Below are 144,179 nucleotides of genomic sequence, written 5' to 3' on the forward strand. Positions count from 1 at the left end.
AGACCCGCAGGAACACTTTCTACCAGCACATAGAAAAAGTAAGAATTTAAACTGCATGTTTGACCCAGGTTTGATGTGTATACTCATATACTCATGCCACTATACTGCATGTGCCCAGAGTACGGAATTAGGGTGCTCTGCCTTTGACCTTTGGCCTCATTGTTTTTAGGCTGTGGTGCTCCCGCCATCCCCCCGGTGGTGAGTGGCTATGCCCGCATTGTGAATGGGGAGGAAGCCTTGCCCCATTCCTGGCCCTGGCAGGTGTCTCTGCAGGTAAACCTCCATCCTAAAAATATCATTATATATTAATGAGCTGATCCCCACTTTCTTAAAATGGGGATTTATAACACAAAAACATGCCTCAATAAGAATTTATGTCTCAAAATGGGAAGCAACATGACAAAACGATGCTAGAAAGGAGTACATGACATTGGTTACTCGTTGTAACAGTTACTCTTGAAGTCTGTTCTGGTTATAAGGCAGCTGGCCTGCTTTGACGCCCAATTATTTTTTTCTGGGCATGGTAGCTCTCCTGGCAGGCTGTTTCAGTGTGTTGCAATGACTGAAGAAGCCAGGAGAGAATAGGTTACAGTGTGACAGCGCAGTGTGAGCCAGCTTGCTAGTAAATCAGCGGATTTCTTCCAGGACTACACCGGATTCCACTTCTGCGGCGGCTCCCTGATCAGCGAGTACTGGGTTGTGACGGCCGCTCACTGTGGCGTGAAGTGAGTCTACTGACGCAAACCTCCAGGCTATTATAAATCAGTCACGCAGTGTTATTACAATTACTTTGACTGCTAAAATGAAACTAACCGACTGTATATGTCACAGAAAAAATAAGAATGATATTAGACCCTGAGTAGCCAAAATGACAAGAAATAATTTGTAATATAAGACTGAATGCTTCAAAATAATACAAAATCATACAGCAGAATAAAACTAGAATGTAGTTTATAAATAAACGTCAGTGTGGTTGCTTCAGCAGTTTTTATGTTACCTGATGAAGACTTTAGACAGCTTTAGCACCTTAAAGCCTTACCAGTCTTACCTTACAACCATTATTGTAAGCATTAATTTAGTTGGCATGATAACTATAGCATGGTAAGTAGGATACATCAGCCAATGGTTTATTATCATTATTATCACCATTTTGTGGTACATAGGCAAGCTATAAAGGGCAGCCTAGTATGGCATGTCTAGGTTAATGGAGGAGTAGGAGGAGTAGCATGCAATAATTTGGGTGGAAAGAAAATAAGAATAAGAATAAGTATGCAAGAGAAGAGGCATTGGGTTGCTGAAGCAACCACACTAACGAATGCCAAATATTTTTTTCTGCAGCAACATACAATATAGAACATTAAATTGTACACAAACTTAACACTGCTTTATGTTATTTATATAGTGCAAATTAATGATCTATAAGAGCAACATTGATTTGCATTATATTATCATACATAGTAACCAGCAGTGCTCTGAAAGAGCTACACTTTACGACATGATCAGATTAATGATGAGACATGCAACAGGATCAAATTGTACATTCCAATGTTCAGCATTGCGTTGGTTGCCCGGTAGAAAATATTCTTCATCTGTTTTGTTTCAGGACTTCTCACAGTGTCATCCTCGGTGAACACGATCGGTCCTCCAATGCCGAGGGCATCCAGACCATGAAGGTTGGCCAGGTGGGCAACACTGGCTCCTTCACTTCATCTTCAGCAGGAGTTCTGCAGTTCTGAGCGTTGCTTTCCTATTGGTTTAAGATAACACGTAGCCCACTGGCTTTGGAGTTTGGATGTTGTGTAAAAAACTTTAAATGGCAAGACTGCCACCAAACTGTCCCTGTGTTAACGTAAAAGGACCTTCCGTTAAGTGATTGAAGTTTGCCAGTCACTGAACACATCCCTAAAGCATAGCCCCCTATGTTCCAGGTCTTCAAGCACCCCCGCTACAACAGTTACACCATCAACAACGATATCACCCTGATCAAGCTGCAGAGCCCTGCTCAGCTGGGCCCCCGTGTGTCTCCTGTGTGTGTGGCTAGGACTGGTGACAACTTCCCTGGAGGGATGATGTGTGTCACCTCTGGCTGGGGCCTGACCAAGTACAATGGTACCTGCCATACCCGCCATCTGTATGGTACACTGTTGCTGTGCTGAGAGTTAAGGAGCTTACAATTATAGGATTCTTTTCACCAAAACAATGATTAGCATGAAAATGCTCTTTGTCGCTGCACAGTAGATTAACTTGGAATTACTTTTTAAAAACATGTTAAAACTAACATACAGTAGACAAAAAACACTATATTATTACTTTAAAATTCTAGCTTGATATATAAAAACTATACTTTTTGTAGATGAACCCCTATAATTCTGGGTTCATGTGGGGGAGTACTAAGTAATATTTACTTTAATACTAAGCACTTAGTATCCATATCCTACATTTAGATTGGAATTTTAGATTTTTGTCGATGTGAAACACAAGCTTGTATACAAGCTTGACCTCGGACAAGTGCTCAGCTCAGGAGAAAGTGGTGGTTTGTTGATCTGTGAAACCTGGCTTTTCTTTTCATTATAGCTCCTGACACCCCTGCCCTGCTGCAACAGGCTGCTCTGCCCCTGCTGACCAACACTGACTGCAAGCGTTACTGGGGAAACAAAATCACTGACCTGATGATCTGCGCCGGAGCCTCTGGTGCTTCCTCCTGCATGGTAAAAAATCTCAAAGCTACACCAAGCATATTCATCACTGGTTCATACATTCAAAAATCAAAGCTATCATTAACTCGTACACCGATTATAGCCATCGCTGATTCATTCATCAATACATTCACCAATTCCAAACGGCATGTGGTCAAGCCATGACACCCTGTGTGTTTTGATGCATTTCAGGGAGACTCTGGTGGCCCTCTGGTTTGTCAGCAGTCCGGTGCCTGGACTCTGGTTGGTATCGTGTCCTGGGGCAGTGGCATCTGCTCTACCAATTCCCCTGGGGTTTATGCCCGTGTCACCGAGCTCCGTGCTTGGATGGACCAGACCATTGCTGCCAATTAAAGCCGTCACTGGTTGCGTTCAGTTCACTTGTCATCAATAAAGATGTGTTAACATGGAAAAAATCCTTCATGTGTTTTGTATGCCTTGGAAACAAAAATACATGGTAACACAAACTCCAGATTCCACATCTCAACTGGTGACTTTGTGTTCAAAGTTTTGGACATCGTCATAAGTTTATAAATAACAGATCAAAATGAATATCTTTAGAAATTTACCACAAAAAAAAGAAAAGAAAAAACATGGAAAAGCTCTCTCAAAATAAAAAAAACCCTACTATAACACACTGCCACAGTGCTCAGGAAGGTCCTGGAAAAGGCCCAAAGAAATGCTTGTTATGTTTGTGGGGCCTGTCATGTGAGTTGGGCTCATGCTGAAGGAATGATATTGTAACATGTCTGTAACATGTACATAGCATTGCATTTTTTGTCATATCACATAAAGCCATTCATGCCTACATGTCTGCACACATTGGTTAAGTAGAGTCCTATGAAGCAGTTACCAAGGTACCACTGTTTACTTTAGTCCATGTTTTTTACATTTACATTTTAGGTATTTAGCTGACGCTCCTGTCAACAGTAACTTACAATTAGAGCAAAAAAAGTAAAAGCCATGAAAAGGTGATTCATAAATCACCAACTTCAACAATTTACTGGTTAATGACGAGTTTAATAATCCGTCCATAACACCCTAGCGATAGGTACTTCTTTATCACTAGAATTAACCCGTGGAAAGGGAAAGCAGAGAGAGGATTTTTTGGCAATGGGGAAAATATAGGGTAGATAGGAGAATATGTGGACGAGGGGAATGGGAATCAAGGTGGAGAAGAGGGGAATCAGAATCGTCAACTTGGTGATCTGAGATCCAAATCTTCTAATGTACAGCTGTGCAACTCCATTGCTGTTCCTGACAAGGATAGACCAGGTTCTGGAAAAAGCCAGGGCTCACCATAGTTAGTGAGGAACCTTGTGTCAGAATAAACTTAGTCTCAGGGAGTCCAGTAGGCTGGAACTCACCTTTGCAACAAAGCAAGCACTAACCATTCTAGTATCTGTGATGGAAGATTCCGAATAAACCTGAGGACAAGATATTAGTTTGAGTGAGAAATCTTAACCAGTTGGCCCTGGCGTTATGCAGGACCAGTGATCATTCAGCACAGATGACAGTGTATTAGGCTTGGTCAAAGTAGGTAACTTCAGTAAAGTTCACCTTTTTTCTTCTCTGGAGAGAAGATACCTGTTGCTTCATAGATTAGGATGGTTATCTTCTGCACGTTCCGTTCTGTCCTCCCTACTCACCTGTTTAGCCCAAAATCCGGTAAACTACATCTTGATGTATGGTAACCTTTCAATTATAATTTTTTATTTATTTTAAGTTAATAATAAATTGTTTTCTTGATGTTCATTTCACCCTTGTTTCCAGCATATGGTGCCTTATCTAATGGTACATCCATAGTTGCTCTGTTACTGCAACTTGGGTGGACTTCGGGTCATAACTGCCAAATATATTTTAAACCGTGCCTAAGCAAGAAGTGAAATTGTGGAAAAGAATTTAGAACTCTGCTCTATGGATGATATAAATAAAAGGACAAGGAATGGTCTTGTAATAAACAAATGAGACTTTAGGGTAATTATCTTGATGGGGAGTATGTCTGCAATTTCCTTTCTGATTTTAAACAATTGAAAAGCACAATGGCCGGCCACTGGCATCCAACCTTCAAAAGCAAATTAAGACACCAAGAAGACAGTGTATTTTGCCTTTGCTTTAATCTGAGCCACCAAAGAAGGGAATGCTATATCACACATCGCAAAAGCAAGATAAGTATTTACAAAAGTAGTTACACGTGAGTACCGATACAGTCCCCAGATTGCAAAGGCATGAAATTGAGGCCAAACAGGGCCCGGCTGACCTTGCTATTGTAGAAACGGTGTACAATCAGGGGGCGGGTCAAAGAAAGGGCGCTATGGAGTAGCATTGGGCAGGAGAGGGTATGCTAGTGACGCCCGTGCAGACAGGGCCCTCCTATCCGGCGGCAGTAGCAGATGGCGTTGAAAAAGCGGCAGTAGCAGGTGTCGCAGGGGTCGCAGCAGGGCAGCTGGTGGCCCAGGCAGGACTCCTGGTGGCGGAAGCAGCGGCGGGTGTTGCGTAAGCCTCGCCTCTGCAGGCGGGCCAACCCAGACACGTCCTGCAGATACGGCATCAAGGGTGAAGCTTTGTTATTATTATTATTATTATTATTATTATTACTATTATTATTATTATTATTATTATTATTATTACTATTATTATTATTATTATTACTATTATTATTATTATTATTATTATTATTACTACTATTATTATTATTATTATTATTACTATTATTATTATTATTATTACTATTATTACTACTATTATTATTATTATTTATAAAGGTGGTCCCCAAAGTTTAGTTTTAGAACTAATAATTTTGGTACTGCTGAATATAATTCATACACAGACGACTCCATTGTCCACGCTAGCACTCAGATTTTGTATTGGCTTAAAAAAAAAACAAACGAAAAAAACACAACAGGATTTTAATGAAATTCAAAGAAAATCATATTTCAATGCAGTGTTATTTTCCCAATCTGAAAAAAAGTTGGAACGCCCCAAATTTAAAACCCTTGAAGGCCAAATTATTGCTTCATTGGCATGGCATGTGTTTCGAAAGCAAATGCTACAAAGAACAACAACAATTATTATATTATAAATAAAAATAAAATAAATAAATAAAAATATATACCTCCTCCCCATTGTTTGATTCATGCTCAACATCAAGGTTTTCTCCATTTTCAGTGATAAAAGATGCTGGGTAAAGTGATGAGTACTCTCCTTCACCTGAGAGAAGAGCACATCCAGTCAGTATCATTGCCGTCAACAGAATTACCTCAGTTAAAGCTGTTCCACATTCACAAATTTAATACAACATGAGCCCAACCAATGTAGCATGCTATAAAGTTGTGGGTGATCAAGTCAATTCAAATGTAAGGCTCTATTTAGCGGATGCAGCCTATTGTAGCAGTGGTTCTCAAACTCAGCCCTTGGTGACCTCTGTGTATGCTGGCTTTCATTCAACCACAATTGCAATCCGAGAATTTTAACAAGCCATTTATTATTATCAACTGAGCCAGATATTGGCTGTAACAAAAGCATACACAGGAGCGTTTCTTTGGGCCAGGACAGAACTTGAGAACAAAGCTGAACAAAGGCCCTTCAAAGGCCATTCTCTCGGGTTTGTGGAGTGGGCTGAGTTGGTTTTCTGGTGGGTGTGGACAGGTGAAAATGCATGGTGTGCTGATATTCTAGAAGATTCAAAGGGTGAAAACTCTATCACTGGAAATGTATCATTTTAGTGCAATGGAAACCAAACATCAGAGAGAAAAATGTTTCAGTGTCTTGACCCATGTCTAGATGTTTAGATGTTATTACAAAAACCACATCATATTAAATCTATCACAACAAAGGAAATAATCACGGTATATTTATTCTACCATTATTTTCTGTATTATATTCAAAGAAAGAAAAGAGACATATGATTGAAAATAGAGCAAAGAATGAGTCAAACCAATTTTTCGTAATCAGCTGATAATTTCCTTGCTTCTTAGATCAATGTCATCAATGCAGTTCTGTAGTTTAATGAGCAAGATAACAAATACTGTGTGTGTGCAGAGAAATAGGTAAACAGTGTCACCTCGCACAAAGGTGCACCCCATTCACATGAAACTGAAATGATGTAGTAGGGTGTATTTGCACATTTATAACAGAGTAACTTGCTGTAAATAAACCATAGAAGTCGGAGATGATAAATCTATGAACTACATTTGCATTAAAAGGGAATGATGAAAGTGCCCTGATTGGCCACTGCAGTCACACCCGTACCCCAGTCCATTACCCACAGAAATGCTGTCTCGATGTACCATGAGTCACTTTGCATTGTGTGAAATTGTGTCTGTGCTTGTTCTGGTGCTTTCCAATTGCCTTTGCATCCTCAAAATATAATCCCTAGAATATAAGAACACAGAGACCTTACCTGCTTGTGCCTACCTCATTGTTTAATGAAAAAGCTTTAAATAAATTTACTGGTTTGTCAAGAAAGACAGCACTATGCTGGTAACGTCATGAGGTGTTGACATCTATTTACTGTACATTATAAAATAGTGAACACGGCCCTTTAGCAAGCAAACCCCAACTGGTTTATTATTCTATACACATTATCTACAAAAATGCTTTCCTAGCAAAATTGATATGGCTTTGGATTGTGTGCTACATATTGTATTTGACATACTGCTTGTTATGTAGAAAGATGAGTCTAACAAAAAATGTGGTGCAATAGAATCAATGTTGGGTAGTTCAAAATTCTGGCAAAAGATACACAAAACATTTAACAAAGTGTGACTTTTAGCTTCTGACACCTTTCTTAGTTGTAGGTTACATAACAGGTCTACTAACCAAGGTCAGGCAGAAAGGACTCTTCGGCTCTTTGAAGCTGACTGGGTTGAGTCTCTTCAAATTGGGTATTGGCATGGACAGCCCCAGCTGCCACATGGATCAAATGAAGGACCAGCCAGAACGCCGTAATTGAGTTCCACATGTTGATTTCCGCAGAATACAAGTTGACCAGAGAAAAGTGATTTCTTGCAAACTCGCAAATTCTAAGCTGTTGGCAAGAAAAGAAGGGAGGAACTTAATGGGCAATGCACAGAGCGTCACAATAAGGGCATACCGCACAACCCACACAATCCGGTTATTGTATGGGACGTACGTGAAGCCTGTGAAGTTTATTTTTGTTGGCCTTTGGCAGTGCCATAATTTCTTTTGGTACATATGGTTTTCATTTACTACAGAACTCTCAATATCGTCCACGTTTGATGATTTTGAGACACTTGATAAAGCTTTTATTATATTTACAAAGAATGAGTCCTCTAGGCTGCAATGGAAGTGCCTCAACTAAAGCAGTTTTGATTAAATGCCCAGGCCTTTAACCAACAAAAACATGATTGTACATGTGAGCGCAGACATACACACAGACACACACAATGGAAAAGTATTTCCACAAAATTACATAGTTGTTAAACTGTTATATCATGACATAAATAGCATAATGCACCTTTGGGAATAAATAATCACATTTTTTTTTCAGAAGCAATTTCATTGTTCAATTCAAATAACTTTATATTATTGCATAAATTTGTTTCCAAAAAGATTTTTTTTTAAAAAGAATATTTGTATATGTATGATTACTAAAGAAGAGTCCACTGCAAAAATAAAAATAATAAATCACTCCAAAATAAAAGAAAGAAAAAAACTTTTTTGTGACTATAATTTTGAACATGGCCTCTGAACATGAATATCTTACTTAAAATAATATTCCTTGATCATATAAAAAGTTACAGAGTAAAGCAGTGACATAGTCATTTTATGTGACTTATAAAATGCTGTAAACATTTATTTCTATTATCAGAAACTGAGCCATTTCTATCACAACAACAGCGAGAGCAAAGCCATGCTATCTGCAATCATTTCAGATTCAACAGAACTGAAAAGGGCAAACTGGCTATGAACAAATCAAATCTGTACTGAACAAGCAGACTTTGAGGTTAACAGGAACTTAAAAAGATGGAAAACTGGCCTACCTGCTGTCCCTCTGGTCTTCTCAAAGTGTCATACTCAAAGGGAGACTGAGGTCCTCATTTATAAGGCTAGTCTGGGAGAAGGTCAATGGACACATGATCTGAGTCAGTGGGTGGGAGGTGTGGTTTAAGTGTTTTGGTATTCTCTTCAATGAAGGGGTTCCAGCTTGCCAGCCCGTCAGTCGTGCCACGTAGATCACACGGATATGCATGTGTACTAATATGTACTAATATGTACAAATGCCTGTGTAAGGGGAATTTATTTAACAACTTCCTGTTTTCTGGAAAACATCTTTAGAGGCAATCTGTAATGTTTTCACTATCACTGTTACTCCAGGCATTTGCATTTGCAATCTGGTGTCGCTAGTCCTTTGGTCCAGGGTACATTTGTCATGTGGGAAATGTACTGGGTGGATAAAATTACAGTGAGTTTGGATTAGGTTTGGTGAGGAAATAACATTCATAATCTTGACAGCTACAGAATCAAATGATGCGTTGGAATGGTGATCCCTTACAATTACAATTAAGTCACTTGGTTGCCACTTACAAAAGAGCATTTCAATTGGTAAATAAACACCACAAGAGATAGAGATTAGCCATTACAATTTCCTGTACCACCATCAAGGTACATGTCTGAAGACTTGCAAGATAAAGGGAGAAAAGGGGTCTGTTTTTTAAAAATAGAAACATTGAGGTGTCGTCAGAAAGGTTTTTTTGGTGCTTGCAGAAAGCTCCCAGTGAATCAGCTTTTCTGACTGATCAGGGGGAAAGAATAGAAAAGCGCTGGAGAAGAGGAGAAAAACACAGCGTGTTTGACGAGATAGGACAGCCAGCTGGCAAGACGATATTTACGAGTACATCGTGTATTCACTATGTAATAGGAAGGGGCAGTACAATTCCCACCTTGGTGTGCCAGTGCGAGTGACTTGAATGGAGCGTGGACAGCCACTGGGAACCAGTGATGGGTGTTTACAAGTGGCGCAGTGTGTGGAGAAGACAACTTTCTCTCCCGCTTCTTTTATTTAGTGATAACCAGCCAAGTATTCACCCTTTACCTCAAAATCGAAATATTAATGGGAAACAGCCAGACTGAGTGATTGCAGCTTGACCGGTTTTTCGTACAGTAGCGCATGAGGTATCAAAGGAAGACATCTTAATTTTCAATGTTTTGGTGATGATGTACAGTGCCACGGAAAATCAGCTTGACGTGCAGCAACCCATTTTGTGCACACATCTTAATAATTCAGCCCTCTGCTTGTATTTCTCGCTCAGTACATTTTATAGCGACCTTCAAATGGGGACATGCTGTTCCGTTCTATTAAAACATGAACATATTACTGCGTAGAATCATTTTTTCCTATTTTCCCTGGAAAAACTAATTGTTGAAAGCCTTGTTATTGCGATTCAGTGATGTGACGGGACATAATTGGTGAAGTTGCGTATTCTCCGATTTAAAAAATAAATCAATAAAAACATGCCTTCTAATGGCTCCCCCTCTATCTATTTTGTGAAAATGCAAAAAAAAAAAAATGCAATTACAGTTTACTGAAAATATTGACATGAACAAACATTCATCACAGGATGTTTCCTTCATAGATGACAGAGAACAGGATGTTAAATGAAAAACATTCATTGATTGAAGCAAGGATGTCTTAAAAAGGCTCTCATAAGCTCTGTCCATTTGTTGTTCATTGCAGGTAATTGAGCATTTTAAAGTGGAATGTATTAGTGAGCCATAAGTCCAGTATAAAGGCAATACTGATGTGTTCAGCTGTTGGCTGTGTAACTGCTGACCATTTGCGTTACTATTTGTATTAATTATTTATATTATTCTGATGTAAAATACTTGATTTATGTTTATGTTTAGCTTCGGTTTATAGTTTTCAAAAAGCTAAATCATTATATTTTTAACAATTGATGCAGTATTATCTACAAACCTTTTTTTGGGTCACTGGACATGTCTCAGTATTACCAGTGTTTGGTTCTTTGGTGTAAGGTATGATAAAGCCACAAATAATGCAAAAAGCTCATTAGGGACAGTTTACTTTTCAGAGTTTTGGATATTATTAGCTTTACTGTGTGTTTTCAGTTGGCCCAGACAGTATTTGAAGTCCCAATTCCAAACAGCAAGACTCTACTTTCTATAAATGACCATAAGTAATGCAACAATCCATTAACCTCAAGCATTATATTGATGAAAAATGTACTATTTACTTTAAGAATGGGTAAAAATGAAAAATGATGTTGGCCAAATGTCTTTGGCATTGTGTGGAGCAGCTGTGTGGAGCAGCCCAAATAACCGTGAACTCAAGCTTAAAACAAATACCCCTGTTTGGCTGAAAGTCTCTATCTGTAACCCTTTTTACTTTTCTAAACTAAAAAAAAAAAAGTTTTTCTGGAGCAATGGAAGTCTGAGTTGAGTAATTCTCAGCATGCTGGCATGCCAGCCACTGGGGCACATACATGAAGGGATTAAAGGTCCTGCAGGAAGTTCTATCTCTGTATAGAAGCATGGGGTGTCTTGGGGGTTTCTCTCCTTTGAAAGTTTTATTACACGTCACAATAGATTCATTGGGGGTCAGAGACCTAGCATGGCCATGGAGACCACAGGAATAATGGTTTTCTCTTGGTCTTCCTGAACAAATATCACCTCTGTTGTTTGAAGCAGAAGTGCACGTTCATTTTTATAGAGATATTCAATAGCTGAGCTGGATTACCTCCCAACCTATTCATGTTACGTCTTGCTAGATAGAGGCTAAAACCATACATGTTTTGATAATATCATAATGTGTAGCTCTGCTTCCAACAATACAAGGCACATTTAAAAACGTGAATTTGTAAGCTTTCAGATAAGCCCGTCCTGATCTCTGTAACATTCTTTATTTGTTAAGGTAGTTTGTACCTTCATCTTTTAATTAGACCTTGAATATTTGTTGTGGCTTAATAACTATTCTAGTTGTGAGTTGTATATTTTGATAAAGATTGATCCAACAGGCTTCTTTGCCTATCAACTATTTTGGCAATTTAATTTATAATTGATATCTTTGATAATAATTACCAAATTAAATCAAATAAATATATTTTATTTGTTGCATAAGTGAGAAGTTTTAACTGTTGATGCACTTGTATTTGGTATTCAGAATGCCAAACATTAAACAAGGCTGAACATAAAGTAAACAAACAAACCGTCTCTTCTCTGACACACTGAAATATTGTACCAAATACCATCGCAACTTCACACACGGTAAAATATTCAGTATTAAATCAACTGGACTCATACGTACTCAGTTAGAGTTGAATTAACACTGGCAATTTTACTGTGTATGTAAAACATAGAAAGGCAAGTAGGCTACTGCAGACGACTCTCATGTATTAATCCAACACAAGCAATACTGATATTTGTTCTATATTGCAGCCCAAATACTGTCGGTTGCATTCAAAAATAAGTGAGAGATGCTGGAGCGAACTCTCAGGCACAACAAAGGCTGACCACCAGATGTTCTATGCCAGTATTTGTACTATAGCAACAATCAGCCGGTTCTGACAGGAATTGGCAGGAATGTGAAAGAGAATGTAACTTTGTCTGACTGACCAATGAGCTTATATTGGAAGCCAATGGAGAATGATGTTTGCAAGCTGATGTTAGATTAATATACAATCAAAATATATGAATATTTACATGAATATTCAATAATAATGTTGAGAGCTAGTTTGAAAGATAGATAGCTGCCCTTTCTATCTGTCAGAAGTGTATGAAAATGTGAAAATTTGATCGAATTCATTATTATTGAGTCTGGCAGAGTGGGGAAGCTGCCAGACTTCATGTCAAAGTATCAGTTTAGAAATCAAATTGGTGTCACAACATCTGTTTATGTGATGTTGTGATGTTAAAGCACTTGGTTTTAGGCTGCTTTATCTTGTGGGTGGGGAGTTACTGACAATTTTTCATAATGAAAACTCAACCATGAAAGTATATTTTGAAAAATAAATTGATGTACCAAAATGTTTAGTGTCTGTGAGGTAAACACACTTTGTTTTAGGCTGCTACAGCTTGTGGTTGGGAAGATATTGATGATTTTATTGAAAAGATTTATTAAAAATTTCACATAAAAATAAATATAAAAATAAAGGCTTTAAAAAATAAAATGGGTGTGTCTCAATGCCTCTTCTGTAAACACTGGGGATTTTTGATTGCTACAATGTGTAGAAAGAAATGTATTGGCATATTTAAGGTTCGTAATTTTCTATCAAATACATGAAACACAGTTTTCAATTATGACTGTGGACTGAGGATAGTACCACAAACTATAAAACGAATTTCACAAAATTCACTCATTGTCACGTTTGCATTTTCATCAGAAGATTGCTGAGCAAATCCCATGATTTCTGATTCAAACCCGTGCATAGGCAATGTTTTAGTTTAGGTGAAATAAATTTTTAAAAATCCAACTTGTGTATCTTGCTAGCTCCTCTACCATCTTGGTCAGTGATTGGTCACATGAAGCTGTCATGTGATCGCATTTCCTTGTACAGCCGGGTATCTTTTCGTCTGTTAACGATTTGCGGAGCTGTGTGGTAATATTGGAACGATTTTATTTAATCGGTTTGAGAAATAATCATGCCGTTCCCGGAGTTATATTTTAATGTGGATAATGGCTATTTGGAAGGGTTGGTGAGAGGATTTAAGGCTGGAATCCTTTCACAGGGAGACTATCTCAACCTTGTGCAATGCGAAACCTTGGAGGGTGAGTATCATAATTTAGGACTGATGCGAGGATACTGACAGCGATGCGTTTAAATACTGCTTGTCTAATATATATAAGTACATTTTGAAATATTGCTACTATTCTGCTCGATTTTTTGCTTGCAGAAGTTGACTAACGTTAGCTACTTGTCCCCCTGTCTCTCGTCAAAGGGGTCGGTGTGGATCCAGCGTTCAAAGGTTTTGGAACGCTGGATCCACATATCTGGGCCGTGGTGACACGACAGCGTTAGAAGTGTCCGTGTTATCGGGAAGAGAAATTACGCATATTTACCTGATAACTAGAAATATAAGAGACAGCCACAAGTACGTATCTGTCAAATTTTAGCAAGATATAATTTGTGACTTCAGTTGTTAAGCTAACGTTAAGCCAACGTTAACTAGCTAGCGAAAATGGTTGCTAGCTTCCTGGGTAGCTAACACTAGTCGACATTATGCACTAACGACTGTCCTCCAAATTATGCAGGAAGCTAGCAACCATTCTCATTAGTTAGTAGCTTAGACACGTTAAGTCGCAAATCACACCTATCGCTAGCTAAAGTCTGACGTATCAATTTATGGGTCTGTGTGTATGCTACCTATCCATGAAATATGTAATTTAGTCTATTTCATTATAGGTAATTAACACATTATTAATTAATACTGAACAATTTGCTCACTCCTGTTCTGTAGACTAGTAATTTAGCCAGCAATGCTGAGACTTTATTCCATTATATAATTTCGAAATCACAGGTTAATAGTTGATCAACGTTTGACGGCTTGCATTCCAGGGAATATTGTGTTCGAATAATGTTTAGTTCTTTCAAGAAGAATAAGAGCGTGCATGGCCTAAGTGTATTTTAATAGCGACTGTTATGGTCACTGACATTTTAATCGCTTCTCCGGAAATGAATGGAATGTTTTCAATTAGCAACCGTATGCTAACGTGAACTCCATTATACGGGGACGTTGTTTCTGTAAGGTGTGCGTGTCTAATTTGGATTTTCAACACCAAAAAAAAAAAAAAAAAACATGCCTCGAGATGCATTGGTGTGCGCTGTTGTCACTGACATTCTGTAATTGAGGTTAATACACCAACTGCCTCTAATCTAAGGGGAAAATAAAGGTAAATTTTAAGGAAATGAACTCCCGGTCAACGGAGTAGAGTCTCCTCTGACATGGTTAATCAAGAATTAGAAAATGCCATTTAATTTATCTCATGTTTTCTTTGTTTTCATTAGACTTGAAGCTGCATCTGCAGAGCACGGACTATGGGAGCTTCTTGGCGAATGAGGCTTCGCCCCTCACCGTCTCTGTAATCGACGACAAGCTGAAAGAGAAGATGGTTGTGGAGTTCCGTCACATGAGAAACCAGTCCTATGAGCCACTAGCTAGTTTTATGGACTTCATCACGTAAGACCGAAAAGTCCCACTGTAACACAACACTGTCTGATATTGTGAAATGTATGAAGGACTGCTTCCTCTCTGAAAGTGTATGGCTGCAAAGCAAAACCACAAACACCCGTGATAAAATTAAACATGGCACAATTTTAAATGAAGCTGAATTTGCCATTTATAGAATGGATACTTTCTCACTTGTACACTGGCATACATATTATATCAGTTTTGGTAATCACTTAGGCAATGCGCCTTCTAATACATAATATTTAGCTTGCCTTCTGAATGAACTGTTAAGTCAAACCGTAACTCATTTCTGGGCTTGTCATGGGGTTGCGAATACAGTAGTCTTTTAACGAAGTTAAATACCACAGCTGCCTGTGACATTGTCATCAGCCATACCACCCTGTAGCCTTTCTTTCCTATGACTAAAGCTAATAGGGGCTTGGCTAGCATTGGTATTGACTGGGAGACCTCCCAGGGAAATCAGCTGGTGTTGCCTGGTCAATGAAGCCCGGTCTTCCCTGTGAATCGAGCACAAAACCAGCAAATTGGTATGAACATGGCCATGAGAACGCCATGCTTTGTATGAGATCATGAATTAATGCCCTGACTCGGTATGATTGTTACAGGTGGTGTGGATCTTATTAAAAGTGGGGGAGATTCCTGGAAAATGTCTCAATTTGACTATATGGGTATCTATTCATCCCCTAGTGGTGTGGCCAAATGGACCCCCCCCCCATGTATGATGAACCACCTGGTGAAAAATAGCTGCCGTGCATCACTCGCATACTATGCATTCATGGTTTTTCATATGGGTCCCCAGCCTCAGTGTAAAGCACTTTGAGGTTCAGAAAACTTTTAACTTCTTATTCTTTTTCTTCTTATTCTTTAAACACAGTTATTCTGTGTGTTTTTTTAGATTACAACAGGTGTGGACCAGAATTTAACCACAACAAATAATTACTCCTGTTTCTTTGAGCCTGTTGTCTTTCGGTTTCTGACATTTGTGTTGTTTATCGGTCATGATGAACACTTTCAGTTCCCACAGATATTGATGTGTGTAATCTATTAAAACTGTACCTAATATTTTCTTCATTTGGAAATAAGGAAAACGTTTCCCCGAGCTACTATTTCTTGCCAGTTAATGCTTTGGAACTTAATTTTGACTTTACAGATTTTAAAACTGTTACTTAAATGCTTGTCCTCTCTTTAGGTACAGTTATATGATTGACAATGTCATCCTCCTGATCACGGGCACCCTGCACCAGCGTGCCATCTCTGAGCTGGTCCCCAAGTGTCATCCCCTGGGCAGCTTTGAGCAGATGGAGGCCGTCAACATCGCACAGACCCCAGCCGAGCTGTACAACGCCATCTTGGTCGACACCCCCCTCGGTAAGGAAATGGGTGATTCCGTTACCATTCAAAAAAAAAAAAGAAAGAAAACTTTATGTAAATGAGGTGAATGCCTGTATTCATTTTTTGATGTTTTGACACATTTCAAAACGCAGAGATATCAAGTACAGTCAGAAAAACTACAGAGAACCTACAACCCTCTGGCTTTTCAGGTTAAACTTTATAGTCATCAGTATCCCAGAATATTACCAGTTTCATTAGAGCTGGAAATGCATCTTTTTACTGCCACTATAGTAAGCTATCATGTCTGGAACTTCAAATGTACGGTATTATTTCCTCTGCTGTTGTTTAAAATCTGGTCTTAGTCTTGATTCAGGGCTGCATTTTGTCACAAGGTTTTCTGGGAAATAGAGTTAGTTTGTGTGAAATGACAAGGGTAGTGTTGCTTGACTGCGAAAGCAGCCATGACTGAGATCATGCTTGATGTATGCTTGATTGTCCCTGTGTATGCTGGTTTAGTCAAAGTTAATGTGAAAATTTATCATTTGCTATCTGTAAACCCACACTCTCAGCTATTTCTGGAATAATGTGGCCTTCAGAGGGTAAATTGTTTTTAAATAGATGTAACTAGGCTAATTAAGAACAATTTGCATCCAATTAAGAACAATTAACAGCTTATTAAAATACAGAGCCTGTTAATATGGTTGGAACAAAAACCTGTGTACACAGTGGGTCCCCAAGGCTACTAGGGTTGATAAACACTTCTCTAGGCCATTTCCTTCTCAGTCTTGAAAATTTAAATAGCCTACATTCTTTCTGTGATGCTGGAGGAGGACAGTTTGCCTGGCAGTGAACTGTAGACCTTTGGCTAGAAGGCTATAAGCTATTAGAGTTCCCATTGCTTTTTGTAGTGTCGGTTAAAGGCTGCTCATTGTCTTGACCATGTAATCGGTGTTAAGACTGTTTTGGCTTGACCTAGAAGTGAAGGAAGCGCTGTGTCTAATTGTGTATAAATCGGTTTGAATGGTAACTCCTGTAATGTATGTACAGGCATTCCATATGGTGCAGCTCTTAATGGCAACATGCATAATGCAGTAGCTAGCACATTAAAACAGACAGATTGTCTTTTTCCTGTGACTGGTGCATGACTGAGATGAAAAAGTGAGAACCAAGTCAGAGGGAGAGTGAGTTCAGGGATTCCATATATGGCAAATGGATGTTTTTTTTTTTTTTTTTTCTCAAATCTATATGTAGGCACTCTACTCAAGCTGATTCACTTTGCACTGCGTGCAAAACTGTAAACTAGTAATATCTTGTCTAGATAGTGCAATAAATTTTAAAAAAAGTCCTCGTGATATTGTTGTAGAAAAATAAAACCGGAACAAGAAACATAAAAAAAAAACTTCCACAAAATAGCGTGCAAATATACATGTCCATTCATATAAAAAATATAGTGTCATTATGCATAACAGTGCACAGTGATGCATAATCCTGCCTTGTCATCCGGCACTGTATCCAGCCTGAACATGAACACCCCAAGGATCTTTACAAAATGGCAAACTGTTCCATGCACTGATACATATCTCTTTATCAGAACAGGTGATTTGATGTTACATGTATATAACTTTCATAGTTTTGAAAGCAAGCTGCAGTACAAGTCAAAACAATTTCAGAAAACATTGTTGTAGACACTAGAGGGCGCCAGACATTGTCACTCACACCTCTGGAAAACTGTAAGAGGACTTAGTTTTAGGTGCAAGAAACCTGTAGTTTGCATAATTTTCCCTGAAAACGTATGTTTGTTCATCAAAATCAGGTTATCAGTTTTAAGTTGTCTGTATGTGTTAGGCTACATTGAACAAATCAGAATGGCAACGCAATATTCTAAATTCAGTACAATTGCATATTTATATAAGTCTCCAACGACCATGTTAAGATGATCCCAAAGTTCCTTTAAATACATTTTTTATTTAAATATTTCATGTATTTAATAGGAAAAGCGATTTCTGACACAAATACTGATTGTTCTAGTTTGCTCTGGCTCCCAAGGGCAGTTTGAAGACAGGACAAGGGGTCATAACATTAAAGATCCACTACAGGATAATGATTTAGACGCAGTGCTGTAAATTTTACACGGAGTATGCTAAGTATCATCAGGTCTCTTAAGATTGCATCAAGAACAGAAAATGGCATTTATTTATCTACACAATGCTGATGAGCTTTGCCTTTTCTCATTGTGTTACAGCTGCATTCTTCCAGGATTGCATATCTGAGCAGGACCTGGATGAAATGAACATTGAAATAATTAGGAATACCCTTTACAAGGTGAGCAGTACCATTCGTTTAAAAAAAATGTATAGCTGTGAGGTAATTGTTGTGTCTTGCTCGACCGTACAGCCTGTTTTTGTTACTACACTGATAACACTGACCACAGTGAATATGCTAAATGCTAATTCTTTTTTCAGATAAATTTCAATCATTTTCTTATATTTTTAGGCATACTTGGAGGCTTTCTACAAGTTTTGCTCTTCCCTGGGTGGAACCACTGCCGATACTATGTGCCCCATTCTTGAAGTGAGTTCAGTAAGAGCACGCACGTCTCAACGTTAAAAAGCAGGTGCTCGACAACGATTGTAAGACAAATTAAGAAAATAATCCGCACACTGCAAAATGCTTCCTTGTGCCAATTTAATTTATTATGGAATGCGAGGTTTCAAGCTACCACTGTCTTCATCGGCCTTTTGAAAAAAGGCAAAAAAACAAAGCACCTCTATTTAACCTGTGTAAAAAGGTCACCTGACTGTTTATCAGACAAGTCATAAGAAAGAAGATTACCAAATTCAAATAAATTATAATAAATAAATAAATTCAAACAGTTATTGCAGCCTTGTAAGAGTATACTACACATGCTTTCTATCTGGGGGTTCAGGCCTGGTTTTTGGTCTTTTCTGCTGCATACATAAATAGAAGTAGCAAACACCACAGTCGTGAAATATGTATATACTATATAGTATATGCAATATTTACAGTATGTGAACAGCATCGCGAAAAAACAATGAACGATAAAAAAGGACATGAAAACAGCGACAACGGGGGACCAGTTTCTGCATTTTTAAAGGGAAAATCACAACGTGTCTAGTGTCCATGCCAGAGGGGCAATGTGAATTCCCAGCTTCTCAGAAGTGATGCCCTTTGGATTTGCACAATTGTTACCATAGCTCTTAAAGGCTTCAATGAGGATTTTGATTTACATGTTCCTTACGGACTCTGGTCCTATGCTGTGCCAATCGTATCAGGATGCATAGTTTTCAGGTGCTGTACTTTACACTGGTTATTTGGTAAATAAAATGTTTTATTTATTTTATTGAGTTAGCTGTGGTACATTTATTTATTACTTAGAGGTGCCTCTAACCTACTATACTGTCAGCAAATAGAATTGTTTCTTCTATAAGGTCATGAGTGTATACTGGTTTTTTCGTGCAAAGTGAACGTAAGGGGTTTGTTGTAACGCGCTACGCTCTCCCTGCGTTTGCGCGCAGTTTGAAGCGGACCGGAGGGCCTTCATCATCACCATCAACTCCTTCGGGACGGAGCTCTCCAAGGAGGACCGGGCCAAGCTCTTCCCCCACTGCGGGAAGCTGTACCCCGAGGGCCTGGCCCAGCTGGCCCGCGCCGACGACTACGAGCAGGTCAAAGCCGTGGCCGACTACTACCCCGTGAGTTACCCCGCGAAAGCTTTCAGCTGAATCTGCTGATCCGTGTATTCCCAGCCCAGAGAATGGTGCCTCTTAGTTGGTATGAGCAGCAAAATTCCATGGATAGTTAAAAGCATTTAAAGCTGTTTGTAACAGCTGGTTATCAGCTGGCGACTGCATGCTTCATTTGCATATGTTGATGATTTCGATAATCTTGGCGTTCTGTCGTTGTGTAAAGTAGCTCTACAGATGGTCAGCTCCATCGTTCCTACCGGTTTATAAATATTCACAAGGGTGCCCAAAGACTGAGCATCTATTCCCACTGTATTTTCCTCAGACGCGCCTCGGAGCGGCTGAAAGATGTTTTAGAATCTGTATTTGTGCATCTTGCAGGAATACAAGCTCCTCTTTGAGGGTGCTGGCAGCAACCCAGGAGATAAAACTCTGGAAGACAGATTCTTTGAGCATGAGGTAAGCAGCAGACCTTTTCTTAAGGGGTGAACCCTCAGCGGAATCTTCGCCAACATCCTGTGATCCAGTCTTTTTCACATGTCTGAAAAATTGAATCTGGGAGGATAGCAGGCAGTTGTGTACAATAAAAAGGGTTTTTCATTCGGAAAGATTTTTCATCTGTTGATGTCCAGCATCAGATAATTGAGAGATTTACAATGTAGGTGTTATGAGTTATGTATTTTCGAGTTTTGGCAGCAAGGTCATGGTAAGTTTCTGCCGAAAATCACGTGGTTATTCTCAAATGAATCGATTTGACAGAATATCTCTAGGGTCACGAATGCAAAGAGGCAAGAGTCACAAACGCAATTCGGCGAGGGTCAGCTAAGGGCCTTTACGTATTTATGCATTTGACATTGTACACTTGCAGATCACGGTACACAATGTGTATTCGTGAATTGCATTCTACATTTGCGAATCATGTTCCCTGTATTCACGATGCTTTGGCAGTTATCTCCATGTGTTTGTAATGTACAGTGGGCAGTTCCGTACGGGAGAAAAGGGGAAGGTAGAGGTGCCTTTCTAAAATGGAATTTAAAAAAAAATGACCCGTCCGACTCCTTGCCTGGCAGGTGAAGCTGAACAAGCTGGCCTTCCTGAACCAGTTCCACTTCAGCGTCTTCTACGCGTACGTCAAGCTGAAGGAGCAGGAGTGCCGGAACATCGTGTGGATCGCCGAGTGCATCGCCCAGAGGCACCGCGCCAAGATCGACAACTACATCCCCATCTTCTAGCCCGGGCCCCCGCAATGCGTCGCACCCGCTAGATTCCACACGCGGCGGACCGCCGCTTCTTCGGCGTCTGGTCGTTTTTCGGAACAAAAAAAAAAATTGTCGCATTTACCGATTTGCATAGTTTACATCTTGATTATAGGTATTGCTCTTGAAAGTGAAACTCCTAATTCCTCCCCTGGTCCCTTCCCTTTGAGTCCTTAATGTATTTAAATGCCGTTAGTCCAGTGGTTAGCATACCTTTTTCTTTTTCGTCTCTCAAATCCCCAACTTTTCTGCAGGTGCATTTATTTATTTGGCATTTTTCAAAAACAGCCAGTATTGAGTAAAAAAAAAAATTTTTTTTAGGTTTAATGTACCCGATAGACAAACTACACTGCATACTACTCCATACGCTACTTCTCGCCTGCATTAACCCTCAGGAGCTGTTAACCTCTTGAAGAATGACACAAGTAGATAAGAATATCACTGAGATATTGGGTGTGGTGTCATTGCAGTACATAACCTTTACAGCCTATACCTGAAATGTAAAACTCAACCTGCCAGCGTTGGCTAAATCTCAAGATATGCTTTATTATAGAGCACGGAGCAGGTCTTGAAAGATTAATCCAATGGTGGATAATATGTCGAAGAGATTGCTGTCTGCACATTTGGCATTTGGCATCACAGAAGAAAAGTGTAAATGTTGCTGATTTAAAAAACAAATGCATTCCACACCACCAAGCACTTTTTACCCCCACATTCACGGGCAGACAAAATATATCTTGTACATTTTTTCGCTGTCTAGCTTTTCATTCTCGTCTGCCAGTAGTCACAGTATTTTCTTTATGTGCAGGATTCTTTTGTGTCAGAATGTCTACACAATGTTTCAGCTGTGTCCAGAGCGATGTTTACATTTGAGAGGTACCGTTCATATAGTCGGCGTCGTGTAATGAATTCCATCCCAAATGTCTACTCTCTGATACGTAACTGCAAACTACTGTAGGTTCAGAGAAGTAGTCCGTCTGTAAATACTCAGAATAAGGTGATTTAATGCCAGACAGTGTGTTGCAGTAGTACACGGTGTAAATAACAGCATAATAAAAATTCAAGTTTATAAAACCAGATACATTCTGCAACTGTTTTACAAATGACATCCAGCATAAAAGAGGTTAAATGTATGCGCTAGAGCCGGGGGTCCCAACCCTGGTCTTGGAGAACCCCTGGGTATACTGGTTTTCACTCCAACCCGCTCTTAATTAAGGCTATTTGAAGAAATGGGATTAAGTTCCATACATTTGTGCTGAAGCAGACTTTAGCACAGTACATTTTTGGCTTGTTACCAATTGTTTTTTTCATTTTCCACAAGTGGATTAGTTATAAATGGCCAGTTGTCCACCCTTTCAGCATTTAGTATCCATCAGTAAAATAATACAAAACATGATATCTTTCAAAAGGAACCCCATGAATTACAGAAAATGTAAGCATTAGTTGCCTGAGAACTGATTTGACTGATTAAAAATCAATTGATTAATATGGAATATTCCTTTTTATATCTGATTCGGACATAATGTGCCATAATGAGAGAATAAACCGTCTTTCATTACACTTGCATTGAATTAAAAACAATTAAAGGGTCTTTGTACGTGCAGTTGTAACTTGGAATTAATGTTGACAATAAAACCAAAGTACACAGAGACCAGGGGTTCAGGACCAGGGTTAGCAAACCCACCTTTGCTACGGTAAACTTTGCTTTAGTAGGGACACCCTTTTCACGTAATTTCTGTGCTCGTTGAATGCCATCTTGTCTAGACTGTCCACTGAAACTAAGATGTGTGTGAATTGTGCTCTTCTGCTCTGTAAACCTGTAGACTAACCATTATAAATTTAAATAATCAGATGTTAATTTATTGAAAGGAACAGATTTTAATGTTCTTGTACGAAGTTGAAATATGAAGCATTTAAATTGATATGCATATATTTTAATTTGATGACTTCTTCAGGTCTTTTCTCTTGTAAATATTCATATACTGCGGTCAGTGACTCGTGATTGAACCTCGAGTGTATTTCTTATTTTGTGATGTTTCCCATACATATGAGAGTATAAAGTGTATGTACTGTTCCTGAAAGACTGTGTGTTGTAAAATGTGTTTGTTTCTTCTATCTGTAGATTTACAGTTTTCGAGTTTTCCGCAATCTGTGTTTTGGTTAGCAACTATTAGCCAGTGTTACTGTATGTTACAGGTTATTGATTGTGGTGGCTTGAATTGCCGCCTCCATCTGGAGCCCCACTACATGAAATGATCAGAAGTAGTAACTGACCACTGGTTTATCTGCAAGGCACATCCCCCTAATTTTGTCAGACATTGTTAACCTGGCCAGGCTTACAGTACAATACGAAGTCAGGCCTTATGATACATAATACATGCATACAAAAAGTATTTGAAAAGAACAATATGAAAGTTTCTGAGTTTTGATGACCTGTCCAGGGTGTATTCCTGCCTCTTGCCCAATGCACGCTGGGATGGGCTCCAGCACCCTCCGCGACCCTGACCAGGATAAGCGGGTATAGATGATGGATGAATAGATGGATGTGTTTTCATAATTTTCTGTTGCTGAGAACTGTTGTGATGTTCCCATTTTCCATTTGAGCTTTTGATTTAATAGAATTTGTATGACCTTGTTCATTGTATTCTTAACAATGGGGCAAAATTGAAATCCTGATAGCTGGCTTTACAAAAATATCATAGTTGCACCTTCTTCCCTTGTGCCACTAGAGAGCAGTGTTTGGCTGGTTATTGTCCTCGGATTCACGGGTGCTACAGATGCCATCGATGAATAACGAAACACTAGAGCTAAATGGAAGCTCCTGTGAAATGCCTGTAACCTCAGCCTTCACATAAACATTTGTCAAAGTATGATTCAAAGGGGAATGTAAGAATTCAAAAATGTTAGATTTAATTGTCGAGTAGATTAAATGTGGAAATTTCTGAAAGATTACTTCATAGTCTTCAATTTAAGGTGAAAGTTTTCTCAAATTAGATTTTTGATGTGCTTTTGTTAATGCTCTAGTATATATGCAACAGTAGAACCTTGGCGATGAAATCCTCAGCAGTTACTGACTGCTCAACTGAACGTGCTATGAAACTAGAAGTGGGATACACAATTACGCCTTGCCAATCTGTTATTACTGATGCACTAAGGTGAGAATTAGGTTAGAACTAAAACGAGCAGCTCTTCCCCAAGCATTTCAACGTCCTCTGCAATACCGATAGGAAATATAGTGTCACGTAGGTCCTATTGTAAAAAGGTACAGTGAGCGTGGTAAAAAAGGACATTTTCTAACGAGATTCGGATTGCCACTGTTTCGAATAATAGCTCATCTAATTTAAAGTTGCTGCTACAAAATGAGAGCAACCTTTTAAAAAAAGAAAAGAAGGTGTGAGTCATTTTGCTAATGGTTCTAATTAGAGCCCAGCATGCTCACCCCAAAGGAATACTGCTGGAACTGAGTGCGTCTTGCTACGTAGGACGAAACCTTGCGGGAGAAACTTCCTGCCCTGTAATGCAGCCACTAAATTAGTAAGATGAGTGTTTTGTCATCACTTCAAGTTTTTAAGTTACAGAAAAGTCTAATGGAGAAGTCTAGAAACGTCTGTCTTTAATTCATTCGGGCCAACCATGAGCATGTACCTTAAGACCCTGCACTCACTGGAGGCTCACTGGATTCAAAGTTGAAAATTCAGTTATCCATGAATGTTCTTGCCTGTTCCCTGACCCAAATCACTAAATATTTTAGGGGGGAAAACACTCAAGTCACAGAAAATGTTATAGGCTTCTTCACAACTGTCTCAAATGTAGTATTTGTACTAAATGTAGTAAATGTACATTTTGGAGTGAAGACAATTTAGTGGAGACCCAAAGGTAAGTCCCCAATGGAAGAGTACTTGCTGACTAACAGCAATGGGAGTAAATTCCATTGCAGGCAAAAAATAAAAAATAAAAAATTCCATAAACTGTCAAGCCTTTTCCCTGCTGTAGGATGCCAGTGGTAACCCTTGCATGCCAATTTATTAATTTAATTATATTCTCTTTTGTGACACTACCAATGCACTCAAATAATAAACTGGGAGATGTAGCCCCTCCATATTTTGAGTAGCACTCACAATGTTAAATTGTTTCTGGCACACAGGCAGGTGCAAACCATTGCTTAGACTGGGTCTGTCTTAAGGAATGACCTGTCTTTTATGGGAATCTCACAAACATTAACTTATTCCACTGCAGGCCCTCCCTTTCACTGTGAGAGATGGCTGGCACCATAACTGGGAAATCTCACCTCGTCAAAGTGCATATTGCGTGGTCTCTCTATTTCTTTTCTCCCCCACCCCCTCTCTCTCTCTCTCTCTCTTTCCCTGTCTCTCAGTATAGTCAGAAAAAGTGGTGCTGGAACAGCAATAATCTGTCTAAAATACTCTTTCTACAGAGTTTTGCTTTTTTGTTTCCATGCTCTCATAAGCCATCAAATGTCCCCAGCTTCTCATCTCAGTTGTAATAAAAAGTAAAAAAGAAAAATAGAATAAATAGGCTCATTAAACTCTCTTAATTACTAGGAACAATTGTGGTAATTTAGCTGGCTTGCCAATGTTCCAAAGAAAATGTGTGAGGGAGAAGGAAATTTGAAGGTAGCAACTGTATCTAAAACAAATGCTCTTGGAAACCCTCTGACCCTTACCCATGGCTCTCTGCTATTGTAAAGAGAAGAGTGGATGCGACAGTGGTTTGAAACTATGAACCATTTATTGTCAGCCGGCTGCTAATTATATTTGTAAAAATGCCCACTGTCTGCAAGTTTTTAGAGCTGCAGTACTCCTTTTCTACTCAATGCTTCCGCTTAAACAATGTTTTAGAAGACCGCACCTCAAGCACACCACAATGTGCATTGATGAAGGTCCTCACGAGTTTCACACATCAAAAGCATGTCATGGTGGTCATGAATTCAAATGGCGGTTTTCAAATGTGGAAAATAAAATCATGAAATCTTCATTGCTGACAATCAATATACATGTATTTTACATGAGCTAAACTAAGCATTCAAAATTTTTATTCCAGTTTTTGTCTTCATTTCCAAATGAGAAATACTCAGGTGAACTTGTAAGTCTGCCACAATATAATCCAATCTGAGAGGGCACTGACTAGTGCACTTTGACTCTGACGCCATGCAACTGCATGCTACTCTGTGGGTGAAATAATAAAACTAAGTCAGGTGATGTTTATAATACCTAGCAATAAAATTGTGCAGAAAGTGCAAAACATGCATTAAGACAGAGGTAAGCACATGAGCTTGTTAGCAAAAAACATGAGCTTGTTATTTCATTGTAAATCTTCCATGCTCTCCCAGGCCATCATTCTACCTTTTGCTCCTTAGTGTTAATGCGTAAAATGTGCTAGAGAATTATTTTCCAAATTCATTGATACTGTAGCTCATTTACTAGCTATCTGACTTAAACCAGGTGGTCCACTTACAATGCTTGGGTCACAGACATCATTGTCGGGAAAATGTAGAGCCCCTTGGATATATGCCACATCACAAAAGGCTTGGTTATATAAGTGGTATTTCATCATGTTTGGCATGGAATGCAGTACAGGGGGGAGATATCAAATGGCTTGGGCGCAGTGAAAAGTGATGCTAGATGAACCATTATTCACTCTTAGGTTCTTTAGGTTCACTAAGTGGAAATGCATTCGGATGATGTAAATTCACCCAATGGCTCATTTCCGTGATAGTAAAGTGATGTTTTCCACCTACGTGTGAAAGAACATGGCGGTACACCTGATACCTGATATGAACTTGACAGGACTTATCTTCATCCGGCATCACGGTTGAGAGGCAGTGCTCAAATGTCTGCTGAGGCCATAATGAAGACATTCAGGTTACAAATAAGATCTTATAAGTTGACTATATCACACATTCAAAAAATTTCATACAATGGCATAATGGGCATGGAAAATGTTTTAAATACATGCCTTAATCAATTATAGTAATCTACTGTGTCTACTTTGTGTCACATTGAGCTCTGCAGAGGAACAGAGCTGTTTTTATAAACTATTAACACATGTGGAGTATAGAGAATACAGTGCTGTGATAAAAGTATTTCCCCTTCCTGGTTTCCTTATTGCATATTTGTCACACTGAATGGTTTTAAGTTTTTAAACAAAATATATTATTAGACAAAGGGGACCTGAATAAACACATCTTCAAAATGATTTATTTGAAAATAATTATTTATTGCTAACTTTGTGGTGACTACTTCACTCTGATGGTAAGGTTCAATATGAGTGAAGTTTAGATTCAACCGGGCTGGCTGCAATCAAGCTGTCAAGTGTGGCTGTGTTCAGTCATCTGAATCTAATCATCAATTAGATTTGGTTATTTGGTTCATCTCGTAACTAAGGGGGAAATCACCTTTTTTACATGGGTAATATGGCTGTTTGAGAAAGTATTTCATTAAATAAATGAAATAATGGTATAAAAAATATAACATTTTGTCTAAAGATCTGAAACCATTCAGTGTCACAAATATGCAATAAAAATGGGAATCAGGAAGGGGGAAAAACTTTTTCATCATTGTAGTGATTGAACTTTTAATGGAACTTTTAATATCAGTTCCTGACACTCTCTCGACCCCTATTGATAAGCTCATTGTAATATCTCATTGTAATATCATACTCTCCTCATATCTAGAATCACTAGCTCCTCTTAAATGTCACACTCTCTTTCTCTTTTCGCACTGCACCCTGGTGCACTCACAGTCCAGAATTATAAAGTCCCATGGCCATTATTTAGGATGTCTGCCAAAGATAACTAGTTTAGTTGTTCATGCTGAGGCCTATTCTGAACACTTAAGAAATTATTAAAACACCCTCTCATTTGCCAGATCTGCTTACTACTCTAACACTATTCCCAGTATTGGAAATACTAAAATTTTTTCTCTATTTCTGTTAACGAATTTTCAAAATATTATTTTTTTCCATTGACCTTTGCAATAAGTTACTTAGCTTCATTCACATTAAAATGGAAGCAATCCACCAACAGCTCCTCTTTTCTAGTACTGAACCTGATCAGCTCGCTAGCACAGACGAGTTCTCTCTCTCCGTTCCCCCCGTCAATGATTCTACTTAATCTGAAGTCATCTCTAAATCTAGGACTTTGACATGTCAACATGATCCAATGCCTACCCCACTGGCCAGTTCTCACCCCCCTGCCCTATTTCCTCTGTTGCTGGGTATTATCAGCTGCTCTATCACCTCTGGCACTGTACCTGTCAACCTGAAGGAGGCAGCAGCCACACCTATTCTCAAAATAAAGGTACTGAACCTGAAAACCTACACAACTTCAGGCCCATTTCACATTTTCCCTCATGAGCCAAAACACTAAAACAAACAGTAACTATTTGTTTTAGTGTTTTGGCTCATGAGGGAAAATGTGAAATGGGCCTGAAGTTGTGTAGGTTTTCAGGTTCAGTACCTTTATTTTGAGAATACAACTTCAGGACTACCTTTCCACCAATCAGTTACTTGAACCGTTCCTATCCCGTTTCCATGCAAAACACAGCACTGACACAGCCATGGTAAAAGTTACAAATGATCTTCTCTGTGCAGCTGCCAACAGCCTCTTAAACATCTTAGGGCTACTGGATTTGAGTGCAGTTTTCGACACAGTCTGTCCTAACCCTAACCCTAACCCATCTTGCTATTGTGTTATTTGAATCATACCTATCTGGTAGGCAACAATACTATTAGGAACCACCGCTATGACTTTAGTCCTGTCACTATGGGTGTTCCACAGGGTATGGTGCTGGGGCCACTCCTCTTCATTATTTATGTTCAACCACCGGGTCAGATATGCATCGTCTTGGTGTTAGTTTCCACTGCCACGCAGATAACACACAGCTTTATATCAGTTCCAAACCCTCCTCTGAACGTTCTCCCACATTTCTCATCAACTGTCTGCAGGACTGTAGAATTCGAATGACCTGTAATTTCCTTAAACTTATTGGTAACAAATCTGAAGTCATGCTTGCTGGATCTAAGACCACATTATCCAAAACCCCAAAATTTTCCATCCTTATTGATGGTTTCCCTACCCCTCCTTCCGCTAAAGTGAAGATCCCTGGTGTCATTCTTGACACTCTCTCTTGTGAACCTCCAATAAAATATGTATCCAGATCTGACTTCTGTCTCTGCGACATACAGTATCAAACCTCTGGCCCTCCCTATCTTACTCCACCAGAAGAAACTAATCCATGCCTTTGTTACATCTCAGCTGGATTACTATAACTCCATTATCACTGGCATTCTAATCCAATCAATCAGAAAATTTCAATGAATCCAAAATAATTAACCTAACTTGCATTCTGATGTTTCCCAGCTCCTACTCTCCCACCGCCCTACCACCTGTGCTCTTGACCCTATCCCTTCCTCCCTCCTCCAGACTATCACACCTGACATCCTCCCGTTTGTCACCTCCCTTGTGAACTCCTCCTTGTCTTCTGGATGTTTCCCCTCTTCCTTCAAGCTGGCCCACGTCACCCCACTGCTGAAGAAGCCCACTCTGGATCCCTCCGTCATCCAGAACTACCGTCCTTTTTCTCTTCTCCCTTTTTTATCCAAAACAATTGAAAGAGCTGCTCCAAACCAACTCTCCTCTTTTCTCTTGCAGAACAACCTCCTAGACCCCCACCAGTCCGGCTTCAGACCTGGCCACTCGACAGAGACCACACTCCTCTCGGTCAGTGAGTCGTTTCACGCCACACAAGCAGCCTCCCGTTCGTCCGTCCTGATCCTCCTAGACCTTTCTGCTGCCTTTGACACAGTCGACCACCCCAACCTCCTGTCCTCCCTGGCAACTATGGGGATCTGTGGCATAGCACTAGACTGGATCGAGTCCTACCTCTCCGGTCGCTCCTTCCAAGTCGCCTGGGCTGGTGCAGTATCGGCACCTCGCCCCCTTGCCATAGGAGTTCCCAAGGGCTCAGTCCTTGGTCCCCTCCTGTTCTCCCTGTACACCCAATCTCTTGGTCCTGTAATCTCTGCCCATGGTTTGTCTTATCACTGTTATGCCGATGACACCCAACTCTTTCTCTCCTTACCCCCCTCTGACACACAGGTCTCCACTCGCATCTCTGCTTGCCTGAGGGACATCCAGAGCTGGATGGATAACCACCATCTTAAGCTGAACCCAGGTAAGACAGAGATGATCTTCATTCCTGCTCCATCCTCTAACCTCCTTGACTTTTCTATTTCCCTAGGGGACACCTTGGTGTCATCATTTCCCACTGCCAACATCGCGGCGGTGAGTCGAACGTGCAGGTTCTTCCTGTACAACATCCGGAGAATCCGTCCCTTCCTCACCACCTACGCAACCCAGCTCCTGGTTCAAGCGAGGGTCCTGTCCCACCTGGACTACTGCAACTCGCTGCTGGTTGGTCTGCCAGCATACGCCATCAGACCCCTGCAGCTCATCCAGAATGCTGCAGCTCGTCTGGTCTACAACCTCCCTAGACATTCCCATGTCACCCCCCTGCTCACTGACCTCCACTGGCTGCCTGTTATGGCTCGCATCAAATTTAAGACTTTGGTGCTTGCATACCAGGCGGCTAAGGGGTCAGCACCAGGATACATCCAGAGGATCATCAGACCCTACACACCCGCCAGACCTCTCCGTTCTGCCACCTCTGGACGCTTGGCACCTCCCCCTCTTCGTGTCTGTATTTCCCGTTCGCGTCTGCTGTCTGTCCTGGCCCCTCGCTGGTGGAATGACCTTCCCCTGGCGGTCAGAACAGCAGAGAATCTGACAACCTTCAAGCGCAGACTAAAGACTCATCTCTTCAGGCTGCACCTCTCCTCACCCCTCGCTAGCCTCTAGTTTAGCTCTACTCTATTTACCTCAATGTACCTAGTTAGGCTAATGCGATCTCGTTTTGTATTTCTCAGAATTGTTTTTTTTTAAATTCTGATTAGGCAAATGTGATTTCAGTGCTAGTTTTGAACTTGGCAGGATTGTTTTGTTTATTTGCTCAACAGGTCACCCTACAGGGTTGGAGTCCTGATCTATGTGGTCACTTCTGGCACTGCGATCTTTACTTCACTCTAGTGTGTTTTTCTGCACCTCTGCACTTTGAACTGATGTACTTGTTGTACGTCGCTCTAGATAAGAGTGTCTGCTAAATGCCTGTAATGTAATGTAATGTCTTTGGACTGTGATAGGAAACCCCTACAGACACGGGAAGAACATGCAAACTCCACATAGAAAGGCCCTGACCAGGATTCGAACCATGGACCTTCTTGCTGTGAGGCCACAGTGCCATCCACTGTGCTGCCCCATTAGTATTATTATGATGATTATTATTATTATTAATAATAATAATAATAATAATAATAATAATAATAATATTATTATTATCATTTTGCAACAGATTCGTTTTTTTACTAATGATTTGCTTCTTTTTTTCACACTGCAGTTCACAAGCGGAGCTTCAGCTTGTGTCAGGGGAAGATGTGCAGTTCGAGCGAGCAGACTGTGGCTGCCCAATCGACCGTCGGTGACCAGCAATGACACATGGTCACCTCGACCAATGAAATTCCTTGTTCCTGAGCAACACTACGGCCAATTATGTAATGTCCTATGGAGCTGCTGGCTGCCGTCAACTCGGGCACAGTTCAAATTTGACTCTAGACCAAGGGGCCCACTAACACACTGGAACAGTGCCACAGGATGAGTCATCCAGCAGCCCCACTAGCAAACAAAGCCCAAAATTATAGATCTTAATAACTGTCTGGAGGCATGTCTACCAAAACATGATAATGATAATGAAATTAATTAAATTGCCAAATTATAATTACTATGACTAATTATAATAATATTATATAACAATAATGATAAAATCCCTCTCACAGGGAATGCCAAACTTGAGGTAGAACCAGGGCTACATTTTAAACAGATGGAGTGCTATGAACAAACATCCATATCACTCCAAACGGTGAAGATGAAATTGCTTGCAAGAACTGCCAATTTTTTTTTTTTTTAACTGCAGTTTCTATTACATTTTGTGTTTGATAATCTTGTTTGTATTTCTTCTGAGGGAACAGTAAAGCTGTTAGCTTTACCTATCATTTATAAGGCATGCATCTGATTGTGTCGTCGCTTCTGCCGTCCCCCGCGATTCAGATAAGCGTATCATAACTTAATTTGTTTCTGCTGTTGCTAGTTAGCGAACATAGTTGTGTGTAATTTAGGTAGCCTAATCTTTTTTAAAACTTGTCTCAACTGTTGCTAGTCAGCAAGCTTAGTTGGGCGTTAGCTGAGAATATCTGTAGTTGACTTGCTGTTGTTAGTTAGTTAAAGGCGTTAGTGAAACTGTGTGTGGGGATTGGTGTTTAACTGCCCCGTATTGTTGAGCTAATTTCGAGGAGCTTCACCTGGTGCTATTTAAGTGGTGTTCATCTGTGGTTCAACAGTGTGCATCTGATTGTGTCGTCGCTTCTGCCGTCCCCCGCGATTCAGATAAGCGTATCATAACTTAATTTGTTTCTGCTGTTGCTAGTTAGCGAACATAGTTGTGTGTAATTTAGGTAGCCTAATCTTTTTTAAAACTTGTCTCAACTGTTGCTAGTCAGCAAGCTTAGTTGGGCGTTAGCTGAGAATATCTGTAGTTGACTTGCTGTTGTTAGTTAGTTAAAGGCGTTAGTGAAACTGTGTGTGGGGATTGGTGTTTAACTGCCCCGTATTGTTGAGCTAATTTCGAGGAGCTTCACCTGGTGCTATTTAAGTGGTGTTCATCTGTGGTTCAACAGTGTGCATCTGATTGTGTCGTCGCTTCTGCCGTCCCCCGCGATTCAGATAAGCGTATCATAACTTAATTTGTTTCTGCTGTTGCTAGTTAGCGAACATAGTTGTGTGTAATTTAGGTAGCCTAATCTTTTTTAAAACTTGTCTCAACTGTTGCTAGTCAGCAAGCTTAGTTGGGCGTTAGCTGAGAATATCTGTAGTTGACTTGCTGTTGTTAGTTAGTTAAAGGCGTTAGTGAAACTGTGTGTGGGGATTGGTGTTTAACTGCCCCGTATTGTTGAGCTAATTTCGAGGAGCTTCACCTGGTGCTATTTAAGTGGTGTTCATCTGTGGTTCAACAGTGTGCATCTGATTGTGTCGTCGCTTCTGCCGTCCCCCGCGATTCAGATAAGCGTATCATAACTTAATTTGTTTCTGCTGTTGCTAGTTAGCGAACATAGTTGTGTGTAATTTAGGTAGCCTAATCTTTTTTAAAACTTGTCTCAACTGTTGCTAGTCAGCAAGCTTAGTTGGGCGTTAGCTGAGAATATCTGTAGTTGACTTGCTGTTGTTAGTTAGTTAAAGGCGTTAGTGAAACTGTGTGTGGGGATTGGTGTTTAACTGCCCCGTATTGTTGAGCTAATTTCGAGGAGCTTCACCTGGTGCTATTTAAGTGGTGTTCATCTGTGGTTCAACAGTGTGCATCTGATTGTGTCGTCGCTTCTGCCGTCCCCCGCGATTCAGATAAGCGTATCATAACTTAATTTGTTTCTGCTGTTGCTAGTTAGCGAACATAGTTGTGTGTAATTTAGGTAGCCTAATCTTTTTTAAAACTTGTCTCAACTGTTGCTAGTCAGCAAGCTTAGTTGGGCGTTAGCTGAGAATATCTGTAGTTGACTTGCTGTTGTTAGTTAGTTAAAGGCGTTAGTGAAACTGTGTGTGGGGATTGGTGTTTAACTGCCCCGTATTGTTGAGCTAATTTCGAGGAGCTTCACCTGGTGCTATTTAAGTGGTGTTCATCTGTGGTTCAACAGTGTGCATCTGATTGTGTCGTCGCTTCTGCCGTCCCCCGCGATTCAGATAAGCGTATCATAACTTAATTTGTTTCTGCTGTTGCTAGTTAGCGAACATAGTTGTGTGTAATTTAGGTAGCCTAATCTTTTTTAAAACTTGTCTCAACTGTTGCTAGTCAGCAAGCTTAGTTGGGCGTTAGCTGAGAATATCTGTAGTTGACTTGCTGTTGTTAGTTAGTTAAAGGCGTTAGTGAAACTGTGTGTGGGGATTGGTGTTTAACTGCCCCGTATTGTTGAGCTAATTTCGAGGAGCTTCACCTGGTGCTATTTAAGTGGTGTTCATCTGTGGTTCAACAGTGTGCATCTGATTGTGTCGTCGCTTCTGCCGTCCCCCGCGATTCAGATAAGCGTATCATAACTTAATTTGTTTCTGCTGTTGCTAGTTAGCGAACATAGTTGTGTGTAATTTAGGTAGCCTAATCTTTTTTAAAACTTGTCTCAACTGTTGCTAGTCAGCAAGCTTAGTTGGGCGTTAGCTGAGAATATCTGTAGTTGACTTGCTGTTGTTAGTTAGTTAAAGGCGTTAGTGAAACTGTGTGTGGGGATTGGTGTTTAACTGCCCCGTATTGTTGAGCTAATTTCGAGGAGCTTCACCTGGTGCTATTTAAGTGGTGTTCATCTGTGGTTCAACAGTGTGCATCTGATTGTGTCGTCGCTTCTGCCGTCCCCCGCGATTCAGATAAGCGTATCATAACTTAATTTGTTTCTGCTGTTGCTAGTTAGCGAACATAGTTGTGTGTAATTTAGGTAGCCTAATCTTTTTTAAAACTTGTCTCAACTGTTGCTAGTCAGCAAGCTTAGTTGGGCGTTAGCTGAGAATATCTGTAGTTGACTTGCTGTTGTTAGTTAGTTAAAGGCGTTAGTGAAACTGTGTGTGGGGATTGGTGTTTAACTGCCCCGTATTGTTGAGCTAATTTCGAGGAGCTTCACCTGGTGCTATTTAAGTGGTGTTCATCTGTGGTTCAACAGTGTGCATCTGATTGTGTCGTCGCTTCTGCCGTCCCCCGCGATTCAGATAAGCGTATCATAACTTAATTTGTTTCTGCTGTTGCTAGTTAGCGAACATAGTTGTGTGTAATTTAGGTAGCCTAATCTTTTTTAAAACTTGTCTCAACTGTTGCTAGTCAGCAAGCTTAGTTGGGCGTTAGCTGAGAATATCTGTAGTTGACTTGCTGTTGTTAGTTAGTTAAAGGCGTTAGTGAAACTGTGTGTGGGGATTGGTGTTTAACTGCCCCGTATTGTTGAGCTAATTTCGAGGAGCTTCACCTGGTGCTATTTAAGTGGTGTTCATCTGTGGTTCAACAGTGTGCATCTGATTGTGTCGTCGCTTCTGCCGTCCCCCGCGATTCAGATAAGCGTATCATAACTTAATTTGTTTCTGCTGTTGCTAGTTAGCGAACATAGTTGTGTGTAATTTAGGTAGCCTAATCTTTTTTAAAACTTGTCTCAACTGTTGCTAGTCAGCAAGCTTAGTTGGGCGTTAGCTGAGAATATCTGTAGTTGACTTGCTGTTGTTAGTTAGTTAAAGGCGTTAGTGAAACTGTGTGTGGGGATTGGTGTTTAACTGCCCCGTATTGTTGAGCTAATTTCGAGGAGCTTCACCTGGTGCTATTTAAGTGGTGTTCATCTGTGGTTCAACAGTGTGCATCTGATTGTGTCGTCGCTTCTGCCGTCCCCCGCGATTCAGATAAGCGTATCATAACTTAATTTGTTTCTGCTGTTGCTAGTTAGCGAACATAGTTGTGTGTAATTTAGGTAGCCTAATCTTTTTTAAAACTTGTCTCAACTGTTGCTAGTCAGCAAGCTTAGTTGGGCGTTAGCTGAGAATATCTGTAGTTGACTTGCTGTTGTTAGTTAGTTAAAGGCGTTAGTGAAACTGTGTGTGGGGATTGGTGTTTAACTGCCCCGTATTGTTGAGCTAATTTCGAGGAGCTTCACCTGGTGCTTATCTGCCCTAATGAAGCTAATGCAAGCACGTAATTGTCACCCGGTATTTATAGTTTCAGCAGAGGCTGCCATAGGCAGCCTCGTCGTCAGTTTATCATGTTTTTAAATCCCATTCCCTTGTGCGCGCTGCCTCGCCCCAAATGGTCTGTTCACCGCAGGCGTAATTTAACCAACTTGATCTACCCACCCTTATCCACACCTCAGGAATTCACTGTCACAGGTGGATTATGGAATTGCCAGTCAGCCGTCCAGAAAGCTGACTTCATTACTGCCTTTGCCAAGACGAAGTCTCTTGACTTCCTGGCTCTCACGGAAACCTGGATCACTCCCGATAACACCGCCACCCCAGCTGCACTGTCTGCGGGATACTCCTTCTCGCACACCCCCAGGGCCTCTGGCCGAGGCGGGCGTACCGGTCTACTCATTTCCTTGTCCTGGAAGTTCTGTGTCCTCCCCAGTCCTAACCCTACTTTCTCCTCCTTTGAATTTCACGCGATTACTGTAACTCATCCCTCTACATTTCACGTTATTGTTCTGTACCGCCCTCCAGGTCCACTCGGCTCATTTCTGGACGAGCTGGACACTCTCCTGAGCTCCCTCCCCGAGGATGGCACTCCTGCTATTCTACTGGGAGACTTCAACCTCCCACCAGAAACCTCCCAACTGTCCAGGGTTGCCTCACTCCTCCAGTCTTTCGCCCTATCCCTGTCCTCCTCCCCCCCCACACACAAGGCTGGTAACCAACTAGACCTTGTATTCACCAGAGGCTGCTCCATTCCCCAACTTGCAGTGACCCCCCTCCATGTCTCAGACCACTTCTTTCTTTCTTTCTCCCTCTCCTATTTACTCCCCCTCAATTCATCCAATAGCTCACCCACAGTAACTTTCAGGAGAAATCTCCCTACTCTGTCACAATCCTCCCTCGTCTCCACTGCTCTGTCTACACTTCCCCCTCCTGCGTCTTTCTCTAACCTGCCAGTTGACCTTGCCACCTCCACCCTCAACTCCTGCCTCTCTCAGTCCCTCGACTCACTTTGTCCTCTTGTCTCCAAACCAGCACGCTCCTCACCCCCCTGCCCATGGCTGACCGAGTCACTACGCTCCAGCAGAACATCACTGCGGGCTGCAGAGAGAAAGTGGAGAAAATCCCGATCCTCTGATGACCTGACTGCATACCATACCCTGCTGGCGACTTTTACATCTGCCCTCACGTCTGCAAAAGCCTCTTTTTTCCAATCCAAGATCAGCGCATGTGTCTCTAATCCACGTAAACTATTCTCCACCTTCTCTTCCCTCCTCATTCCTCCTCCACCGCCACCTCCCTCTTCCCTCTCCGCAGATGACTTTCTGGCCGCCTTTGAAGGAAAGGTGGCTACAATCCGGAACTCCTTCACCCATCCAGTGAGCCCCCCAACCCCCCAGGACAACCCCACAGCCACACTGACCTCCTTTGAAATGCTGGAGGACTCCGATGTATTACAACTCATCACCTCTCATCGCGCAACCACCTGTCCACTTGACCCCATCCCATCTAAAGTTCTCCAATCTATCTCCAGCGAGCTCCTTCCCTATCTGTCTTCCATTGTTAATTCCTCTCTCTCCTCTGGTCATGTTCCCTCTGTTTTTAAGACGGCTCGTGTTACCCCACTACTCAAAAAACCCACCTTAGACCCCTCCGATGTAGCAAATTATCGACCCGTATCCCTTCTACCCTTTCTGTCCAAAACCCTCGAACGAGCAGTTCTTAAACAATTAACCTCTTTTCTCCATCAGAACAACCTGCTAGACCCTCACCAGTCTGGCTTCCGATCTGGGCACTCAACAGAGACTGCACTCCTAGCTGTGACGGAGGCACTTGCCACTGCAAGAGCCTCACGCCTTTCCTCTGTCCTGATCCTTCTTGACCTGTCTGCAGCTTTTGACACGGTCAACCATAAAATACTCCTCTCCACCTTGGCTGGGATGGGAATTGCCGGGACTGCCCTGTCTTGGTTCGCTTCCTATCTTGCAGATAGGACCTACCAGGTCACCTGGAAGGGGTCTGCCTCTGCTTCTCATCCACTTGTTACGGGAGTGCCGCAGGGATCTGTACTGGGTCCTCTGCTGTTCTCCTTATACACCAGATCTCTTGGTTCAGTCATTAATTCACATGGTTTTTCCTATCATTGTTATGCAGATGACACACAACTCTTCTTTTCTTTCCCCCCCTCGGCCACTCTGGTCAATGATAAGATCTCTTCCTGCCTGGCTGACATCTCCACCTGGATGGCCAGCCACCATCTGAAGCTCAACCTCAACAAAACTGAGCTGCTCTTCTTCCCGCACAAGACCTCCTTGCTTCGTGAACTCTCAATCACGGTTGATGGCACCACAGTGACTGCCTCTCACTCTGCCAAGAGCTTGGGGGTGGTCCTGGATGACCAACTGGACCTCAAGGAGCACATCAAGGCAACATCAAGGTCCTGCAGATTCCTCCTATACAACATCAGGAGGATTCGACCATACCTGACGACGCACTCCACCCAGCTGCTCGTCCAGGCTACGGTGACCTCTCGCCTTGATTACTGCAACTCTCTCCTTGCAAACCTGCCAGCTTGTGCCATACAGCCACTACAGATGATTCAGAATGCCGCTGCCCGGCTCATCTACAACCTCCCCAAATTCTCCCACGTCACTCCTCTGCTGCGATCACTTCACTGGCTACCGGTCGCTGCCAGGATCCGATTCAAAGCCCTGACCCTTGCCTACACTGCCGCCAACAGGACAGCCCCCATCTACTTGCAGGACATGACTCAATTCTATGTGCCTGCTCGACCACTCCGCTCTGCAGCAGCAGGGCGTCTTGTAACCCCTCCCACCCGCCCAAAGGGATCACAGAGCTTCTCCACCCTAGCTCCCCAGTGGTGGAACGAACTCCCCGTCCCTCTCCGAACCTCCCCCTCACTATCCATCTTCCGCCGTGGCCTGAAGACTCATCTCTTCAGACTATACCTAGAATAACCACCACCATGCTGTGTATATATATATATAAAAAAAAAAATAAAAAAACAACCCTTTTTCCTTGTCACTTGTTACATGTTGCCCCATCCCTGCACTTCTTGGTAAATTGTATTTGTCCTAATACTCTAGCTTAATCTTCTGCCTAGTTTGGCTTTGCAGATGTTAGACCAGGATAGTGTTCATTGTTCTCCGCTAGAAATAGCTGTACAAAATAAGTAATTGTACCTTACTGAACCTGTGATTCAGCAGTTGTCTACGATCATGAAAATGCACTTCTTGTACGTCGCTTTGGATAAAAGCGTCTGCCAAATGAATGTAATGTAATGTAATGTAATGCATGCTAGCTCCAGGTGTCTTATAACCAAATAACAAGAGTATAACTGCAATGCAGCCCAACTAGCTCACTAGCTATCATTACTGTCAGTACAAGACATAAGTTTTGTGTTTTATAACCTTACTTTTCTTTTGAGGGAATTACACACAGTGGCCACTTTATTAGGTACATCTATCTAGTACCTGTTGTCTTCGGAACAGCCTGAATTCTTTGCAGCATGGATTCAAACATTGGTGCTGGAAACATTCCTTGGGGATTTTGGTCCATGCTGATAATGCAGTTCCTGAAGACTTTCAGCCACACATTCATGCTGCAGACTTCCCGTTTCTCCTCATCCCAAAGGTGCTCTATTGGATTGAGGTCTAGGGACTGCAGGCCATTGGAGTAAATTGAAGTCTCTGTCATGTTCGTGGAGATGATGCGTGCTTTGTGGCATGACACATTATTCTGCCATTTGAAAAAGTGGCCTGTGGACAGTGGCCACAAAGGAATGAACATGGTCAGCGACAATGATCAGGAATGCTCTGGCATGCCAGTGGTGCTCAATGGACATTAAATGGTGTAATGTGTGCCAAGAAAACATTCCACACACCATTACGCCACCACCACCAGCCTGAACTGTTGGAAAGGATCACGGACAGAGGGATGGTTGAGACACAAATTCAATACAAACTACCAGTAAATTTCTTTCATCAGTTACCTGGACTTGAAAACACAGATTTTCTGCCTCTACTACATGTCCTGTCAGGCTATTCCACACATTGACTACTCAATACATTTAGTTATATTGAATTTCATTTCCAAATCTACTAAATTACTTTAGTAGATTTGGAACTATTAGCTGGGCCTCCCAGTTTTGTACTGTAACTAATGTACTTTCAATGTCCCTGTCAAGGTCATTGATACAAATGAAGAAGGGCAGTGGTCCCAGCACCGATCCCTGTGTGACTCGACTTTCCACTGTACCCTTTCTCAGATAAAATCACTCCTACTACTCTTTGTGTTCTAGCCAGTTCTGAACCCACTCTGAAATCCTGTAATTCCTACTGTTATCACTTTGCTAATAAGTTTCTCATGTGGTACCTCATCAAATGCTCACGCACACACACACATGCACAGTCACTGTCTTTTCTTTCAAATGTGGAAAGTATGTCTTTATAGTGAACTCTTCATAATTCCTAACAACCAGGCGAAGACAGCCCACTGGTGAAGTTTCCCATTTTATACTATCAGTCTCTTGAGATTATGTGGCATTTACTCAGGGAACTGTTGAAGTTTGTCCCACTGTTTCTATGGCTCTTTTTTCCGTGGCAACAGCTCCCACTTGGATACCAGAAACAGGCCTTCCAGCAAAATTAATCGCTGGTGTGGGGCTTGATGGTATGCCTCAATAAATATCCTTCTTAGGAGTTCTGGACAAAAACTGGTATGAAAAAATATACAATGCTGATTCAAATATCAGGTTTGAAAGGAATACAAGGTTACGAATGTTTGAAGCAGACTTAGAGTTTATACATTCAGGAAAATTAAGTGAGATTCATGGAGAAGTGTTGGCTGGGTATTGAAGACAGCTCTGTTCACAGTTTCCTTTTACAGGTTTTGGTTAGCAGAGTGCTGGCCCTTATGTTCCCAGGAGATCCCACACACAGCAAAAAGTCCAGTGTTATTTCAACTCTAACAGATAACATTTGCTCCCCATTGGGGAACCTACGACTACTACTACTACTACTGCTACTACTACTACTACTACTAATAATAATAATAATAAACTTAATTTGTAATTTCCAAAAATGTTTAATTTAAGAAATGTTGTCCATGCAATATCAGATAAAACAATAGAGGAAATACAGAATCGACAATAGACATACAATCAGCTTAATAATAGCTTAATAACCGTAATATTAGAAACATTTCTAAATATATAGAGTATTATATGTTTTATGGTGGCTTTTTCGATAAAGTTCTGTCAAGAGTTTACTGCGTGTTTTCTTTACTTGCCCTTCTGCCCTCTGACTGGCCTCCCTCTGCTTTGTTCATTTGGAAAAAGGGACCTCAAAGTAAAACAAGGGACCCAACTGTGAGAGGATAGCATGGCCCTTGGTTTTGTCAACATCTTTTTCAAACCTCTTCTTCAGATGATGCCTTTAGAGATCGGTGGGACAAAAGCACTCACCTCTTCATTTCTGCCATCTCAAAAATAAAGGTTTTTTGATACATAAAATGAAAGCCTGGTAAAAAAGAAGAAGAAGAAGAAAAAAAAACTGAGATTCCCTGTGAAGATGGTCTGTACTGTAGAACTCTGAAATAATGGCACTGCAGCTGTTGCACAGAGAGCAGACTGGGTTAAACAGGGTCTTTGAGAGAGCTGTAGCAACTCAAAGTCAACAGGACATACAGATAATAAAAGAAGGCTCCAAATGTTCTGGTTTTGAAAAGCAGTTTGACTTGGCTGTGATGGCTTTCATTATTCAGCAATTTGTTAAAAATGTGGGAATATGTGAGAACTCCTACTTCAGAACAGATGTTTGAATGTGTTTGTGCACAATGTTTGTGTGTGTGTGTGTGTGCTTGTGCATGTGTGCGAGTGTGTGAAGTCAGTCCTTAAAATGAACAGTAAAATCTTGTGTAGGAGCCTCAGGGATAAAATCGGATTAAACATTTTTCTCATAGAGAAAAAAGGGATGTTTCTTTGGCCTGGATTCAGTCAACTTTGACATTTCAGTGCAAACTCTTTTTTCATGAATTGAGCTGATTCAGTAGAATGATTCAGCAGAATACATTTCCATCCAAGAGACTCTAAAGAGTTCAATAAGAAATGCTCTACACTGCATTCCAAACATTTCAATACAAATGATCTTTGGCTTGGAGTTCAGAGACAGGACTGCAGCTGCCCATAAGGACAACATAGTTGTATTTGGACAGCAATGATGACAGAGAAGATAAAAATAAAAGACATAATGTATGTGGACCGGGAAGGATACCATAAAGAAGTGGAAGTACATGGCCATTTATACTTGTAGGAAAATAGGTACAGCAGTTTATTGTATTTGTAGGGGTTCACTGAAAATCCCAGCGAATCAAAAATATCTGAGATATCAAAATATATAAAAAAATCAATATCGTGTGGAAAGAGGAACAACTGTGAAGAAGAGCTTGTATTTGGCTATAGTGTATAGTCAGTATTATCAATTTGTTCAAATGAGGCCATGAAAGAACTTTAATTGGTTAGTAGGCTGCATCATGTTAGCACTACATAAATATCAGGAGTTTTAGAGCTTGTGGGCTTGTGGTATTTCTCTCACAAAATACTTTCCGGTATATGTTCAGGTGCAGTATGGTCAGTTTGTCGCTTTTTGCGATAGTGCCGAGACTTTAAATGTTAAAATGGTTGGCATGCAGTTATGCAGACCTATAAAGTGCTTTGCAGTAGATTTCCCCAAAACGTATGCTGCCGCCTGCATTATGCTATGCCCAAACATGCTCTGCCAATTAAAAAAGTACAGAAAACATGCTTCAAGGATATACTTAGAATTAGGACTCTCCAGGCTGTTCTTGGAAACCCCTCGTAAATTTGGACACATTCCACCAAAGTGAATAAAGCAGATGTTTAAGCAAGCATTTCCTATTTTTTTTGAGATGCCATTAAATTAGTCATGGGAAGATTCTAGAACTACAACTGTATTTCTCCTCTGCATCTGTTCTTTCTCGAAAGCCCTTCTGATTATTCATGGTGTTCTGAAGGTCTAAGCCTTCTTATTTTAATATGGAGTCCATGTGTTAACACCTGTTAACGCGGATTGATTAGTCCACACAAACAATGGGAGGCATGCTCCTAATGTGGCAAGATATGCACAATTGCCACATGCCTGCACACTGACACTTGATCACTTGATTTATTTCACCACCCTGACCCCCCCCCCCCCCCCACCAGTAAAATGACTTTGAGTTTTAATGTAAGCAGACCCTAAAGACAAGATTACAACCAATGCATTCAACTTTTGCCATATTTTTGTGATCTTTACAAAAGATAGAACTTAACTGAATGCAACCAAATTCTGTATTTTTATGTATTCTTTGGTTTGCAACCGAAATTAAATTCAACCAGCTAAATGAAATCATGACAGGGAGATTCTTTGTCTTGACAGTTGATAGATACACCTGGAAGAACCAGTGTTGCATAAAGTCTTCCACTGAGCCTGCACAGGTTTTACTGCCATGTTCTACATAACGTGGACAGAGACATTTTTACTGCAGTTTCAGAAATACGGTCCAATAATGCCTACAATATAGCACATTGTCAATTTTGAATAGATTGCCAATAGATAATCTCTCTCTCTCTCTCTCTGTTTGTAAAGTATGAAATGTTATTCATTATTCATAGATTAAGCAAGTGCATATATTTATAGCCATCCCATTTCAGAGAAATAAACCATGGAACTTTGATTGGGTGGTCTTGAATTATTTTGCTTGCTTTTTTTTTTTTTGTGTTACATAAAGTAATTGTCACCCCCCTGCCCTGCAAACAAGGGTTGTTGGTAGTGTGGGGGGTGGGGTGGCAGAGGACATAAACATTTATCTCAGAGGCCCAATAGTTATCATTTGAGGCTGGGCAGCACAAACTTTGTACTACAATTGGACGCTATTGCCCAGCAGAACATGGTTCAAAACATGCACTGCTCTCAGGCCTGAGGCACAGCTAAACAAACACGTTATCTCTCCATCCAGCACCAGCCTTAAAATAACTCAGTAATTATCCAGGGGGCCCTCATTATCTTAGGGAAGCACAAAAAAATGTTTCAAAGAAACTTCCAACTCTACAAAGTAAACAACAATAGAGGAAAAAACATCCCATTTCCTTATGGGCTCTTAGTTCTGTAGTTTTCAGCGGCATCCCCTGTTTTATTTGTGTGCATTACCCTGCGTGTCTGCTCCTTGACAAGGGCTGAATTCAATTTCAATCAACTCATTACAAGGGCCAAATAAATAAAGCACGTATCTGTTTCTGCTTCATTACTTTTTATGTTTTACTGTAAAGCATTTTGATTTATGACAATGTATTAGAAGTGTGATATATTACATTACATTACATTACATTACATAATGATATAAATTTTATAATTATAAAGACATATAAAGAGCTGTTCTGTGTTTCACTCATTGTTGTTATCCAGATAACTCAGTCATCCTGCTTCATGATAGAGCCCCTGTTGATGGTAAATATTTTGCAATGATGTGTTGTGTAAATCTGACTAAAGAGGGGAATAAAGACGTTTGGATGATTTGAATGGAAAGCAATTTTCTTTACAGCAGTTGAAAGACTTCATAAACTGAAGCTGTTTATCTGGACAATATTCGATTGAATCATAAAACAAATTGGAATCAACTGAATGCCCATTTGTGATGATAAGAAATATTTGAAACAAATGAAAAACACATGAATTAGCAAAATAACACATTGATGTTCCATAGAGTGTATCATGTTCCAACAACTACAAAAACGCTGCAAGCAGCAATACATGGGGTCCAAGCACACAAAGCCAATATTATGCCACTTAAGTGGCCAATCAGTGCCAAAATCACACAGTGGCCAAAAGAGAGGTAACACATGTATCATGTCTTACCAATGTGGTTAGGCCAAAACGGGACAGAGGATGGGACAAATGGTTAAAGGGGAATTGCACTTTATAACACTTCTGGGCTCATTTTCACACCTACCCAGAGTTTTGTGTGCATCCCAGAAGGTTTTTAGGTTGCTTGCTTCAATATTTAGATATTTGTAGATTTTTGATCCCCCCCCCCCCATCCAATAGAAGCCCATTAAAAATCAAACTCCACGTTAGACTCATTGTAAACACACGTCCCTGCTTCTCATGGCTGATATTGTCCTTCTAATGAAATCGCCGCCCTTCATTTTTCGATTATATATATTTTCCAGATGATGGCATAGATCCCTACAGCAAGTTTTAAATGTCTAAACAACAACAGTGAATTTTCATGAATTTCTGAATTTAAAAATATATTGTGACCTATAGTGCCACCATGTCATTCATTTGAGCCAATACTTTGGGGTGGTGCTCAGGTTATGAGTGCCAGTATAGAGCCAAATTTAATCAATTTACATCAAATCCAATATGGCCAACTTTAAAGGTCCTTGAGCCAAATTTGTTTGAAATGAGCCTGAGAATTAACGGAAAGAGGAATTTTGATGATTGCCAAAAAAGTCACTTTCTTGCAATAGTGCCACCATCTGGCCAATTTGGGTAATTTTTCTTATCCCTTTGGCAGGTGGGAATGAGAACCAACCTGCCAAATTTTGTTGCACTATGATGTACAAACACTTTTAATGCAGAAAAAATTTTGAACAATTACATATGAACCTGTGGTGCTTGGGCCCCTAAAAAACTCCATTTGTAAACTAGCCTAATGTGGTGCTTTGTTACCCTGCTTCTCCTTGGTTTATAATTATTTTTGTCTAAAACAAAATTACTGCTGTTGAAATTAAGTGATGTGACATTTCGAAAAGCAACAAATGATAATGAAAAGGAAAACATTTGGGGTCACAGAAATCTGGCAGCACCAACCAGCTACGATGGCCAAGGTTTCCATCTATCCAATTTGGGAAAACTCGGTTAGTGCAGCTGGCATTGCTTCCGTCAGATATTAATTTCTAGGAACCAAGAGTTAGCTCCAAGAACAGGATTGCCAGGTGCTGGGAATGGTCATTGTTTTCAGAGGCCAGGTGAAATTACATCTGAAAGGTTTGTATTGCTGGGCAAGTCAAAAGTCCCCACTGTGATTTTTTCCCTATGTTTTTGTTTTACAATTCTGAAAAGTGAAAAGAAGAATTTCGCTTGTATAGAGCTAAATACCAATTGACACATTTCAAGCACACAACACAAGAAAAAGCAAATGAAACAAAAAAAAATATCTTCTAGTCTGCAAACGGGTACCATCCATTACAACAAAAAACCTTTTCTAAAATTGTAAATACCAGAGACCAAATGCATAGTTTATAAAGGTGAATTTAATACATTTAATATCAAATAAATTGAACAATTGACAAAGTTTTTCTTTTTTTTAATAAAAATTCACAGCTCTAGAAGTTATTGAAGAAAACTGGCATGAATACATTGATTTGAAGAATTAATGGGAAATAAACAGAACCCTCCCCCCAAAAAACAAAAACAAACAAACAAACAAAAAAACAGTTGCACAACAAAACAACATAAACAACAAAACAAATAAAGAAAAAATAATAATTGATATCTTGGATCATTGAATACAAGGTGCAGTGAATCTGCAATATGTACAAAACAGCTATTTGAGGTAATTTCTTGCTGTGTTTGGAGCATAGTATTAGCCAGAGTATTGTTGGAGCCTCTGTATGTGCGTGTTTACCCATGTACATTTGACAGAGGGCTGTAACCAATTAATTAAGTCAATATCAATGGCTGAAGACCAATGAAGGAAGAGTGGGGATAAGGTCAGGGGAAAGTTCACTCAGTAAAAATCTACCTGAATCAAGAGAATCAGTGCCACGGAAATGGACCTGCAATGGCAATTGAGCTTGGCTTGTGAGCAGAACCAGATGAAGACAGGTCCTCACCCCAAAATACTGTGTGTCCAGTCCAGTGCAGTAGGATGAACACATTATGGTGTAGTTTGATTGGTGCAGTAGATCCATTCAAAAATATAATACACAAGCAAATAGCATAATACAATGCCAAAAAGGCCACTAAATGTGTCCAAAGTGGTCCTATAACTTGTCTTTGTACAGTGAGCCAATGTATAATGAATTAAGTCAGGCATCAAGGTAACTGTGCTCTGAAACCCTTATCAATGGATACAAAGGGGCAAAAACTCTGAATTCCATCATCAACCTTTATGGAGACACATACATGTTGAAGTGTTCCTGTGTTGGAAGTTGCAATGCAAATAAAAAATGAAAGAAATACAGCTTTTTGAGACCAAGTGAAGCTACAGAGCCAGAGGCAGTTGGAAAGAATTAAATGGGCAGAATACAGACTAACACAAACTAATTTAGTCAATGCATTCATGTTAGCTTGGCTATTTAACCTCCACTGGTTGGTGTCCTGTTAATCATACAGCAGCATTTGCTGACTTAGCTATGTATATTCTAGCCCGTATAGCATTAGATGCTAACTCTGATGGGATCCCCAGTTTTCAAGCAAGGTATTGTATTTGATGTTTGCTACGTAACTATGTAAGTTACCCCAAGTAGCTACTGTTGCTGTATAGGAGGTTGGCTAATTAGTCATTAGGTAATGTGCCAGCTTGCTGAGATGACAGCTATGCAACTTCAAACAACAATAATTAATTATATAACAGTTACACAATTATAATTCACCACAGATAAATTGTATTGGAAACCTTCATTGAATCCATGCAGGTCGTTTTTGATTGTAGAAATGTATTTATCCTTTGCTGCAAAATTGTGGCAGTACTGAACAAAACACAATCTATCTTTGCATTACTGTTGCTGCATCTGAACAGAAAGCACTGGTTTTGGGTTTAAATTTATGCATTTATACAGTGCAGTCTGTACGTATTTGGACAGTGAGGTTTTGGCTCTGTACTCTGGCACACTGTATTTTAAATGAAACACTGATATGATGTTAAAGAGCAGACATTCATATTGGGTGATCCAAGTAGGAATTACAGCCATTTTTAGTAATTTGACAATAAACTACCAGTTTCTTGGCCAGCTGTGTGTTGCATTATTGGTTCATGCACAAAAAAGCTAACAAAAGGTCTAGAGTTGATTCTAGGTGTGGAATTTTCACTTGGAGCCTGCTGCTTTTGTCTCTAAACAGGAGAATCAAATAAGTGACAATACCAGTAAGGCAAACCATAATGGGTATGAAAAAATCATATCATAGAATAAATTAATCAGAGACACAGCCAAAACAATGTGTGTGTCGAAATAAACAGTTTGCATGGTTAGGAAACAAGAACACACAGGCCAGCTCAGCCATGGCAAACAACCTGGGAGACCATGGACGCTCACTGTAGTGGATGACCAAAGGATACTTTCACTTTTGAAGAAAAAACCTTTTTCAACTGTCAAACAGATCAAGAAATCTTTCCAAGATGTAGGCATAGATAGATGTGTCAATGACTAAAATAAAGAGAAAGCTACTCCAGCCTAACCTCCGAGGATTCACTGCATGATGAAAACCACTGGTAAGCTTCAAGAACAGAACAGCCAGGTTAGAGTTTGCTAAAAAATACATTTTAAAAACTCCAGTTTAGGAACAAACTTTTATAGAAAGATGAGATGAGCATTAACCTGTACCAACATTTTTAGAAAAAGAAAGAAAGGAACCTCATCTTTGAAATTTGTTATGGCTTGGTCATGTATGGCTACCACTGGAACTGGATGAATTGTCTTTATTTTTTTTAACCAAGTGCTAAATATGCCCAATTACTTTTGATCCGCTACAATAGGGGGAACTATGCATAAAAGGGCTGTCATTCCTACATGGATTACTAGACATAAATGTAAATAAACTCAAATTAAAGATGACAGACTGCACATTAACCTCATAGTCATTGATTCAATTCAAATCCAATGTGCTTGAGTACAGAGCCTAAACAACAAAAATGTGTCACTGTAAAATCCAAGCTAAATTTTGTATAAATGTAGATGGCCCATTTGTTTATATAGCTGCCTTTCCCTGTAGGCTCTAGCTGATTGTTTGTAATTTTGTCAAGACCAGTAACTATAATAACTGCATAGTAGCTGCATTTAATGATACATTTTACATTACAACTGATGTAATTAACTTGACAGGACGATGGATATCCTTTGACTATATATTTTAATAATCACTGTACATGCTAAATATTCAGTCCCTAAATTACATGGGAACTCAAGAAGGTAATGATAAACAGGAATTTGTTGGGGGCATTTCTTAGCATTACAGATCCATGGCTACTTACAGTCCCTATGGATATTTCCAAAGCCTAAAAAATGTGGCAATTTACCTTGCTAGTGACCTGCCCAAAAGACTGTCAAAATACTTGTATAATATCCTGACAGAATGTAACAGTACTGATGAACTACAAATTAATTATTTAATTTAAATCTATTTTCCCCACTGAAGTCAATGAAGCAGTTGCCCCCTTCCTCAGTCGTGGCTGGGGAAATCCCATGATACCAGGTGTCACATGACTTGTTCCATTTGCGGTAATGCCTCTTCATGTCTTGTTAATGTTATTGTTATTGTGATGGCTGCCACTGTCTATCCTCAGGCCCCGTGGCAGGACCTTCTTCTTCAGGAAGTGCATCTGCAGGAACCTGTCGCTGATGTACATGGGGAAATAAGTGTAGATGAAGTACATGAGGCTTACGCCCGGCCCGGCATAGTAGCGCAGTTTGGGATTCGGGGATGTGAGCGCCTCAGCGATGGCGTTGATCACTGGGCTCAGGTCTTCGTTGGCCGTCTTGGAGAATTCCTGGTAAAGCTCCATGGTCTCCAGCGTGTAGTCTTCCCCATACTCTTCCAGCAGCTCTGGTGGCAGGTTTTGGATTAGGTGCCTGTACTGCTCCTCCCAGTACTTGCTGTTGCTTGTCTGGGCTAAACAATTGAGGTGAGAGAACGCCATTTTAGTTACAAATAGCAAAAAATCAGTACAGGGGGCCACTACAACACCCCCAAAGATGATCTAATGTATCTAAATGTTCTCTTACAACTACGTAAATTGAAACTGCACATACAAAGATTGAGACATGCATGCATTTTAGTATGTGTACCAGGTCTGACTATTAGCCTTGGTATTTTGGATTTATCAGCGATGTTGTTGTTGTTGGTTTGAAGACACAGGGAAATTGTTCTAAAATAATGTGTATATTAGAGCAGGAAAAGCAAACAGTGCTGTGAAAAAGTATTTCTCCCCTTTCTGATTTCCTCAATTGTTGAATTTGTCACACTGAACAGTTTCATATCTTTAGACAAAATGTAATATGACACAAAGTGAAACACATTTTTTAAATTATTTCATTTATTTAATGAACAAAGTTATCCCACCCATATCACCCATGTGAAACGTAATTGCCCCCTTAGTTACTCAATCAACCAAATTAACCAACTTTAATTGATAATTATATTCAGCTGATTGAAGACAGGCTTGATTGCAGCCAGCCCTTTTGACTCTAAACCTCACTCATATTGTACTTTATCATCAGAGTGAAGTCACCGCAAACTTTCTACAAGCATACTATGCCACAATTGAAGGAAATTCCAATAGAGTTGAGATAAAAAGTTGAAATATATCTGGAAAGAGTTACAAAGCCATTTCTAAGGCTCTGGGACTCCATTGAAGCACAGTGAACACCTGGAACAGTGATGAATCATTCCAAAAATGCCCAAATTGAAAATAAAATAAATTACTCAATAAATGAATTAATAAATAAATATGAATGCAAGAAAATGTAAAAATAAGTGAATGTACACAGAAATAAATTAATAGATAAAATCTGACGAATCGGTATTTCTCCATTAATTATTTCTGTATTTATTTAGGGGAAATGTGAACCACCACTGAAAAGTAGGAGGAGCTGGTCTGCTGGAAAGTGGTCTAGCTATAGAGTGGGGAACTGAAATAGTTGTTGCTCTGTTTTACTTTATTTTGTCTTTGTTATTTTAGCTTGTTGTTTTAGTTTATTGTTTTTGTCTGGAACCTGTGAGGAGGAAGGATGAAGAGGGTCGTTTATTTTATTTTGTGTTTGTATGGGTGCGCTCTCACTCTCTCTCTCTCCATGCAGCAACCAACGGTGTTTCCTGACACTGCCACATCTCCCTCCCATTATGCCAAGCTCTGCCATTCGACGGTTAAATGTTCTCTCACCAACAACAAAAGAATTGCAATGTCAAGCTAATAACTCCCCACAGCTTCCATGGGCAGGGCCGTTGCTAGGAATTCTGGGCCCCCTGAAAGAATATTGGTGTGGGCCCCCGCCCCCCGACTTTTCATCGCCAAAGATCTATTTTACACAACTTTTTTCTTAGACTATGTATTATCATTTTTTCTTTATTTTTCTGTTCACTTTATTATTGTATGAGGAGGGCTTAACGTTAACAAGACTCATGTCAACAGGCTAACGTAGCAGTTTAATTATAGTAAACACTCATGTAAGAATGGAAAAATGTGTCCTGCTGCTACTGGATTTTTTTTTTACAGCGTATCGTTTGGCAGATTATAACCTTACTGATCTTTTCTGTGGATGATATTTAGTGGATAATTTAGTAATGTCAGCCTTGTCAGGCGATTATTTTACACCGCTGACCGGATGTAACGTTAAACGTTAGTGTCATTTGGTTAACGTAGTAACGTTAGTTGCTGGCTAAGCCCCAGGCAGCCACAGGGTGCCTGTACAGATAGCTTAATACTCTCACCTTTCTTCAAAAAAATCTGTTATATTCTGGGCTCCTGATCTGCTCCTGGCCTCTCTTTCCTTCTTCTCCACTCTTTTTTGGCATCCCGATTTATGTTTCTGTTTCGGCATTGCGCTTCTCTATTAATAACCTGTTGGCTGCTGCTGCAGTTCGGGAGCAATAACTTTACATGCAAATTCTCAAAAAAGGAGTGACCAAACCATTTTTTTTAAAGAAGGGGGTTATTGCTTGGAAAATAGAAACTTCTTTCATCAATATTGCATGATTTTGTGGCTTTGTTTTAACTCTGATGCATTAGTATGAGAATTAGTTAGGCCTATGCATAATAATTTCATCATAGAAAGGGGGGCCTACATAATAGGCTACTAGGGTTTTTGTGGGGCCCCCCAAGGACTGTGGGCCCCTAGAATTGTCATCACCTTTCACCCCTAAACAACGGCCCTGTCCACAGGCAGTAGTTGTGCGAGAAGGGTGTCCAACTGATTTGGCATAATCTGACTTTTGGAGTGAAACCACTAGGGTCAACCCCTGTGATGCAGCTAACTGGGACAAGTTGTCAAAGCATCCATGAGTAAATAAAAAACAAGGAAATAATCAGGATTAGCATTTTCAGCTATATTAGCCAGTCTCAAATCTCTGGCTATCTCTTCCCAGTAGGTTATAGGCATTAGTGTGGGGGAGATCAGGGAAATAACTAACCTAGCCCATATTACACTAGGTCTTAGTAACCAAAACCAATCTTCATCTTACATTTAAAACCTTTAAGACTATATTTTTACTCTGTATTTGACATTAAGACAGACAGGTCATGAAAGCAAAGACATTGGATTCCTTGACATAAACACACAATACAGCACCCGAAAAATACTTCCAGCAAAAAAAAAAAAATCACTTAAACATAGTCAAAACAGACTTTTATTTGAAAATATCCCCCAGTATATTTATTGAAATCTCTCGCCATTTGACAGCCCCCTCCTTATCATATGGACAAAAAAATACAGAAATAAATAAATATAGAAATAAATATATACAGAAATGAATTATTCAATAAATAAATATGTAAACACATTCATGCTGGTTTAATTAATTAATTTCTGTGTATATCAATTTATTTTAATATTTTTATTGCATTTAGATTTATTTATTTATTCATTAATTTATAGCGTCATTTATTTATTTATTTATTTTGGCATTTTTGGTCCTCCATATAGAGTGGTTGGCCAGCTAGAATTTCTCCAAGGGCACAGCGTTAACTCATCCAGGAAGTCACAAAAGATCCCAGAAGAACATCCAAAGAACCTCAGGCCTGGACACCCCTTGGCCGGTTTTCATGGTTTGGGCTAGACCCCTTAGCTCCAGTAAAGGCAAATCTTAATGGTACAGCATACAATGACATTCTAGATGATTCTGTGCTTCCCTAACAGTTTGGGGAAGGCCCTTTCCTGTTTCAGCATGGCAGTGCCCCTGGGCACACAGAGAGGTCCATATAGAAATGGTTTTGTCGAGATAGGCATGGAAGAATTTGACTGGCCTGCAAAGAGCCCTGACCTCAACCCCATCCAACACTTTTGGGATCAATTGGAAAGCCAACTGTGAGCCAGGTCTAATTGCCAAATCAGTGGCTGACCTCATTAATGCTCTTCTGGCTGAATGAAAGCAAATGTTGGCAGAAATGCTCCATCGTCTAATAAAAAGCCTTCCCAGAAGAGTGGAGGTTGTTATATCAACAAAGGCGGGACCAACTCCATATTAATTCCCATAATTTTGATGCGATGATGGATGTCAGGTGTCCACATACATTTGGCCATATGGTGTATTTTGTCTAAAGATCTCAAACCATTCAGTGTGAAAAGTATGAAATAAAAGAGGAAATAAGAAAGGGGAAAATACTCTTTCATGGAACTGTAGCAAGCCTTTCACTCCATGTTAAGTGGCAGTTCCTTCTGATAATGTGGTAATGTATATTTTGTCTAAAGATCTCAAACCATTCAGTGTGACAAGTATGAAATAATGGAGGAAACCAGGAAGGGGCAAATACTCTTTAATGACACTGTAGCATGCCTTTCACTCCATGTTAAGTGGCAGTGCCTTCTGATAATGCGGTAATGTTTCAGCATCATGGATTGGGAGACCTCACTTTCCACATCCAGTGCGGAAGCTGTTCTTCATGGAACTTCATTACTCTGAACAAGATATTTTAAATCTCTGCTTCTCTTACCAGCAGTGTGAATAAATGTGACTTGTCATGGTTTTCCATTGGGTGCATTACAGTCTAGATATGAGAATTTAAAAAAATTGATACAGTTGCATCATGCGCCAATACAGAAAACATACAGAATTGGTCGAAAGATAATGAAGAATTGGCTGGAAAACCGTATTGTATGTAGATACACAGCAGTTTGTCAGCTATTTTGAATGTATCTGGAAAGTGCGAGGACAGCTTTCTCAATTCTAGATGCTATTGAAGAGCAGATTCAGATCAGAGGTCTACAGGTGGCTTACAGCTTAGATGTCTCGTCGATGGATGCATTCTTCCGTTCATTTTCCTCTGCTTGTTATTTTGTTTGTCATAGTGTAAGGATGCATTGAAAACTCAGCACAGGTTCTCTAATTTTTGATCACCCAGATGGCTCATCCCATTCATTTCCGTGAATAAGCACAGCACAGAGTGTACAGTCTCTGTGCAGCACAGCTCCCAAACACACTACTTATGCTTCTTGAGCAGCTGGAACACATCACATTCTCATACAGTGGGACAGTGTGATGTCAGCACCTTGCCACATCCTTGGAACAAACAAAGAGTCCTTAGCAACTATTTCCAAACAAAAACAACCAATTAGATGACTGTGAAGAATATAGAGCAACTTATGTTGTGTTATCTCAAATAAGCCTACAGCCTTTACTTATGGACCCCCTAACGTGGGTTCAGGAGAGCCACATGATCTGCTTAGTTGATCAGCAACCAATTAAGACACAAAAAACCACATGAAGTGAGCTATCTGTGACATCAGCTGTGTTAATCAGACAATTAAGTGCTCAATAATGACAAAAACCCAGAAGACCCTGTGGCTCCCCAGGGAGAGGGTTGTCCTAGAACTGCCACATCAAGTTCACAGAGCTGTGACAGAGAGAAAGGACCGGAGTGTGGACTATCCTTACCTGTTTTGAAAGCTGAAGGGAGGACAGTGGACACCTTGACCCCCCAAGGCTCCAGCTCATGGCGTAAGGTGTTTATGAAGAGACCAAGAGCCGCTTTGGAAGCTCCATATGATGCCAGACAGGGAAATGGCTGTTCCCCTGCAGAAAAGTACATGCAGGAAACAGCATGCATCACATTATGACATCACATTGCACGCCCTGAGTACCATTTTTGTAGTCCAAATATATGGACTGTAGCTCCACTTGCCCAAGTTCTGACCACTTGCCATTACCCTTATGAAAAAATCACATGTTAAAAAAAAAACAGATATCTTGTTTTGATTATTTGATGTTTGGATGATTTTAAATAATAATCTGTAATACAGTATTTAAAAATAAACAAAATAAATGAAAAAAAATATTATTTGTACATGAATTTCATATTTCCATAAATAATGGAAATACATTTTTCATTTGAATAGGTATAAAATATTTGATTATTTGACCCGATTGCAAAGTGAATTTTTCTGTTTTGTTTTCAGGGCTATTTAGTTTAGGGATGCCAATAATAATGTTAATTGTCTATTAGCACTGATCCAAATAAACAAATGCCTCTAATGAATTGACCACAACCACTAGAGATAATTGATTATATCTAAACAGAAGTGCAAACATTTCAATAGCAAAGAATAGGATGAAATACATTGTTCGGACTGGTCTTAAATTAAAGTAGGAAGCCATTGTGGAAGGCTTACATGTATCCTTCTGCAATTTGTCTGAGTGCTCTGATGAAGCTGTCATCAAGCACAAAGCATCTAGCCTTGACTTTGCTTGTAGGCCTGTAGGCGATTTCCTGGGGAAAGAGGGTTTCGGCTAGAAGGGTTCTCCCTGGCTCATTGCATAAGATTGACTCCCTTTGTTAGCAAAGGCTTACAGTCTATCTGCACCAGAGGCAGCATAGGCTTCAGATAGAAAGCATGGCTGCCAGGTGGCTAGTTTCATTAAGATACTGTTTCAGCGTGTAGATGGGCCCCACAGTCTGGACAATAAACAATTGGCTCTAGTGTTGCCCAGGGATTAGAGTTACAATTGGTTTTACAGCTAGCCAAAATACAGCACCTGATTGCCCGCTAGTGCCCACTGAGGCCTGCTAGAAATCTGTGTGTTGAGCTGCGTGTGAAGTGTTTTTCCCTGATTCATGGCTGCGCAAACCTAACTTGCAAACTCTAGTGTGAGTGGCCGCTGACATCGCGTGCTTCTGGGATTTGTGGTCCACAACAACTATAAATCCCAGTTGAGAAATAGCTGCAACAATCCTAAATGTGACCTCATTGCTTCTTTTGGCTGTCCACACTGACACATCTGTTATCTGTGTTTCATAATCAGCCCTTTTCATAAATGCTGAGTGCTTGGGTTCTGCATTTCAGCAACATGGGCACTATAGCAATAAAAACGGTTTAATTATAATACAGTGAAGCCCCGACAATGCCTGTCAGTTAAAAAAAAACAAAAAAAACAATGATTAATCCACATGGTGAAATAAAGCAGCAGAGTGTACAATGCCCCTCTTGTTATTGACTTGTTGTTCCCCAAGTAGTAAAGGCAGTAAAGACAGTTGCAGGATATGACAGGCTGATGACAGAAAACCTGGGGCAGATCATCTTCCTCTAGGATGCAAAACCAACAAGTAGGATCAAGTACAGAACGTGAAACATTATAAGGACAAGGGTCAGCCGAGGGCTTGGCATATTTAATCAGGTTTTGTGCACACAGTGCATTCTAAATCCCCACCCACGCCAACACACACACACACACACACACACACACACAGTTCAATAATGGTTTGGCTACCAATCAATAATAACATAAACGCTTCATAAAACTTTGAACACAGGGAGTGTCTGGGCTCATCAAAGCACCATTGTGATACAATGGCACAATTTCAGGGCCATTTGGTCCAACTCTGGATTTGGTCAATACAACAGAACAGTAAAGTGATGGGAATGGGAAAATATGCACATTCAATGCTTCTTTTGGTGTTGCCAACGTCTAGTGTCTGACTTTTGCAATTGATGTCAATCTGTTCCAACAATTACCTGACACATACCAAAAATAACAGTTGTGCTCAACACTGAATGGACCCTGCTCACATACTCTGCCATATCTCATCAGAACAAAAGCCAACAATCAGATCAGAATATATTGTTACTAGCTGTGATCTCCCTAAACATTATGCTTGCAGCTATGTGAAATATAAAGGTATGGTTTCTAGTAAGGGCAACACACAAAAAAAGCTTATATTTTAGGTGAGGGGTGTCAAACTCCAGTCTTGGATGGCCACAGTGTCTGCTAGTTTTTGGTGTGTTTCAGCACAAGTGATTATTGGAAGTCATGTGTCAAACTGAAGCCTTGCAGGTCAGATAAGGCCCCACATGAATTTTGATCTGGCCTGCATGTCAATCCAGATAATCAATTAAATCTGGCCCCTGAGATAGGCTGGACATTTAGTCTCTGGCAATATAGAGTGCTGAAGTCCCGCCCACTGCAAAAAAGTGACTTGACAGAGGAAATGGTTTGAAACAATGGGATTTCCCATAGAGGAAAACATTAATTGTATCTTCTCATAAGCAAACAATTATACAATGTGTTCCTCCAAACAATGTGTTTCACATATCAGTTGATTGTAAAAAAAAAATAATAATCCTCTGATTTATGGTATTGTTAAAAAACAACAGACGTTTACGTCACTGATCTCTCCACAGCATTCTTGGCTTCGTTGTTGCCTAGCAAGAGCTCGATGACATAAATGCTCATTGTGTAGTTTTTAAACAATATAGTAAATCAGAGGATAAAAAATGTTTATATCATTTTTTGCAATCAACGGATATGTGAAACACATCATTTGGAAAAAGCGATTGTGTAACAGTTTGCTCCTGAGAATTTTTTTGTCATGTTTCAAACCACTTCTGAGGTCCAGGCACTTTTTGTGGTGGGCTGGACTTTAACACTCTGTTACACTTTGCAAAAGGGACAAAATGACCATGTTCACGTCACATGTAACGTTGACCAATTGGAGAAAAACTATGGGCCATTGAAAAAGTGCCATTTTGAGAAAGCAGTTTCCTATACAGTTCTGAGGCTATGTGAGAAAGATACATATAGATTCACACATGATGCGCAACACCATTGTAATAGCTACCGCAATCCCAACCGCCCTCCCACCCCCCCCCCCCCCACCCACCCCCCAACCACCACCTCAGTCTGCAATCGCATTCCACAGTACTTAATGTCTAGTCCTTGATTTGATAGAAAAATCTCTATATGGCCCTCACTATGACTGAGCTTGACCCCCCTGATTTAATTCACTGATTGGATAAAGAGTTCACACACCTAGTTCTCAAGGCCTTAATTGGCTGCTGATTGAAAGGAAACCACAAATACCTGTGACCATCCTGTACTGAAATTTGACACCTGTTTTAGGTAATCAAAATCTCATTAGTTGATTCTTCCCTTGCGAAAAAATCATAACATCACGTGAAAATGTGGAATTTCATGTGAGTTCATGTCACTTTTGTTTTCACATGTGTAAATTTCCATTTGCATGTGAAAAAAGCCAGTTGTGAGAATGTCCAGTTCACATGTGAAATTAACATTTTCACATGTGAATTAAAATATTCACGTGTGAAAAGAATGTCACATGTGAACTGGACATTTTCTCATGCTTTTTCACATGCAAATGAAAATGTAAACATGAGAAAACAAAACCTGTGACTTGAAATAGCTTAGGCAACCTTTTCCTGCTCTCATCTTATAAGTTGGATTATTTTTATAGTACATATGTATACTCTTCACAAGTTGGGTCTCCACGTGTGATTTTTGGACACATAGTTTTTTCATAAGGGTTAACATCCTAGCTTCTGCCAGACTCACTTCACCAACAGTACAAATATAATAAACATATTCTAAATTAATACAAAAAAAAACATACAATTAATGACATTCCTCATCATTTGTTTTTTTTTTTACCTGCAGGGCTGGAAATGGTCACAATCCTGCCTTTGGCTTTCCGTAACAGCGGGAGGAAGGTCTTGGTGACATTCACTGTCCCAAAGAAATTGACCTCCATGCAGCCTCTGTAGTTGGACATGAGTGATAACTCTGCATCGCCAAAGTTCACACATATCCCTGCATTGTTCACGAGCCCCCATAGACCTGATGAAAAAAAAAAATAGAGAAAAGCTATCAAGATTATACATTATGTTCAGAATGACTTTCCAATCAGAATCAATGATTGTTTTACATTTGATTGGCTGTGCATTACCACAACAGAGCTAGTGCCAACTGGAGGGGAAGTGTACATGTGTACATCTGGTAGCCTGTACATGTCAGTGAAAAGAGCAAGTACAGCAGTATTTAGAGTATACCTATCCAATGTATAACCACCCTGCGACTCCAATGCCAGTAGTAATCAGCTAATGACAGCCCAGACTGAAACTGATCCACTTGAGAGCTTGGATAAGAAACATCCTGTGGGAAGAAGCTACTCAGTTCCAGTTTCTTTTGTATCTCCATATTATACTGAATACTGAAATAGAGCATGCACATGTATTATACCAAAGCTGCAGGTACTGGGCAGAGTCCAATTCAATAGGAAAAAACATGGAGTCCACACACTGTAGCTACTATCCAGAGGAAGACCAGTTTGGGTCGAAATGTAGATGATCTGATTATTGTAATTAAATTGGACTGACTTTGTGTTTTTGCCTGACATTGAATGCTTAAAATTATAAGCCAGTTTTACCAATTTCAAGCAGGGTCTTTTCATTTTTTCCTTGGTGGCACCCCCATGCCCTAGCCAGAGGGTTAACTCTTTCATTTTTATCTATACAGAAGTACCAGCCTCTGTCTTTTTTCCTCAGTAAGTCATTCAGCACAGCGCTCTTCACAGTAGAGTTGTTGGTGAACATAATGGGGTGTGGGGGTCAAGGAGATTATTATACTGGTAAAAAGGGGAAGGGGAAAAAAAACGACACATCCTGTTTCTATGGTCCACACAAGTGAATCTGGGGTTTAAAGGCTTTGTTAAATAATCAAAAGGAGAAATCTGTGCTGTGTTAACATCTTCAGTCTTTTCAGCACCTCTACTTCCAACTGTGCCTAAAGCAATATTCTCTTTTATGGCAGAATGTGAAATAAATGACAAAATTTATGTTGGTATCCCAAACCCCCCCCAACCCATAATCCCTGGAGAGAGGCAGCTGCATTGCACTGCGGAGGAAAGGAAGGAGGCGAAAAGTATTACAACAGGCTTGTGTGGTGGCCAAGAGCAGAAAACCAGATCAAGAATGAAGAAAAGCTGAAGCCCTGCCATAGTAAGCAATGAGCTGTGACCAACAAACTGTTCTGTAGCACTATTTCAAGACCCAGTGATACACTATATAGCCAAAAGTATGCGGACACCCCTTCTAATGAGTAGGTTTGGCTACTTTAGCCACACCCATTGCTGACAGGTGCATGAAATCAAGCACACAGCCATGCAATCTCCATAGATAATCATTGGCAGTAGAATGGGTCATCCTGAAGAGCTTTGTGACTTTCAGCATGGCACTGTCATAGGATGCCACCTTCTCAACTAATCGGTTCTCCAAATTTCATCCCTGCTAGAGCTGACCCAGTCAACTGTAAGTGCTGTTATTGTAAAGTGAATCATGCTTCACTTTCTGGCTGTCTAACGGACAAATATTGACTCGGCAAATGCCAGGAGAATGCTACCTGCCCGAATGTGTTGTGCCAACTGGAAAGTTAGGTGGAGGAGGAATAATGATCTGGGGTTGTTTTTCATGGTTTGGGCCAGGCCTCTTAGTTCCAGTGAAGGAAAATGTTAATACTAACAGGATGCAATGATATTCTGGAGAATTTTGTGATTCCAACTTTGTGGCAGTTCGGGAGAGAACCGGTTTCAGGATGACAATCCCCCGGTGCACAAAGCGAGATCCATAAATGGTTTTCCAAGTTTGATGTGGAAGACCTTGACTGACCTGCTCAGAGCCTTGAGTGCAACCTCATCGAACAACTTTGGGATGAATTGGAACGGCAACAACATCAGTACCCAACCTCACTGATGCTCTTGCGGTTGAACGGAAGCAGCATGTTCCACAATCAAGTGGAACGCCTTCCCAGAAGAGTGGAGGATGTTATAACAGCATAGGAGGGACCAACTCCATATTAATGCCCATGAGCTTGGATTGCGATGTTCAACAACCTATGGATGTGATGTTTGGGTGTCCATATACCTTTGGCTATGTAATGTACCTATAAACTTGGAGCCAGTAAGGACAGGTGCACAAAATGAAGACGTGTGTGGCCCTCTGATAACCTGACACATAGCCATTCTTACCTCATGCATATAAATTGTGGTTTTGGCTTCAGGGTGTGCTAATGTACATTAAAGGCTGTTCTGGATACAAACTGAACCATAACATGCAATCAGTGACTGGCAGGTTTATTTTCAATTTGGCCAATCTGTATTCCGATTTTATGATGTAAGAAATGTGAGTTCATTCGCAAGCTGCATTGGATTGCTGCTGCTATACTGCATCTTTCTAGAAAATGTTAGCCATCTGGAAACAATACAAACTGTGTGAAGCAGGCATTAAAGGTCTACTTTTTCAACCAGGGTCTTATTTTCATAATATTTTTCACCAATCATATCAGTCCTAATAGTATTTTATGTAACTGTTTCATTGTCAAGTTTTGGCTTTTTTTTATTTATTTAAACCTGTTATTGGGAGGTGAAAATGAATATGAAATTTGAAATTTATTTGTTGAAATGAAAAATAATTCCTAACCCTAACTTGCAAAATTGACCGTAAGCTACACTATTCTGTGCGCACACAAATTTAGCTCTTCGTCTGTGTATTTCGGTTCAAATAAATATAGTCGCCATCAACGTGAAGAGGTTTGACAACATCCTCGCAATAGACTGATGAATTAGCTAGTGTAGCATGTTCAGGATTTTGATTTTCAACTTTATCTCATAAAGGTCATCTACGTTAAAGGTAAAACACGTTGACTCTACTTGCACCTTTTGAGGAGCTTAGAGAAATCGACTCTTCTGCAGCGAATGTGGCAGATGTCATTTCGTCGATCTCTTAAGATGTGAAGCCTTCAAAAAGCATTCTGCTGGAAGCAGTTGAAAACAGATTCAGCCACATAGAATCAGAGCTCCTGCACTGTCTGGCTATGGTAAATGGTAATGGTAAATGGTAAATGGACTGCATTTATATAGCACTTTTATCCAAAGCGCTTTACAATTGATGCCTCTCATTCGCCAGAGCAGTTAGGGGCTAGGTGTCTTGCTCAAGGACACTTCGACACGCCCAGGGCGGGGTTTGACCCGGCAACCCTCCGACTGCCAGACAATCGGTCTTACCTCCTGAGCTATGTCGCCCCACGGCTATGACAACAATATAACAATAATGCTCTTAATAGTAAATATTATATATCACAAAAATATATCTGAATGTATTGGTAACCAATACAAAAAATTATGTTTTATTTGTTACCTGTTTATCTAAAAATAAATTTAAAAATGTAAAAAAAAAAAAAAAGATAAAAAAAAACTTTAAAATTTGGCTATTGGAATTGGCTGATTTGATATTTAAAAATCGGCAACCAGAATCAGCCAAAAAAATAATGATTCCTGCATCCGTAGTCAGTGGCTTTTAAGCTCCTGCTTTCTGTCCAATTACGCACGCAGTTCTGAAACAAGATCTTCCTGTGTTTTGCCAAATATGACAAAATTTTGCTGAACTTGTTTTAGTAAAACATGCCTTTTCTTTGTCTTTGAAAAGCCAATAAATCCAGGAAATTAACTAATTTAATCAGGACTACAAAATTCCTCATAAAGCCAAAAAGAAAAAAAAGCTTTAGAAATAAGACTGGCATACTCCCAGTCACATCCTGTCCCTGATACTCCTTTGTGTGTGGTAACCTCTCTGGGCAGGAAGTATTTATGTCCCTGCTGTGAACCCTAGATCCCTTTGTCCCTCCTGGGACACTCACACTGCAAGCATGACGTCTGTTTGCTCACATTTCCCAGGTTCAAATATATACAGTAGTGAGCTCCATTATGGTTGGAACAAAGGCATTTTTTTTCTTGATATGGCACTGTACTAAACAATTCTAGAATTACATGTGGTTAAAATGCAGATAATCAGCTTTTATTAAAGGATTTAAAAAAAAATACATTTTGGTTTCACCGTGTAGACTATACATAGTCCTCCCATTTCAGTGCACCATAACGTTTGTAATGTGTTCAATTGCTTCCTTAATGCAGGTATAGGACAGCTTTCAGTCCCTAGTCTTGATTTTATGCTTTTGATTGCCTTTGGAGTCTGTTATTGGCATTTGTCCACATGAGGACCAGAGTTGTGCCAATGAAAGTTAAGGAAGCCATTATGAGGCTGAGAAATAAGAAGAAAAAAAAAAAGTCAGAGACATAGGCCAAACCTTAGGCTTAACAAAATGAACGGTTTGGAACATCTTTAAGAAAAAAAGAGGGCCCTGGTGAGCTCAGTAATCGTAAAAATGGCTAAAGAAGACCTCAACAGTTGATGATGAAAGCATTTTTGTGGCCAAGGGCGCAGTATTTATTAAGTTTGGAAATATTAGCATAGCGTTATGTGGATTAGGGTAAATGACACAGCTGACCAGCTGCAATAGCCCATCATGATGCTGGAACCCAAATGCACTTTTCATGCAGTGAGTGGTATGCCAAATTGCAACTGAAAATCCTGTTTTATAACATTGATAATGTTTTTAGAAATCTTATGCAAAATATGAATAAAAAATGAATAGTGATATAGTGTCTGCCTTGCAGCTAGCTACAGTAGATAGTAGCAGAATTTCATAATATAACATTTGACCAATAGTTAATGTGGGCTTTGTTTTCTTTGTTAAATATCTCCTCTTTGATAATGTTTTTGATAGCTGATAGACAACTCTGTAGAATCGGAACTGTTGTGCAATCTACCATTACCAATGGAACTGTGGTGGGTTTTAGTTTTGTACTTGATTCAAAGTTTTTTTTTTTTTTTTTTTTTTTACTGTTTTTTAAAATACCGCCATGCCTGTGTATATATATACAAAAATATATGGCACTTCAGGGTGTTTAATCCTGCTAGGCCATTTATTCTTGTATATGCATGGCATGTTGTGGTTCATATCATATATATGTGTATATTATGTTTTATAGTGTTAAACTTTGCCATCAAATGAAAGCAGGCATTACATTCCTCGTCTGTAAAAACATTGTTTCGCTTTTGCTTCTGAAGACAAAAAAGAAAATTAACTGAATCCAGACCACTTTGATCTAACTCCCATTTCAGTCGCAGTAACATGAACAGTCCTTTTTAATGGCGTAGGATGTGGCTGCAGAAGAACAACATAGCTCTCGTCGTTCTGCAGCCGTTTTGCAGACATTCTGGCATTAATGAGAGACTGCTGGACACATTAAATGCTTGAGATAAAATGCAGGAGGTGTAATATTGCCTTATCTGTAATTTCAGATCGATCGGGATTAAAACACACGTGCCTGGTGCAGACAGGGGTGTTCATGATGAAAAAGCAAATAACCAGTTCGTTGATTAACAGTCAAGCAGCTCACAGCCAACAGTGAAAGAATGAGCGAGTGAGTGATGAATCCCAGGATGGGTTTGCATCCACTCTACCCATGCTCTTTCCTCAAGCTTTCATATAGCATCTGACCACATGATGATCTGACCTTACATGACTCCCATAAAGCAATACAACTCCAGTGAAATACTTTCTTAGGCAACATGCTAATGGGTAAATGATTCACTTATTGTCCTTATAAGTCTTCTATCTCTGCTTCCTTTTGAAGGCACTGTGCCTCAAGATAAAAAGTAGACAATCCATTAAAGGGGTCGAATAAACATTTGATCCATCCCAGAGTACACTACAGTTTTATTAACAATTGCTGCATCAATGGAACTGGCCTACTAAACAGTCTGACAGGATTGCTTCATTATAGAGTGAGATCCACAGTGAGTCACTGTGGATTTAAGAACTTGTTGTCCACATGTACGCTTATTAATGAGGAGAAAATTAGACAGGAGTCTCCAGAGCCTTTTCTCAGTCGATGTTTTGGCAACCTAAACAAATGGCTTCTGTACTTCAGCAGAGTTTTCTCTCACCTCGTAGGCCCAGTTTAGCCTTGGTGGTGAGCAGGGCCTGCTGGACCTCCTGAGGTTTTGTCATGTCCATCTGTAAGAGTGTGAGCCTGGAGGAGCAGACCCGCCGCAGTTCCCCGGCTCCTGGCCCGCTCAGGTCCAGCACGCTGGCGAACACCTCGAAGCCCAGCGCGTCAAGCTGCTGCGCCGAGGCTTTCCCAAACCCAGAGTCACAGCCTGCAAGAGAGGCCATCGCTGTCAACCCCAGAGCCCCACAGCCAGCAACAAGACCATTGCTGTGAAGCCCTGAGTTACGGTCCACAAGAGAGACTATCACTGTGAAGCCCCAAGTCACAGCCTGCAAGACAGACCATCACTGTGCAGCCCCGAGTCACAGCCTGCAAGACAGACCATCACTGTGAAGCCCCGAGTCACAGCCTGCAAGACAGACCATCACTGTGCAGCCCCGAGTCACAGCCTGCAAGACAGACCATCACTGTGCAGCCCCGAGTCACAGCCTGCAAGACAGACCATCACTGTGCAGCTCCGAGTCACAGCCTGCAAGACAGACCATCACTGTGCAGCCCCGAGTCACAGCCTGAAAGAAAGACCATCAATGTGCAGCCCCGAGTCACAGCCTGCAAGACAGACCATCACTGTGCAGCCCCGAGTCACAGCCTGAAAGAAAGACCATCAATGTGAAGCCCCAAGTCACAGCCTGCAAGAGATTACCTTGCATTTGAAGATAGTTCAAGGTTTTAGTTGTAAACAGTAGTTTTAAAAATTAAGTTCAGCATACAGTATGTGCAGTAAATACAAATTTTATAACTGAAAATGAATTGCAGTGATTTATAATCTGACATGTATAATACATTTATAAAACAAGCTGTAAAACAATCTGTAATCTGTAACATACAGTGTACAATGAACGATAACTATTTACAGTTTGCATTCCTGGAATTTAAGCCAGGGACGCCCCATTACATACCAAGCTGCTTTCAATGAATGCTCTCCATTACCTTTCCAGCCCACTCAGACAGGCTAATGAAGGTACTTGACTCTCCAAAACTTGCGTACTATATCTGAGGTCTTGTTTTCTGTACTTTCTGTTTCTGTAAACATTGATCAAAAGAAATACTCAGATTGTATCATGTAACTCAATAACCACAACAGCAGCACAACATTATCAACTGTCAACCCCTGCGGAAAAATAAAAGCATACTTCAGAATTTATATTGTAAAATATGATTGTAATAAAATTCCCATTTCCTGAATCGAAGTGTGTGTTGTAATTGTAAGTTGTATCTGTGTAAGGGTCAATGTCTTTTACACACACAAAGTTGCTCTGCAATGGACATTTAAAACCAGATAAAATGCACTCAAGATTAAACAAAAGCGTAAGACTACAATTACTGTAATCTCAAATGTTGTCCTCAGTTATCAGCAAAGTAACTTCTCTTATCACACATCCTGTGATAAAAAAAAAAAAAAAACACCGACGGTAGAATGAGTTAATTTGTCATACACAATCTTGATACTAAAAGTTAAACTGACATAAGCACAGCAACAATAAATAAAGGGTTAAATCTAAATACACAGTATGTTTTACAGTACAGTGCTGAGGGATGTCTAAGCATTATGCACAACACATATGCCCCCTACCACACCCTTTTCTTCGTTCAACCTTTTGCCTGGATCCTGTGAGCAATGTATATGTTTAGAATGCGACATTGTTATCATGACTACACTTTAACAAAAGCATTTCCGCCAAACTTAATTTAAGGGACAAGGTATTTTGAGGACACTCACACTCTAGCCTCTAGGCTCTCCTCTCTGTGGAATTCTGTAACAGTGCATTCTGTTCTCTGCAGGATTCTTAAACTTGCCAGGAACTCTGAGGCAGTTTTCCAAGGGGATATAACAAGTAAGAGGGGAGACACATGCAAACACAAATCAGACACCCATATAAACCGAAATAAAAGTCTGCTAAATGCCAAGCGTGTTTGCGCTGTGAATCAAGTGTCTTTATTTTCCCTACACACCATGCAGGTGTTCCCTACACACCAGTGTTTCTGTATGCAGATCGGTGGACATCTTCCAAGTTTAAAAAGCAAAATTTCACAGTGCAGAGGGATGCAAACTTACAGATGGGATATATATAGGTTTCAATCCCCAAGATACATGTTTATAATTCTGTGTAAGCGGCACTCAGAGGCCGGTGGGAGGTGTGAAAGATTAAGGGATTCAGGGAATGGGTGAGCAGACAGGGGTGTGAGCAGTAACTCAATCTCTTATGTTGTTTTTATTCCTGCAATACTCAAGCAGCGTTTTGGTGCTGTACTAACTGAAATATATAACAGTTCACCACACAAACTCAGCAAACGCCTCCTGCTTACTAGATTACTTTATTACAGCTTAAAATGCCACATGACTGTTCCTTGCCTATTTACCTTTTCAAGTAGAAAAACACATAATCTTTAAATCATGCATTCAGGCCCTACAGATTGTGTTTTCCTTGGCCAATGTCCCAGGTGGAAACTCACAATGAACTAGTTATGAGTTTCTAAGCCCAATGCCAAATGGTAACTATGTCCTTCGAGGCTTTGATCCAGTGCAGGCCTGATAAATTCATTTCTGTTCCATCTTGCTTGTCAATCATTGTCACATTGACAGAAGCATTAAAATGTCCTCGTTTACACCCTCCTCCCCACCCCCACCCATTCTCAGTCCCTGACCCCTACCCTGTCTCCTGCTCACTGTGTGTTGGGGAGATTGGGTTTCTGAACTTGGATGGTGATGGAGATTTGGGTCTGCGTTACCACACAGCTGGTCTGAAGCCGCTTTACTGAGCGTACGAGCAGGGAGGGCCCAATGCAGCTGTTTCTGTAGGGTGCCAGAGGAGAAAACCACATGCTCCCCCATCCCGAATCCACTGCATGCCTTTGAGGGAGCAAAGGGCTTTCATGGGTCACAAAAATGAGAGGAGGCTCATAGACTGATACCAGCGTTACGCTGGGGAGGGCAAGTGCTGTTAAGCACTCCAGCATGTACCTAGCTTCCTGGAACTATTAAACTGTTACTGCAATAGGTCATGAGAAACCGGTGTTCTTAGGGACCACCTTAGTTTGACTTTGACCGCTTTTATGTAACAACTATTCAAAGCATCTGCATGGGAAAACATTAGATGACCTGAGGTTACCTGAGTTGAGTTGCACCACAAGGCAGACGCAATTGTACAGCAACAAATGTACTGTAGTTGTGCATATCTTTGGTAGTGACAGTGTAACAGGTGAAGACAAAAATTTGAAAATCAGCAGCCAGTTGGATTGTCCAGATAGCCATGCAAACATAGCATTTAAAATAATCATAAGGCCATGACATTAGTATGCCTTAGTTTCTTTAAAAATCGTTTTCTAATTTTAAGAAACATAATTTAAATTGTTTGCTATTCTCTGCAGTCACCTAAACTAGCAAGCACATGCTAGTTTAAATGGTCAGTGAAAAGAACCTGAAAGCTAGGGTTGCCAGATTTAGAATTTGTCAAAACCAATGCTGGACTGGGTGGCTGTTCTATCAAACCAGAGTGCCGCTGACATGCTAAATTCATTAAAAACTGCCAGTGAGTTTCATTACATTGTCTGGTTGGGACAACAAATCGGACCTGTATAAATAATTTCAAAACCAGACATTCCAAAAAACCAACTGGAATGTTTCACTAATTAGCTATGCATTAAAATCTGGCATGGTGCATTGACGCAATTCCCAGTATTTCGACTTCTGAGAATTGTCTCTTTAAAGTAGATTAAATGCAAAAACATAAATCAGGAGCAAAATTAAGCTTTGTGAGGGCTGCATTTACTCTGAGACAACAAAAGTATAGTGGGAGAAAAAAAATGTTTACTCACTGAGGCATTGAGTTTTACACTTGAGAGAATATCGGCTTTGCTAATCTGACACCAAAGATCTGGCAATAGTACAAGGCAATGTCATTTTCAGTCCCCATACTAAACATTCACAAAGCTGTTTGTCATACTAAACATTCACTGTTTGGAAGGTCTTCGATTCAATTCGATTCAATTTTATTTGTATAGTGCTTTTTGCAGAGAACTGGTACAAAGATGCTTTACAGAATAGCAAGGCAAAAAAACAGCAAAAAGAACAAACAGAGCAAACACCAGGTCTTAAGGACAACATGACTTTCATCTTACAAGCCTTATAGGTGAAATTTTAAGATACAAGCTTAATATTTACAATTTTATAGAGTATAACTTTCAGAAGTGGAACAACTTTTGCTCTTTTCTCAGTTTGGCAGTCATTGAACACCATGCTTGAATAAACCTGAGTCTGCACCAAAACACTGCAATTCCATTGATTGTAACTTCACATTAAGCTGAAAAGAATGTTTTGCACTTCTGCTTTTATCATACATCAGTGAATGGCTAATATCTGGTATAAGATTGTGGTGCAAAACACTGCTCTGTCTGTCCTAAAGGAGGTTAGTTACGTCAACAGCAGGGTTATGACCAGTCTCTGTCTATGTGCATGCTCTCAAATAACTTTTTTGTTAAAAGAAAATGCCTGTTGCTTTGAAATATTTAGCAGTGGATTCCATTTGGGAACGCTGTGCTTAGTCTGGGGAACACGCTTATCTGATCACATTTTGTCAACAAGTAAATGCCAGTCTCCTCGGGTAGCCTTGGCAAGGAAACAGAACAGAAGACTGTTTAATATCTCCTGACAAGATTTAGTGCAAGCACGTATTTCCTAACTGAAGTATTAACAAATTCAAAGATAATCTGTTTGTATTCAATCTTGACTGTAATGTACCTTAATGAAGAGTAGCTATGTGCCAACTGCACCATGGGAACAATAAAATCTATTGGAGAAGGCAATCAGTTTAATCTATTTTAATCAGTCATAACCAACAGACAAATAATGTTTCGTTATTAATAACTCAGATATAAAAAATGGAAAATACACAGTTTTGATTATTAGTCTAACATTAATAAGTATCTTTACATTTGTTATTAATAAGAATGACAGGGAGCCAGATTCATAAAATTCCCCATAAGGTTGTAATTTTACAAGACAGTGTGGTTGCGTAATATATCCTCTGCTCAATCTGGCAACATATAACCCTTCCAAACATCTGTTATCCATGGGACATCAACAATGTATCTGCTAAGAGAGAATACATATAGTAATTGAACTGGTTTTTAATGTTACAGAGGAATATAAAAAATAAAAAAATAAATTAAGAAAACTATTTTATGCCATATTTTCTGCCCTGATTCCGAAGGTGCAGTCATTGCAATCATAGTTGCTAAAATATCTTCCCCCACTTCAGGAGAGGGAAATTAGTATGCATGTCCTCAGAAATCAGGTCTATGGATGGTGAAATCCACCAGGTAGCCTAAATGTTTGCTTTACTTAACACCACAGGAATGAGTATGTGTCTGGTGCAGGCAGATAAATTGATCCCGATTGACCAGAAAAGTCACATTATTGAGAAATGAATGAATCCTGGATTGACACCTATATATACCATTTTGGGATGGCAGAATGCAATCCCTCAAAGTTACGCCTTATGTCTTATATAGCACAGAGAGTTTGGCACTTTTCAGGGTTTCCTACAAAAATAACCACAATACCACAGGCTCTCAGCCCTTAAGGACATCAACTTCAACTCAACTGTACCTTCTGACCTCATGTAAACAGACAAAATTTGCAAACAACTTCACACGTCCACACAATAAAGCCCCAAACTTGGGTGATTTTGTGTTTTTTCTTTCTCATTTTTCCTGCTGATTACATAACCACAATTGCTACAGCACCACAATCAATAATTCTCCCTAGTAGACATTTAACTACATCAGCCAATAACAACATCGAATACACATGCAAAATGGCATTGTAAGGAAGTGCACACGTTTATAAAAAAACGTTGCTGTCACCATCTTTGGTTTGTGTGGAAGCTAAATTGCTTGCTAACTAGTAAAAAAATGAAACTATTGCTTTTACAGCTGTATAATCCTTGTGGGAAATCTTTGTAGGAAATTTATATTTATGAAAATCATTCTCTATTATTTCACATGCAAACCCTACATAGTATCATTTCATGACCAGGGATGGGTATTGCTCACATTTTGACGATACCCCAGTTAAAACATCAAATCTGAACTGGTAATATAGCTACCTTCTTTAAAATAACAAGCAAACGAAAACATTAAAGAATGTATTTTTTATTGTAAATGCATGTCCCATTGTTTGAAGGATAAAATACAGCCACACTTTATACAGTTTTGCTTTTGCCATTTTGACTGAGTTTAACATTAGCTAGCTTACTAACGAGTCAACCGAGAAAGTCATAACTTTAGTAGCCTACAGATGGCAAACATTAGGCATTGAAATCTGCATTGTAATTCAGTTCGGTAGGTAACATTACTAGTCATATGGGAACTGGTGTCTGCTATCGGGTTTTGGTACCAAATCCTATTAGTGACTGAGACAGCTACATGACTACAAGGTAGGCCAAAAACCCTCGGACTACTTTGCCCATCTAGGGACTTGTTCTGTGGGGCTGCAGCAACAATGTTATACAAGCAGTGATCTAAATCATCAAAAGCACACAGGCAGGATAAATGAGGGTCAATTTAACCATTCGTAGCCATTCAAGTAAGTGTACAACTTTATTTCCTTACGTAACATTGATATTAAAATTATATCCCAATGTTCAATATATTTGTTTAGGAAAAGTCACGAAGGGGAAGCCATAGACTATAAATTTCATGACGGCAGGTTTACTGGTTTACTTAAAGTGAGAAGGGTCAGATTGTCTGTTAATGTGTTTTGGCTGTTGTGGTAACTACTTTTTAAATAGACTACTGCAGGTAACCTGAAAACGCCATGTTTCTAAATTAATGTTAACTATCCCTATAGATCCTCTACTGACATACAAACACTTAGAACAGTAGGTCTGTTGTGTATACAATACTCCATTAAAACACTTACATTTAAACATACTGTATGACAAACACTGCCATTTATTTGTCATTCATGGCTGTAGGGATTACTGAATCCATGCCTATATGTTTATTTGAGCTAAAATGTATGTGTGATTACATGTATTTATGTGTACGCATGTCACTCTCATAGCCTGTATTTACATGCATTACTACAATTAGTTACTCATAAAAAACACAGTAGGGGCCTACAAAATAAATTATATCTGAAGAAAAACATATTTCCAGCATACAAACATAAATGCAGATAAAATATTTAGGCAAATGAAATACTAAATCTCAGAAACCTATCCAGACATATCCTTCCCTCATTAATATACTGTTTGCTTGTGGGTCAGACAAAGTTTAGCCAAATAAGTACAATAGTAAAAGTTCATCTACAGTGTAAAATAGTAAAAAATCTTTTTTTGTGAACATGATTTTCAAACAATTTGCTAACCCTCTATCACTACAATAAACAGTCTGTTTTCTTTTGATAAGGAGCACACTTCTGTAAACTGCCTTACATTAGTCTCCTCTTGAATGGTGCAGACACAGAGACACAGTCAACAACACAAAGTTGCAAATTCAGCCAGTTTAATGACTATACCCTTCATCCTCAAAAGAATTCAGTCTGTGTAAGAGGTTTAAGACTCCCCCCCCCCCCCCATAAAAAAAATTTCCACTTATAGAGTCATTTAACACAGCTTTAGATGAAGCCATTTAACAAAATCTCTCCATTAAAAGTCACTCAGAATGTATTACAACTATTTGAGTCCCCTTGCTCTCATTCTCAAGGGACAACACTTAAGCTTCCAGTACTATTCAGCTGACATCTTTAAAGTGTCCAGCTTTATTGAAGACTCAAAATGAGTGTTTTGTCATTCCAGGCAAAGATGAGACAATTAAAATAAGCAAAAACGAAGCTGTTGGCTGAAAACCCTTTTTCTTCTGTGTTGGATGCCGTGTGCCTAGGGACAGAAGCTTATTACTGTTTGTAATCTCTGTTTGTACTAAGGTGGGGGGGGGGGGGGGGGGGAGGTTGGAGGCCCAGTGGGATAATTTAAATCTTAAATCAAATGAATTTCTAAAAGGGGATTCTGGTTTCCATGCCACTAGACAGCCTCCAGGAGTTCAGCCCCAGGTTAGGCCCAAAGCTGAGAGCACCTTTCTCAATCTGATTTTGTTATTAATATGGTGGATGCATGTATAGTTAAAAGCATAGAATTCACAATGGACAGCTTTGCTGGAGCTCTTTCAGCATGTTGGCAATAATGGGAAAGTTAAGCCCATATAGGTTAATAAGACTGTGTGTACTTTTTACAGTAACTTTAAGCTAAACAAATGTTAAAATAAATAAATAAATTGATCTGATTTGTTTGGAGGAAAGACACTAGAATAATAGTTTTGAAGCAGCTCTTCACCAGGTTACAGTGGTAACAGAAGCCATGGATGACTTTGAAAAATCCTATGACAAGAGTACTCTACACAGTGGGTAGTTGGGCTGCTTGATGGGTTGATGCAAAGTCCCCATATGTTTATTGTAAGGTCATCACGAAAGCAAGACTAAATGATGCACCAAGACTTTTGCATTACCCTCAGAAGTGCAAAAGGAGAAATGTATTCACATGGCTTCATCAGTCTCCGGACCGGTCTCAGTCATTACAACGAACCACCTCTGAGCCACAGCTAGTGTCTTTTGAGAGACAACGAATTCACAACATCAAACAATGTCTTCATTGGAGCAATGACAACCATGCGAAGAACTGGCCAAGATATGGCTAAATCTCATGAAGCAATTTGCAAAAATGACCTGCAAACCATCAGGTCTTCCAAAGCAGTGGACCTGACCACACCAGAGGGGTTAATGAATAAAGTGTGTTTTCATATACATCCTCTTTGGATACAAGAAGAAACTGTCATCTATGAGTCATTTCAGGTCACTGTGGACGAAAATGCCCAGCAATATGTCGCCTTGACATTTAACGAGGCCACCAAAAATCACCAAAACCCACAGGAGTGCAGGAAAGACAGCAGATGGGGATTCATGTATGCGATGCCAGGGGATTCATGCTGTCCAGTCACTTCTCAGAAGAAGTACTTGTCACTTCTGCCTTCAAATTTCCCTGCATTCCACCTGTACTCAGATACACCAAACAGCATCAGGGTCACCAACTGTAAGAAACCAGAACTTATCGCGTCGAGGTCACCAACTGTAAGAAACCCCTTCACAAACCAAAGAGCAAAAGATCTGAGTGGCGAAGGAACTCTCGTAGTCTTATCCAGTGCTACTGAAATGGGATGTTATCTCATTTATCTGATTCCAAAATAGTATTTTAACCTTTCCTCTGTTCTAACAGTTATGGATAGATGAAGGAGTCTGCTGTCCACCAGTAGTGTGGCTCCAGCCGAATTGCTATATAACTTACACACTGACGTGTCTCTGGCTTGTGTAGCCTGCATAAATACAATTGCGTATCCTACTACAACACTAGTGTATAGGCAAATGACTATGGGATGCAGACATCCTGAGTTTTCTGTGTATGTTAAGACCTTAAAACTGCCAGGTGTGCAGTGGTAAGAGTCAAAGAGGAATGCCAGGTTAAAATGAATTCAATGTATTGTATAGAATGTTAATAATGACAATATACAATGGCGTAAAAGTGTGTGTGGAGTTGAATGGCTATACGCATATGCATAGGAGTCCGTGTTGACTAGTCTCCCCGAACCATTGCATGTATCCCCTTATATACCCAAAAGATAAAAGCAAAACAGCAAGTTATTAAATCAAGACACATTCATGAAAAAAAACAGTACAGATCAATGATCTGTAAGCATATCACACCAGATTAACCTTTGTATCTGGCTGGGCGCTGACCCATTGATACCAAGATCTTTAGTCAGCACCCCACCACCAAGACATCAACTTGTTCCCCATGACATCAGCTTTCCAACAATACAAAGTATGATTACATTGTATTATGGAGAACTTAAGGTTCACATAATGCTGATCCAGTAGGATGTTTTGCAACCAAGCACTGTATCTTTATCACACCTACTGACTCCCTGTCAGTACAGTAAACAGTCTGTTTTCCTTTGGAGGTCTGATAAGAGGCATACTTCTATGAGAGGCCGTTTAGGCCATAAATCATACTGCATCTCACACACACACACACACCATTATACTCTCCACAACACACCATCAAACTCTCTCACATGCACCATTATATTATTGCACTCACACCATCATACAGAATAGTAGTTTGTGTGAGAGAATAGTAGTATGTGCAAGACAGAATGGTAGTATGTGTGAAAGAGTATGACTGTCTGTGTGATAAAGTATAGTAGTATGCATACAAAAGAAGAGTAGTATGCGTGAGAGAGATTGAAAAATGGAAGGTAGTTTGATTGAAATGGAAAGGCAGTTTTGGAATCAGTTCCTGATTGGCTTACAGACTTTTCACTGACAAGGCCTGCCCCCTCTCAGTGGCCCCTCAAGCGTTCAAATTGACAGGGAGCATCTAAGTCAAGCTAGTTTAATAACACTGCTAGTTTAGATAACACTTCACAATTCAACTAGCTTTGTTAATACGATAGCAAGGTCTATAGCGTTGGAGAAGTGCCAAAAATCAGACTGCTGAGCGGCTGGTGGTGGCTATATCCTAACCAAAGATGGCATCCAATCTAGCTACTGATGGTAAATGAAAGGTGGTCAAAAGCAGCTTGTCAAATAGAAATTTTTACATGTCTGTTTACGCCATTTAAACTAAAACCCTAGCTTCTAAATTATTAAGAATTATTTGGACATTAAACTCTCATGAACTTGAACACAACTGAGAAATACAACAGGGATGATAGCATCCCGAATTAGCAGCAAAATGATCTTTGTTCGAATACCATATTTCTTAATTTACTATCAGGGCCAAGGCATAAGCGAACTAAGCGGCTGCTTAGGGCCCCCATGGTCACCAGGGGGCCCCCATCCGGTATTCTTGCCTTATTGCAAAACTAGCGGTAGTAATTTAAAATGGAAGGACTACGGAATATTTCAGAACAATGTAACGTGAGATGGACTTAACAATGCAACCCCACCTCCCCTGGTCGACAGATTCAAACGGCACCACCACCTGCCCCCCCACCCCCGGTCGACAGGATTGGTTAGGGCCCCCGAAATCCTCAGGCCTGTTCTGTTTACTATTATTTTTTTGCTTTTTGGAGAGGGGCACTGCCTATTATTCAACATTGCTGTGAATGTACCAGTATTAGCCATTTTGTTATTGGATAAGGTTTGAAATTTCTGTTTGATGTATCCCATTTCTACTGCTATAAATTTTGGATAAACGCTGCGATTGTTGCTGTTTCAACAGTTCACTGGAATCAGCGTGGCTATAACATAATGGAAGTGAATTGTAATACTAATATGATTGCATTTACGAAAATAAACTCAAAAACGAGTGGGCTTTTGGTTCTCCCTGAGAATATGTTTCATGGCTTTTAGAGAAGCAGTTGCATTGAAAAACCTATAAAATCACAGGTTTGAAGGCTCAAAGTACCTTTAGCATGCCACTATATGTTCCCATTTTACTTGCTGTGAAACAGTACTAAAAGCATCTCAGTGTGAAACAGTACGAAAAGCATCTCAGTTATAATATTCCCGATTCATTTCTGTAAGTTTCTCTATGTTATTGTTTTACTTGTTTTTTCTGATAAAGAATACAATGATTGACAACTAAATGAGTAAAGTTCAACTTCATGTCAAATTTATATGAGATGGAAAACTGGTTGAAAACCGATTCATGTTTGATTTATCCAATTACTACTGCTATAAATTTGGGGAAAACGCTGTTATTGCTGCGGTTTCGACAGGTCACTGGAAACAGCATGGTTTTCCTACAGCATAGTGGTAGTGAATTATAATGCTACTACGATCACATTTACCACACACTTCTTTGTGAGTCGTTACTGGTGTTTATTTTTTCTGTATTTTGTTGGTTCATCCCTTCTTCGCCCAGCTCTGACTGCAGCTCATAACATATTTAGTTAAGCAAATTGGGGGAAGGGATGGTGGGAGGACAGAGACGTGATACACATTAACTATTTGTAGGAAGCTGCATTACTATCTTCTACCGTCTAGCTAGCAGCAAGGCACACTCTATATCACTTAATATTTTAAATGAATATTTAGCATGACATTTCAAAAAGTTATAATGTTTATAAAACAGGATTTTCAACTGTAAATTGGAATGCTGTTGCATAAAAAGTTCACTTAGCTACTGGTATCGTGAAATGCTATAGCAGCCAGCCGGCTGTGTCATTCACTTTAATCCACCATGTTAATATTTCCAAACATCCTTTACCCTGCCTATACACAAATATAATGTACAGCTGTCAACCAATCAGAATTGAGTCTTTAACCAAGCCAAGGTATATGTATCTATTTAATTTCAGGGTAGGCTATTTACATACAAATCTATATATGTATGTATAGCAGCCCATCATTCTGCACATTGTATGTTATGCAACTGCTATACAAGCTTATGCAAAATAGTGCTTATACTGAGCAATTAAACTGCTTAAACCCTACAATGAACAACAGTGTGCATCTATGACAGCATGTGAAGATATGCAGCAGCATTACACTTTATTTACTGAAGTTGATGCATTATATTTTAAGCGTATAACCACTGTAAGCCATTGCACTACACATATTAACACTGGCTTGCATAGTATAGCTGCATCAATCACAATGAAAAGATGACTGCAGATGACAAGTCTGCAATGGAAACTCATTATAGCACAACACACAAGGCAGTTAATAAGCAGATCTGTTGCATAATAAGAGTAAGCTTCACACTGTCCTCCTCAGAAGAAATGTAACTTGATGCATTTATAAATCCAAATCAGCCGCACGTGTCCTAGAAGAGCGGTCCGCTCAAGCCGCGCCAGCCCCCCGGGGTTACGAAAGAGGAGAGAAAGGGAGAAGTTGTGTAACTCCAGCGCGTAGCCGTAAATGACCCACCTGTGATGAAGACGGCCCTGCCCTCGGCCGGGAGGGGGAGCCCGCGGGCCCCTCTGCCGGAGAGAAAGCAGCACCCGGCGTAGAGCACAGCCAGAGCCAGGACGGCGGGGGGCCAGAGCGCGCACAGCCTCTCCACCAGCACCGCCGCCCCCAGCCAGGCCACCAGCGTCGGGGCCGCTCTCACCTGGGATGCCAGGATCTTCTTCACGGCCCCTCCGACGAACATGGACATCACCCCCATGTAAATCCAATACGAGAGAGAGCAGTCTTCCATGGCCTTTGGGATCAGAGCTGCAGCACACACTGTCCCTCTCTCTCTCGGTCTCTCTCGGAAGGGGTGTGTGTGTGGTGGGGGGGGGGGGATTACTTACAAACGAATAACCACGTGCCTCCCACTATGCTCACTCACAGGCAGTGTGTGAGCCGATGAATGGGCTCTGCACACTGTTTATATATAGAGCTGAGCTCCCTGGCTGGGAGGGGAGGGACTAATCTAAAGGAGATCAAATCTGCGACCAATGGTCAAAGTTTCCCTTTAGGTTTGACCTTTTTAAATGTATTATTCTGTACTGAGAGGGGTGAGTGCCATTTAACTTTTTTATTTTTTGGGTGGGGGGGAGTGGGTGGCACATAGGCACATACGTCAATTGATCATGTTTGTTGTTTGGAATTCAGCATTGATCTGAAAAAAGCTGGATTCCTTTAAGCTGAATAGGAGACAATAATGTTGACATACATCTGTTACAAAATATTATTCTAGAAAATTCTAAATGTAGAACAAAACTTCTGCCTGTTTGACATAATTCATTATTCCTAGAAATGCTTCATAACTGAGCCTGATTTTCACAGGTCTTCAAATGTTCCTTATATTTGAAAATACTAAAGATTTTTCTGGACCATTTAATGTGTAATTTTAACACTCTCCCTGGGGCACAGCTACCGTACCTACTATAGTCTCAAGACTGCAACAGTGATGCAGTGAGGTTCACAGGGAAGACCATATTGTGGAGCCATTCTTCCAGCACAGGAACTCACCAACAAAATGAAAGCATGACACAAATGTAAACAGACAATACAGCAGTGTTGACCAAGTGACCTGTTCACATACACCAGGAGCTCAGATTTCCTGTAAGCTTTGGATGCAAGACAAATTTTCGTGGAAACGGACAATAAAGTTTTATCTTATCTTAGCTTATCGTATCTTTAGCGTAACTTAGTGGTGGTGATGGAACCTTCACTAGCCACTGCTAGCAGGCCACAGCTTACAGCCTGCTGTTGAGCCTGCCTTCTTGGAAGCACAGTGAAATTCTGTAAAATAAGCATGCATACTCACAACCATACAGTATATATCAGTTGATCGTCCATTTTATTGCTTTGTTTTCTTTTGCATGTCAACCTTGTGTATTTTTTTACTCGCCTGTGTTAGATGTAGCCTAAATGTTATTAAGCCAACATTAAGTTGTTAGCCACAGATCAGATGTGTAGGCTAGCCCACAGATTTCAAAGATCAGACAGAACAAAGAAATAAAGCAGTTTTTATTGCAAAAATGAATGTACACAAACAGTACAATATGTAGTACATCATCAAACATACATGAAAAGTTAATAAAATGTATCCAACATTTACGCATTAAAGCTAAATATTAGAAAGCAGAACAAAAGAAATTAATAAATCTTTTGTGTTTGATCATATCTAGGCCTACTTGAGTACAAGTTTATCATAGATCATCCAGCTATCCAAGTTGGAGCAAAGTAAGATGAGATGATACATTTATCATAGCCACATGATCCATGCATGCATGGGGCTTTTTGCCTTTAGGAATGATCTAGCTAATTAATTAAGAATAAAGATCAATTTTTCAAAATACAAATTAAATGCGCAAAGCAAATATGGTACTTACATGTTGGTGCTATGGAGCAGCGCATCATCCTTCAGTTAATTGGGCTTGACTCTCTCCCTCCAGTGCTGCTAATATTACAGAACAGTGAATTCATTGTTTCCACTTTTTAACTCTTGTATCTGTATAATGATGTTCATGAGCCATTTTGCAGTGAAACAACACCAAAAACAACAAGTGTCAGACACAGAGCAGCATGCATTTCCTTTTTCTTTTTTCGACTCTGACCACAACTACTGGGGCTTGGGTTCCAGTTATGGATCTGACTCTGACATGGTCAGCTCAGGCCTAGTAGCTGTTATCTACTATTTGCCATATAAATATTTAGATTAGTTAACCCCTTGTGTATCGCCCCCTTTTTTAAACACAAGACTGACATACACAAAATAGCATAATCCTGGTCTCTTCTGAAATGTAAGTTTGTTTTCCACGAGTCAGAGAAAGAGTTTTTTCTCACCTAAAACATTTTTTTAAAAATGGATACAGACGTTTTTTGGTGTTTCTGGTAGATTTAGAAACACAAGGGAACCACAGTCAGAACACTGGACAAATACTGGTTCAACTTTGATGACAATACCACCAAATCTGAGCATTCTATGTAGTTTTTTCTAAGCTGTGTCTAGTCGGGTTTCCAAAAAGGCCATTTGGAGGCTCCAAAAGGAAACTTGGTAGGTGTCGGCAAAGTGAGGATTAAGTGAAATATGTACAATTTTCTAAAACCCGCAGTTTTAACCGCTGAGACCTTCGTTTGATGTCTGGCACTCTGAATACCAAACACAAATGTATCAACAGTTAAAACACCTCACTTATCCAACATGTAAAATAAATTTTGTCGATTTAATTTGTTCATTGTTATCAAATATACCAATTATAAATTCAATTTATTAAATGTACAACCCACAACCAGTTAATAAAATTAAGAAATGTATTAAGTTACAACAAATATTCACGTCTGATCTGAAGACGATGTTCAACTACCCTGAGCAAATGTTACAGACATTTGGTTAGTCACATAAGAAATGAATGAAAGAAAATACCAAACCACAGCTTTCACCCAAAACAGGCCCATTCAAAACCAAGATCAAAGTCCAAAAACCAAAAGACCGAATATTCCAACAAGCCAGGGATGAAAATGTAAAAATGCCAGGTGAGCTGTAAGACAGAAATGTCAGATCCTGAGTGCACCGAACACCATACAACACCAGGCCCAGATGCAAAGTTAGAATTCCCCCATTGGCAACTGCAAATATCCATCCTAGAATGTCCACCATAACAGATGTTACTGGCTGATGTTAAGCCTCACCAAGAACAATTTGGTTCCTCCTGACTCTGACTGACTAGCTAAAGAAAAGTCTGCATTTTTAAGTGCTTCTGTGAGGGAGGAGGCACGGTTGCAGACAGGGACTTATCTGAAAACTGATCAAATTTGCATATAAAAATTTCATTATGTTATTGGAAGCAGAGCTAAGAACTATGATATTATTATCAAAAGATCCCTGGTCTTAAGCCCTTTATAAAAAGATCAAACATGTCTATGTTGGAGGGGTAATTCAGCTCAGCTATTCAAAGAAAAAAAGTTGCAAGTTTACGACTGCTCCTGACAGCAAGAGCTAAATTCTTGTAGATGAAAAATTGGGAAATCTTGCCAGGTGTCATCTCCACCTTCAGGTAAAATATTTTCCATGTAACAAAAACCATCTTACCACATTGTTTTCTGCTTTTAAATGGAATGCCATCATGCACTCTGCTCTTGCCGACTGGCTGAAGCTAAGCAGGTGTGGGCTTGGTTAGTACTTGGATGGGAGACCACCAGGGAATACTGAGTTGCTGGGGGAAGTGGTGTTGGTGGGCCAGCAGGGGGCAATCTTCCCTCTGGTCAAATAAACGCCAATGCCTCAGTGCAGTGACGAGGACACTGTGCTGTAGGAGATGCTGTCTTTCGGATGAGACGTTAAACCGAGGTCCTGACTCACTGTGGTCATTAAAGATCCCACGACACTTTTCGCAAAGAGTAGGGGGTTCCCCGGAGTCCTGGCTAAAATCCCAGATCTGGCTCTCGCAAAAACGTGCCACCTAATCATCCCCTGATTTATATGGCTAAAAAAATGTTCTATCCCTCCAGTGGAGCTGCTCAGTGGCCAACAATAGAGGATTGTGGTTGTACTGGGCAGCTCCCAGGTGTGAATGTGTATGAGTGTGAAGCAGGGCGTTGCTGCAAATGAGCATCTGTGCTCAGGGAACTTACCCTGGGTAAATAAAGGTTAAATAAAATAAACAAAAATAAAACGCAAATTTCAATAATTAGGCCTCAACAATCCTTATTTATATAGACATTAATATTTTCACTCAGTGATTTCAATAAAATCACATATTGCATTCAAATTTCAGATCACTAGGAGCATACTTTTTGTGGCATATAGCTCACACGCTTTCCTCCTGCCTGTCACTCTCCCCCTCCCTCCCCCCCCCCCCCCCCCCCCCCCCCCCCCCCCTTCACCTACATGTCCTTGCTCTCCCCTTGCCACCTCTGGCAGCAGCATGCCTGGAAGACTGTAGGACTGTAGGAAATAACTACTAGTTAATACCTACTAGATTTTTGAAGCAGTTAAGGTTAGCAATACGTTCTGTGTGGAGTCCAACTGTCCGCTGGACATCAAGTGCAGTTAAACCAATTATTTCGTTTTTTCCTCAACTGACTACTCAATAAAAACCCATTAAAAACCTTTAAACATTTTTTTTAACCATGCAGTGCTCTTTTCCTTTTGGCATATTGCAAAAAAAATTGAATATCCACATCTGAGCTGTAAAAATATGCACTAATCAAAACATAGTTAATGAGTGCCACAGATGTTTTCTGTGTTCAAGTATTCTTGAACCCAGTACTGAACTTCAGTGTTGTTCTTCATAAGAAAACAGAAACAAGAACTCCCACTTGGCTCAACGGAGATCACAGTGATGCACAGTTGTCGTTAAATCTCCAAATAGACTTGTATAAGTGCTGCCAAAGTCAATCAGCATGCTCACACTCAATTGCTCCGAGGGCCATTCTGAGCACAGATGAATAATCATGGAATAAGTACCTCCCTGATTATTACTCAAAATTAATGAGCAGGTTCGTGTGAGGACTGGCACACTGATGTCTATCTGCAGTTCACCCTAAGACACCCAGCTCTGAGAGTTACTGGGAGGCACAAATAAAGCAAACACAGTGCACATTTGAAAATAGAGGGTTTCCAAATAACACAAAACATAAAAGGTAAAAGTCAGGTCCACATGATTAAATCAAATACTTTAGCACTGAATTGCAATCTCAACAAATCCAAACCATTTCCCAAAGAGAAAACATTCTAAATGCATAGGAGTGAGTTTGTTGTAATTCATGTTTCAAGCAATACTGGAAGCTTATGTGCTCTCTAAATGGGAATTAAGTGTTCAGACTAAGCAATAATTAGTTTTGTTGCATTGCTCTAAGTAATGATGAGAAATTATGAATGTCTTAGGACAAACAGATATCTTTATTGAGGAGTATATGTTCATTCCAGGAAGTTGTCCGTGTGTAGAATTAGAGATGATTGCAACTTTTGTCACAGATTGAAGAGGCTTTATAAAATTGAGGTCTGGTTAAACACCTCTTCTTGTTCCAGTGTCTGACTGCAGGAATTTTCATAAAAGGACTGAAACAGGACAGTGCAGCGGGTTTACTTGAAGCATGCTCAGTGTCATTTAGGTTCAGTTCCAAAGGCCAATTCGTGTTGTGTAGGTGGTATGAACTTTTATACAGAGCTTTACCAAACAACATTGTGGTTTCCTGAAAAAATATATTCACTTTGAATATCTGAACAGATAGAGTCTGACACATTCTCAGCAATTACAGCCAAAAAGCAGCATCTGCTCAAAATGGAAGTTCAATATTACTGTATGTTGAACCATTAAAAGCTTATGGGACTAACCCTGAACAAATTTGTCTGTTGAATTCAAAATGTCACCATGAACTATGAAGGGTAATCATCAGCAAACTAGCAGTATGTATTGACAAGATGTGGATTCCTGTCTGGCTGCAGATAACATCACAGATAACAATAACTGCACAAGTGCTTCAATGGGATATGCTGCACTGGAATGAGTTCCATTCTTTCATTATATGAAAAGTGCAGGTAGGGAGAAGTGCACCCACTAACGTCCCGAACACATTTTAAAATAACAAATACAGAAAAAGGTGCACAAATTTGATGAAAGTGCATACACACAGAGATGTTCAGTGCATCATAAATATGCTTTAGCATGGCTATTTTATAATGTTTTCAAGGTTAAAAAAATCCTGCATAGTATGCCATCTGTAAAGTTTGGCTGAGGAGGAATAATGTTTTTCATGGTTTGGGCTCAGCCCCTTAATTCCAGTGAAGGGAAATCTTAATGCTACAGCATACTATGACATTCTAGAGAATTATTTGCTTCCAACTTTGTGGCAACAGTTTGGAGAAGGCCCTCTCCTGTTTCAGAATGACAATGCCCTTGTGCAAAAAGCGAGGTCCATAAAGAAATCGTTTGCTGAGTTTAGTGTGGATGAATTTGACTGGCCAGTCCAGAGCCCTAACCTCAACCCCATCAAACATCTTTGGGATGACCTGTAACGTGAATTTGCGCCAGGCCTAATTGTCCAATCAATGTCTGGCCTCCACTATTGCTCTTCTGGCTGAATGGAAGCAAATCCCTGCGGCAATGCTCCAACATCTAATATAAAGCCTTCCCAGAAGAGTGGAGGTTGTTATAGCAGCAAAGCGTGGACCAACTCCATATTAATACCCATAGTTTTGGATGAGATGTTGGATGTCAGGTCGCAAGTCCCTACAATGAAGTATGCCGGCGATGGCATCATGCTCTGGGCATCCTTTTCATCTGAAGCATGTCTGGTTAAAATTGAAGGAAAAATGGATGGAGCTAAATACAGGGAAAATATGCTAGAGAATTGCTAGACACCATTAATCAGTCTGCTAAAAACTAAAGCTTTGGACAAAGTTCACCCTTCAGCAGGATAGTGACCCCAAGCACAAGGCCAAAGCAACATCTGAAGAGGCTCAAGAACAAAAGGGTGTGGTGTACAAGCATCATCCAACCATCCAGAACTACCTGGAGAAAACCTGTCCAGAAGAATGGGCAAAGATTCCCAAACAGTTTGCAAAGCTGTTGTTGTATGTTGGAGCTGCAATAGGAGTCTATACCAAATGTTACTGTGTGGGGCTTGATTACTTATGCAAGCAGTATACATTTAGTTTTACGATTAAAAAAAAAAAGTATCTGCCAAAAAACAGTTTTACAGGATTGTAACCATTTTATTCAATACACTAAAACTGTTTTTACTATTCAATGTCATGGTTCTGTGTTTTCCTGTCTGTGTTTCCCTTGTTGGGCCGCCAGATGGCGGCACTTCTGTTTTGTGTCCTGCTCTCCCCTGTTAATTGTATTATTGTTGTCTCGTTATTCTATCATTGTTCCCACCTGTGTCTTGTTATCCCCTCCTTTTCTGGTTTGATTGTTTTTTGAGTTCACCTGTGTCGTGTTACCCCCTGTTTATTTAAGTTCTTTGTCCCCTTGACTCGGGTACTGGTTCCTTGTGTTTGTTCCCTACTTGTGTTCGTTTCTGAATGTATGTATTCTGCCCGCTTCGGTCCTGCTCGTGCGTTGTGTTTGTTTCCTACCTGTGTTTGCTTCCGACTTGTGCTTGTTCCTGACCTGTATGTATCTTCTGGTGTTTCTTTTATGTGTTTGCCTGTGTGTTCCACCTGCCTGTACCCTGCCTGCCTGCCTGTGTTCTGTTCTGTGTTTTTTTTTTGTTCTTAAGAATGTTTTGAGTTTGTTGTTTTGCCCTTTGTGGCCTTACCTGTTCCCTGTTTGTTTGCCTTTTTTTGTTGTAGTAGAGTCCTTGTTCGTATCTATCCTTTTGAGTTTCGTGAGTTTTTTCCCTCTGCTTTTGGGTCCGTACCCCCCACGAGTCCTGACATTCAATTAAAAAAGTATCATTAGTAATCCATAAACTGTCAAGAGGTCTGAGTACATTGCATGGCACTGTAAACAGTTGGTAGTACAACAGATTTTAAACTTAAATCCAAGCACCTGTAATTAATATAAAATTGGAATAATTTTTAAATTAGTATTGCATTATGCAATGCAGAATTAGTATTGCATTATGCAATTCCCCATTACATATGAGTAACATGTTCATGGTGTTCTTATTTGTATTGTGGAACAACATAAAATGAGTTCATGAGTTAACCGACTACAGAATACTGTTTTCAATTTTAACATGCTAGGAACTGCCAATTGAGAAATTAGGCCTAATTTTAGTGTGGAAAAAATACCGCTTAAACCGAAAATGACAATAGGCCTCAGAAGTCGTGTCGTCATTCCCTTCAGGTTTGTTAGCATTTTCGAGACTTCCGTTTCAAAAAATAGATGCCCCTATGGGACAAATGAATGGTGTTTTCCGAATTCCTTTAAAATAAATTATGACATTTGAATGTTTTTTTGTATATGAAAAAATAATGCTTTTTACCCATTTTTTTATAATCTGAAAAAATTCTGTGTCATTTTAAAAAGCCAATTGCTAACGGCTAAGTGGTTAGCCACCTGAGATGACCCGTCGCACAATTACAACATCACACACAGAGCTGTTTCGATACATGCACGAAAACTGTTTTATTCCCATTGTTTCCCGTTAGTGTAATAAATGATACATTTTTCTATTTTTACAGTTGTATGTATTGTTGTAAATATCTTAATATAACTAGGCTACTTGCGCTTCACAAGCGTTGCCAGGGAACCGCAAGAGCTGTGACGTAAATAACATGCGCAGCAGTGTTAGCTTTTTGTTAGCAAAATAATTGTTTCGGTTGAAAAACGACATCGGAATTCAGCGGATCCTGTGCCATTTAATAGAGAAATGCGTCCAGATAAAAACGTCCAAGTTTTAAACGCCAGCTTAAATCACAGACTGTGACAGGGACGGTTATGTGAAAATCCATTAATTTTTTTCCATAGAGAAATTTCCCTTCAAACCGGAATTCCATATATGGGTAAGGTTTTTGCTCTTCGTTGCGTCAGACTTCTGAGGCCTATGCTGTTCTCTTTGAAGTTAGGTCTGAGTTATTGTTTTCCAGAAGAATAGTTTGCTATTTGTAGGATAAACTATTTTTGAAGTATAAACATGTCACATTTTACTTTGACATGTCTGTTTATGGATTTTGTGTTGGGGTTGTTTAAAACAAAAATTCCACTCCTTGTGAATTGTCAGGCCTGTTTCCCTTTCTTCCTGATCCTGCCAGGTTCAACTGGATGTCATACTAAACCATTCTTCACCAAAAATGGTGGTTGTGTTTGGAGACAAAGAAGTCCCAGAGGCACTGTAGGTCCACATTACAGATTCAGAGACGAGCACCAATGTTTTTTTTGTATTATTTTAATACTAACACCAGGTAACACCAAAAATATAATTTAGCATTCTAAAAAATTAAAAATAACACATGTACCTCACTATCTTGTTCAAATCCTCAGAATTATGAATTTAAAAATGATCCATCCTTCTGGTTATTTTTTCAGTGCCAAGTCTCTAAAAATATTCAATGCTTATATTTGTTTATTTCTTTATTATTGTGTCTTCCTCGTGTCTGCCATCTTCATTTATATTGAGTTAATCTCTGCTGATGCTTTTATGCCTTCTGTTCTTACCCACTTGGTCTCAAAATGTATTTTTCAGTCAGACAGGTTTGTACTGGACTGTTTGGTGGGTTAACTGCAATCCCAGTCTCTTTGGCCTCTATTTTCTGGAAGCAATGCCGCACGGCAAAGGGCAATGGCTCAGTGCATTGATGCACTGGGCGTGGCTATTGAATGTTTGAATTTTGGTGAACAGAGTGCACAGCTCAAAGGGCACGGTGAAGGTCGTAAATGGACTGGATTATGCTGAATATATTATCAGTGGGTGTGCAGCAGATGGATTCATTCATAGCCAATCAAACAACCTCTTTTCATTCCCTTTAGGAGCCATGCTTTTTGTGCATGATGTACTAACAATTTCCGTGATCCGCCACTGCAATGGAAGATAAGGATAAGGATACATTAATCAGACATTTCTCTCAGGCTGTTCTTCTGCAGGAGGTGCAGATTTGGGCTGTCACTTATTTCAAAAATTTAGTTTCAACGAATCTAATCTAAATTTGTTCAAATTTGTTCAGATTTTCTTCCATCATGATTAGAACATTGCCTAAACATTTATTATGGGCCATTTCCCGTTAAACTTGTAGCCAAATAGCCAAATAAACTTGTAGTTTATTAAAAATAAATCCAGAGGAGACCATAACAATGCCAGTGATTTTGTTCACAACAGTAAAATGACTCTGCATGAACGGTTGCTCAAACTAAAAGAAATAAACACACAATTCTTTCATTATTTCACAACAGTGGCATTGCTTACTTAAATTAAACTTATCTGAGAGCAGAGAAGGGCATTTTTCACTGGAGCTGCTTCATAGTTCTGCATTATACTTTCTCTGCATGCTATCAGAAAACAACCAACATCCATTCACCCTATCAACATTACATATTAACCAGCCTTGGAATAACTTTCTGATAATACTGAAATCACACGTTCTCTTTAGTTTCATATAACTCCACTTTCAGCGGTCAATATTAAGAACAAATGTTTATTGTAGGGGTGCATACCTCTGGTCCTGGAGGGCTGGTCTGCATGCTAGTTTTTGTTGCAAATAGTTACCTTAGATTTAGTTTTCTGACAAATCTATGAACTATGCTGGTTCAACTCCTATATTTGAGCACAGTACAATCTTTAGGATATACTTGCAGTTTTAGCTGGTGCTTATACAAATGTTACATCACAATATGATCGAGCTACTTAAATAATTAAGAGCAGAAGTTGTCACAAAATCCTGAAAGGGTTGGCCCTTGTGTACCGCTGGTTTAGTGAATCCTACTGAGAATGTATTGCGTGAATGTATTACTCAATCAGCATGTGATACTATGACTTCATATCACAGTGGGTGGCACATATTGACAGGAAAATCCTGCTATTGCTATGTGTGGCTCACATCAGTGTAGAAAAGCCAAAGCCTTGCCATAAACCTATGTGAAAGATTATATTTTAAATCCTGTATGGTCAAACATGGTCAAAAGTTCAGTGAGATTGGTGTCTCTTTCTACATTACAATGTATGTAATGAGGATAATCACACTCCACTTTTGCATGTAAGAGCTTTTAGTGTAAACTCTAGAAATGATCAATAATGGTATGTATTGTTATGTGGCAAGCAGCTGGTGGGGCAGCAGTGAAAGGAGATGAGAATTCATGATAGAATTTTAACATGGGCCCCCATAAGCCACGAGACATCCCTGGTTGAATGCTAATATAATTGAGTAAATTTTCTACGTTTAAGTAAAACATACCACTAACATACTACCTTGTGACTCATTAGATAATAAGTGCCACACGTCAGAGAGACACTGTAGAACAATGACCACGGAAGTCACAAGAGCAGGTGAGAAATTACAGTCCTGGAGGGTCGGTGTATATGCAGGTTTTTGTTTCCACCAATTACCCTGGCTATATGAGGTAATACACACCAACTGTATACACCAACATTGGTTCACTTGTAGATTAGATCACAGTAAAATGTTTCAAATAGGGACACAAGCGAAATCTTTGGCTGTCATTATCAAGGAATGTAGCTGAAATGTCAGATGGCATACTGTAAATGCTAGGGCTTATTAGGTTTTTAAGGCCAGAAGTTTGCAGGAAAACCAGAAAAAGATACTTGCCTGCCACTGCACCGGGGTTACAGGGCAAGTATGATTGAGATAAGTCAAGCCTCAGACATGACTCAGCACCCTCAATTTTGCACTGGGAAAGATTTACACTGTTTGAAAAATCTGGATATTGCAAAACGGCTGTAAACTAGGTCCAAACATGCCAAGCGCCCTTGCGGTGGTATAGAAGTCTGCTCCATGGTAACAAGATCATTGCAACAATCAAGTGCTACAGCCTTTTTTAAAAAAGAGGCTTATTCAAGAGCGCAGCCTTATAGCTGGCAACAAGCTGATCCGTGGGCCCACACACCTGGGTTCAGTATCAAGTTATGGGATAATCCACAACTGATGTGAAGGCAGGAGGGTGGAATGCAGGCAAGTCTACGGATTAGTCAGTATTAGAGGGAGACCCTTATTAAAGTGTGCTATGTGCAGTATATTTCTGAAGGTAATTGTGACCACGTGTGGCACTGATAAATTATTTTTTTGATATCCCCCTCAATCAAAAATAACTAAACTGTGGAGTACCTTTGTGTCAGATATTCACTGCGGTATTAGTGTAAATACACAAAATTTTAGAAGCAAACTGGAACCATTCAGGCATTCAGATGACTGGTGTTGTAACATAGAACACAGAAATACAAAGATTTCCATTCAGCTCTGTTCATCACAACGTTGTTATTATCTTTGGGGCGAACTGCAGGGGGGCAAGAGACACTTAATCCCCGCTGCTGTTACTCAACTCCCAGTTTGGTGAAATACGGGAAACATAAAATGACATTTTTAATGATTCCAAGCTGACGTGGGGGTCAGGTGTAGGTGAGCCCAGCGAAGAGGGATAAGGATATTACAGAGGTTGTGAAGAGGCCAGCGGCTTTAACTCGCCCAAATGACGTGAGCACGCTCCACTACAAAAACACCGGAGGAAATTGGGCACACGCACTTTCAATTCCTGAAGCGAGTAAAAATGCAGATCCTTTTTTTTCCGAATGCCCAACCCATATCCATATGCAGCCTCTTCTGTGCTGCTTCAGATTTACAGATAGTGGTTTTTAGTACCGTTTGTAGCACTATGATTCGTAGTAAGACATAAAATTGACTTCAGAGTTACAACAGAGGTATATATCCTCATGTTAAATAAAGTGGATGTGCAACAAGGTTGCTGCAGGGGATAAAAAGGGGATATATAGCGACGGCTGGTTTACTAGCTGGCCGCCGCTTGTGTGTATAGTTTAATGGTCACGAATGACTTCCTTGTTTTGATGTAACTAGTCCAAGACTGGACTGTGAAGACAGGCAGTAAGGCTGTTGCAGCTATGTGTTTGGCAGATTCAAATTTGGGCACCAGGTTGCATTATAAAAAGAGCAGATGACCTACGCTTACTCCCAGTTCTACTCTTTCTGTGCTTGTGTTTGAAACTGCATTCCTCTGCATTAATAAATGAGCACAATGGTTCAAAAAAAGTGAGCCGCCTGGTATGTCTCTTGCTGAAATCCCTACAAATATGTTATAGTTGAGGCACAACTGAAATAGTCATTTTTAATCAATATTGAATTAATAAACCTTAAATCTAGATTTGAAAAAAATATGCAGAAGTAGCATTCTTAATAAAGTCTGATTATCTGTTCCACGATTTTTGTCCATAAAAACAAAACAGGCTTTCATTTCTTTATTTCTTTTGTACAAATGGTATACAGCGTAAGCAAGCAAAAACAGATCAAATAATTCTTTGGCCAACAGGGAATCAAAAGTTCTTTTTTAGTTATGAAAGGAACTGAAACTTTAACAAAACTGTAAATACAAACTGACTATAAAATTATGATTGACACTCCAATAGTAAACAGTGAAAAGAACATTGAAAAGAGCTTTAAACAATGGGTTGTGTGTGTGTGTGAGCGTGTGCATGCTGAAGTGTGTGTGTGTGTGTGTGTCCATGTGCCTGCATTTGCCCTGAAGTATAAGTTGTCGAATGGTGCATGTCTGTAACACATTCTTGCCATTCTGTCCCTCTCTCCTGCTCTGGAGGCTCAAGTGGAAGGGCGTTATCTGCCCCTTCTGGCTCCAGTATGTGCCCATTTGACTGGCAGATGTTGTACAGGACTGTGCAGCAGGCAGTGACCTCTGGGATATATCTGGGATATATTTGGATGTCGACTTCCAGTGCCTTGAGGAAAATGAAGCACTGCATCATCTTCATCACTTCATCAAATGCCCTCTCCACAACAGACTTGACTTTTGATGGGTTGTGGTTAAACCGTGCCTGTATTGCACTGCTAAGGAGATGCCCGTGGGGTTTCAGCTGGGGGGTGGGTACAGCTGCTGACTGTATAGAGGGCTGTGCTTCAACACCATACTCACTCATATTCATACACCATCACTCACATCATACAGAGACCCTGGGATGACAATGAACACATGAAGAAAGCTCCTCGTGTGGTCGCAGTAGTAAAAGTAGTAACACAAAAAGTGTGTTTTATTAACATGTCCATTTCGAGAAAAGCATATAATTTGGTTTATATCAAAATGCTGGAGGATTCTAGTTGCCAGCAATTCTGCATGGATTTTGTCCAGAAAAAAGGACTGCAGTGCTGACCTCCAGAGAAATTAAGACATTATACTGATTCCTCATCAAAACAGCCAGAAGGAGAGAAGGCTCTTCTGCCACAAGCCAACAAGAAGCCTGCTATGCCTTTCCAGGGAGGCAATTCAGGCCATAACAGCTGGGGGCTATATCTACAGGGATGCTGCAAGCCATACAAATTTTGGTATTTTGTTAGCAGACTTTTAAAGAATAAGGACATGACATTTAAATAAATAAATAAACAAATAAATAAATAAATGACCACCATGGGAGTATCATGTTTCTTTGCAATATAGAAAAACAACACAGATCTAAACTGCCTTTTTGCAAGGTAACAGTACACTTGTTTAAAGTGGGACTACAAAAAGATTAAACTAAACGCTTACACTTTTGAACCCTTTAAAAGGCATTATGAAAGCTTATGTAGTCATTCATTACTCATGGTACTTGTACTCCATTTTAATCCTCGCAATAATTCTGAATGTCCGGTCTACCTTTTTACAAAGTACAACAAAATAAGCACCACATCCATCTATCAGTTCATCAAAGTTTTCTATCCAAGGACCCTTATAAAAAAAACTATTAAAAAGTATTTCCTTTGAAGAAAAAATGGTTATTTGTCTTTCACATGTGGAGAAATTGCATCCACAAATCACATGAGGTATTCTCCACTGCACATGGCCAGCTCTTTTAACTGACAGTGATTTAAACAGTGCCTTCTGTGTAGGCCTTCCCTCATAACCTAGCCACAATTTAGCTCTCCGGAGAATATCTCAGACACATTAGGATCCACCGTAACATTCAAACCGGGAAATCAATGTTTCTTCCAGAAGTAAAATGGACTCACTGGAAGTAGAGAAAAAGTATTACCTTTTGCAAGTTTTAGCTACATTTACGAGTTAGCTTTTGCCATTAAGCAAACGTAACCATGAATGTGATTATTGAAGTTCAAAACAAGTGCCAAGATTTTTTTAAAACAAGCCCAGAAAACCACAACCTATGACCTCTGATTTTTTAAAGTGACTTCAGAAAAAAACAAGCCCAAATTCACCTATTATAAGCAGAACTTTGCTGAATTAAACATGATGGTGTCTAGGCCGAATGACTGCAGTGCAGTGTAATAATCCTGAATTTAAGCCATTTTCAAAGCTATAAAACAAATACATTCAATGGATTATTGCAGACACAAAAATGCACAACAATGATGATAACTAAGCAAAATTGGTAAAAAAAATAAATAAATAAATAAATAACAAAAAAAGGATAATAATTATCCAAAATCGCATCTCATCATGCATGTTTGAAGGCTGGCCAACTTCTCATGATACAAAGCTGACATTGTTCCAAAATCCATTGTACTCCTGTTTGTCAGATGAAAAATGAAATGCAATTGCCAATTGGAATTTTAATTTGAAATATGACAGAATTATTCTTTCATACCTGTTGATGTCGGTGCACATATTGTAAAAGGGCTTTATGGTCAGTGACTTTTTTTTATTAGAATGAGTTTGGAAGGCTCACAAAAACACTAAAACATGTAGGCTAAAAGATGCATTTAGGCTAAAAGTTAAATTCTCAAGTCTTAATCCCACCTCCCATCCCTCTTCAATGCACTGATGAATGATTATTCATGAATCTACCATCTTGCAATTAAACGGCAATACCTTACTCTTGCTCTCTCTGATTCTGTGTGGGAAAATCCTGGGTTTTAATCATTATCCGCTATAAACCATAAACCGCTGAAAGAATTATCACTGAAATTGAACTCAATTAATACACAAACCTACATGGCTTAGTCAAACCAAATCATCTATAATTGATCTGATATATCAAGTAAATAAATATAAGATCTATCCATTATCTATACTCGCTTATCCTGGGCAGGGTTGCGGGGGGTGCTGGCATCTATCCCAGTGTACATTGGGCAAGAGACATGACAGGCCTCCAGGGCACGCACACACCATTCACTCATACCTACGGGCAATTTAGAGTCTTCAATTAGCCTACCGGCATGTCTTTGGACTGCGGGAGGAAACCAGAGTACCTGGAGGAAACCCACATGGACACGAGGAGACCATGCAAACTCACACAGAAAGGCCCAGGCCAGATTTGAACCCAGGATCCTCTTGTTGTGAGGCAATTCAAACTAATATATCTGGTCATTTCCTAATTTAATCCATCAGGAAAATTAAATGGCCAAATAAACAAGCAAAAATGCAACCCGTACAGTCTTCTAGAATCTAAAGAAACATGCTGTCTGCTGACAACAATGAAAAAGCAAATAGTGAAAATCCTGATGAGATACTTACAGCCTTCTATGAAACTATTAACAGTATTAGCAAAACGTATACAAAAACCTTCAAAGGTTACAAGTAAAACTCCACTCTTCCCTGGATTGATGCTGAGATTTTACAAATGGTAAATGTACTGTATTTATCCAAAGCGCTTTACAATTGATGCCTCTTATTCACCCATTCACACACACACTAACACTCCAACGGTGAAAGGCTGCTATGCAAGGTACCAATCAACTCGTTGGGAGCAATTAGGGGTTAGGTGTCTTGCTCAGGGACACTTTGACACGCCCAGGGCAGGGGATCGAACTGGCAACCCTCCGACTGCCAGACAACCGCACTTACCTCCTGAGCTATGTCGCCCAATGCTCCAATTACTAGATACTTGCTACAAAACAAGATGTAATCTAAACTACAAAATATCAAAAGTCACATAAATACAAATTTTCTACTCTGATTCTGAAAGCCAAGAAGGAGTACTACCAATTACTTATAGCCAATGTTGCTACACAACCAAAGAACCTTTGGCAAATCTTGGTGGCTAATGCGCTGAATGAAGTATGGTGGCTAATGCCACCATACTACTTGGCTAATGCGCTGAATAAAGTATGCCTGTAATGAATATTTAGCCTCTTCTTTTCTAGAGCTTGCAAATTAATTTGAATCTCCTCCTATCACTAACCATGAAATGTATTATGAAACAAATTCTACACAGTAAAGTACCGTTATCTATCATATTGAAAACACTGAGCAACTCAAAAGTTAAGGACATCTACGGTCAAACACCTATGTTCTTAAAAGAACTTCAACTTGGCTCAGTAGCAAAGCTCAAAAAATACTCTCATCTATTACACCTTGGACACATCACTGTTTAGTATTACAGAGTTCACACCCTCAGTTTTGACAACTATTGTACCTTATCAGCTATGAAACTGTGTACTATCAAATCCAACTCCAGCCTGAAACCATCTGTCCTCTGCTACCAACTCACTCATCTGACAGACAGTAACAACTCACTAGGTCCATAACCCTACAAAATAACCCAGTTTCAAAACAATTATGAAAAAAAACAAAAAAAAAAAAAAACATTTTTCAATCAAAATACCCCTATTTGGAACTCCCTCCCACTATCCCTTAGAACATCTACATTCATGAACACTTTTACACATTTGTTAAAATGCTCACACCTCCTGCGCAGCCAAATATGTAACTACTAGTCCTTGTTATATAGGTGTGTATGTATATATGTGTTTGTGTGTATGTATACAGTATATGTATGAGTATGTACATATATATTTTTTCCTCAAATGTACTCTTCCTCACTCCCCCTCTTGTCTTCTCTTTTTTATCATAATTTATCTTTCCTTTTCCTCTTTATCCTCCCTGTCCCTAAACTCACATTTTCCCCTTTACTCACTTTGAAGGAAGGAACTCACTGAAAATCAGATTGTCTGAGTTGGGCCTAAGACTATTTTTGTTCTTTTAAATGTTGCTTTTATTCCAGAAAAATAGTAGTAAATTCAAAAATAAAGTATAATAATTAAAGTTGAGCTACTTTCGTATTACAGGACCCATAACTGCAGTGGTATCCATAATATATTGTGTCATAACTGCTCCGAATTGTTACCTTCCTGCTCCACCTTGCCCAGTGTTGCCCAGGGTAGCTCCCTCCTGTTCCCCCAATAAAAGGAGTCCAAGGGACATTGCTGCGGCATAATATAGAAAAATTAAAGGAACGGGGAATTTTTGATTCCATACATCTGGTGTGCCCAGAGCAGCAATTTAGATCCCATTTTCCTGCTAGATTTCCAACAGTATTCCAGACCTGCCAAGCGTAATCCAAGAAATGCCACAGTGAGTTGATTTTAGTAATTGTGAGTTGCTGCCACAGCACTGTTTTTGCCAGCTTTGGTACATCCAGATGGAAGCCATGAGCCAGGGGCTCCTACAAGAAGCCTATGGAGAGAAACCTGAGCAGCCCTTTGTGCTTGCAGCAGATGCCACTCTTCCACTACAGAATGGCTTCAGCTGCAGAATTGAAGCAGGAATGGTTACCCAGGTCCTTTCTAGCAGAAATGGTTTCAAGTCCAAAACTGTGCGGTTTCAAGTCCATAAATTCTGCAGCCACTGCAGCATAAATTCTGTTCTCTAGGGATCATCATTATTGGGAAGCATTAGCCTCTGCCCCTCTTCTTCCAGAAGTAGAAACAAGACACTCTATCACTCTAATCCACACGCTAAGCCCACAGCCTTATTAATGAACATATACATGTTTGTTTCCTACCCCTCGAGGAAAATGTAGCCTTAAATATGTTCAAACATGGAAGCAAAATGTCTTCAACATTTCCAAACAGTGCCTGTATGCTGCGACTAGTGCGGTGCTAATAGCTAGCGCAACATTTGATTTGACAGTTGAGAATGTCTAGCACAACATTTGATTTGACAGTTGAGAATGTCTAGCACAACATTTGATTTGACAGTTGAGAATGTCTAGCACAACATTTGATTTGACAGGTGTGAATGTCTAGCGCAACATTTGATTTGACAGGTGTGAATGACACCTATAAGAACTATAAGTTTTCCCATGTGTCATATTGTGACCAACCTCAGCCTATCCCATAACCCACAACTTCTCCCAGGCCCAGTGTAGGTTGTCTCAATAGCATGGCTCCTTAGTTTTACAGAGGGAAATTGAATACATACGACATTAATTAAATATGAGCTTTGCGTGGTTTTTCTGGGTGTATATGGTTCGTAAAGAATAATACATGAACATTTGCTTTTTTAATGCATTTCAGGTACAATAATTTTAGAATGACTTATTCAGAAGATACCATGTATAGTAATATTTTTAAAACACTGTTTTCAAGTTGAGTGGGTTGGTTTTGACCCTGTGCCAAAGGACACAATGTGGTTTGTGTCCTGAGCTACTAGAATCCACATGTTCTTACAAGACCAGAACATAGGTCTGGATTCTGTCAACACATATGCCTAACTTTGAATTGGAAATAAATGCAACTGTTTTTTTTTCTCCTCCAATTGAAACAAATTTATACTTTCATTAATTGCTGAACTCACTAAACTTTGTTTTGGAGAAAAATACTAGCATTCAATTTGTTGAAGCCAATTTGATAGAATCCAGGCCACTGCAAGGTAGTTATGTGAAAACAGGTCATGTTATGCAACACAGTAAAAGCAAAATAAAATGCCTCCTTCAGTAAATATCAATTTTTAGAATACACAATTACACTTTCTACAGCAACAAAACAACGCTTACCAATGTAAGTGTATTGCAGCTATGTATTTATATCTTGAGTTTACTGTGCTAGTTTCAATTGAATTTTACTGAATATTCTCTTTCCCTTGATTTGTACTTGTGGTGGTGTTTGTTTACATCAGGAAATAGGTTTCCATTTGTAATTAATATATGAAGGATACTTATAAAAGCAATATTAATGATAAATTTGGACTCAATGTAAACACATATTTATGAATTGAATTTAAATGAAAACTGTCTGGATGAAAGAAATAAATTAATGGAAAAATATTTAATAAAATATAGTATATTTTACTACTGTTTTACATTTCAGCAAGTTTTAGCAGCCGTAGCAACATAAGGACTTCTGGAGAACATTCAGTTCAGGTCCAAATGAGTATTTTTCCTGTAGTAAAGCAGACTATTATTTACATCTGTGTGTGAATCTGACAGTTTTAAAGAATATGTTGATAGGGGTGGGGTATTTGACATGAACTTCATACGATGAACCTCAATCAATGGATTAGTAAACTAGATAGCTAATGTATTTATTTTATACAATCTTCAAGACCTGCTGCTGTCAGAGGTTGCAAGGCAAGAGCCAGGAAAGGAAGGTGGAGAATGATGGGGAGAGGGAGGGAGAGGGTGACAGACAGGGGGGAAAGCAAGCCAGTACTTCTTCCATAAGCATATATTATAAAGTACACATAATTTTACACTTCTAATAACCAATAATACCAATTGGTTACCAAGTGTCTGTGATGTTCTGTGTAAGGACCCACACGCAGACCAGGGAAATCCAAAAAACGTTGTCTTTAATCAGTCCGAGGTTCGAAGCCAGGTAATCAGAGAGAGGACGGTGCCGAATCGAGTTTCCAAAAGAATAGTGAAAAGACAGGCAAAAAATCAAAAACCAGGAGATCAGAATGGCGAAGGTACAAAGAGACAGGCAAAAGAGAAGTCAAGGCAAAGCGAAGGTCAAACCAGAAGCAAACAAAACCAAAAGGGGCAGGCAAACTCGAAGTCGGGCAAAGGGGTGTCGCAGGAATCTCGATAGACAAAGGCTTACTAACAATCGGCACAATGAATACGATCATCGTTCTGACTCTGAGCTGGTGGAAAAGACTGACATTTATACACTGGGGAAGGTAACAATCAAGGAGGGGTTAAGTGAGTGAGGGAGGAGTAACAAACAACATCCAGGTGAAGAACATTAGGAAAACTAATTCAATGACAGGGGACTGACAAAACGCGGACTGGAATCACAGACAACAATGATAAAAGACGGCCTGGGTGAAGCAGGTAAAACACGTGCAGAGAGAGAGAGGTGCAGTCAGAGCAAGAGACAGGTGCAGGCAATTGCAGAACTCAGCGTTTGAGCAGGCTAGAAAGAAAAGGGGCGGAGCTACAGCGCAGCATGGAAAAGGGGAGACTGGTTAATGTATTAGTATAGTGATCTAAACTATCAAAAACCCAAAACTAGTGTGTGTTAGTCCATTAGTAATATTCACATGTTAGTATATTAGCGAGGTTAGTACTTTACAATCTATAAGTTAGTAGGGATTAGTAGAAATTAGTACAACTAGAAATAAGCAGGAAGTAAGTAAAGCGAGACTGGAAAGAAGGGGGGAAACCACGAAAACCCGGAACCACCCGAATAGTGAAATCACACAAGTACAGGGGAGTGAAGCAGCTCAGGGAACACAGACAGACAGTACTGGGGAGACAAGTGACCGGGAATCCAGACTACAACAGTGTCATTTTGGGAGTCTGCAAATGGCTTTTATGGAAACCTGCCTAGACATAGATCAGAACAAAAATCCATGCAGAATGCTCATTTTAGGTGGTATTGTCATTAAATTTGAACCACAGCTTGTCCAGCATTGTGTCTGCATTATGTTTCTAAGCCCACCAAGCACAGCCTTAAGTATCCACTGAAAAATCTTTCAGTTGAGAAAACTAATTTCCACTTCCACTGTGTTTGAGCTTCTGGTACTTTGTTTCAGTAATAATTAAAGTGTTCCTTACTCCTGGACAGGACAACCTGCCCTGGGGGTATTCCTGCCTCTCTCCCAAAGCATGCTGGGATAGGCTCCAGCCCCCCAAGACCCTGACCAGAAATAAGCAGGTAAGATAATGGATGAATGGATGGGTAAACTGCAGATGGATTAAGTTCACCATATTGGATTTCTAAGATTTTTAATGAAACAAATTATATCTCCTCTGAGGTTGTACAATGTAATGACGTGTAGCTTTGCAGTTGTTTTGAAAATGTATTATTTGACCCTTGTCTTTAAAAGTGAAGACCAGAAATGTGGCGCATAAGTCATGGCTGCAGAATGCAGAATACACGTAATATGCAAATGAGGTGCACAAGTAATAGCCATTCAGCATATCAGTACAAAGCTTGATATTTACATAAAGCACTTGTGTAAAGCATTTAAGCATTTAAGATGTTTTTCAGATAATTCCTAAGCTCTTTACCTCACTTCACAGTTATGAGGTTCTGTTGCAGCAAGAACTCATGTAGGCCACTTCAATAAATGCTTTTGTTTCTCTTTTCAAATGTGGCATATAACCATTAAGATGTATGTATAGTACACATACATATCTACAGTGCTATTTTCTGGAAGAGTATCTTCAGAAAATGTATTTACTGTCTATTTATTATAATATTGTTCTTTTTTCATAAAAATATCCAATCCTCAAATGTAAGTCAGTCCACATTATAAACTCTTTACTGTAATCCTTTTTTCTGCCAAAGATTGAAACAATGGAACAGAATTTCAAGATCAGAAATACTAGGAAACCGAGAAAAACCAGGACTCTTTCATAATTTCTGACCTTAAAAAATGAATGTTTCCTGGAATTAGCTTCTATAGTACAGAGAACCAATGGGTTTAACATCACGCATTATAGGATGATGAATCCCTGCCCAGTGCTATGTGATTACTCATTCAGCTCTTGTGCCATTCACACATTTTCCAAACTTTGCTTACCTTCCTACACTATGCCTTGTGCGCATTCTCTGCATCAAGAGCAGCTTCAGTTTTAACCTGTCGGTATTCCAGATTGTCTTCACTGAGTGGCTGACAAACTATACCACAGCTATTAAATGTGTTATGGTCAGTGCAATAGACCCAGTGCTGCCCTGAAGATTTAAAAGAAGACTTTAAAATTACCTGGATTTCTGCATTAATTACACATTAAATGTGGTCTGATCTTCATCACAATAATACACTAGCGCAATCTGCTTAAATCTTCTGGTCTATACTGAATGCATCATTTAAATAATCTTAGTCAAGTTTGGAAAATGTTTGTGAACCTCTCAGCTAATGACTTCTCCAAAAGGAAATTGAAGTCAGGTGTTCTAGTCAATGAGATGAGATTGGAAAAGGCCACAAACACATTTCTAAAGGCCTGGGTGTTCATTAATCCACAATGAGTTGTCTTCAAATGGAGGAAATTTAGCACTGTTGCTACTCTTCCTAGGAGTGGGTATCCTGAAAATATCACGGCAAGAGAGCAGCGAGCAGCCATAGGAAACATTTGGTGGATTATTGCTGCTAGAGGCACTACCAGTTACTAAATTCAAGGGTTCACATATTTTTCCCAGCCTGAACCGTGAATGTTTAGTTTTCAATAAAGACATGAAAAGTGCAATTGATTGTGTTATTAGTTCAAGCAGAATGTGTTTGTCTATTGTTTGTCTACACATATAAAGGAAAGATTTTGTCCCACAGCTTGTCCCACAGTGGTGGACTGATGAACTCATTCGCCAATCAAAAATGCAGTATTTTTTTCTTTTTCCAACATCCAATATTTATTTTTATCTTTATTTTTCTCCTCCAGTCCTGGATTTGCTTAAGGAAACTCGCCACTAAAGTGTTTATGGAAAACAGCCAAACAATGCAGTTTGCTGCAAGAAGAATCCCCAGAAACCCCTAAGCTAGAGAACACAAAAAAGAACAGGTGAATTGGATTGTTCTTCAAAAATACTGTAACATCCAAGTCTCAAAATATTACTGTACTTCATATTGTTTTAGTATTTACAATTATATATATATATAAACATTTTAAATTGTATTTAGTAATGATTAAAAATGATCTTCAGTTATAAGTTATGGTTATGTCAATACCAGCAGCCAACTGAAAGTCCTGACTTATTTAATACCCCACTTCAAAAAAGATTTCAAGGGTACCATTTGACAGGCTGCATGAGGATCAGTATGAATGAGTAGCTGATTTAAAGTGTCAAGAGGCCATGATTGCAGTGTTTCTCAAAGGAATGATGCAGTCTACACAACATACAAAAACATCTAATAAATTATTCATCAGTAATCAGTATATTTTTTAGTTTTAGTACTTTTGGAAATGTGCAACCTACCATTAAATCACAAACCTCTAGTTTCATTAGCATAACCAAAATTAAGACACTTGTGTTAATTCAGAGCAAACGGGATTTTATTCTTTGTTAGCCCTAGCTGACCACCAATCAGTGCTCATTTGTACGACATGGCTCAGGAGGTAAGACCGATTGTCTGGCAGTCGGAGGGTTGCCGGTTCAAACCCCCGCCCTGGGCGTGTCAAAGTGTCCTTGAGCAGGACACCTAACCCCTAACTGCTCTGGCGAATGAGACGCATCAATTGTAAAGTGCTTTGGATAAAAGCACTATATAAATGCAATCCATTTACCATTTATGACAACTGTTTCTAACCAGCATTAAGCTTTTGTTTCATGGCATGGTGTGTTAACACAGCAAGTGCTAGGAACAGCATACATTTGTTTATTTTAAAAAGATGAAACATTGCAGTGATGGCAGGTATGCCCATCAAATTAATGGAGTGGATTTTATTCCATTCCTCAATTTGTGGTATAATTTAGGGAATGAATTATGTGTGAATTATGGGGAAGCTAAGTTCCCCTGAATGAGACATCAGTGGCCTCTGAAATATTGAATTTATTACTTAATTATAGCACGGTTAGAACGTTGTATTGGCCAACCAGCAGCAAGGACTGGAAATATCCATTTTATAACAAACAATTCAACATCGTAACAAGAAATTATGTGCTTAAACTGTTTGAAGAATATCATTTCATCTTTTTATATTAGACTTTTATCACAACTGCAACCTATTTGCATGCTCGGTCTGCAGTCATGTGTAGTTTGAGAATACAAAGTCCATTTTAGTACTTTCTGTGGAAAGCCTTATTTATATTGAGTGCAGAACTCAATTAAAAAATTCCTGTCATTGCAATGGGCCAGATTGTCTTTCTTGCATCTCATCTGGGAGTACATCTTTGTGCACAGGGTGCAGGTGTGATTAAAGGATGTCTCAGATTGTAAGAATTATTTTGGTCATTGAAACTATAGGGTCCATGATTATATCTTTGTTTTCTGCCCTGTTTAGGTCATTTAGGGTCTGGTGGGGGAGTGGTTTGGCCAGCTGGCAGTCGCAGCTGTAGGCAGTTACGTGATTGGTTCAAACCTTCATCTGTGCTGCCCGCAGTGAGACCCGAGGAGTTCACGACGGATGCACATGGTCATGGACAGCAACAGCAACAGAAACTGCAACAGCAGTAACAAGAACTACAATGGCGGTGACAGTGACAGTGTTGTGGCTGGTTTAATCAATAAAACCGTGTGCATCATACAGCTCCGTGCCTGTGTGGTTGTGTGGGACTTTACAACGTCCTTTTCCAGAAGTTGCTTCATTAATTAGTGCCACATTAACCAAAGGCCAACATGTGGTTTAAGAACCCTCAGGGTCCATGTGTTCCCTGTCCCAGGCACGTACGGGAACCTTGGAACTTTAATATAATTTGCAATTCAGAGCTTTAGCTGCATAAATGGGTTTATACATGTCTGCATTGTACATCTGCTGAGGACGTGTAAATAATATAATGATCAATATGAGGACATGATGATTCCATTCTCACTAGATGCGTAGGTAATATTTCTTGGTTCTTAAGATATTTTGCATCATGAGGTATGAGCAAAACAAACTGTCAATCATGTTATGTTTTTTTGTTTTTTTTTGCAAATCTAAGGATGTAAGGTGAATTATTTGTGTTCCTCTGTATCTCCTAAATTTTCTTCCATAAAGACTAGCTGTTGAGCCAAGCTGGGCATGATTAATAGTAACAGAAAATGTCCATTTGGATTGGGAATAGTTAATTTGTGAAATTTCTCAAAGCTCTGAATTTTGAACAAAATTTTGTTTAGGGACCATGTAAAATCATGGGTTATCCAAGATGCATTTCAGTCCTTTACCAACAAGTGAAGCAATGGAGCTACTATTTCATGTCGTGTCAAACAATCATTAAAATGAATTGTGATTATATTTGTGGCAATCATTCTCAGTGAATGATTCGATTTGCTCTTAGTGAGACCCATGAGAAGAATAACAACACATTTTTTACTCCTCCAGTGTCACTATGCAATGTACCAGTTGGTGTCCACATTCACTTCCACCTCTGGCATTTTATTGTTGTGGACTGAAGAACATCTCAAAATGAGTCCCTAATTGGATAATTAGTCATGTGACTGAGCTGACTGCCAAACAACTGCTGGACATGGAGTGACTGCAGAGATACCTGTAGGATAACTGCTGAAATGTATCATGGCAGCACAGATACTACTACTACTACTCCTATCACCAGAGTACTACTTGAATGATGAAACCGATGAATACACCACACTAATGGCATTTGCAATGCTGAACTTGGCGCATGCTCATTGTGTAGCTTGCCAGATTTGGAGGTAGGTCAAGGGGCAATAATAGTACCTAATTTGCCTTTGGGAAAATCACCTTGAGGCTGTCGTAGCCTTCAGTCTGACTTTTCAGTGAATTAATGTGGCAGCTGAACATAAGTAGTCTCCTTTACATATTGTTATACAAATGAAAGTGACAAAATCACTTAACAAATAAGCACATGGGGAGATATTAGACAAAGAGAAAACAATTATTGCAACTACGTGTTCTTGTAGGGAAAAAAATTATTGACTTTGTATTTTAACCACATTGAATTGAAGTGGGTGGCTGAAAGACCTGTACTGGAGCCAACCACTGTGGCTAGAGAGCAACTCACCAAGACCCGGTCTTAGCCTCTTGGCTTTTAAATTTTAAAATTTTGTTGATGCACATTTTTGCATGATCATGTTAATAGAATAATAAAAATAATCCTCACAGGAAAAAAGAGTTCCAGCACCTACAGTGTTTGGAACACTAATACTTAGGTAATTTTATTCATGGAGCAGCCAGCAAGAGCACAGTTTCCAACTATTCTCAAACTTCCCATAGCTCTTTTCCTTCCAGGACTACAGAACATTAGTATGTCAGACCTACAATCATGAGACCCATGAGAAGAATAACAACACATTTTTTTACTCCTCCAGTGTCACTATGCAATGTACCAGTTGGTGTCCACATTTCACTTCCACCTCTGGCATTTCCACCATTCATCTGGTATGTCTATCCACTTGTGTGGCCCCAGACACTAATTCCAGCCTTGGATACCACTGTCCAAGACGTATGCATTTGCTATTAATACATCCTTATAATCCCCCTTATAAGGGGGATTATAAGGATGTATTAGTATCACAGGCCTATGGTACAAATACAGTTGGTTTAACTGCAAATATTAAGTGACTCAGTGGATATATAAAAAGTAGTTATAAGTGCTACTGCCTGACTGAGCCTAGCATTAAGTGCTGGCATGAACTTTTTATGATAGCGAAGACTCATTTGTGCTTTTAACATTCAAGTCCTACCTTCCTATTCCTTTGCCTTTCCACATTTCTGGAACCAGATTTGATTTTCTTCATGCAGTGGTCCCATCCAAGTCATCCACCAGCCGTGACAACTCAATGAGGTTACTCTTGGACCCAGAATTGGAATGGGATTCCCTTCCTCATGTGGATGGCCCCATTTCCACTTTGTACATCCTAAGCTGTACTGCACACAGAAAGAGCAGAATCAGATGACTGACAACTTCTTCCAGGAAAATGAACTTTGCAGTTGTCATGGGGACACAAAGGCTTTGGAGACCCTTGCATCTTGTCAGGCAGGGTTCTTTAAGTTTCTTTAAGTTCTTGAAGACCAGTTATTCTGATCCCCCTCCTGTCTATCTGCAGTGATGGCTTCTAAATTACAGGCCATTAGGAGGCATCTTTCAATATCTCATCCCCTCAAAAATACTGTTGTTCTGCTTATGCCTCCTGTAGTTCCTACTAAAGTAGTAGGACTTGGAGTTGTTGATATGCTGAGATACTCAAGGGAGACTGGGATGAGTATTGTGGGTTTAAGTCAGCTCAATATTTCTGATTATTGAGGAAACTGATAAGGTCAAAAAAAATAGTGACATAAGTGAAGACAACATTCAGCTCTCACACACTGCACCGATACTTACAGTGATGAATTGTCAGTACCTACTAAGTTTGAATTCTAAATTAAAATGTTCATTGAATAAGGAAAAACAGAGTTTTAAATTTAAATTAACATTTCAATATGTAATTCTAAAAAATCTTATGTGTATGCTGAAAATCCAACATGTTCCATGTTTCAAAACATGATCTTCTGTATCTTCATTACTTTTGAATGACCATTTTTTCACCACTGGTGCATGTATGGTTTTGAATAACAAAATACCATAGCTGACCAATGATCTGAAGCAAGACATGATGGTGTATGGAAAGCAAGCACCACTAAGAGTTGACCAGATTCCTCTCTTGTGATGGAAAACCATTGCACAGCGAGTCCATAAATATCAGTGTCTTCCTAGCACTTCTGCATTAGCTGAACATTTCTTTTTTTCTTTGCTGGGAACATTGTGAATGAGAAATGTGCAGCACTCTCTTGTGACAGAGTGTATCATCTTGTGTTTTGGCAAATATACTGTCAAATAGCATGGTGCTAATGCAGTTTCTCAAACTGAAACAGAACTGTTTTCAATTTTTCATCAAAATATAAGTTATTTTGTTCCACAGGCCATTCATACAGAATTGTAATATTGTGTTAAATATAAAATAAGGGATATGTTATGTTAAAATACATCACCTAGACTGCTGATACATGATCTAGACTTTTTATGTTATGACGCAATAGTGCAGCCCTTTGTTTACTTCAACGAATAATTACAACAGTAATTCCCTGTCAATTTGCCAGTAATAAATAAAGATTAACCAACCTACCTTTCTGTTTTTGTACTGTCCATTGATGCTTTATGTAAAATCGTGTAAGATTTAGGAAAAAAAAGGCATAATATTACTTTCTTTTACCTTTCTGTCCTTCTTAGCAGGTCCTGAAAGCACCCCTTACATTTTATGGCAATGCAATAATTAATCAAATTATGCATTAACTATTCAAATATATTCTAATCTATGTTATTTATTTATTTATTTATTTTGGCATACACTATTCAAGTTTAATGTTTTGGTGCAGTTGACAGCCCTACTAAATGCAATGATCATCAAAAAAAAAAAAAATTATAAGCCACCCCTACATTGTATGTGAGCTGACAGTTATTTTTAAAAAATGTTTTGAAAACAAATTACATAAAATGAAATAAATAGCAGTGTACTATAAATGGCAGGATTTTCTTTAAGAATACCAAAACGGTGCAGCTATTTATCCATTGTTGGGGAGGATAATGGCTGAGGAGATTTTTTAAAAAGTTTGTTTATTGTAATTGCTCTTGAGCTTGGGAACCCTATACCACTGCCTAGATGGTAAAAGCTGAAATTCAAAAAGAACATAGAAGGCAAATGTACAAGGTAAATACCTCCTCTCTGGCTAGCCTGGTCTTCAATCCAAATGATCTGTGTATGTTTGCCGATAAAAACATATTCAAACTTAAGACACAGAAGAAAACACATTTTAACATTGTTTTATTAAAATCATTTCGGAAAACATAGTAATCTTCTGGAGGAGTGGGTATGGGGTTTAAAAGGATGACCAAATGTTGTTTGATTAGTCTGTGTGGGAAAATGATCCAACACAAAAGGAACCTCATAATGTGCAAATGCAGGCCTATTCTGTGTGCAGGGTAAGACCTTTTTGGATAGTAATATATAGATACAAACTGGAGTGACTAAGATCACAATTACTGTTCAGCATTTCTTTAATTCCCAGAGTCTTCTCCTTTTGGCATGTAGGAATTTTGTTCATTAGAATTCCTTCTGAGGGCAGCATTAGATGTGATTGGTTCTATCAGGTGCCAATCAGAAAAAGGAGCAGGTGGGGTCATTTGCAGTAGGAAATATGAGCTTGATCTCCCATCAAGACATGAATATATTACCTTTGGGCAATGACCCATTTTTATGTTTTGTTAGACAAGGGACGTTGCTGAAATTAAAATTAATTAACAAAAATGATAAAGCAAAAGAAATTAAGATTGTTTCCTCCAAATCCCCATCTGTTGAACTGAATTGAATAATATCAAGCATCAAGATGTGTTATTGTAGCAGTTTTTAAAAAGTGAGCAAAATAAAGGCTAATGGAAAGGATTCGGTGGGTCTTGAACACAGGTCTCCAGCAAGAGATATCATCATGCTAACCACTACACGAAACCAACGGGGGTGCTATGGCCGCCAATTGAGCAAACGAGGCTGCAGTCCAGGCTGTTGTAGTCTGTATCTCCCGGTCACTTGTCTCCCCAGTACTGTCTCTGTGTCTGTGTTCCCTGAGCTGCTTCACTCCCCTGTATTTGTGTGATTTCACTATTCGGGTGGTTCCGGGTTTTCGTGGTTTCCCCCCCTTCCTCCCAGTCTCGTTTTTACTTACTTCCTGCTTATATCTAGTTTTACTAATTTCTACTAATCCTTACTAACTTATAGATTGTAAAGTACTAACCTCATTAATATACAACATGTGAATATTACTAATGGACTAACACACACTAGTTTTGGGTTTTTGATAGTTTAGATCACTATACTAATACATTAACCATTCTCCCCTTTTCCATGCTGCGCTGTAGCTCCGCCCCTTTTCTTTCTAGCCTGCTCTAACGCTGAGTTCTGCAATTGCCTGCACCTGTCTCTTGCTCTGACTGCACCTCTCTCTCTCTGCACGCGTTTTTACCTGCTAAACCCAGGCCGTCTATTATCATTGTTGTCTATGTGATTCCAGTCCGCGTTTTGTCAGTCCCCTGTCTTTTAATTAGTTATCCTAATGTTCTTCACCTGGATGTTGTTTGTTACTCCGCCCTCACTCACTTAACCCCTCCTTGATTGTTACCTTCCCCAGTGTATAAATGTCAGTCTTTTCCACCAGCTCCTGGTCAGAAAGTTGATCGAATTCACTGTGCCGATGTTTAGTAAGCCTTTGATTATCGAGATTCCTGAGACACCCTTTCTGAACGACTTCGAGTTTGCCTGCCCCTTTTGGTTTGTTTGCTTTCTGGTTTGACCTTTGCTTTGCTTTGACTACTTTGACTTTTGCCTGTCCCTTTGTACCTTTGCCGATCTGATCTCCTGGTTTTTGATTTTTTGCCCGTTTACCACAATTCTTTTGGGAACTCGATTTTGCACCGTCCTTTCTCTGATTACCTGGCTTCAAACCTCGGACTGAATAAAGACAACGTTTTTCGGATTTCCCTGGTCTGCGTTTGGGTCCTTGCACAGAACATCACACAGGCATGTTGAATCATGACCCCACCTCCCCCTTTTTTTGATTGGGTGCCTGAACCAATCACATCTAACGCCGCCCTCAGAGGGAATTCCAATAAATAAAACTCCTATGTGCCCTCGGTGACCTGAGTCTGCATAGTTTATTTTGTCTGAGTCGCAGCACCTGCAGTCTCGTTATTGTTATGCTAGACGGGCGTTCCTATCCCTTGAAGTCTGTTTATAGATTGTGCCTCTCTTCAGCATCTGTCGCTTCATAAGTTTGTTCAGTGAACTCATTTAATTATTGATAACCTACACTAAGCAAAAATCTGGCCCGGTTAAGATTTTTCCCCTCATATGTGACATAGTTTCAAAGATTTTAGAACAGTGTGAACAGCAACAACAGTATGTGGAAATGAACTGAATATGTAGCCACATGACTTGCATGCGATTCGTGTGGACACTCGAAACTGAACTGGTGTATGCTAGCTGGGCAGGCTAAGCCCTCAATCAAAGACAGGCTTAGTACAAAATGTCATTTCCTGTCCAAGGGGTGGCACACTGGTGAGATTTATGTCACTCTCTATGTGAGATGATTTTTTTTTTTTATAATTCTGCTGGGCTCAAAAATGAATATGGACAGTCAGTCTAACAAATGAGAAATGAAGAGTACGGTCTGCAGGATGAATGTAGCCTTAGCCACACCCCCAATGTAAAGGTAAAAGACTACATCCTTTACTCACAATGTGTGATAAAGACTGCATTACAGGCACAAATGAATTGAATATCTGTGAATCCTGTACAATATTCACATTATATTCAACCATATATTTTCACTTGTGCAAGCATGACAAGCAAACGATGCACAGCCAAAGCAAAATCTCTGACACATTTACTTTGTTATATTCAATTAGAAACTGTTCAGTTTCCATTGGCTAATAATAATAATAATAATAATAATAAAGTATCCAAAGACTACACATATCAGGTGTTTACAGGTATTTAACTTCAATTTCTTGTTTTCCGATTCACTAATCAGTGAGTTTGTGGTGCAGTATCTTAATGGTGCAGTATCTCAGAATATATACATTCTCTGTGGGGATTATTTCAGCACAGCATAACTATTTTTAACCTACTTTTAAGTGGTGCTTTAAAAATGACTTTTTTTTGGCATGCAATCATACCGCGCGGGCACCTTAAATGCCCGTTCCCGTTATGGCCTGAGTTTTCGTCACATCCGTGTTTTTGGCCAGTACAATGAAAACCGTAGCCTGCAGCTGCTCGCTGCATCTCTGAGAGAAATATTAGCTCAGGGTTAAGCAAGGACAGAGATAAAAAGCGTGGCAAAGTGCCATTGCGGGGGAAAAAAATCCATCAAGTGTTTCCAAGCGTAATATTTCAAGACCTGTGGAGACGTCTGTTTGCAGCGGTGAAACAGTATTTATGAGCATTCATTTAATGCAGACAAACTCGGTGTACCGACTACCCCTCCGAAAATAGCACTCTAAAAATGCATGTCAGATAATTTAGAAGTGCAAACTGTATAATATTCTACAGACATTTTGAGCTTTTGTCTTATGAAATATGGGCTTCTGTCTAGAAATATAAAATTGCATTCGTGAGAAGAAGTTGTTAAATACCGAGACTCGGAGAGTGTGTCAAAAGATATAAGCGATTGCTTTTCGGTTTCTTTAAACATAAAGTAAGAACAAAAGTGAGATGTGTCAGCGGGAAACTGGGCCCTAAAGTGAACCAGATTTAATGCTGTGCTGTGGTTCTGTGTGTTGCAGTTATGACAGCACATGAAGACGTGCAGTGCTTACTTAGGAGTGCTCGCAAAAAAAGACTTCGTCAAAGACTTCGCGCCGGCCAAGGACTGAAAGCGCTTTACAGCGATGAGGGGGAAACTCGCCTCAAACACCACCAACGTGTAGCACCCTCCTGGGTGATGTACGGCAGCCATGAGGTGGCAGGTTGAGAGAGCCCGATTGGGGATTTAGCCTGGACACCAGGGAACACACTACTCTTCGCAATGAGTGTCATGGGAACTAATGACCAGAGTGAGTCAGTACCTCAGTTTAATGTCTCAACCAATAGACGATGTCTGCTACAGCAGTGTCCCCATGACTGCACTGGGGTTTATTTAACCAGAGGGAAGATCGCCCCCTACAGGTCCACCAACACCACTTCCAGCAGCAACTTGGTATTCCCAGGAGGCCTCTCATTCTAACCAAGCCCACATCTGCTTAGCAACAATCACTTGGCAGGAGTGAACCAGATTTCATGCTGTGCAGTGCTTACTTAGGAGTGCTCACAAAGAAGACTTCGTCAAATGCTTTTCACCAGCCGACGACTCGAAGCGCTTTGCAGCCCTAACCCTAACTCGCCCCAATCACCACCAACGTGGAGCACCCTCCTGGGTGATGCACGGCAGCCATTAAAAAATGTGTGCAAGTTGGGTCTGAATACCTGCTTAGGGAGACACATATAGTGCCGACAAAAACTAAAACAAACAAACAAATTTAAAAAATTAAAAAAAACAGTGAAACTGGTGTGTAAATGAAACAGACCCTAAAAAAGCACCAAGGAAGTACTCTGCAGTATGTAGGATGCAGGCTTTGGACCATCACGGATAGGGTGAGTGAGGGGAGGTCACACTCATTGGCTCAGGTTGGAGATTAAATTGTCTGGAACTCATCAGCTTTTAACTTTTCCAGAAATGATGAGCTGCTACTATGCCAGAATGGTTGAATAATGACGCATATTCTGAGAGCAATATAAATCCTGGACAAGTAGCTCTAAATTACACATAGCCATGATTTGGAGATGTTTTCCTTTTTGCAGTGAGGTTACATTCAAGTTCAAAGACAGGTCATTATTTTGTTGGATACACGACAAGGGGATAGGTTTTTATTTGTTTATTTGTTTAGCCTACCTATTTATTTATTTTCATGAAATCCTGTTGAAATCTTGGTTTTCCGAATAGTGTCGAATGAAGGAAAAGTTGCTCGTCACCATGCTGCGTGTAGATACATATGAAAAAATTGTACCTCTGTCCCTCAGCTTGGCTCAACTTGCTAACTAGCTTTTGGCAACTCTGCATTAACAAACTGATTTATTGATTCAATGATGTCATACTTTTTTGGTAGGAGTGGCCTGTAACTTAGGATAACATAGCATGTGACCGTAGCAAAGGAAACAGAGACACATTTGTGCAACAAAGAAATGTGCCTAAAAAGAGCAGCTGAAAACCCCCTACAGATTGGGCACAAGCTGTGGAACAGCTGTTCACATTAGTGTCTAAGCAGATACACACAGGCAGAGTCAACTTAATTCCAGAATCAGTCACCTTGATAATTAAACTAATTCAGAGACCAAAAGAGGTTTCAGTACTGGGTCTTGCTGCTGAACTTTTGACTGCATTCCTCGAAAAGTAGCTCATTCTTCCTCAGTTCACTGACTTGGTTCTCTACATCGCAATTACAATGACGACAAGGTCAGGAAAAAAAAAAAGCCAAAGCCAAGCACAGCATCAGCACCCTAGTTTCTCTAAAAAGCCCTGTCCTGTCACATTAGCTAGCTACCTACCTAAACTATATAACATTATTTGACTAGACTTGATGCAAAGTTGCTAGTAACTACAGTAGCAACAGAAGAAAACATAGCTAGAACACTTGCTGCCACATGTGAATTCTTAACACTGATCTGCAGGGCTATTCATACAACTACTTTTACTTGGTCATTAAACATACTCCAAACCAAAACTTTATTGTGTTTATTTTGTTAGTAGTATTGCAGTGTGGTTTGCTTCATTTTATTGCCGTCACTGACAGTTTTCTTTTTTAAACAGCATTGTAATTTTCCATGTGTTCTCAATGACTGGAATACTAGTCCACAAATTTCCAGGTTTTCCGGCAGGCGTGTTAACCCCAAGCAAGTAACCCACCTGGCTGAAAGCTGCAGGGCAGTAGCTACCAGAAAGCTAATTTTACTAACTGGATAACAAGCAGTGAAGATAACTAGATAGGCTATTTTCCAAAGGTAACCAAAAGATGATTTAATGTGTTTTTCATCATTTTCACCAGCTTTACAGACAGTGACTAGTCATACTCACCATTCTATTTTTTTTTTTTTTTTTTTTTCATTTTATTGTGCAATAAAGTGGTAACCAAACAAGTGGAGACAAGTACAGGGACGCCTAAACAAATGAAAGGGATTGTACAAGTAAGACAAAGACAAACAACAAAGACAAAAGGGGCAAAAGCAAACTGAGGAATACAACATGGGTTCAAACTGGTGGGTATGTAGTAAGAGTGAAGAATCGAGAGGGAGGGAAAAAATAATAATAATAAAGTAGAAAAATAAATAAATAAATAAATAAAAACAATAATAAACAAAACCATTTTAAGCAGTTTGGTATGAATGTGGTTAGTATCAGGGATGGGGGAAGCTTCCATACACGACACAATGAAACAGGATTGCACAGTACTCACCATTCTAGTTTGCCAACTGACTGGCAGAGCTGCCTCGATGTGTGCCCCGAATCAGGTACCAACAAAGGTGTGCTAATGCTAAGATGTTGTAATGGCCGCTCTTTCCAATCCAGTCCTAATGTGCATTTAGGGTCGAGGTACAACCCTCTCCCATTGAGGTAAGATCTGTTTTATTATCTCTAATGCCAACTGACTGGAGGAACGAGCAATATGTTTTTATCGGTGTTCTCAGCCATATGTTGAACAATACTTTTGACTCGTATAATCAGAGATCATCATGCATACATATTAATATTGATGAATTTTTAAAAAGTGTTCATTTGATATATGGGAGAAGCCAAACAAACAAAAACAAATCGGAGGAGTCCTGAGAATCCCATTCAGATTCATATTTCAAATTTTATTTTTCATGCACATTTTACTCAAAAAAACCTGGGATATCTAATGCTCTCCATCTGGGAATGCTGTGTAACTTCAAGTCAACTGAATAAAATGCTTTGTATTTCATATAGAAAGCTTAATGAGTGATTACATATTTAGCTAATTATTAATTAAAATTATACTATAATTGATTAATTCCAACATGAATTTAAAATGCTTACATCAACCTTATATGAGGATTTACTGTTCTTCTGTAAATTTTATCTCACATCTCTTTAACTAATGACTATAAAATGTTTTTTCAATGATTAAAAAATTACCACAAGAAATAGTACATTTACCCAAGATTAGCAACCATAATTTGAGAAGTGCATATAATGGATATGTCAATAATTGGATTCTTGTATTCAAATTGTATTGATCATAAATACATGAATAAATACATACATATAAAAATACATAAATACCATAAATACAGCTCACCTGACAATAATATGTAGACTATGTCAGTGATGAGTATGTGCAAAATATAAAGTGAAATGAGATAAACACCTTTCCTAATCTGTGTATAAAGGAGTCAGAGATACTAGATATGCAATGTAAGTAGAATTCCATTGCCAAGACCTTTTTTACATCCATTGTTGTGTGCTTAACCTGAGCAAATTTACTCTTTCCAGTACGGGCAAAGAAAGTGCCTCCCAAAAGCACATGCACAAGCCGAGTCTGAATACCTGATGGAAAACACATCTTCAGTAACTTTATTTTTGTGTTATTTAAGTTTCTTTAATCTGTTTGGTGTACCAAGCAATAGTCACACTACACTACAGTCCGTGTCATAATCACTAGGATACTGCAGTATCTCTGGGCCCTCCTGCAAGGTTCCCTCCCCCTGAATGTAAGCAGCCACATACACGTCCATCATTATTTCAGAACTAACAGTGATCGGAACATCACATAACAATGAGGAGAAAAGTGGGCGATAGGAAAAATTCAGTCACACCTGGTCTTTATTGTAGAAAGCAGGCTTTTGTCTGGCTATTACACAAATGGGCTGCAAAGCTACAGTCAAGGTAAAAAAATCACATCAAAATAAATCAGCCTACTCCCATTTCCTTTAGTCCAGTCCTCCTGTCTTTCTATAGTAGCTGCGTTGCCTTGCATGTCTTGTCCTGTGCAATTGCTTTAACCATGGCTTGTAGGTCCAGCTTGAAAGCCCAACTGTTTTCAATACTGAGCACTGACAGCCCTGACAGTCTGTCCTGAGACATGATGCTTCTAAGGGAATTCTTGATTGGTTTCAGTGAAAATGATCTCTCCCCACAGGAACAAGAATTGTTAAAAAGAGCTTAAATGCCATGTCAACGCCAGGGAAAATGGGACAGAAGGGAGTGATTCTTTAAATAAACCAGATCAGCAAGATCTTTAATTGAGCTCATCTTATTCTCCTTAATTTCTGGCCTCGGTGTGTTACAGAAAGAGATTAACTGTATAGGAAACTCTCAAGACAGCCTGACTCTGTTGGGAGGCAGCAAGATACTGCAGTGAAGGTAGCAACCTGCGATTGCTTTTCGTCAGTAGATGTGGACTGGTTGGAATAATAATTTTCGGTATTTTAGCTTTAGCTTATTCAGGTAATGTTTTGTGGTGTTTTGTGGCACCACTGAGAAACTTCTCACTATCATGTTGAGAAATAAATCACATACTCACTGTAATACTGATTTAGCAGTGACCAGCTCCAGATTTTCAATTTTTTAGCTGTCTTTTTTGAGGCTCGGATATTTTCTCTTAATTTCGGAAGTATTCCTAGCTAGTAAGCAAAAGTAGCAGCCTTTGCAACTATAGTTTTGAACATGATACCTATCCATTCATTGGTAAGCCACAGAGGGGTATGTTCTACTTGGGTCAAACCAGACATGATTCAATTGTAACATGATAGATGGGTCGGGGGCCCCGCGATGATGCAGCGTATTGGCTACTCAGGATGGTCAGGGGGTGTGGTCTATTTGCTGATAGCGGCCCCCTGCTTGTCAACACTACAGTCAAATCTCGCTTGTTCAGTCAAGTAAAAAATAAAAAGTAAATAGGTTATAAAATAAATTAAAAAACAGATTAGGGTGGGGCTCTCTGTGCATGGGGCTTTGGTTCCACGGGAATAAGGGAGACTGGTAACCAAAAACGCACTGGAAGAGAGGCAGAGATAGTTCTGGGTATACTCTGCTTAGGGAAGAACTGGGCCCAATCACCCTGCTGGTCCTGACAGTGGCTTTGGTGGAACCACCCAAGTTCCTGATTGGTCCATCCCACCTGCCTGTTAGCCTGAGCGTGGTTACCAGAAGTGAGGCTCACCATGACTCCCAGCTTCTTCATGAAAGCCCTGCATACTCATGATGTGAACTGGAGGCCACGATCTGACCACACAAGAAGACAGTTTTGTGAGTTACCATGTCTTTGAGAGAGAGATGCCCCCACACCTACCTCTGAAGCATCCTTCTCCAGAGTAAACTACCACATTGGGTCTGGATATTTCAGTACTGACGCAGGGGTGAAACATGCCTTCAGCTTGTGGAAGGCAGTGTTACTTTGTTCCATGAATACTTGGCTCCCAAACATGTCCCGGAATAAATCTTCAACATATTCATAAAGACCAGGGGTGGTGCTGAAGGCTGTCTTCAGATACGAATGTCAGATATGGATGAGGTTGTAGGCATGCTGAAGGTCCAATTTCATGAATAAGCGTAAACCCCTGTTTGATAGCTGCAGGCATCAGAGGAAGTGGGTAGCAATATTTAACTGCATCGACTACAGTTCAGCCCTCTGTAGTCGATGCAAGGAACCATTCTACTTTTCCACAAAGAAGAATCTGGCTGATGCTGGAAATGTAGAGGGTGACGAGAAGAAAGGCAGGTGGTTTTAGACTTGGAAAACATCTCCATGACATGCTGGTAAACTTCTGAAACTTCTGGCTGGAAAAAGGCTGATGGACGCTTCACTGAAGTGGAACCATACTGTAGTTGCAAACAGGTCTTCCAATGATGGGGTGACTAGGTAATGATCGCCATCTCAGTCCATGATATGGTGTGACAGAGTAGTTGGAGCAAGGGGAGACTAAGGATGACTTTGTTGACAGGTGCTCAGATGACTAGCAATGGAAAGCTCTCTTTGTCAATGACGTTCCCTGCCCTTCCGGAGTCAACAAGAGCTGTGGTAACACAGGAGGGCATGAGGCAGTAGAGAGTAACAGGTGCCAGGAACGGCTCATTCCACCCACTGGAGGTGGTCACTGTGCGGAAGTATTTGGCATAATCTGCAGCAGCGCTGGAGCCCTGTCAAAGTTGGAGAATCCCTCTGTTTTCCCTCTAGTGGATGGTCAAAATCTGCCCGAAAAAGAGCCATGAACCTGTTAAAAAAGCAAGTCCCGACATCTCCTCTCTCCCAGATGGCTGTTACCCACTCCAGCACACACCCAGTTATCAAGGAGATGATCGTTGCAATTTTGAAGTCTGGAGTAGGGGCTCCGGACTGGTGGGTGAAGTACAGAGAGCACTGAAGAAGAAACCCCCAGCACTTAGAGGGAGTGCCCTCATACCAGTCTGGGAGTACAAGTCGCACATCCAGAAAGGGAGTAGACTGAGGGGCAAGCTGGCCAGCTGGCTGGCTGCCCGGAGAGGACAGCTGGGTGGGTGCAGCGGAGGGGTATTCACCCTCAGCAGCAGCAGTCAAGAGGCAATGCAGCATGTGGAGGGCCTCCTCTACATAGCTAAGCCCTGCTGAGCCGGCTGGAGATGGCGTTTGCCAAGGAAACAATCCTGCCTGGCCACAGCCTGGTGGAGATCCAGTTTATCTGCTGCGTCCAGCTTTGAGGTAACATTCGGTAATGACTCTTCCTTAACACAGGATGCAATTGCAGGTACAATTTTATTCCACTATGAAGGCAGGCATAAACACTGGCTACTTTAGAGGAAAAATAAAAACAATAAATCAAGGGAAAACCAGAGTTAACGTTCAAGAGGAAAAGAAGGAATGGAGATAGCAAAACAAAAAACAAAAAAAAAATTGAGTACTCATAGCAGCCAACAAACACAATGGAAATCAAGTAATGTTACCCACGGAAAAAGAAACAAACTGAGGGAAATGGGTGCAGGTGATAATGGGGAACAGTTGCTGATGGACTGCTGCTGAGGGGGGTCAAGACAAGGGTGTGCTGAAGTGTCTGAAATTGTATTGTGCTTTATGTGCCTGTCCACTTGAGATGCTGTAATCTCTGTTTCTGTCTGTACTGCTACTAGTGCATCATTGCTGTATGACCTCTTTCTCTGCTAATAAAGTTAAATGAACATGATCATAATCAAATCGGTGATTTACTTTTGCCTAGTATTCCTGGGACAAAACTTCAAAACATGTATAATGTGCATAAAGCATCCAGAGGTTTACGGATTTTTTAAGGCAAATGTGCCCCATGCGGATTATATTGTGCACCCCCCACTTTGCCTACTTCCTTAAACAAGCAGGAGGCCAATTCTCCCCATTTGGCTTGTGGAATGCAGGTCAGCATTGTATCATTGCAAATGAAGCGTGGTGACTGGTGGGCCTTTGGAAAGCTGTCATGCCAAAATGAAGTCTTTCCCTGCATTACCAGATGCTGCCAGATACGTATTTAGTAAATTGCACAGATGCACGGGCCCAGTTTTCTCATAGCTTGAACTTAGATGTTTTTTTTAAGCAAATGCCCTTTTGTTTTATGGTCAGTATGTTGAATGCTGATTATTAAAAAAACGAATCCTTGACATATCTTTTCCCTGCTGGAACACCCTACACAATAATGATTTTCACTTTGTTCTCATTGAGAATAATTATTTATCTTCAAATGTCTAACCTGAAAATACATACACTTCATTAAGTATTGGATTTTATGTCATTATGGAGCAGAGAATGCCAACTGAACTGATAAAAATCATCGGACCATAAATGGCCAATCCATCAAAGGGGAACTTCACCCTAAAATGTATTTCTAAAATTGAATTAGTCAGTCCACATGTAAGGAAGATAGTTAGACAGTCATAGCTTTCCCCCAAAAACTTCTAGATTACAAGATTCTAGATAAGTGTTGGATTTGAGGTTATATGCATCCGAAGGAGACATTCACATAAGTGTAATATTCTGTAAAACATTATTCTGACGCAATGTGAACAGATCTGTTCCAGTAAAGTGTACATTTCAATGACATGATATGGAGTTGTGTCTGCATCCAATATTTAAAAAAATGTTGGGCAAGCATTCAACCAAGGGCAAGCAATTTTTGTCAACATAATTCATTCTGTGATTACTCCAATAAAGTCTAATGACTACAAATGCTTTTTGCAACTCAAATCAAACATCCTAAAGGCATATCTACATGAACACAATAATATTTGTGTGAGGGTTGAAAATACACCTCAAGGAAATTCCTTTCTTGCTCCACAAAAATGCTGCCAATATTTGTCCACAATCAAGTCTCATCACTTTGTGAAGGTTTTTGTTGGGAAGGACCTTTCCTATCAAAACTGTGGATTGATCCAAACATTGTTTTAGAAGATCCTCCAGAGACTTATTCTTCCTTCCTTGAGGTGGTTTCCCAAAAATAAAGTGTGTCCTTACATGCCCTGGATCATCTGGGGAAAGAATAAAAGAAAGTGAACTGACCAGCCCTCAATATTTTGGGAAAAAAGCAGCTGCTTTGTGACCTCCTGCATCACTTGGAATTGATAAAAGTCATTTTTATTTACATATTTTTATTATAAATCAATCTCAAAGTGCTTAGAGTACTTTAAATAAGACTGTTTTAAGTAATGAAATGGAACAGTTACATAATAAGCACATTTAGGCCTATGTCGCAGATGATGGATACAGTTCTTTTACAGTTAAACCATGGTTTACCAGTCATGGTTGAAAAGTTCAACAATTCTCAGTCAGTATACACTGCAAATTGCTACTGAGTATCATTAGTCTTCCAACCATATTTACAGCTCAAAACACTCGTAGGGAGAGGTGTTCACAGATAATTATTCAGGGCCCTTTGGCTGTCACATTTAATTTATTCAATGGCCATTGACATCTGTGTAGAGAACTTCACATTTTGTTCTGCTCTGAAATTTAAATTATTGGTTAGTTGTGGTCTTTGCCAGGGCCTGACATTTATCTTCAGTGTGTGCCTGTGCCAACAGAGGAGCAACAGTCAGGAATCACTGCCACTTGGCTCAGGCTCCACCTGTCAAGGACACCAGCCCTGCAGTCATTCCTGGAAGTCTCAATCAGAACAAGATCTGGACGGCGGCCAGTGCAGCACGGGGGGTGAATGCGTCACGAAAAGCCGGATAGCTTCTGGAACATTGCATAAAAGTTTCTGTTTCTGATTTATTGTATCCTTAGCAACGGTGTCTCTCTCTTTACCAAATCCTTTCATTTCAAAGTGAGGTGCGCACAGAGAAATTACACTTTCCTCTGTACGTTGCTACTAGTGGGTGACAAAGTTCACAGTGGGACACCAATGGCCCCATTGATCGTACTTCCTGGAACAACGCGTCAGGAACAGAGCCAGCCAGGGTCACCTCAAGCTAACTCTGCTCTCGGCCCAATCCCATGGCTCCCTGCTGCAGGGGAAGTGAGTAGTTTAGCCAGAGGAAGTGTAGCCCCGTCTGCATGGCCTGCCGTGACAATAACACAAACTTTCAATCAGACAGAGGAGAGGCTGTTGATGAATCTGCACACCTACACTTGCTGTGATCTCAGGAGCAGTACAGACTCAGCCCTGCTGACTTTCAGAAACTTCTGTGCCGCAAAGGCAATGCATCATTTAGTATAGTCAAAGAGAGGAATATAATTTAAATCCATCCAACCATTCAGCTGCAATGACACATCAATCCGCCATTCCCTTACCATACATTTTATTAAAGATATCAAGCACTATTCCAGTCCATACATGTACATTTCAACTCTATCCATGTAGAATGAAAATAAACATAAACAAATATCTGTAAAAATAGTACTAACCTTGCATATTGCTGTTGTGTACTTTTTATTTTAATAGCTCAACCAATTGTTGTCCATATATCTATCCAATTTGAATGCATCATTCCCATTTTTAATGATGAAACTCAGTTAAGCCCCTGCGGAATACAGCATGTAGCATGGGCAAACTAGGTAAAAATCTACCACTGACAATAAAATATTCAAAAGGTACAAGGGATAAATACCCTCTATAGGTTCTGTATGTGTCCTTTACAATGTTTCTTTATTTTTTTACAATTAAAAATAAAATTCTATAAAAATGAATGTGCCAAAGTATAAAAATATTAAATAGAAATAAAATATAAGCCCACTCCAGATCTTTAACACATATTTGTTCATCTCATATTAAAATGTTATAGGTATGGGTGGGCTTAATGGATACTAGGCCTGAGCTGACGATGTCATAGTCGAAGTTGGCTCCGTATCCAATATCCAAGCATCAGTACTGGTGGTCAGTCAGAAAAAAACAGGCTGCTCCATGTAGCTGACACTTGCTGGTTTTGGTGTTGTTTTGTTGTAAATTGGCAACATCATCAAGCTGCAGAGTGAGGAAGAGGAAATCGTTCTGTAGGTGCTTAGTTCAGCCCTGGAGGGAGGGAGTTAAATACAAAGCAGATGGACGATGGCCCCGCTTTATTGCACCAGTCTATAAATACCATATTTGCTTATGCTCATGCCTTTTATATTTTGTTTAATTGAACTTTATTGATCTACTGTATGTTAGAAGCAGTGGCATTCTGTAAAACAAGCACGCACATTCACACACATAGATATCAATTCATCATCAATTGTATTACTTTCATTTCTATTCCTTTTATCTTTTATACTCACCTCTATTGCAGAAAAGTTAGGCTGTGTCATGCAGGGGTAGCTTTAGCTTAGCTTGGTGGTGGTGGAACCTTTGCTAACCACTGCTAGCAGGCCACAGCTTCCAGTCTGCTATTGAGCCTGCTTTGTTATTAGCAAGGCGAATCACACTCATGCACACAAACACCTTTGTAAATCCTTTCTTTGCATTATGACTAGTGCTGCGTATGAGACACAGGTGTCAAATGAGAACTGGCAAGCAGCAACACAAATGGAGCCATGGTATTTATAGATGGGACTCAGGGGAGCATCTAGCCTATCATACAGCAGCTTTAAGATCACTTTCCATTCAGCACTGTGTACACATTCAACTAATATATGCAGTGTGTTTCTTCAATCACAGATATTGGTCCATAATAGTCAGACAGCAGTCATATCATATCCGGAAAGAACACAATATCTGATCAGACTATTCAGCTCACCCCTAATAAGTGCACTTCCCTTATGTCAAGTTTGAATAACATAATTCATGGAATTATTAGTACTGGCATTCCTATTCAATATGCCATATAGATTTGTGTCAAAAGGTTCCTGCTCTGCCATTCTCTCAGCTAATAAACTGCACCTTGATCTTTAAAAAAAATATATATTAGCAAACTTTTAAAGTATTTTCATAAATGTATAGTTTTTACAAGGAAAATGACCTGTTTTAACATGTAGTAAGCCACATCTTGATTTACATCATGTTCGCGATTATTGTCTGTAAAATAATATTTATGAGCTTTTCAATGTAAAATAATAGAAAAATTCTGGACTTCTGGAATCTTGCATTTTTGGAGCATTTAACGTTATCTATACTTTCACTTTTACATTTTAAAGATATTATATGTTATAATGAAAATTCAGCCAACAGACCTTTTGGATATGTGGTAAATTTCTTTCCCCTATTTGTTAAGTTTTACATTCACATACAAGCAGTAATTTAAAAAGAGAGATTAGTCTCAATATTGACAAATTTGTGTATCACGCATAAGAGACCCATTACAAATGTGTTTTACTATCTACAAACAAATATCTCTCAACTTGTGTATAGTAAAGTCATTTAACAAGATGTGCAATGATTTGTACAAATGCATTCATATTTGTGAATGCATATTTTCCCTTTTGCAGAAATACCTCATACCTTTTATAAGGAAAGCAAATATATGTTTCCTATTTCTGCATTCATTTTTTGCCATAAGACGTTCTCAAATGTAAAATTGGCTGGTGAAGTGTTGAATCTTTATTTGCGGATCAAGTGACGTGTGCATTTAGTGACATAAGTTTGTGAGTTTCCTTTGATTTTGAAAATTCCCTTTCACTGTTCCTGTGCCGCAATTTACGAACAATCTTGTTCTTCTTCTGTGGTGGTGAGGCCCGGATCTGATCATTTTGCCACAACTACGCATGACAAACCACGATAAAAAGAAAAAAAAAGAAAAGAAAAAAAAACTACACTAATGACTACACATTTCTATCAATAGCGACATTTGTGTTACAGTATACACATCATTATATAAACATAGTTTTAACGTAATCTGAAAGAACAGAACAAATAGTAAGACTTTAATGCTATTTACTTTGGCCTACCAGGGCAAGTCTCGCCTAGTTTTCAAAAGTCTAATTTAAGTGTCAATATCTCAAAAATTATTCAGTATACACACATTGTTTAAAATTTGAATTTAAAAGTTGCAGTTTCTTTCTGAACAGCTGCTATATTGTGAAAATCTAGCTCCGCATCTGTTCAGCCCCACCCACTCCCAAAGCTCTCACCACCTTCTGAATTGTGCTCCTATGTTTATTCAAATTCTAGAGTTAACTCTGTCCAATTTTCTTATTTTGGCATTAGATGGGGTCGGCGATGCAGGACCATATTGTTTTTTCACCATTGCTGAAACTCTCTCAACATTTGCATTGAGCTAAAGATACTTGATCAAGCTACAGTATCTGTACTGTTATGTGAAAGTGCAAGGTCAATCAGTCTCAAAATCAGCAGCTCTTTCTAGGATTGCTACCAATTAAGCATGACCGTTCCCCAATATATCCTTCCAAAAAAAAAAACCAGAATAAATTGATGCCATAATGGTTTATGCCATACAGCTCATGCATAATACACATAAAAATACAAAACAGTACAGGTAAAGTCAGGTGGGGAGGGGTATCTTCAATGTCCTCTCTGAAAAAGACAAATTCAAGTGCATGACTAACTGTAATCACTAAAAATGAACACTCCAATTCAAATGTCAAAAGAATGGCAAGTATTACAATTGAAAGTAATTCTATGTATAAGTACATATAAAAAATGCATATTTGAATAAAAAAAATAGCTAAATATTACATCCAGTTGTGCGTCTGATATTAGCTGCAACGTAACAGGCAAACCTTTTTGGTTGAAATCATAGCTAACTAGGATTTATGGATTCGTTTTTGATAGTCAGCTTGCACCAACTAAATTACATTATTATAATTAGTCCCTCCAGGAAATCGCGATCTTGCGATCGCGATAATTCATCTAAATTCAACCAAACTCCACAATATTTGCGGGGGCTTGCAATTTTGCTAAATTCCCGCGATTTCTCCGCATCAAATGTCCAAATCCAGAGCCGTATAAATGCGTGGCGGTCGGATGTCGCTGCGAGTCATTGTTGGAAAAATGCCAAAAAATTCGTAAAATGAGTTTTTTGGGTAAAATGAGATATCACACGATTTAGATTCTGTGAAGTCTTTACTTTGCCATGGTAAATAAAGATATTGTGAAAACTTAACGGAAAATGTTTATTTTTAGGTATTTGCAACGTTGTTAGCTTGGGACGGCGGTCTGTTTCTGTAGGTAGAGATACGCCTGCCATTTCAGGCTTGTCTTGTGTCCAAACAAAGCACTACAACAATGTTCAAAAACAAATCAGTAACATAGTGTCTGCAAATTTAGCTGACTATAAAGAAATCTGTCATTTAATATTTCTGAAGACGTGTGTGGTTTCACACGTCTTCAGAAATGATGCGAGATGAATTAGAGTTAGCCGACATGCCTAAATTTGGCTGTTATCCTCTCGTGATCAACAGGCTAATATTGCAATTGCTAAGGGGTTGTGGATCACTCAGTTAAAATTAAACATAGGTTATGTAAACATTTAACATCAATATACGTTAGGTTAGTGTTTCATTTTCACATAGCCTACTTTTGTCTCTTGATCAATCAGATTACACTAGCATGTTGGTGGTTCAAGTTACGGGTGCTTTCGACTTCTTATTCCCTTTCCATAAATTCGCCGTCAACTATTTTGATTTGTGTAAAAGCAAAGACCTATGTAATTGTTGGAATTGGCGTTAACTGGTTGGAAAGGTTAACGTTACAAGTTACAAAACCGCAGTTGGCAGTCTTAAACATAACACAACAGGCACAAAACACCAACAACAGCTGCGTTCACGCGCAGATCAGCTGACGGCTGACGGTAGTTGACGGCTGCTGTCAGTGAGAGATGGCGTCTTTACAGGATAGCGATGTAGCCCGTTGTTTGAATGAATTGTCTTCTATTAACATGAGTAATGTTTCCAATAGCTTTGAAGCAAGACAGTTAATCAGTGATTATTTCACAAGTGGTCCTAATCTCAGAGACAGTGACAGTAAGGTATCTGGATCGAGTGATTAATCAAGTGACAGGAATTCTGATAGAGATGGTGATGCTGGCCCTTCTGTAGTAGATTGTCATTGCTGCTGCAAGCTCAATGAAGGAAAGCCTTGCCATACCAGATTCCCTAAAGAGGAGCTCCTTGATGTTCGTCTGCAGTACCTCAACCTGTCTCGTGAAGAGCTTGACATTGCCATTCTCTCCAAGCTCTCTTGTGGAATGCATCTCTCTGACACAACATCAAGGTCCAGGAAGAGAGAGCAGACACAGCGTTTAGCCCAACGTACTGATTATTACTATCATGGGTATAGGATCTGCTGTGATGTTTTCAAATATCTCCATGGGGTTGGGCAGGACAAATTGAATGCATTAATGAAGCATTACAAGGCTGCTGGGGTGGAAGCAAGGGTCCACAAGCTGAATAAGAGGCTTCCTGCAAATGCATTAAAATTTCAGTATACAAGAGCCATTGTGGATTTCATCCTCAACTATGAGGCCAATGCGATCATTCTTCCAGGCCTCACACCAAGGCATTGGAAGGCTGATGTCAACTGCAGCAAGAGGAAGGTCTATGAGCAGTACTGCGCAGCAGTGGGGAATGCTGGCATGCCAATGGTAACCCTGAGAACCTTTCGGCGAATATAGCAGCAGTTAGTACCCTTTATGTCGACCATGCGCCCTGCCACTGACCTGTGCTGGTACTGTCAGTCAGGTGTCGCTAAACTTACACATGCTGCCAATCATCCAGAGGCTGAGAAAAGTGCAGCCGTGATATTGGAGAGCACTTGGCTAAAGTTGCAATGGAGAGATCCCTCTACCAACAAATCTGTAAAACAACTAAGGAGGAGATGCCCTTTGGTGCAGAAATAGGACCCCATCCTGCCTGCAGCTTCCCTGGGAAGATGCATTACAATTTTGATTTTGCGCAGCAGGTCCATTTCCCATCAGACTCCTTACAGCCTGGTCCAGTGTACTTAAAGTGCCCCCGGAAATGTGGTCTCTTTGGGGTGGCATGTGAGGCTGTCCCAAATCAGTTTAATTTTTTACTTGAAGAGAGCTGCCAGTCAGGGAAAGGTGCCAACTGTGTAGTGTCACTCCTTCACTACTTCTTCGAGCACTATGGCATAGGTGAAGAAGATTCCATTTACATGCAGATAACTGCAGTGGCCAAAACAAGAACTCCACAATGATGTGGTACTTGATGTGGAGGGTGCTAACAGGGCGTCACAAGAACATCACCTTCTCCTTCCTGCTAACTGGACACACAAAATTTAGTTGTGACTGGTGCTTTGCTCTTGGGAAACGCTTGTTCAGAAGGACAAGGGTAGACTGTCTAAATGACATTGTCAAGATGGTCGAGGAATCCTCCCATGTCAACATTGCCCAAGCCTGTGGCAAGGAAAATGGAGAGGTCATTGTGCCAACATATGACTGGGCGAGCTTCCTCAGCACATACTTCAGGAAAGTTGGAGGAATAAAGAAAAACCATCACTTTCACTTTCGTGAGGGGTCAGGCATAATTGAAATACACAAGTTCTGTGACAGTGATGCAACCCAGCAAGATCTTCTGAGAGGAGGAGTGCCCCACTAAGCAAAATGCCAGACCAGATCCTACCAAAAGGACTTGATGCGAAGTGGCAGTGGTACCTCTATGAATAAATAAGGCCATTTACTGCTGATACCTATAAAGACACCACCTGTCTGTGTCTGTGTCACTGTGCAATGTGTATGAATGTAAATTCTTAATATGCTGCGGTTAAGCTTGGTTGTGTGCATGGATGGATGGGGGTGGTGGATTGTTAGTAAATTGTTGAAGGCTCTGTCTCTGACCCCATAGTATGCTACTGGCTATACAAATGTGCATCACTGACACCAGCTACTGAAAATACAACCCATAAAAATGATCAATGTGCTCCATTTTAAAGTAAATTTTGTAAAAACTACACTGGTCTTTCTAAGGTGTATTTAATTATTGTAGCAGAGGCTACTGGTAGAAGCAAGACGACAAGCTCGGTTATTTACGTCATCAGCTCTGGAAAAATATGCAGACCTCGGACCTGAGAAATAAATAGGAATAAGTTTCAAATCGCATGTACTAGTAAATGTACAAGAGGCTTATTTGTTTGTGCAATACATCGAGAATGCCTGTGGTCTAATCCAGCGGTGCACAAACCATGGGCGATATCTATTTGGTCAGGAAATCATTATGAGTAACCGGATTTACACAGAACACGGCATTCTGGCAGCGCTCGTGCCAAAAGTTATTTATTTTCAAGAGGCTGACCCATGAAATTCACTCTGATTTTCATAAAGTTTATGGTCTTAATAAACAGGTACAATATGAAAATGTATCTTGGTAATTTCACTGACATTTTAGCTTTATTATTATTATTATTTATTTTTAAACACATATACATTTTAAAACAAGTTTTACTGTGTGGCACAGCCAAATATGCTTTGCATGTTTTATTTAATACAATGTACATTGCTGTTGTAAATTACTAGTTGGACTTTGGCATGCATTTTGGCAATGTTATTGTGGCATTGGCAAGTAGCATTTAGCCAAGCAATTCCACCCAAGAGTTGTCAAACTTTTTTGTCAGTTGTTGAAACATGGTTTTTAAAGCAGAACAGAAAGTTCTAGTAAACAAGGAATTCATTAACAGAACACATTTCAGACCAACTAATAAGGTTTACACTGCCTGGTAAAAGTGACGCAATTCCAAGTTTTCGCTCACATGTGGCACAGATTGGATATGTATTATGAATGTGTAAACAGGAAGAAAGCACATGGGATTTGATGTTTTCAGATCCGTTTTGGGCCACATTCATATGCACAGATCGGAATTTCCTGGTCATTGCGATTTGCACGTCATTCAAAATGTGATATTCTCATACTTTTTTCTTATTTGAATTATAAGTAATATATATTACATGCACGGCCACTCTCTGCTAGTAACGTTGAATGTTTCATGAAATTTCCTCAATTGGACTGTACTCAAGCGACCAGCAGGGGTGTCTCTAGTGATCTGTTTTCCTGAGATTTGTGATTTAAAAATCATATTCAACCGCAATTTAACTTAAAATACAAAGTGCGATAGATGCAGACAATCATAGGAAACAAGCAGACATGCGATATATGAGAAGCCAATAATCCAATTACAATCAACCAAAGTAGACACAAGACACGAAACACAAGGTAAAAACAAAACAAAGCACTAGCGTTCTGAAGCCGGAGGCATAGCTGGACCCCATTACCATAACCTTCCCAGTCCACCAGGTACTGAGTTGACCTTTGCACCCTACGACTGCCAAGGATGCAATAGATGGTGTAGGCAGGCTGTCCCTCGATTGGAGCAGAAGATGGGTGCTCAATGGGCGGGGCCAAGGGACTGGACACAACCCAGTTTGAGGCGGGACACATGAAAGGCAGGGTGGACCCACATGGACTGTGGCAGGAGGAGCTTGTATAGTAGGTCACGATCCACAGCAGGATATTGAACGGGCTAACAAACCTGGGGGCTAACTTCTGGGGCTCCACCTGGAGAGGGAGATCATGCGTGGATAGCCATACCTTCTGTCCCGGTTGGGAGCATGGAACTGGGTATCACTGGCGGTTGGCCTGGCATTGGTGTCTGGTGTTCTGCTGGAGAGCCGCCTGGAAATGCCTCCACATCTGGCCGCAGTGGTGGACAAAGTCTCGGGCAGAGGGCACCCCTACCTCTTTCTCTAATTCGGGAAACAGAGCATCCTGGAACCCAAACTGGCACTCAAATAGTGGCAGCCCTGTTGATGACCATTGAAGGGTGTTATGGACATACTCAGCCCAGGTGAGTAGCTTACTCCAAAAAGACGGGTTAGCTGCAACATGGCACTCCTGGATGGTTTACAGACCTTGATTGATGTGCTCCATCTGCCTATTAGACTGAGGATGGAACCCAGATTACAAGCTGGGAGAGGCCTCTATGAGGGAAGAGAAGACCCTCCACAACCTGGTGAACTGAGGGCCACGATCAGATACAATGTCCAGTGGGAGACCATGGACTCTAAACACGTGTTGTACCATAAGTTCAGCAGTCTCCCGAGTGGACAAGAGCTTAGGCAGAGGAACAAATTGAGCAGCCTGGGAGAACCGGTCCACTATCACAAGGATGGTGATAAATCCATCCGACTGAGGGAGACTAATGGTAAAATCTAGTGACAAGTGAGACCAAGGACGGGTGGGTATGGGCCAGGGATTTAATAAATCCACAGGGAGCTAGTGAGAAGTTGTACTTTGTGTGCAGGTGGAACAGGCAGCAACAAAGGACTAGACATCAGGTTTCATCGAACCTCCTCCCCAGAAAGCCCATAGTCTGCCGAGTGGAGCATTGGCAGCAGCTCTATCGCACAGTCAAATGTAACATGAGCCATAAGGTGTTAACTCCCTGAGAAATGTTGTTGAACACTGCACAGAGATCCTAGTACTCTAGTGGCACCAGTGAGACGTCCGGTTCCTCACCATCAGCAGGTGCAGGCTGAGACGCAGAAACACGAGCGCAGGAGAGCTGGGAAAACTATCAGACACAGTTAGACAGTGAGATATACAACTGACCCCCCATGTTATCACAATTCCTGTAGACCAGTAAATGTGGGGGTTGTGCTGAGTGAGCCATGGATGTCTGAGCATTGGGGGGATCTCTGGTGAGTCCACCATGTAAAACTGGATAGTCTCCATGTGGGAATCGCAAACCTTGAGCAAAAGGGGAGAGGTGAGGGATAGCAACTACTCACAAGAGTTAAGGCAAGTTAATAAGTGGTACTTTCCACTGAAGGGCTGGCGAGCCTGTAGTGCCAAAGTCAATAAAAACTGCAGACTTTACTGAGTGGTGGACCAGTGGAGGTTAGCAAGTAACAGGGTGTGAGAAACCGAGGGGATGGGGGAATTGAGTTGACTTGTCAGTGGTATCCTAGTCACTGACAAGTCTGCTCATTTTCCCAGTAGCTCTGGGCAAGAGTTATGGAAATGACCAGACTAAGCATAGTAGATGCACAGCCTCTCTCACATACCGTTCCCTTTCCTGGGGTGTCAGTCTGGTTCTGCGCAGCTGCATGGGTTCCATTCGCAGAGGGGGGGGGGGGGTGATCTGGTGAATCTTGTCGGTGATTCAGTCGGGGTAGAAGGAACGAGTGAGGAACCAGGCGAAGCCCATGGGGCATCAGATGAGGCTGACAGGAGGCGGTGTAATCCTGTTCTTTCCCTCACTTGCTCGCGAAAACGGCACAAATGGTGAGGTCGGTGAGCGGATCCAAGCTGCTGGAAAGGTCCCTTGATGCCAGCTTGTCCTTAAGCGCCTCCTGATATCCCTTGCTGGAACAAAGCCATGAGTGCCTCCTTGTTCTGCCTGCTCTCCGCAGCGAGATTGAAAAGCTCCACAGAGAAGTCTGCCACACAGCGCTAACCCTGCCGAAGGGAGATGAGCTGGCTAGCAGTCTTGCTGGGGAAACCAGTGGCTGGTGAGGCTAAAAGTTAATGTCAAGCCCTGGCAGTGTTGAACCATTCTCAGTACCGCAAAATAATGTTCCAGATCTACAGATGGACATAGTGATGCGTTTTCACCAATTCCTATAGGTAGGCTATGAAAACATTGAAATGTAATCAATAAATAGATAGTCATACTGTGTTTGTATTTCATGACATCAAATTGTGTCGTGTTAGTTTTTTCCCCACCCACGAGGTTAAATGTAACATTTCACTTCCCTGTATACTTCCACTTTATGAACAACACAACCCTGTGCAGTATAGACCAAAATAATATTTACTGTTAGCCTAATAAACCAAAACATGACAAAGTCATTTGGAAGGCTGAAAAGCCAAGGTCAGTGGTTTGAGTATCCCCAGCTGGATCCAGGTATTTAATGTGTTCCACCTCAAGCACACCTGACGGAACTAATCAAGCACTTGATAAGTTGCATCAGGTGTGCTTGAGATGGAACACATCAAATAACTGGATCCAGCTGGTTACAGGAGGCCTGGCTTTTCACTGGCCTAGATTAAATAAAACAGGTAACGGATATATCTGCTGTACTTTCATTTAATGACTTGGAACAACAACGCAAGGCATTTCTTGAGAAGCCAAGCTACGCACTCTAAAGTTCTAAAGTTACATAAATGGAACCCTTGTATGTGCAGGTAACCTTATTCACTCACATATTCTTCTGAAAAATAAGCATGTCTAAGGGCTCAGATGACTGACAGGACCTGAATATATTGATTATTAAGCCATCTGGTACTACAGCTGTTGGCACGTAGATACCTGTTAGCTAGATGTCTAAGTTTCTTTTGTTTTGGGTTATTTCACACCAAATGAAACTTCAGTGTTTCAATAAGGACACTTAAGTACAGTAAATTCAGAATGCTGTTCAGCAAAATATTTTTTAAAATAGATAATCATATGATTTAATTTGTAGGTATTGTGTTATACATAATACATATTTGTGGAAAGTACTTTGAAAACCTGTATGAGAAGGATTGCATAAATGAAGCCACGAAATATCCAGCCTCAGTGGCAGTTTCTCATTTAGGTTATTCCATGTCTTTATTTATGTTTCAACAGCCTAATACAGCCTAGCATTGTTAATTGCGAATATAGACACTAAAGCAATCTGCAATCATTGAAATAATTTGTTTAGGGAAAACAAAAGTAATTTATAATCCTTTAACACACATGGAAAAGGTCCATAAAAAGTGTACCACAATTGTTCTTGTTACGTGTGCCATGTACGGTTTAAGTTAGCAAACTTTTATAAATGAGCCATTGTGAACATTAAGCTACTTTTCCTTCAGAGAAAAGGACTTGCCTCAAATATGTGGCAATAAATACATCATAGATATCTGTGTAACATCTGTAGCTTTCTGGAGCCTGTAAGGCATACTGCCTTTCTTCAGTTCACACATCATTTAGCCACATCCTTTATCTCCACTACACCAGCCAAGCTCAAAAGTCTTTACATTGTACTATTCAAGGAAATCCTGTTTCTTATTGTGTCTTACACTTATTCAGTTGTGATTAGTATTCAGATATCATACTGAATTATACTTAGTAATGTTAGCTTTATCCAGCCTTTTATTGTCTTTATAGCTTAAATGTATGTGAACCTTATTCTGAACCATGTTGAAGTATTTGACCATATAGTTGATTGCTTCATTAAAGTATGTATTTAATATAATTTATACAACAAAAATAAATGTCATTCAGACAACAGTGCAATCAGCGTGTCATGTAAGAAAGTGGTTATATGATACAGGTGCTTTAAGGACATTTTATCTGGGCTTTTTCAGGTCAGATTGGTTTCTGTTTTGTGAAAAACAACAGCTCCATCTCCTGGTGATATAAATACCAAATGACTACTACAAATAATCTTCCATCACATTAACCTGACAGAGAATATTATAAGTAGTGCATTACTACAGTTTTCTGGTCTTGCATTTGTCTGTGGGGACAGGTTGAAAGGCATGCAATACTACAGAATATAATATAATACTGCAGACATGTTTTAAAAATAAATACAGATTTTTGTAATTTGACGGAAAAGAACATTTGGAGATTGAACCTGCATGTATGTGAACTACACAGCACTATAGAATCCAGTGTGAATGGGAACATTTTTATTTAGCTAATGCTTATCCCTGTTACCTTGCATTGGACCTGCAGGCTGCATAATATCGTCTCACACACATAACATCCCTGTCTCTTTTTCTAAACAGTGCATGTGGAAATGAAACATAGAGCTGTTCATCAGTGGATCCACATGAATGCAATTACAGCATATCCAATGGCTATACACTCTGGAAAATGGTTTAACTTGAAAATCTCTTCTAAATGTTAATAGCCTGCTGCTCCATTTCCATAGTGGCTATGGATCCAAATTGCATCAACATTTAAATAAACAAAACTGATGTGACTGTTATGTTTGGGAAAGCAGCCTGACAGGTTGTATCTTCCTGAAGTTTAGGGGAAAGATTGCAGTGCACCAGTTTAGAAAAAAGCATTATTGGTTGTTTTACAATTCAGAAATAACATGTTACACTGATACTGGGCTTACACTAGAAAACTAAAGTATGATACACTCTCACATTTAACAAGAGTCTGTCCTAAGTCATGGGTTTTTAGTCTTTGAGGTGCACACATCTTAAGATTCTGCAAAGACTCTAAATCTTGCAGCTTCACACGGTAAAAGACTCCAACAGGATTCTTTTGGATATTTTTTAACTTAGCCCTCCTCCAGCCTGCTGGTGTCAGACAAAGACACCACATCTACTGGCAGTTGGCAGTGTAAGATTATAAATTGCGTCGCTTGACCATCACAAACCTTTTGAGCAAAGACTAAAAACGTATGATATTAAACATGTTTGATTTTGTCAGAACTGTCAAGATGAGGAAAAAGACTGTCAGTTGGAGCCATCTTAATACAATCTCACACTCAGTCCACAAATATTCTATGGGATTCAGGTCAGGGCTTTGTGATGGCCACTCCAATACTTGAAAACACCTCCGCTTCATTGGGAACATCAGTGCAGGATTAAGACCCATCAGTGGAGCATAAAAGAGGCAGACACGGCAACAGGGACTGTGGGAGATAGGAGTTGCCTCAGCTACACTTGACCCTGCATTTTGCCTCATTGGGGATCTTAGCAAGCTCAAAACTACTAAACACTCCAGTAAACGGATACTACTCTCACTGACCATAGTGAAAAAAAGTCATATTACTATATTGGATTGACAAGCAAAATCTCTCACATAATGTATATCACTGATGTTTGACAACTTTCAATTAGAAAAACTGACTATGACCATTAATAACCAAGCAACATAATTTCAAGAAATCTGGCACCCATTTATCACATACTTCAGTCTGGGATGCATTGGTGCCTGACCATTCACCATGTATTCAATAGCTCCTTTCCTCTGAGGTACCAAATACAGAGCTCTTTTGACCACCCCCCCCCCCTTCTTATTACTTCTACAACCTACCATCCCTCCTCATACACACATACACACATACTGTATGCGTACACACTCACGCACTCGCAAACATACACTCACTATCCTACTGTGCTTCTGCCTGAAAATTTACAAACCTAAGTATTTATTATTACTTAGTAGTATTATAATTTTTTTTTCTTTTTTGTTAAATGTATGCTTCGTATACATGTCCATTGTTTGAAATGTTTTTCCAGTTTCCTTACATTGTGTAAGTATGCTCTGCAATAAAAAAAAAGAAGTTGCCCCAGTTCACTGTGCTTTTGAAGTGTTGGTTTGCTACAGGTACAACCTATTGGATTGTTTGTGTATGACCTTTTTGTTCTAAGGGGCTACCTGAATTGAAGCCTGTTGTGTTTGCCTGTGTGAGTACCCCCTTCAGGTTTCGACCATCGCCTGCCTCCTGACAATTCTTTGTGCTTGTTCCTGGCTTCAGCTGCTAGTAAGCACCTTTGCTGCCCAGCGTTCCAATTAGGGACTGCTGTGAGTTAGTTTGGCTTGACTCTGAGCTAGCGTGCTGGACTGGTCCTGATCACCCCAGACTTCACAAAGGAGATGGTAGTTCAGATGGATGATTCAGAAGTGGGACTGGGGGTTACATTCTATTGGACTGATGGTGCATGGCCTTTTTTCTGACAGACTACTCAATTGAATCTCGTTTGAATCCTCTTCAGAATATTTGCATGACAGTAGTTGATGGAAACACACACTGATTCTTTTTTTTTGCTGACTTTTTGTAAATTTGCTTAACATTTATGAAACATATGGATGGAAACTATTGTTACACTCACAACCCTCAACGGCAATGCAGAAGCTGCAGCAAGCAACATATGTAGCCTGTCACTTGTCCATTAGTGTAGTCCTCAGTATTCACCTGTTACTGATGAGTGAACATACATTGCATCCCTCAAGCAAGTAGTAGTAGTAATTCACAATTTGCGTGCATCTCCTCCTTTTTGGGATTGGTGAACTTGAATGGTGAAACAGTAAAGGCAATTGCATCAACTCTCACCAAGTTTCTCTAGATTATTGACCTTCATTTCAAATAGTGCATTGAGATACAGGGTGATGGTGAAGAATTCAGTTTTCATCTTCAAAAAAAAATAAATAAATAAAATCTTCAGATGCTCAAGTATGCGTGCCATTCCATACAACTGTGCGAGCAAGGGAGTTGAAACACATCCACACAATCTTGAATACTTAGTTCCACATTCTCACAATTGGTTCTCACACAGTGATCTGAGTCATTGTGAGTATGCAGGTAAAGGTCTACAGCCTCATCAACCCTGGTGAAATGCCTGATGCTGATGCAGGTACAGTTGTCAGGCACAAGGTGGCGTCCTGTCCTTGACTGCTGCATGTGCATATTATATCAGTGAGATGAACTGAAACTCCATTTTCAGTTGAGGAAGGGCAAGCAAAGATGCTATGATGCAGATATACTGTACCAGATGTACAGTGATCCTATCAACAAAGTCTGTCTGCAGTTTTTAATGTCATTTATCCAATAGGATCAACAAACTATTCTAAATGGACACTGGAAATCCATTCAAAACACTGGACTGTCTGCTCCTGTTCTTTTGTCCTCTTATTTTCAGAGTGGTGCAACCTGATAAAATAGCCACATCCCCACACACAGATGAACAACTGCTTGAGATCAACTTAACCCAACAATCAGCACAAAATAACAGCACAGTTGGCTCAGAGAATATTTTATGTCACCTGCAGGTCAGGCTGATGTTGACATGTAGGCTGATGTTGAACTCTGTAGGAAAGGCCCCTATAGGTTTTTTGTAACCCCTTTAGTTAATATCCAATACTGAATGCTGGTGGCAAGACTGCTGAATGTGTGATGTGAAATTTGTCTCAATAAAATAAAGGCTTTTGAATCAATGTTTTATTTAATCAACAGGTTGTAATAATCTTCTTCCCCTTGAGCTCATTAGCTATTGCTGATCACCAGTCACAAAGCTCGTCTTTACTACCTTAAACTACAAGAGCAGTGCGGGTTTGGTACTGGGAGAAGGAAACAAGTTTAAATATATCGGGAGATCTGTGACTGATCCGAGATGGCCTTGAGGTGGGTTCTGATTGCATCTCTGACTTGCTTACATCTAGTGACACCCTGTGGGGGCCACATGTGCTACCAAGCCTCCAATTTCCTAAATTAGTCTGCAAGCTCCAAAACGTGTCCCAGATAACTAAATAATGGCAAAAAATGTGTAGTGTGAGTCGGGCATAATTAGTCTACCTTCAGTGTGCAATTCAGAGCATAGCATATTCTCAATGTGCTTGCTCACTATGAATACTTTGTTGGGCAATTTCTTCCATATCAGAGACTACATAGCTGCAATCTATGAAAGGGAGATGTTAAAATGTACTTGAAGCTTGTTCAACACTTTCACCAGTGAGTTTGGGGAGGAACTACAACAGGTGCCCAATACTCCAGCGACCCCAGCGCCCAGCAATCACAGCCAAAATAAGCAAGCATTATGTGAAGGCAGCTGGACCATAAATCATTCACATGACTCAGCATTTAAACTTGAATTAAAACTGCTGAACTTGAGGGTGGTGAAGTTGCATGACAATAAATGATCTACAGCGAGGATTTACTGTTGTATAATGTTGAATCTGACAACAACACTGGTTCTCAAGTTTGGTCCTGGGGGACCCCCATGTATACTAGTTTTCCTTCTAACAGAAATTTAAATCCCAGAATTTTAACAAGCTGTTAATTTACTTAATTACACATTTAATGTTTGGAGGGATTAACCACATGTCAGAAATAACTGTGCATGCCAGAAAGTCCCCTATTCACATTGTGCTATATTGCACATGATTACATAATTTTTTTTTTAACTAATCAAATTAGAGATGATTCAATGCGATTAAATTTAACCATTTGCTTGATAATGATGAATTAAAAATCAATGAAAATGTTAACGGGCAAAAGCTGCATTGTGTTAACAACATTTGCACCATCTCCCCCTGAGATCATGTAGCTTTTTATGGAGAAAACAATGTTGCAAAAGGCATGCAGCCAAAACACAGTTCTTCCAGTTTTCAGATGTGGTGTCATTTTATGTCTCTGGAGATCTAATAGTAGCAAATGAGGTAACAGAGACAAATGGTTTTGAGCATCTGAGGGCAATAGTCAGACCACTCAGTTCTGTAGTTTACATTGCTTACTTTGACATAAAAAACGACACAGACATTTAAATACACAGCATAGGAAATCAATGTAGAACACACTGAGGTCATTGTATTTTGGGCGATTCCCAGAAAAGAACATCAGTGGAATAGTTTGAGTGTGGGTTATGCAAAAAATTCTGCCTTCAAATTAAAATTGTTTTCTGGACATCGTCCCAAAATGCAAAAATTGAATCAAAACACCCTCAAGATGTATTTAATGCGCACAAAGATTAATGTCTGCAAATATTTAGTCTTTTAAAATGATCCCCAAATGTTAAATGTATAGGTTACAGTTGTCCGGGGGTCTGAGATGTGGTAGGAGGTTAAACAGAGAACCTCTTTCTTTTCCCCCACCTAGATTTGAACTGGCAGTCCAATCGTCTGTGTTTATTTGAGTTACCTCACTGGCCTCTGTAACTGTGTTTTTTGGCTGGCGGTACACATGATTTTGCGCGGCTGGGCTGCTTCGTCACAGCTGGCCCCAGTGTCAACCCTTCACTCCCCTTCCTGCGCCTCTCTCCGTGATCCCAGGCCATGTTCCCATTGCCGTGACAACCTCCTTGTTAGGCTCTTCGTCCGCAGCGTGACTGAACACAGGTCCTCCACAGCCACCTGCACTTGACCTCAACACAGAAGAGCGAGGTTGAGGTTCAAAATTTGCAATTTTAAACAGTAGTTGCAATGCTTACACCCTTTTTATGATGTAATGCTGAACCAGTTCTAACACAAACGGCCCGATTTCCAAATTTGCGTGAGCCATTCCATTGAATATTGCTGCTGGGTTGGAGTTTGCTGTAAGCAGCCATAATTAACACTCTTGTAACTGTATGCAGGCTGTGATTATGTCAACATCAGCCTGATGATGAGAAGTAGTTTAGGCCACCCCATTTGCTGAATCCTCCTTAGTACAGTGACTCTTGAGTTTATCTGAGTAGACATGTTCATGTGCATCACCCTGACTTCACTACAATGTGCACATGGTGTCGCAATTGGCCCTTCAATCAGTCAATTTGTTTACGTTAGCAAATTTATTTTATTTATTTATTTATTTTTACTAAATCTTTACATTTTTTACAAATGCTTTGCAAGCATTCTATATTTACATAAAAATTTTTAGTACATGTATTTTTAAGTGTATATTCTTGAGAGATCACACAGAATACTTAAATGAAGTCCAGCTATGTTGATTTTGAATCCACCTTTGTACAGCTGGATGGTTACATAATAAATATCACCGACTTCATGAGGTCTCACTGAAACAGAGATCAAATCAGTTACACTGTCATGATGACCAAGGAACTGCCTGTGGAACATCAGGATGAAGTTGTTAGGAGGCAAAAAGTTGGAGAGGGTTATAAGAGTTTGAACCTTCCTGGGAGCACCTTTATATCCACTGTATAAAAATGTAAAAAAATATGGCACAACCCAGACACTGAAATATTAGAACGTCCCGAACAAATGCAAAAGTCCCAGCACGGGTCCAACACAGGTCTGGCTTCACTTAAAAGTGCCAGTGCCAAGAGGGTATTACTGAACCTTCAGTCTCCTCTATCAACACTCAGAAAAGAATGCTATTATTAGGGCCATTCTCCTTGAAAATTAGCACTGGTCTAGACTAATCTGATATCTGTTATGTACCCAAAACTCTGTTGCATAGGCCAGTTTAACCTGCATTATCAAAGTGTAATTTACTGTCTGGAACACAAACACAGATCGCAGTCAGGGTGATGTATTGGATAGAGAGAGGCATATCACATGCCATTGCCTTTAAATAACTGTGGTCTCTCAGCCAAGACCAACCAGGCCGGATATTTCATGCACTCTTAGGTGAATGCTATATAGGCTTGATTTATTGCTTGTTTTGTTTGGCTGCTAAGGGGGTTGAAACTACTACAAGCCATTAAGATGTTTAATGTTCTGGGTGATTTTCTATGACATTTCTAGATATTTCTACCATTTTTACATTACATTAATTCCATGAACTTAGCAGAGACTTATCCAGAGGGAACTAGAATGCAGGAGAGTGCTCACGTGTGCACCAGTAGTGATAACAGGTGGCAAGGAAACTATCAAACCCTGAACATAAATGAGAAAAAATGAGGAGAAATTCTCAATAGGCAGAACCACCTTAAGGGAAAACAGCAGTTAGCATTATCCTGCAAAGACAGAAACCAGTCATTATGCAATATGCGGTCAAGGGTCAGAACATTCACAGAAGTGATGGTAGAGGGCAGAGGACACTTATTCTCAAAGTTTACCTCAGGCTGGTGTGGTGATTGGCCTCACTATCAGTTCACCCACCCCAACTTGAACATGGACACCTATTAGGTGTATGCAGATGTAATGGATGTGTGTATGTGGTAATTAAAGAAACTGGTCATTTGGAGCAATTTGATTGCAATGGTGTGCTTTGGGGAGTGGGTTGTAGCTCAATGAGATTATGCTGTTAATTGCTGTAAGTGATTTATAATAATTATCTCCCTTTATTCCAGATGCATTTGCTAATCACAGTGGATGATTAAGGACAGATGTCTGTCATACAGGCAATTATCATTTTAACCAATCACTGTGGGAAGGCTTTTTCCTTTGAAGTCTGTGTGAACTAGGAAACATGTGACATTATTTTTTTGTGCTGCGATATTCTTTTAAACTGTGATGACTATTGCAGTAGTACTGGTAGCAGCTGCTTTGTATACGTGTTCTAAGGAACAGTATTTATACAGAAGTTGCCTGTGAATGTAAGTTAATTAATGGCACTTTCTCATAGTGTGAGGCTTGTGGGAGCGAGTGTGTCACTTCCTGGTCTTTAAAATTGTGTCCCCCAGCTTGCATAGGTTTGTAGCACTATTTATTTATTTTTTTTTGTGTTGGACTGTGAGTGTGAGAGGTACACAGCTTGGTGGCTGACTTATGATGAGGTTGTTGGGAGGAGTGGTGATCTGAATTTATTTATTTGTATTTTTGTTTTTATTAATTCACAAAATGTATTAAAGTGTAGTTATCCAGACTCTGTTGCAAGTTCCCTGTATATTTGATGATACTCAGATTGGTCCTTGGGTGGAGTGAGTCATTTACTTTCTGTGAAATAATATCACTGCTTTATCACATTGATATTTTGCTGCGTAGTGCTGTTTAAGGTGTTGGTATTGTGTCAAAATTTTTAAATTGACTTTCCTTAAATTGTCTGGTCAATGAAGTCCCATACCAGAGCGTTATGTGTTCGTGTTAGTGCGCATTACACATACATTAATGCATCTGTAGAAATGAAACTTAAATTGGAGTGGATGCTACTTATTTAGACACATTTGTGGCTGCTATGGGAAGTTACACAGTATGGTAAAAATGTGTCACAAAATCACATGGGGCTGCTGGGACTTGGAAACTGTCTGCTGGCCAATTCACTTGGCTATATATAGGTTAGATGTCGAATAAGATACCACCTATTCCACTTCACACTCTGAAGAGATAATGGCAGGGGCACAACGAGTTCTAAGAAAAGTTCTACCCCCTATGTCTTTCAGTTGACGTATTGTGACTTTTTTTAAACAAAATATATTTGTGTTAGTAGTACTCACTGTTAGTGCTGGCTGTAGCTTGTTACCTGCTTGCCTGCTGTCCCCCTACTCCCTCATTATAGCTAGCTACTTGTAGCTTGCGTACAACTAGCCCCATCACTATCTTCCCCTTTCTGTAACTGGCGTCAAGACCATTCATCCATCCACCTATAAGCAATATAGTCTCCAATTAGTTCACCCTGCATGTATTTGGGCTGTGGGAAGAAGCTGGAGGAAACCCATGCAGACACAAGGAAAAAATGCCAACTCAAACATTTTTTAAATTCCTTCCTCTTTACTGCTTTTATGTTGTGGTTTCTGGGCTCCTGACAAGTGCCTTTTTGCTTCCATATTTTTCATAAAGTGCGCCAGTTCTTACGTTCTGAATAAAAGTGATGTTACTTGGTGCGTCCCATGTTGCATGTAAAATTTACTGGAGAGACAGGAAGAACTTGTTGCTGAAATCAATATGGCGCCCAGTGCAACTTTGCCACTTCCTCAAAACTATGAGGTTTTGCTCTAGTCCATACTCATCATCCTCTTTCCATCACGGACCGGTTCTTGGAAAGTTTCAGCTTCCATTGGTTCTTGGTGATAGCCCTTACAGCTACTGGAAGAATAATCATATTTTTAGATGTTAATAGTCTGGTTATATTGAATAGGCTGATGGTTGAGATTGTTTTCCAGTTGAAGGTTATTTATTCTAAACTTACTTCACATTGTTTTGCCATCACATTGGTTATAAGCTATAGGTAATGTGCAGAAAGCTGGCTTAACCTATTTAGCCAACAAGCTATATGCGTATTCCATTATGTAAATAGGTTAATTTTGATACAATGCTTTTCATCGTCAGATACTACAGTGTACATAGTCTACAGCACTAAAATTGAGATGTGAAGTCTGTCCTCCAAAATAATATACACAAAGCATTTGAAAACATTTTATTATGCTCAGGATAATAACATAATGGCCATTGCCACTAGCTAGCTAAGTTAGTGAAATTAACTGTAAGCTAATATTAAGTAGATAGCAAGCTAGTTAGCTGTAGGCCATTTGTGAGCTAGCTTGTGTAGTTTGGTGGTCAAGCGGCAACATTGAAGCTACAGTTGGGCTAGGACTCCTCACGTGATGAAGCTGTGACGCTACTACGGTCGCCATGTGATGCTGTTACAAATTGAAATGCATGGTTGAGTTAATCAGTAATACTATTTCTTGCCGTGGCAGCACTTGAGGAAGTACCAGATAAAACAGGGTTGAATGGAACCACATGACCATTTTACATTTCTAGTTCTTATATGCTGTGTCCCAATACTTTTCACTCCTCACCTCCTTTCCGCCACTCTCCTCCACTACCACTCATTTCTTGCATGGAAGTACATGGAGGAAAGCAGCGAATGAAGAAGTGTAAAGACAATTGGGACAGCTTATCTGCTTCTCAAATTCAATGTCAACTATTGATGAAGCAGACTTTGAGGGGTTGGCGAAAAAAATTATGCTTATTATCATAAAGGGTTTTTTTTTTGCCAAGCCCACAAGTAGTCACATAGCCAATCACAGTCCCATACACATGATCAGTCCATTTAAATCTGCAAAGTAGCTTGTAAGTTTCAGGTACAAGTAGTTGCAGGTACAGTATACAAATGTGTACCCAGCATTGCGATTTGCATTGTGACTCTAATAAGTAAACATCTCATAGTATATACATAGGGCCAAGTTACCTGAAACTATTGGGTAGCATCGCTTTGGAATACAGCTTGTTCAATTTGTGTAGCCAATATTCTTTCATGTAACTTGGCACAATTCTGATATCAATACTTTTGGCAGGCCTAGATTTGAATGAATGACTTATAGACAGTGCTTTGTATGTGTGAGTAACTTGCCATTTTCGTACGTTGAAAACGTGTTTTTCATCAGATTGAATATACAGTAAGCACATTATATTCACATAATGCTCAATACTATCAGATATAGTCAGTTGTCTTCAGCTGTAGGGGAGCAATAAAATAATTTCTGTGGATTGTGGATACATGTACTCTTCGTTCTTTGCACTGAGACTGACTCAAAACCGGGCGTAGGTGGCACTGCAATTGGGCTAGCTTTGCTGGCACTGTCAATACGTTATCTCCCTATATTTAGTTACATTTAAAATGTCAATTTCTTGTCTTCAAGAGACCAGGACAATGCACTGAGATGTAGGAGAAAGAAAAGAAAACAGTACAGTATCATTCACAACCAAATAGTGGGCTACCAGTAAATGCACTGACAAATTTCGAATAGTTTTGCAGCCTTTTTTTGCACGATTTCGCTTACACACACACACACACAAACACGCACACGCATACGCACACACACAGTTTACTCAGGTTGGATAGCTGTTCAAATAAAATGTTATGCCCAAACAAATGCATGCAGCTACATTGTCCAATTGTTTTTTTTTCCCTTTACATACATTGTTCAATTGTTGTTTATTCATTTTTTTGGGGGATGAGGGATTTTGGCTGGTGAAA

General features: G+C 39.9%; 4 protein-coding genes across 4 annotated transcripts in view; 2 read left to right on the top strand and 2 right to left on the bottom strand.

Annotated features, from left to right (window-relative positions):
• The window catches only part of LOC118227085 (chymotrypsin A-like), a 3,405-nt gene extending 291 nt beyond the window's left edge, over positions 1–3,114 (top strand). Inside the window, exons 2-7 of the mRNA XM_035417209.1 lie at positions 170–273; positions 646–725; positions 1,604–1,682; positions 1,929–2,109; positions 2,575–2,708; positions 2,889–3,114. Coding sequence (XP_035273100.1) covers positions 170–273; positions 646–725; positions 1,604–1,682; positions 1,929–2,109; positions 2,575–2,708; positions 2,889–3,050 — 740 coding nt within the window. The 3' untranslated portion in view covers positions 3,051–3,114. The remainder of the gene's footprint in view (positions 1–169; positions 274–645; positions 726–1,603; positions 1,683–1,928; positions 2,110–2,574; positions 2,709–2,888) is intronic.
• A 1,696-nt stretch (positions 3,115–4,810) lies between these two features.
• On the bottom strand, positions 4,811–8,748 carry LOC118228219 (agouti-related protein-like). Its single transcript, XM_035419564.1, has 4 exons — positions 8,702–8,748; positions 7,518–7,725; positions 5,812–5,906; positions 4,811–5,232 (listed from the first exon to the last, which is right to left on the bottom strand). The coding sequence occupies exons 2-4, from the start codon at positions 7,657–7,659 to the stop codon at positions 5,041–5,043; spliced, it is 429 nt and encodes a 142-aa protein (XP_035275455.1). The 5' UTR covers positions 7,660–7,725; positions 8,702–8,748; the 3' UTR covers positions 4,811–5,040.
• A 4,464-nt stretch (positions 8,749–13,212) lies between these two features.
• On the top strand, positions 13,213–23,240 carry LOC118228017 (V-type proton ATPase subunit d 1). Its single transcript, XM_035419185.1, has 8 exons — positions 13,213–13,443; positions 14,681–14,852; positions 16,054–16,232; positions 18,439–18,518; positions 18,690–18,767; positions 19,733–19,909; positions 20,282–20,359; positions 20,971–23,240. Exons 1-8 carry the CDS (start codon positions 13,317–13,319, stop codon positions 21,130–21,132), a joined length of 1,053 nt encoding a protein of 350 aa, XP_035275076.1. The 5' UTR covers positions 13,213–13,316; the 3' UTR covers positions 21,133–23,240.
• A 23,055-nt stretch (positions 23,241–46,295) lies between these two features.
• LOC118227915 (corticosteroid 11-beta-dehydrogenase isozyme 2-like) lies at positions 46,296–78,472 on the bottom strand. The gene is made up of 5 exons (XM_035418974.1): positions 78,060–78,472; positions 65,064–65,276; positions 58,873–59,058; positions 54,868–55,005; positions 46,296–49,890 (listed from the first exon to the last, which is right to left on the bottom strand). The coding sequence occupies exons 1-5, from the start codon at positions 78,331–78,333 to the stop codon at positions 49,511–49,513; spliced, it is 1,191 nt and encodes a 396-aa protein (XP_035274865.1). The 5' UTR covers positions 78,334–78,472; the 3' UTR covers positions 46,296–49,510.
• Positions 78,473–144,179: the final 65,707 nt, after the last annotated feature.

This window comes from Anguilla anguilla, chromosome 5, assembly GCF_013347855.1.
Source record: "Anguilla anguilla isolate fAngAng1 chromosome 5, fAngAng1.pri, whole genome shotgun sequence".
Lineage (NCBI taxonomy): Eukaryota > Metazoa > Chordata > Actinopteri > Anguilliformes > Anguillidae > Anguilla > Anguilla anguilla.

What these genes read in the sequence shown, in the direction of transcription:
- LOC118228219 (XM_035419564.1), bottom strand. Translation starts at nt 7,659, where the DNA reads ATGTGGAACTCAATTACGGCGTTCTGGCTGGTCCTTCATTTGATCCAT. An exon ending in GTCCTTTCTGCCTGACCTTG is followed by an intron (nt 5,907 to 7,517) that starts GTTAGTAGACCT and finishes CTCTTCTCTCAG; the next exon opens with GTGAAGGAGAGTACTCATCA. An exon ending in AATCAAACAATGGGGAGGAG is followed by an intron (nt 5,233 to 5,811) that starts GTATATATTTTT and finishes CCGTATCTGCAG; the next exon opens with GACGTGTCTGGGTTGGCCCG.
- LOC118227915 (XM_035418974.1), bottom strand. Translation starts at nt 78,333, where the DNA reads ATGGAAGACTGCTCTCTCTCGTATTGGATTTACATGGGGGTGATGTCC. An exon ending in GACCATTTCCAGCCCTGCAG is followed by an intron (nt 55,006 to 58,872) that starts GTAAAAAAAAAA and finishes ACTTTTCTGCAG; the next exon opens with GGGAACAGCCATTTCCCTGT. An exon ending in CCCTTCAGCTTTCAAAACAG is followed by an intron (nt 49,891 to 54,867) that starts GTAAGGATAGTC and finishes TCAATTGTTTAG; the next exon opens with CCCAGACAAGCAACAGCAAG.
- LOC118228017 (XM_035419185.1), top strand. Translation starts at nt 13,317, where the DNA reads ATGCCGTTCCCGGAGTTATATTTTAATGTGGATAATGGCTATTTGGAA. An exon ending in CTTGGTCGACACCCCCCTCG is followed by an intron (nt 16,233 to 18,438) that starts GTAAGGAAATGG and finishes ATTGTGTTACAG; the next exon opens with CTGCATTCTTCCAGGATTGC. An exon ending in CTATGTGCCCCATTCTTGAA is followed by an intron (nt 18,768 to 19,732) that starts GTGAGTTCAGTA and finishes GTTTGCGCGCAG; the next exon opens with TTTGAAGCGGACCGGAGGGC.